We start from the raw sequence: 144179 nt of genomic DNA, 5'->3' as shown, positions 1-144179 counted from the left end.
TCAAATTTAAATATTTATTATTCAAATATAACCAAGACCATCTCTAAAAAGTATTCCTTTTATATTATAATTGTTTGAATAATATTTGAAAAGATATAATTTGATTTTAAACAAGTTTTTAGATAGAGTTTCTTAAATATAATTCCTGTATACTAATGTACATAACTGCTGTGCCGAATAGGTACCGAATATTTCTAACAAGTAATAAATCTTATTTTTTTGGGGTATTTGAATTGTTTCATTGGGGTTGATCCAGTTTCTCAAAATATTTAATAGCTATACTAGAATTAGAGTGAATTTAGAATGAGTGGGAGGGGGGTTTATCACTTCTACCTTACAGATCCATTGTGTCCCCCTTTCTTGAAGCCTTTATAGCTATACTAATTTTAGTTTCTATTCAATTAATACACTTGTACAAATTTTCTTATTTCAGTTTGTACTATCCTTTGTAAGTATTACATTCTTTTTGAAATAAGTGGCGCCCTTTGATATGCAGTGTAAGGTGTAGGTGGGTATCATTTTTTTAGTCAAGTGCAGAAGCAAAAGCTTATTCCCACCGCCTCCGATATAAGAGTAGCCGTTCGCAATATTTTGACTTAAATTTTCAATAAAAGGAAAGTTTGAGTCACAATATTGATGGCATACGAGTAAGCTAAAGGCTGGAGGATTTTAAGGTACTTTCCAATATATTCAAGATAAATGTCTTTCGTTCGTTTTTCGGGCTACATAGCAGAATCTTTGATCAGTTAACTTGATTCGTGTAATCACACCTTTAGACTGAATATAAAGACCAGCTTTGTACTATCGCAGTTAGTCATTTTCCTCCCGTGACAAAAAGAGACTTATTGTAAAGAAAAAAAAAATAAAAATTGACAAGCTGAAATCGCTTAATGATGAGAGCAGGAGCAAGCCGATTATTGCGTTTGCGCTCGATTTTTACGAAAACCGCAACCATGAAAACAGCGCGTTTAGCAGTCATCGTTTATAATGCCGTTCGGTTTCGCTGTGTCATCTCCTAATGGAGAACATCCCGGGATTGTTTGGAGAGTTTAACAGTAGTTTTCAGCCCGGCCGCTATCACTTCATTGTGTGGATTTTCTTTATAACGTTTCCATCTTTTTATTTTTTTAATTTTTCTTTATACTGTTCACGAGTTTTTAGCAGTCGTTATATTTAAATTAAACTATGTACTCGTAAAAGTCTATTACGCTGTACTTTCGGGTCGCTCTCAGTGGTCGGGTAAAAGATGTGTGGCCGAAGGAAATATATGTTATATTTCAGAAATCTGCCTAAGGTTCTACCTAAGCCAAACTTTGATTAAGGCTTGATTAGGGTTTGCAGAGCCTCAGCATTTGCCATAAATAGCGAGCAATTTGTTACAAAACCATATAAATTATACAGGGTTGTTCACCACATACGACACGGAGTATTGTAGCTAAACGATGAGATTTTTACAAATTGTAAGTTTTGGGTTCGATGAAGGACGATTAGAGGTACAATTTAAAAATAATTTTACAAGATACAGAGTGTCCCAAATAAGTAAAAAATATCAAAGTTGTATTTTTTTAAATGGAACACCCCTATATTATTACATTTTAGTTTCTACGATTAAAATAAAGGTAAATTTGATTAAGGTTTATTATACTTAAACCTTACCGTTTTTGAAATATTTTCAATTTTGTGAAATTGCAGTAAAAATTTTAAGGCTTCATTTCTCCAAAGGGTATCAAAGTTTTTAATACTAAATATTTACTGAAGTTTATTTACTGATCAGTTATTGTGTTGCAATAATAAAAAATAATACTACCTTATACAGAGTGTCTAAAAATTTATTTTAAATAATTATTAGCTTCAAACAGCAATAACTTGTTTAATTTAAATGGAACATCCTGTATATTTTACGAGAATCAGATGCACAATTTAATTGTCTATCAAATTATATTATACCATTTTTTACCTATCTCTTTAAGTTTCCGTAGAAAATGCATTTTCTTGTAATTTAGAACTTATTTATCCATGGACTATTGACATTTTAGATTATTTTTAAAGATGTACCAAATTTTTAAAGAGTACAGATACTAATATTGTCGATATAATTCGTTTATTTCATTAAAAAATTAAAAAAAATTGTTTAAATATTTGTTAAAGAGGACCAATTAATATGATTCCAGTATTCAAACTACATTAAATGACTGCTTGCTTTGATTAATAATAATTGCTCCAAATACTAAAAAACTGAATTTTGTATGGGCATTAGACAGTGTGATAAAAAGTAACACCTTAAAAATGATATTTCATTTTTAATAAATGCTTATTTATAACTACAGAGACTTTAATTTGATAACTTATTATTATATTGATTTCTGACTCAAATCCACATTTATTTATAATAATTTAATAACGAACACAATTAAGTATGTAATTAATTAGTATATGGGCGCAAATAATGGTGTTATATTTAATTAATGGTATACTCTTTTATAAAGATTTAAATAGTTTTCTTTTTGCATACAAATGGGCTAGTAATATTATCGTTTTGCTAAAAACGATAATATTACTAGTCTGTACATTTTGTACATTTGTTGCTTTAAAAACAATCTAAAATGTCAATATTCCATTGATATATTGATAAATGAGGTCTAAATTATAAGAAAATGCATTTTATACGAAAACTTGAAGGGATAGGTAAAAAATGGTATAATACAATTTGATAGACAATTAAATTGTGCATCTGATTCTCCTAAAATATACAGGGCATTCAATTTAAATTAAAGAAGTTATTGCCGTTTGAAGCTAATAATTATTTAAAATAAATTTTTAGACACTCTGTATAAGGTAGTATTATTTTTATTATTGCAACACAATAACTGATCAGTAAATAAACTTCAGTAAATATTTAGTATTAAAAACTTTGATACCCTTGGAGTTCATTTCTGCAATTTCACAAAATTGAAAATATTTCAAAAACGGTAAGGTTTAAGTATAATAAACCTTAATCAAATTTACCTTTATTTTAATCGTAGAAACTAAAAATGTAATAATATACAGGGTGTTCCATTTAAAAAAATACAACTTTGGTAATATTTTTTACTTATTTGGGACACTCTAGCCAGTTTTACATAAAACGTTAAATGCCAAACGCTTATTGTGTTACTTTTGAAATGGATACTTAACATAGTTTGCTTCTAGGGTACAGATACGAGGCTGGGCTGAGAAATAATCGGCCTCGGCAAGAGTTGGCGGCTCTAGGAACAAAATGCAATTGTTTTTCGTAAAAACTATCTTTCAAATGACTTCTGTCAAATTTTCAGAGAGCTGCGTCACTTAATTTGTACTTGACAGTGTTTGAAAGCGAACAGATTTTGCATTTTTACAAAAATGAATAAAATCGAATATCGCGCAGTGATTAGATTCTTGTTTTTAAAAAAGAAAACGAACGATGAGATCAAAATCGAACTGGATGATGTATGGGGCCTCTGCACTTTCATTATCAACAATAAAATATTGGACTGCCGAATTTAAACGTGGTCGTACAATAATTTTTGATGATGAGCGTCCAGGCCGTCCAAGAGAGGTCACCACACCAGAAGTGGTCGATAAAATCCATGGTATGGTAATTGACGATCGACGGGTAAGAGTGTGCGAGATTGCTGAGGATGTGGGCATGTCACGTGAACGTGTGGAGAATATATTTCACGAATATTTGGGAATGTGCTCAATGCCGACAACAAGCGAAACCGTGTGACAACTTCAAAGGAGTGTTCGGCAATGTTTAACCACAGTAAGAAGGACTTTGCGCTGTTTTGTAACCGTGGATGAAACTTTGATCCATCAATACGCCAGAGACGAAGGAACAGTCAAAGCAGTGGGTTTCTGAGGGCGAATGCCAATGCCAACAAGAAACTGTTTTTTGGGATGCGCACGGTATTATTCATATCGATTCCCAAGTAGCATTTTCACGACTTGCGACCACATGTTTACTAAATACAACGTTGGATTAGTTACAAAAAATAGTTAGCTCCCTACCTTAAGTATTAAAATAAATTTAAACGTTTTTATAACGTTGTGCCGACGTTGGACTAGTACTACAGCAAAGTAGAAGCGTCTGCGACGTCGAATAAACGTTGTCTTGTAACCTTTTTTGCTTAAGTAATCTTTAGGTGATTCGGACAACGTAGTTACAACGTTGGACAATATAGAGTTTTCCGACGTCAGTTTCAAGACCTATTCCAACGTTATGCAAACGTCGTCTGTTTTACTAATTCCAACGTTGTTTAGATTTCCTTATTCTTACGTTGGTAGGACGTCGAGTCACTACCTTTTTGCAACTGTATTGAACCATAACCTTAAATCTTAAATTTTCACTTCATTGTTCTGTTCAGTCAGACAGTTCAGTGCTGTTTTTGTTTTTATAAAAAAAACTTATTTAAAATGGGACATAAGAAAGGTACATATAAAACTAAATTTAAATATACATCGGCATATATTACCGATAGTTTATCCACTCCCTCGTTTATTTAGATTATAGAGGGCGGCACAAGCTAGACTCTAGGATGACTAAATTAGGCAATCTTGCGACTAGTATACTACCTGTTAAGGCTGAACTGCGACTTTATTAGTCCAGTATGCGACTACTCGAACTACTCCATCTTAATCTCCCAAAACAACAAAGTGAAAGCCGCCATGTTGTTAAATAAGAAAATGTTTCGTTCCTAAAATAGCAATTCTTGCTTTTTGAATACATTAACTTGAAATATTTGACCCTAAAAATCACGCGGAAACAATTTTTTCGACTGCGAATAAATTATTCTCATTTTACTAAAAAAAAAAAATTCAAGAAAATTTTTAAAACTTCTTTAATTTTAAGGCCCATTAGTATTTTTCAAAGTAGAAACAATACATTTATCAATAAAGTTGTTGCGTTTAACTTTTTTTTTTGCCTTGGGTAACGAGTTATAGAGTCGGTTAAGTGTGTTCAATAATTATGATCTTCAAACATCCTCCACACTTAAATACTTTTGTTTTGTTTTCCTTCACTGCCATCTGACATATGTCTCTAACTAAATCATAAAAATAATATTTTTACTATAATTATCCCAATTTAGGATAAAACGCGACTTAGACGCCATATTAGTTTTGTATTTCTGTGAATTAGGATTTTCAACAACGTTGCAGTTTGTACTAAATTAGGCTTCTAGCCAACGTCGGTATCCAACGTCGTTTCGACCCAAAAATTATTCTCCAAACTAGTGCAGACTAGGGTTGGCACAAGGCTGTGCCGACGTTGCGCCCCGACGTTTGGTCGCGTGACACAACGTTGTCCCGACGTCCAAATGCTGCTTGGGTTACCTTGAAAAGGGCAAAACGATCACCGGCGAATATTGCTCAAAGCTACTCGACCGATTCGACGCCGATTTGAAGCAAAAACGACCGCATTTAGCGAAGAAAAATGTGCTCCTCCACCAGGACAACGCATCGGCACATAAATATGCAGTCGCAATGGCAAAACTGTATGAATTGCGTTACGAATTGGTTCCTCATCCGCCATACTCCCCAGATTTGGCGCCAAGCGACTATTATCTGTTTCCAGACTTGAAAAAATGGCTCGGTGGTAAGAGATTTGAGTCGAATGGGGAGGTCATCGCTGCGACAGAGGCCTACTTTAAGGACTTCGAAAAATCGTATTATTCGAAGGGCATCGAAAAATTGGAGAATCGTTGGACAAAGTGTATAGAGCTTAACGGGGACTACGTTGAGAAATAAATTGAGTTTTGCTGAAAAAAGTTGTGTTTTCTTACCTAGGCCGATTATTTTTCAGCCCCGCCTCTTATATTTAATGTAATGCAAACCAAGCTCATTTTTATTTTCGATTCAGGTATTCAATAATCGTTGAATCTTGAATAGATATTTATTCTGCAAACCCACAAGAACTCCCTTTCTTGATTTTTAGCTAAGCTTATCACTAAGACGAGGACTTTTAGTATTGAACTATACTGTATCGATATTACTGAAACTATTGCACATCCCTACTTCTAACCTGAAGATATACAAGAAAAAATGCTATACACTGTTCGTTCCTTGTCTGACATCTTAGAAAACAAGCGAATAATAGATGCTAACGACATGAAGGACTGCCTGCCTCTGTTTCTTCGATAAAATTCAAATTGACCGTCGATAGATAGCAGAGACTCCCGATTCAAACGGACGTATCTCTTGCATTGTTGACGTTTGCGTGCATTTTTTAACATAGATGAACGGCAAGTACCATCAAATGTATTCTTTTAGATCGGTTTTTCTCTATCAAGTACGTGGTAGATTAAAAAACGAATAAGTAAAATCGAAGACATTCGAATAAATAACACAATAACACAGGAAATAGTAGAGGAATATACAGGGTGTCCCACTTAAGATGGATACAAGCCAATATCTTGGTTGTTTGTTGAGCGATCTTTTTCATTTTTGGCAGGAGGCTGTATGGCTATAAGACCTATATTTTGCCCAGGGTAAGAAATGCGATACCTCATAGACGTACATTTTAATGGGGTTTGATATTTTTCGAGTCAAGAGTAAACTACCCTTAGGACAGTATTTATTTCAAATCTGATAAATTATATTGAATCTTCCTTACCCAAGATACTTAAGTTCTAATTTTGATAAACATTGATACAGAGTGTTTTATTAAAATAAGACATTTTTATTATTATTTTTTTAGGTACTTACGACGCCACTGGTTTATTATCAATAACCGCCACTGGTTTATTATCAACAACTGGTTTATTATCAATAACCAACTATCAATTAATAATCGATTTAAGTTTTCAGATAGCTTCCATAATAATTATTAAGATACGATACAAAAAAACTAAATATTTTGTAGCATTTTTTATTTCCTTTAATAAAATTGAATTTAAAAATCTATTTTTATTTAAATTTCTTAGTATTGGCGCCATCTATTTGCTAGATGCCAAAGATACCAAACTCCATTTGTTACAGCTCTCTTGTCTCGATATTTAATTTTTATTAGCGCATCTATTCGCTAGATGTCAAACTTCATTTATTACAGTTCACTTGTCTTGTTTATTAGCGCCATCTATTCGCTATATGCCAAACTTCCTTAATTGCATTTCACTTGTCCGAATCTCACTTCGCTGTGGATTGCGATTTTCTGTTCTAATTATTTCGATCATATGATATCACTTTTCTCTCTCTCATTTTGTCTGTGGTGAAAAGGGTTTTTTGGCTTCGATTCTGAAACTGAGAAGGTCTTATTTTTTTCTGAGAATTTGGATCTGAAGAAGACGCGTGTTTCGGCGTCCGACAAATTTTCCAGTGAAAAGCACTCTGAATCCACTTTTCGATTTCCATTGCATGGGTATCCGATTTGGAAATTTGAAAACCTTGTAAAGTATGCAATCCAGAGTATAGATCGTATTTGTTTGGTTTCTTCTTGGAATGATCACCGTAAGTTTATCCGCCATTTTATATAGCCCTATCTAACTAAATTCTATTTCAGTTATTTCCGTTTTTTTATTTCGTTTATTTGAGTATTTAATTACTGGTTTGGATCGGCATATGGTTTGAATATATTTATGTAATATTAGTATTTTAATAAAGCACGCTTTTAGATGTTTCAAAAAACTTTTAATAAGAGTAACTTTAACTCTACATATATGTTTCGGCTTGTTAGGCCTTTTTCAAGAGTTTTTTAAGAACTAATCGTCTAACTACACTTACTAATATATGTAGAGTTAAAGTTACTCTTATTAAAAGTTTTTTGAAACATCTAAAAGCGTGCTTTATTAAAATACTAATATTTCAACGATGTTTCACAAGGAACCAACCACAGCTTCAGTACAATTTATTTATGTAAAGCTGATTTTCAGACCGTAAGTTGTTTTTTTTTATTGAGTATCTGTCCTGAGAACTATTTTTTATTTATAGAGTAACTACCACATGGTACTCAGTAACTACCACATGGTACTCAGTAATTACCACATGGTATGCAGTAATAATGCAGTAATTATTGTATGTTTCACCCACTTTCATTTTGTATGGACCTATGCAGACCTTAAGACAGTGTTCCTGACATTACAATCGTTCTTTTGGCTGATATCAAAGACTTCTCCTGCCATAGTCATCTGCATCCACTTCTGTTAGTCTGGAGAATACCTACCTACCTGTTTACATCATAAGAAACTATATACAGATAAGTCTTAAGTTTGATACACAAGGTACGCTTTTATTTTATAATTTTTGAGACAACATATTTAATAACATGGTAAATTATCACTATTTATCCCACATATTGTAGTCAAAATTATTTTTTATTTAACGTTATAAGTTATAATTTGATTCGTACAGTACACTCTTACTTAGCTATGATATTTTATATGAAAATTATTAACACGTATTCATTTTAAATGTTTTTGTACACGACATGTTTCGAAACATCATCGTATTGAGAGATACATAAATTTCACCTGTTTTTATATTAAGCAGCTTACTTAGTCCAAAGAATACAGTTACTAAATTCGAATCTATTTAAAATAACTTGCGGTTTTATTGGGATCACTGTGACTAATTGATGATACTTGTGTTCGTTTTCAATAAATGTTTAATGTAGGATAGTTATTTCTGACTTTTATTCCTTATAAACATAATAGACCCTTAATGCTGTTGATTACTTTATTTTAGCTGTGTTGTGATATCGTATTTTTCTTTTTGGTTTCTTACTTTACCACTCTCATAAACAAAGTAAGTGGCGCCCTTTTCACTGTCTTTGACCATACCTATTTGAATTCTTAACATCAATATTAAAATCTCTGCAGCCTATATATTATCATTTTTTTATTTTTAACAACATTAAAAAGGCACTGTGAGTCAGAAGCCTTACCTACGAACCCAGCTTTCCTCTAACCCTGAGCAACGGATTTTTTTTTCATTCTATTTGGGTAACGACAGAAAAATCGTCACAATTTTCAATTTATTTTGTTTACTTTAAAAAATTATTTTTTAAGTTTGCTAATACAAATGAATAAAATGAGTTACAAAATAATTTAAAAATGCAGTTTTCAATGGAATCTAAATATGATTTTTATTCGTTTTATTGAGGAATATTTAAGAAAATACAAATAGTTATTTAAAACAATCACTATTAACTTTGAAAAATATGCTCTAAACAAAGATTTATAAAACTATAACGAACTAAAAGTTAACATCTTCGATCAAACTTAAATCGATTATTAATTGATAATTGTTGGATATAACTGGTTATTGATAATAAATAATTAAAAAATAATAATTAAATAATAATTAATAATAATTAAAAAATATCTATTTATGGGTATTTCGCCACTGCACTGCAAGAAAATCTACAAAATCAAATACAGTACAAGCTCGCTAATATGAACACGAAAAATCCTGATGTGTTCATATTGCGGAAACTGTTCATACTAATGAAGGTCGCAAAAATATTAAAAAACATAGTCAAACTGCATACAGTTTTTATTATTTTGAGAATAGTACATTTAATTCAAATCCTTTGCACAAAAATATGAAGTGATTTTGGATTGTTTTTGCTTAATAGACAGGTTATAGCTAAAACAGCTTTTTCATGCATTTTTTTTAGAGTTATGATTTCACTTATCTTATATTAGACGCGTTCTGTTGAGCCCATTCTATTGTAACCTCTAAAGCCTTAACTGCTTCACAATGTGGTACTCTAGTCCCTGACTCTGGGAGGATGTCACAATCACTTCCTTCGGATTCATTGCCATCGTTACACTCATCTACTTTATCTTCAGTTGAAACTGTATCTTTGTTCCATTCCTCTACGTCTTGAGGTGTGTATTCGATCTGTAATTTTAAAAACAAACAGAACATTTACATTCATGCATTCGAAGAAACCCTGTACATAAGTTAATCTAGGCATTTAAATTTAAAACTTACAGGCTCTATTGCTTGAAGGAGGGCGATTGCGTCCTCAAGAGCAATGTCAACAACCTTATTTTGGTTTAGCCTTTGTTGTAAAACAGAGAGGGGTCAGTCGTCTTCATACAGTTGTCCTTGATCAGCTTCTACATTGACATCTGCAATAATATTATGCCAGCATTTAGAGATAACTTGAGGACTTAACTTATCCCATGCAGCTGCTAAATGTATAATTGCGTCCCTTAATGTAATTTTCTTAAGGGCGATTCCGACTGAATCATTCCCAGCCACAATAGAACTAAGTAAACTGTTTCTATAATGAAGTTTGATGAGTCTGAGTACATTTTGGTCCATGGGTTGGATCAGAGGCGGTACATTTGGCGGCATAAACATCACAAAAATATTTCCATCATTAGTTCTCAATTCCTCAGCCGGTGGATGAGACGGTGCATTGTCCAGAAGTAACAGCTTTTTCTGGAAGATTTTGAATTTTCAAAAAACTCTTAACCTGAAATCAACAGCTAGTCAGATTATGCACCTATGTGAATGGTAGTTCAAGCTTACCTCAGGAACAAACTGCTGGAAAAAACAGTTTTTGAACAATTCACCTGTCATCCATGCATTTTTACTGTTTCTATAAACGAGGGGATTGTTGAAGTTCTTGAAGGATCTGAGATTTTTGGCTTTTCCTATGACTAATGGTTTGATTTTGTGTAAGCATGAAGCGTTTGTACAACCCAAAAACGCGATTCGTTGTTTAGCAAGCTTCATTTCAGGAGCTGTTTTTTTCAGCTAAAGCAACATAAGTTTTATCCGGTAGCAACTGCCAGTATAATCCAGTCTCGTCAGCGTTGTACAGCTGGTGCTCATTCAAATTGTGCTCTTGAATCACTCTCCTTAATCTTGCTTTAAACGGGTCGATGAGTTCGGGCTGGCTTGAAAGTTTTTCTCCACTTATCTTCAATAACCTTACTCCGTGACGTTGTTTGAAATGCTGTAGCCAACCATCACTTGCTTTAAAACCAGCAACACTTAAACTCACACTCAAACTTAACGCTTTTTGCCGTATCAAGTCACCTGAAACTGGCATATTCCTCTCACGTTGAGCAAGAAACCATCTATAAAGTCGGATCTCCAATTCCGGCAATTCAGCCTTCTTAGTGTGCATTTTTGGGTTGGTTTTAATGCATTGCAAGGTAAACACCTTGATATAATGTCATTTTAACAGAACGTCAACGGTTTCTTGTAGACGTATCGGTTTTAAAAAAGTAAAATGTTCTCGAATAGTTGAATTTAAATAGTTTCTTCTTTATTCATTGTATTTTTTTGACGGTAAGAGATAAACTTTCCGAAACGTCAAGCATTTTTTTCTTTGTTAGGCAAATTTGTATAACTGTAAACATAACTTCTGACAAGCAATATTTTCGTGCAGTGCAGTGGCGAAATACCCATAAAGGATTTTTTTGGAGAGATGAATCCGCCACATAGGAATAGACATTTTTTATAAGGGGTTGATTTCCCCCTTTTCTATACAATCTACACCTATTTTTTTACATTCTATTACATTTCAGACCAATTAAATAAATTTTATTTACATATTTTTCAATGGTTTCACTTAAAATAAAACGCGATTTCTTGTTGAATAAGAAATTAAGAAATATATTCCGAAGCGAAGCAACACATTCAAACATATTTCATATTTCAAAACTGATTATTTAACACCACCAAATAAATGACAGAAATTTATATTCCTTTACAGTACGTTGTTACAATAACTAAAGAAATTTTCGTCTTCCTTCCCAATCCAACCTGAAAACCAATTTTTTCCTGTTGTATTGATTAATATTTCTCATTTCTCACCAAACTAATCCAATGGGAGAGTAACATTCCAACAGTAAGAGGATTAAATGTAACTTTGGAAGGGATAGAATTTTCACCTTTGGGATTTTTTTAGTAAAAAGGTTTATTAAACCATAAGAGATTCTCTAATTATGTGAAAAATACTTTTCTATATTTTTAACCTATGCTTGCTAATAATTAATATGAATTAAAAATATCTGTTTGAGGCGTTGCACTAAAATATAGTTATAAAACCATAAGCTTCGTTCAAAAGTTCACAATTAGTGGAATAAATTAGTAGTGTCAATTAGAAATTTTACTTAAGAATTTACGATCATTCACAGGTCTAAAAAATACAATTAAAGTTAATAAAACATCCTAGCAACAGCTTGCGGTAGTCAGTTGTAGCCATATAGAACACCTAATAATTAATTTATAAAATAATAAACCGCAATTTCTCTTCGTGGATGGTCATCAAGGCCAAAATGACATTTCTCGCAAATTTTGAAGAATAATTAGTGGTAAAAGTTAAAAGTTTGGTAACTTTTTCTACTAAATGAATATTACTACCACTAATTTCGGCGTTCTGAATGCTGACATCAAAATTACAGGAACAAACTACTACGTTAATTGAAACCACTAATTTATTCCACTAATTTTGAGGTTCTGAATGAAGCTCAACTATCACTAATTTTGAAGTTCGGAATGATTAATTAAAATTAGAGAAACATACTTTTATACTAATTGAAACCACTAATTTAATCCACTAATTTTTAGATTCTGAATGAAGCTTAACTACCACTAACTATGATGTTCAGAATGATTAATTGAAATTAGAGAAACATTCTTCTACGCTAATTTATTCCACTAAGTTCTGAAGGAAGCTTAACTACCACTAATTTTGACGTTCTTTGACTTCATTAAAATTAGAAGAATAGACTTCTACACTAATTGTAACCTCTAATTTATTCCACTAATTTTGAGGTTCTGAAGGATGCTCGACTACCACTTATTTTGAAGTTCTTAATGATTAATTGAAATTAGAGGAACAGACTTCTACACTAATTGAAACCATAATTTAATCCACTTATTTTTAGGTTCTGAATGAAGTTTAACTACCACTAACTTTCATGTACAGAATGATTAATTGAAATTAGAGAAACATTCTTCTACGCTAATTTATTCCACTAATTTTGAAGTTCTGAAGGAAGCTTAATTACCGCTAATTTTGACGTTCTTTGACTTCATTGAAATTAGAAGAACAGACTTCTACACTAATTGTAACCTCTAATTTATTCCACTAATTTTGAGGTTCTGAATGATGCTCGACTACCACTTATTTTGAAGTTCATAATGATTAATTGAAATTAGAGGAATATACTTCTACACTAATTGAAACCACTAATTTAATCCACTTATTTTTAGGTTCTGAATGAAGTTTAACTACCACTAACTTTGATGTTCAGAATGAGTAATTGAAATTAGAGAAACATTTTTATACGCTAATTTATTCCACTAATTTTGAAGTTCTGAAGGAAGCTTAACTACCACTAATTTTGACGTTCTTTGACTTCATTGAAATTAGAGGTACAGACTTTTACACTAACTGAAACCACTAATTTAATCCACTAATTTTGAAGTTCTGAAGGAAGCTTAACTACCAATAATTTTGACGTTCTTTGACTTCATTGAAATTACAGGAACATACTTCTACACTAATTGAAACCACTAATTTAATCCACTAATTTTGAAGTTCTGAAGGACGCTTAACTACCACTAATGTTGACGTTCTTTGACTTCGTTGAAATTTGAGAAAGAGACTTCTACACTAATTGAAACCACTAATGTACTCCACTAATTTTGGGGTTCTGAATGAAGCTCAACTATCACTAATTTTGAAGTTCTGAATGATTAATTGAAATTAGGGGAACATACTTCGACACTAATTGAAACCACTAATTTAATCCACTAATTTTTACGTTCTGAATGAAGTTTAACTACCATTAACTTTGATGTTCAGAATGATTAAGTGAAATTAGAGAAACATTCTTCTACGCTAATTTATTCCACTAATTTTGAAGTTCTGAAGGAAGCTGAACTACCACTAATTTTGACGTTCTTTGACTTCATTGAAATTAGAGGAACAGACTTTTACACTAACTGAAACCACTAATTTAATCCGCTATATTTGAAGTTCTGAAACTATATTTGAAGTTCTGAAGGAAGCTTAACTACCAATAATTTTGACGTTCTTTGACTTCATTGAAATTACAGGAACATACTTCTACACTAATTGAAACCACTAATTTAATATACTAATTTTGAAGTTCTGAAGGAAGCTTAACTAACACTAATGTTGACGTTCTTTGACTTCGTTGAAATTTGAGGAACAGACTTCTACACTAATTGAAACCACTAATGTACTCCACTAATTTTGGGGTTCTGAATGAAGCTCAACTATCACTACTTTTGAAGTTCTGAATGATTAATTGAAATTAGAGGAACAGACTTCTACACTAATCGAAGCTACTAATTTAATCCACTAATTTTTAGATTCTGAATGAAGATTAACTACCACTAACTATGATGTTCAGAATGATTAATTGAAATTAGAGAAACATCCTTCTACGCTAATTTATTCCAGTAATTTTGAAGTTCTGAAGGAAGCTTAACTACCACTAATCTTGACGTTCTTTGACTTCATTGAAATTAGAGGAACAGACTACACCGCTAATTTATTCCACTTATCTTAAAGTTCTGAATGAAGTTCAACGACAACTAATTTTGATGTTCTGAATGATTAATTGCAATTATAGGAACATACTTCTACGCTAATTGAAACCACTAATTTATTCCACTAATTTCGAGGTTCTGAATGGAACTTTATGCTGAAATTAACCTCAATATACTCTTCAAAACTCTAAATCATTTTATTAAACCAGAATTTTAGTAGAATTAAGCTTAATTTCTTGATGACAAAACATCACCTGTAAGAAAAATTCTTCAAATCCTTAATAAATAATTCAAAACCTCATTAAAAATTCGTATTCCTTATCAGCGCTCCACCCTGTACATGTCGTTTTTCTTACACCCTTTTTCCCACTCTCGATTGTTATTCGAGATGAGAAAAAACCTTGAATTAAACACCCAGCGACGCCGAGGACCGTTCCCCAAAAACTATTACCATAAAGAACAATACCGGTACCGAAAAATTATTGTGCGAGGTACTACTCTTTGAGTCCGGGCCCGCTCTTCATCTCCGTCGGACGTAGAAGTACTTGCGTTCCTTTTTTACGTCCGTCGAGTGGATGTCCAAAGTGTGGCCAATTATTGCGTCGCCCTCTGTACAGGGTGAGTCAACGATAGAGTAAAGTCCATTATCTCATTTGTTTCGAGGTTTACAAAAAAAATTTAAATATAAAAGTTATAGAGATGGTAAAGATACACATTTTAAAATTATTATACAGTATACAGGGTGCTTCAAAAAAGTGTAGCGAATATAACATATGTTTTTTTAAACGTAACACCCTATTTTTTTATTTTATTTTTAGATTCTGAGTAAAATTCCATAACTTTTTTATGTATAATGTTATATACCTAAAATTAATAGTTTTTGTTATATTTAAATTTGTTTACACAAATGTTAGATTGCAGTGGGTTAAAAAATTGTCAATGCTGGCATTGATTCTGAAGTTGGACAACTAAAATTTGGTAGGAGTATTTTATAAAGATATAGAAAAAGACCTATGTAAAGATATTTTAGTTAGATGTTACAGGGTGTTCAAAATATATTTAGGAATTTCAACTACTTAAAATTAAGGAATTTCAATTTTTTTAAATGGTACACCCTATATATTATCATTTTTTCTGATAGATTTTACCAAACTCTTCAACTTTTATTTAGAATGTCATATACCTATTTTTATTAGTTTGCGATTTATTCCATTTTTTTCTATTTTTACCCATATTTTTAATACAATTGCGCTATAACATCATAGTTGCCATGACAAAAAGTAATAATTATCACAATTTCATGTCTGTTAAGCAAGTTAAGAACAAAATTTGAATTTTAGTTTAATTTGTTCTAATAAGTATAAATGGTAGAGATAATAGTTACAGATTTTCTTGAAATGAATTAGTCAATGTGATTGATATACACGCACAAGCTTAGAAAACCACATTTTTTGGTTCAGTACGATATATTATATAGTACTTTGCTAACTACTATAAGGATAGATGTATGTATATTATATAGAAAACATCTTCAGTGTGTAATGAGACGGTTTCGCGGCAGTAGTATATTGGCTTTACCAAATGAATTATAAACCAGAATTACTACGAGAAAAAACTTTACTGTATGTCGAAGAAAATTCATATCAGTAGTTTTCAGCAATTAGGTAATCTAGTATTACCCTAATCTGTGGCTATTCGCCCGACAAAAAATCCCAAGTGTCATCTTTCATAATATAGAAATACACCAAGAAATTCACTACTGCGATTTAGTTTATTTGAGTAAAGTTAATTAATTTTAACTAATAGCTGCAATTGTACCTAATTATGAAGCTACTTGTTAAAGGTAAGTAATAAATAGTTTTGTTTTGTCATGGCAACTATGATTTTATAGGGTAATTGTATTAAAAATATGGGTAAAAATAGAAAAAATGGGAATAAATCGCAAACTATCAAAAATAGGGATATGACATACTTAATAAAAGTTGAAGAGTGTTGTCAAATCTACCAGAAAAAATGATAATATATAGGTTGTCCCATTTAAAAAATTTGAGATTTTTTAATTTTAAATAGTTGAAATTCATAAATATATTTTGAACACCCTGTATCATTTAACTAAAATATCTTTACATATATCTTTTTTTTTCATCTCTATAAAACTCTCCTACCAAATTTTGGTACTGCAACTTCAGAAACAATGGCACCACTGACAATTTTTTACCACACTGCAATTTAACATTTGTTTAAATAAATTGAAATATTAGAAAAACTATTAATTTTAGGTATATAACATTATATATAAAAAAGTTATGGAATTTTACGCAGAATCTAAAAATAAAAGAAAAAATAGGGTGTTGCATTTAAAAAAGCATATGTTATAGCCGCCACACTTTTTTGAAGCACCTTGTATACTTTATAATAGTTTTAAAATGTGTATCTTAACCATCCCTATAACTTTTATATTAAACATTTTTTTGTAAACCTTGAAATAAATGAGATAATGGACTTTACTCTATCGTTGACTCACCCTGTACAACACGACGACTGTACTGTTTGTACAGGACCGGGTCCTGGTTGAATTTCTCGTATTCTGTACCGTATTTGTTTTGGAGTTTTGCAGGGTGGCGTAATAAACCATAGGCGTGCGATTAAATCTTTATTAAGCTTAATTCAGAAGTTCGAAATTGGTGGTTTCAATTTCAGTCGAAGTTTGTTCCCCTAATTTCAACGTAAACATTTGCAAGTAATTTTCAATTAGTTGAACAAGATCAGAAAACTTTTACCACTTTTGCCACTAATTATACTTCAAAAGTTTTGCCTAATGTTATTATATTTATTACACTAATTTTTGCCTAATAAATAAGGCTATATTGTGGAAAAAGCCAAAATATGCTTCGACAAAGCATTTACAAAACAAACAAAAGCACAAAAAATATACAAATAATAAAAAATATACAATACAAATGATACAATTAAAAAAAATTAAGTCATTAAAATTACAAATAGAACATACATAGACAATTACAGAACACAAAAAAAGGTTACAATACGAAATTACAAATACGAAAATTGTAAATGAATATAATTTTAAGACCAGTATGTGAGATGATCAAAATTTTAAAATTCAAAATTGTTCATGATTAAACATCAACAAAAAAATCGTTTTCCGCATATAGGGCTCTCTCCAGTAAATATGATTTCATTATCATCTGTAAAGGGAATTAAATTATACAGGGTGGCGCACCTCATTTACCTTGGATGATTATACGAAAACGGCGGTAAGTTATAGAAACAAAAAAAATATGGGTGTATGTGGAAAGGCAATGTGCACAAATTAAAATTATTTTGAAATATACAGGGCATGCCAGAACTAAGATCCATACCAAAGTTATATTTTTTCTTATGGAATATCCGGTATTTTATTTCATTTTTGGATTCTTGGGTATAAAATAAGGTATTTGCTAAGGGTTTAATATGTTTAAATGCTATAATAAAAAAGTTATTATGTTAGTTATGCTATAATAAAAAAGTTTGTCAACGTCCTGTACATCACTTTTCAAAGTTAATTCTTGTGCTGACTTTGAAGCCAGAGAAATAAACTTTACTAAAAAAAAGCATTGCATATCAAAAATTGCTGGTGTATTTTATATTTTTATTTTACATAAAACCTTCCTTATTTCAAATACAACACTATGTTTTTTTTTAAAATAAGTCGAAGCAGATTTAAATGCTCTTTCAAATTATATTAGGGTTTCCTATACCTATCTGCCTCAGATTTTGAATAAAAAGCGATTTTTCAATAAAATTGTAATTAAGATCGCTGGTGTCGCCATGGCAATTTTCTAGTGACACTTAGTAGCTTCAAAAACAACGATTGAACTTGTTTCCATGGCTAACTAAGTGAAATTAGACAAGAAAGATAAGAATTGGCTATAAATCAGTAATTTTGTGAAAAAAACATATAGCTTATATCGCTGAGAAGCTTAAAAAGTGGCCCTTTTTATGAAGTCAGGGCCAACTATGGTTTCCATTTAAAAAAACATATGTTAGTGTCATATGTCAAAAATGACAGGCTTTAGAAAAAATCGGAGAACTCAAACTCATTAGGAATGTGATTTTCTACAACTTTTATCTGAAAACTTTTTGTCTAAGATAGGTTATAATGGAATTAGGGACAATTTTTAAAATAGCCAAAATTTGCTTTTTTCGAAATATCTAGTAAGCCATGAACTTTTCCAAAAATCTGAAAGCCGCATATTTATGACCCCACAAAACTGCAATTCTTTCCCAAACCAAACCAAACCGACTCTCTATCTTCAGTAGTTTCCGAGATACCCCTAAAGAACATCGTAGGAAACACACCCTGTACAGTACGTCTGTCCGTTCTGTAGCTACGGGGTATCCGTGAGAGGGGAAACGATATTCTCTCGATGTTTTTCGTAAAAAATTTAGACGACGCGTCCCATCAATAAAATTCGACAAATTTGCAAGTAGCCAATAAAATGAGTGGGCGGAGCGATTTGCGGTGACGTACTCGTCAAGTCGACGTATAAAATATATTGCTGTTTATTTAAATGTTTTTTGTCCGCATTCCTTTCATAGACACAGATCCAGCAGATGAACTGTACTGTAAACGAGGCTTTAAAAATACACAAGGAGTAAATTAACAAGAAAAAGGCACGCACGCCTCTGGACTAATATTCTCCCTGCCCAAAGGCAGCACCATCAGAAATATTTCCGACAAAAAATATACACAAGTCACGGCCAACAGACGGGACGATGGTCCGGGTTTATTTAGCATTCAAAAGTAAATAATACCCGGCCAAATCTTGATTAAACATTGTTCAACTTGTAGGAATTAATTCTTACCTCAGTTGAGGACCGCGTTCTTCTCATCATACCAACGAAACAAATTTATTTGTTTAGGTAACAACTTCTCTCACTGGTTTACTACGTCCTCGGTATATTTATTAGACCTCCGTTTCCATATTTTATTTTGATAATGAGCTGGAATTTGTTTCAGGAATTAATGATCTCAAAAATAAGTAAACATTAAGGTACCCTGATATAATGGCCTCTGTGAAATTCTTAGGAATTGTTGTAGACAAGTCGTTAAAATGGGACTTGCACATCGAAGCTTTATCAAAGAAACTAAGCGTTGCCTGTTTTGCGCTAAGATCAGTTTCTAAGGAACTTAATTTCCAAACCAAACCTCTAGAATAGTCTATTATGCCCTTTTTGAGTCGCATCTTCGTTATGCCCTTCCATTCTGGGGTACTTGCTGCGCGACAAAATTTGATCGTATTTTCAAACTTCAAAACAGAGCAGTTCGATATTTATTGGGACTGAACAGTAGAACTCACTGCCAGAATTTCTTTAAAAATTTCGAAATAGCGACTCTTCCTTTATTCATTTTTGAATCCTTTTGCTTAATCCGCAAGCACATATCTGCTATTCCCGAAAGGCCATCTCACAACTATCCACTTTGGAATGCGGAGCAGGATCTTTATCTGCCAACCCCGTGCTCAGAACTAGTTAAAGGCTCAATACTGTACAGGGTGGGTCAAATTCGACGCTTTTAAATAGAAACCACCTTTTCTATAGGAGATAGACAAAAACTAATATCGGTGTCTGGAGCTCAATTTTTGTCAAAAACATGATGGTAAAAACCGCATATCGATATCTGTTACCGTTTCGGAGTTACGGGGTGTTTTTCAAAAATATGCATTTTTAACAAATTGCTGTAGCTTTTTTGCTATGGAAAATTTTGTATTTTTATGCAAACATTTCCAAAGCACCTTTTTATGTAGAATTTAATGGTTTAAGTATAATTTTTTTAAAATTAATAATTTAAGAATTATGAACAGAAAATTTGATTTTTTATATGGGACACCCTGTATATTTTTAATTAGCTGAAAAGAATTTAAAATTACCTTTCCAAAAATATAGCACACTTGATATTTTGTTATAATCCCTTTCGAAATACAGATTTTTTAAAAGTTCGCCACTTTTAACTAGTAGGCTTTGGACCCCTCATTGATGATATGCCCTTAATGGAACTCGAAAACATATTTTTCCAGCAAGACGACGCACCGCCTCTGAACGCTGAAGTTATCAGCAAATTTCTGCAGCCAATTTCAAGAATAATTGAATAGCTGACCAAGAACTCAGCCGTTGGCCGTCGAGGCCGCCTGACTTAGTGCCCATTGATCTAATCCTATGGATATATTTGCGGAAGAATAAAGGTTCCTTATTCTTCTGTATAATCTAGACAAGAATTAGAAATACTTAGCAGTTATGAGAGGGTATCTTTCACCCCCACTGAGTTAATGAATTCCGCAAGAAATGTTCAAAAACTGCCCCTGTCTGTCCATAACAGAAGACGGTCGATATGTCGAACACCTGTAGCAAAATCTCATGTCCTGTTTTGCTATTTATTTTATTGTTATGAGATATAGTTTAAATGTGTTGATGTTGGTTAAATATATTTTAAATTGTTATAAAATTCTGCATCTCTCATAGAAAATATTATTTTCGTTTTAATTGATGCTCACAGCTAGAACTTTTTTGCATTACAGCCGGTGCCGTTCAAAGCCTACTTATTTAAAGCGGGCGAATTTTTATATACTCTATATCTCGAAGGGGAATCGAGCAAAATATCAAGTGTGTTATATTTTTGGAAAGGTAATTTTAAATTATTTTCAATAAATTAAAAATATACAGGGTGTCCCATATAAAAAATCAATTTTTCTGTTGATAACTCTTAAATTATTAATTTTAAAAAAATTATACTAAAACTTAAATTAAATTCTACGTAAAAAGGTGCTTTGGAAATGTTTTCATAGAAATACAAAATTTTCCATAGCAAAAAAGTTACAGCGATTTGTTAAAAATGCACATTTTTGAAAAACACCCCGTAACTCCGAAACGGTAACAGATATTGATGTGCGGTTTTCACCATCATGTTTTTGATGAAAATTGAGCTCCAGACACCGATATTAGTTTTCGTCTATCTCCTATAGAAAAGGGTGTTTCCATTTAAAAGCGTCGAATTTGACCCACCCTGTACAATGCCAAAAAAATGTACAATCATCTGCCTTTGAATATCAAGTCGCTTTCATTCTTTCCCGCATTTCGCAAAGCTCTAAAATTATACTTACTGGAGAGAGCCCTATATGCGGTAAACGACTTTTTTGTTGATGTTTAATCATGAAAAATTTTGAATTTTAAAATGTTGATCATCTCACATACTCGTTAAAAGTCTAGTATTTAATATTTTATGACTCTTAAATGATTATATCCATTTACAATTTTCCTATTGTAAAATTTTATTGATACGCTTTTTTTGTGTTCTCCCATGTCCATGTATTAATGTAGTAGTTTTAATGACGTATTTTTTTTCAATTGTATGATTTTTGTATTATTTGTATATTTTTGTGCTTTTATTTGTTTTGTAAATGCTTTGTCGATGAAGCTATTTTAGCTTTTTGTACAATAAAGCGTTATTTATTATTATTTTTTTTATGTTGTTTTATCTCAACTACATCCGTTGGTTTCTCGTGGTTGGTTAGGTTGTAGGTTATGGAGTGACTCGTCTCAACCATGATGGTGATAACTTTTCTGGCTTAGAAAACGTTCCCGGTTAAGTTACATGTATAGAATATATGTTATGTCCTAGTTTAATTATTTTTAATGCCTAGAATGTACGAATCCATTTTGTAAAACATGTTCAGGAAAACAATGAACTTTGCCTCATGCTGTAACTAAAAACCTTTTCTTGAACTTCAGTTTTATAGTTTATTTTTTTATATATATAGTACTAAAAATATATTTCTGTATTGTAATCACTGTTAGTAATTTGGTTTAATTTTTTAGAGCTTAGTAAAAATCAAATTGTTTTTTTTTTCAAATTTATATGTATGTTATTTTATTTTGTACTATATTTTCTTAAAGTTTATATTAATTGAACCCATTTTTGTCTATATTACTTCAATAATACATAATATAATATATAATAAAATAAAAATTTGTTATTTTTTAGTTTTTGTGTGTTTTTTTCACTTTTTAGAAGGCGTAGTCCCACAGACTACGCCGGACCGTTTATGATACATATCTATTACCGGACCAGTTAAGGGTTAATGACTATCTATACTTTGTTTTTTTTTTCTCAGGTAAGATTTCGACAGACGATGACAGAAGAAAAGCAGATGACGTCCCATACCAATCTATTTATTTTACTAAAAAAAGTTTATAATAATTTTTAAGTTAACTATGGATGGGTTTAAATATAAATTCGGCATGCGTCGTCACTTGTTGTTTTTAACCAGTTTTATTGGTTTATTTCAAAAATGACAGATCGTATTTCAATTTTATTGGTTTGACGGAACGATGAACGACAAACGGACGCCGATGCGTATGAACTCGCCTTTAGATTTTTGACGTTTGTCAAAGTCTTGCCAAATTATAGGTTATAATTTTGTGACAACTTTTGTCAAATACCCTGCGTTTTGGAAGATGATGCATTTTGATTCGTGTTATTACGTGTGTTTTGTGTCTTTTGAAGTCAAGTGGAGGAAAAATCGAGTGAAAATTAACTGTAGAACCCAGAGCACAGTTTATGGTTAATACTCGCTGCCCAGGCAGAAAGTCTTATACAGATACACCAATAAAGTTACTATCAATAAAGTTCGTATACCATCTCGTCGTAGATAAGTGCATCTCGAATATGGTAGAAGGACCATACTAAACACATACTAAAAACTGGAGTAGCTGTAAAATATCGACATCACACGATAGGTAAATAATGGATTTTAGTACTGCAGAAAAATAATGTCAAAAGGTACTGGTTTAAAAAAATTAAGATTAAAGTTAATTAATCAACCTGTGAGGTATAAAATTTGGTAAGTGTTATTATTAATAAAATAGTTTGCTTTATTTATGTTGTTTTATTTATTCCTGCGGAATATTACAAATTTGTATTTGTACATAAGTTATATTGATAAATATAATCATAAATGCGAGAAGTTTCGTAAAGCTTGAAAGTAAGAAATACTTCTTTTTTATATTTTTTGGTATGTGGTGTCTTGTTTTTGTTTGTTTTGTATTAACACATACCGTTTTTTATTAAATAAAATAACTCGATTACATTTTTTCAGTTTTATACAGTTTTTTCACAATATTTTGAAGTTACTTGTCAGTCAAATCATAGATAAATGAAACAAGTTTAGATTGGAAAGTGCCCATAAGGACAATGTAAACACTATTTGGCGCTATTCTTGCAACGGTCGCGACCCAAAACTTTTGAAAATTTCGGAGCGGTTCGGCTTTTTCCGGAATTATATCGCCCAAATATTGTTTATTTAAATTTATTATTATTTTCGTTTAATTTTATAAATAAAATACAGTGTGTTGCATACAAGAAACTTTATTTTATATAAGGACGCATGCATGAAATACCTATGAAACATTGGAAACCGACGTTATGCCACGATCCACGATGGTTTTTGCAGTTCACAGTTCACAGCACAGCTTTTTAAGTTTTTAATGCCACTTTTTCACAATTATCACCGGCTGGAGTAAATAAAACTTGAATTAAACTCACAAGATAGCAATAATTTCTTTGAAAATGGACGCTATAAACACTTTTCGGAATTTCTTTAATGAGAGCGGTTTAGATTTTGAAAGATTATTATGATTTTTGAAGATTCTGACTTTGAAAGAGAAAATTATTTCATATGAATGTTTTTGTTTGCCGTTGTTCTTAGCGACCGCTATAGCAGCGCCAGATCGCGTATAACGGTCGCGACCCAAAATAATTTCGCGACCTAAAATTTTTACGGGCTTTCCAATCTAAACTTGGTGCATTTATCTATGAGTCAAATTTTAAATACATATATTAATTTCCTGCTATGCGTTCCAGTTGTACCAACTTATTTCTTTGTAAAATAAAATAAACTACTTTGAAATTAAAATGACAGACACATCTATCACTGTCAAGGATCTTCTCGTTGGATAGACTATAGTCGACACGTTTAATTTTTGTCAATGATGACATTTTTTGATAATTTCGATTCCAGATATCTGGAGAACATAGGAGTCATACTAACAAAGTTCAAGTTCCGCTTTTCTTTTGCTTGGATCAATTTTCTTGATAGATGCTCGAATTAAATCTGTGATATACCCATTTTACTGTCAGCCATTTATTAATAGCATGATTTTCTGTAACAAAGATTCTTCAGATTTCCACAAGCATTAAGGCCATAGAGCACATCAAATCACATTTACGATGTGTTTACATTATTAGATGTAGACACAGAGTGACACAATTCCCCCGATGTAAATATGCTACGTTTACACATTGTAGTTCAACATGTATGCACAAGGGTTAAACGTCCGCCTCACAATGTAGCCACAGTATAGCATTTACGTATACACAAAGTAAGGGATACACAGTGTGCCGTAGATACACAGTGCTTGTGTATTACGTCTAAACTCTGTTTACACATTGCAGTTGTGACTACCGCGTGTATACGTATGTATTTTGCTTCGTATATCTTGTGCTAGATAAAACTACTTCTTATGAACGAATTTAGGAAATAATACAAGTTTTGATGCCTAACTTTTCGTTCTTTTTAAGAAATATTTATTCAATGATACCAATTATATCTTTTTAGAACGAAAATTAGAAAGACAAAACTTTGTATGTTCCAAAAGTATCTCGATCGTAAGTTCAAGAGAAGTAGCCTTAAAATTGTTCCATTTTTGTTTTGTATTAAATGTACCATTTTTCTTCCATAAAATGTATTAAGTGGTTAAAAAATAAAATTATTATATTTCTTTATATCATGGAACGCAATAGCGCAAATAACAAAATAATAATAATTATTTACACTGCAGAAACCAGAAGTAAGAAAACACTGTAAAAGAACAGAATTTATATCAAAATGTATTAAAAATATAAGTACCTAGTATAACAACATACTAAAATGGTAAACACTGGTATATCGCCACGATTTGGTGGACCTCGTTTAGTCATTTTTTTCTCCTCTTTTCTCTCCAAGCAATTGGTTTGTTAGCATACTCATTCATCGAGCACTCTGTTGGACTTTGTTGTATTTTATTTCCAGATTGACAATCTCACCCTTAAATTTTATATAAAACTGATTATTGAATATTAAACATATCTGTATATTGATCCATCAATAACTTACCGAATATCAGTGTAAGAAGTTCTGGGAAGTGTTTAAATCTTTCTATCTCTGGTCCATTTAGATTTTTATTATTTCCAAATTAAAAAAAATATATTGCAGAGCTAACCTCTTTATCATTATACGAGAATATTTAGAGTTTTCATTCATTGGAGTCAAAATTTGGTAAATTGGGTATCGAGTAAGGGAAGAGTCGCTGCTATAATATTAAGGTTAGGTTAGGTAGGTTTTAAGGTAACAAGGTAATTAAAAACTTGTGCTTACCTTAAAATCTCTTTTAAACTACACACAAACAGAACATTTATATAGAGCTTCCGAATGATAAAACAATAATGGCTGCTAACACATACAACTCCTAGAAAGCACTTGGTCGGTGTATCTACGCTGAGGCTATCCGCGCGTGCGCACACCTTCATTTCATGCTAGAATGTAGACACAACAATACACTATTACAAAGTGTCTTATAGATATTTATATTAAGTGTATACGTCACATTTTTACAAGGTGTGTACTTATAGGCACAACTATGATACTTGAAGTATCAGCTACACATACATATAACTTATACATTGTATGTCTCTTATATACCGACGTCAGATTTCATCATTTTAATAATTATTTGTTACGTTACAAAAAACTCTTTAGAATCTTGAGTGCATACGGTATACAACTAGTAAACACTGTATCACACAATTCTATCAATATAAACCTGCGTGTATCTCATATGTATATGTTAGAACTAGATGAACACTTAGGTTCACTTTAACATATGCTGTTTCTCATGTGTCTCCCTTGTAGAAACGTAATTTCATTTGGACGTGCTATAAGGGCGATAACTTAAAATATATTTAGGCTCAAGGGAAAACTTGTATGTACTATCTCTTTTTAACCATATAAGCGAGTAGACTTAAAGGTTTAAGAAAAGAGACTAATTCCAAGAGAAGAACACCTTAAATTCATTCTTAATACAGAACCAGTACTATATTTCGAAGAACTTTTTTTTCTACAGGTAGATAAAGGTTAGCTCTCACCTATTTGACAAACAAAGAGGCCTCGGCGTTCCCGAAACAGGGCATAGAAATCTTTAGAAATGAGAGACAGGTACTTTTTGGTGATTGACACTTTGGAGGTTTAAGACGGCTCTTTTCCTGTCTTCTGTCTTTTTTACTGACTGTCAGGAATAAAATATATTACCATTAGGTTGTTCTACTTAATCGAGATATTATCTGTAGGTTAAAACGTCGCCATATTGTTTTGGTTCACTTGAAAAGGTCCTAACCAATACTAATTTCTCTTACAGTAAAACTGGGATATTTTATATATACAGGGTGAGTTTCCTACGATGTTCTCTATGGGTATCTCGAAAACTACTGGAGATAGAGAGTCGGTTAAATGGGGAAAGAATTGCAGTTTTGTGGGGTCATAAATATTCGCCTTTCAGATTTTTGAAAAAGTTCATGGCTTACTACAAACAAATTTCGGCTATTTTAAAAATTGTCTCTAATTCCATTATAAGCTATTTTACACAAAAAGTTTTCAGATAAAAGTTGTAGATAATCACATCCTTAATGAGTCCTCCGTTTTTTTCTAAAGCCTATCATTTTTGATATATGACACAAACATGTTTTTTTAAATGGAAACCATAGTTGGCCATGACTTCATAAAAAGCGCCATTTTTTAAGCTTTTTAGTGATATAAGCTATAGTAAACGCCACGAATGTTTGGGAGTGATTCATCGGTCGCTACCATGTGAACTAATCTGTTCAAGGTCACGTAAAACTTAATTCCAGTGCCGTGGTGTTTCAAGTCATATAATAATCAATATATAATCTGTTGTAATTTGTTGTTTTAACTGTCAAAGTCTTGTCAAAACATATATTTGGTTATAAATATAAAATGGAATGCCCCATTGGTCGCACTGCAAGCACACCAATGAACTGACGCACAAAAACGAATCAATCAAAGAAACGCGATATAGTATCGTCTATGTCAATCACGTTAACATTTTAGAATAAGTAGGAGGAGCGCAGGCAGATGATTAGACCGGGCCTTTAAAAACCTACGTCTGCGGTAAAAATTTACGTTTTTAATGTAAAAATGATGCGTGTCGATTCTAACTTCATCAAGCGATGAATCACTCCCAAACATTCGTGGCGTTTACTCTATAATATCTTTTCTTCGAAAAATTACTGAGTTATAGCCAATTCTTATCATTTTTAAACAATTTCACTTAGTTAGCCATGGAAACAAGTTCAATCGCCGTTGCTCTCAGAAATGTTAAGCTGTCACATCCAAACTTTGTAAATTATAATAAACAAAAATTGTAAATATGAATTTTTCAAATGAAGAAAAGCATGTAGATACTCGCGCATCAATAGAGTGATTCCAACATGACACATGACTTTCAGTATGACACACCACCCCCCACCCTTCATAACGAAAGAAGTGTTAAAAATTATTTATATCATAATTATACAAACGCAGGGATAGGAAGAGGTGGACTAATTGCATGGACCTCCTCGTTCACCTGACCTATCCATTTTAGAATTTTTTATGCGGTATAGTTAACAATAAGGGTTTACAAAAGAACTTATGAATTAAGAGGGGCACTCGAAGTGGCGGTACGAGAAAAGTTTAATTAAATCGACCGGTCCTTCTGTGAGGATAAGTAGTAATTCAGTTTTAAAAAGATGCAACTCAAAACATTGGCGGATTTTCTAAAATAACTTAAAGTGTATGTATAGTGATATTATTTTTTTTAAGTTTTAGTTTGTGTAATGTTAATTTTAAAGAACCGTTTAGTAATATATTCTGACTTTTTATAAGTTATAAATCATAACAGAATAAGAATACTATGCAATCTAAGTGAAATTAGTCAAAAAAGATAAGAATTGGCTACAACTAAATTTAACTTTTCCAACATGTCTTGAAAACCGTTCTCAAAAAAACGTAACATTCACCGGTCAACGTATCCTCGAAAATGTAAGTCCAAGAAAGGTGGAACCAATAATCCTACACGCTTTTCACCCTACACCAATAATCCTACAGGAAAAAAAACCTCATAGACGTGAGATCAAAATATACCAACCCTAAAAATTTGTGCACTCACCCTGTATAGATGAAGATATTAATTATTATTGACAATTCAATAATAATTAATATCTTCTCGCCCCACACCGACTTCTAGTCCCCGCAATAACAAACATATAATTTAAATATCTTCGTTTATATATGATTAAATCAAAGCGAGTGGGAGTGGACCCAAAAGCGCTGCTTAATTGGAGAGCCCCAAATTGCCGGTCTTCGTTTTGTGCGAAACGCACGGCTGTCAATCAACATTAACATTTTTCGGGCAAAATAATCTTTAGGGCCTTTGTAAGAGCCAGGCCAGCGGCCACGAAGGTGTAGGGAGCTTAGGTCCAGGTGGTAACATCGTTTACCTACCTGCTTTTTCGATTTAACAGCAAGTGCCGTGTTTTTTTTTATTTCGAACATTAAGAAATATAGGTTAGATTTGATAAAATTACCGCGACCTTAGGCAGATCTGTTGTGTACCCCTTTCTTGAGTTATATCTCATCATACAGTCTCAGGACTTTGACAAAAGCCGTCAGTATCTGAGACGGTTATATCTTCGGTTTGAAAGAACATATCAAGATGCGGTTTTCGCTGACTTTTTAAGCTTTTACTACTCTTTACTATCAGTTAAAATTACATGTATTATTGCATTTAATTTTTTTGAAAAAACGCGCAATGTTTATTAAATTGTTAGACAACGCCCCCTAGCGTCTACGTTCAAAAGCTTATTATTATTGTTGATATGGTGCAATATAGAGTAAGAAACGCTCTTTTAAACGAGCCCTCGCTTGTTGGATTCCGATCATCCAGTCCAGAGTTATTAATATTTAAATAAAAACAGATCTAACCTTCCCCCACCACTTTATTTTGCTAGATAGGGGAAAATGGCTCTAACAAAAAATATTCAAAATTTACTGAAGATTATGAAGCTATTACTTATAGTATACCTTATCTAGGCAAAATGGTGTAAAAATTCCATTTTCTTATTTTTTGTTACAGTTGCGCCCACTAGCGGTCGTTCTACAAACTTGAAAATAATTTCCGGCAATTTCTCATAGCCTCTTTAGCTATAAATATTTTTTTCCGCAGCCCCTACGGCTAATACTTTCCGAGATACAGCCGAAAGCTATTCTTAGTGGGACACCCTGTACATTCTTGGTATATCATCCACTGAGAGTTGAAGGTGTGGAATTTTCCTTTTAAGGGTGTTCCAGGCTTTTTATAATAAATAATAAGCAATAGAGAAAAAACAGTTTCAGTTGATTTCATTTTAATTTCTCAAGAATCAGTTATGCGTTGCCATCTATACTTAAAAGCCAGTACTACTCTTGGTACTACTAAAAAGATTCCTGTAAAGTGTATTACAAGCCCCGTCTACCAACAAGTATGTATCTAATAGATGGTACGGAATTAAGGTATTGTTTTATATTGTAGCTCTAATTCGTATATCTATGATTTTAACCAGTGCAATATGGTCTGGGCAAAACAAATAGAGAGTTTATGAATTACTTGTTTTCTCTATTTTAATTTTTAACTCTATGTGTGCAGCATACCTAGGTTTGTATTATTAAAATAGTACTATTAGTGGAGTGCTTGAACCCCTTATGAGATACAAACCTCGGAATTCATTTACTGTGAACGAATTTTTATAAAACTTTTTGCATTGTATTGTTAATAAGATATATTACAAAGTTTAACTATTTAAATTCGTTGCTTTCACTTTAGTATTTAAATAAACACACACATATACAGTACGTCTGTCCGTTCTGTAGCTACGGGGTATGCGTGAGAGGGGAAACAATATTCTCTCGATGTTTTTCGTAAAAAATTAGACGACGCGTCCCATCAATAAAAATTCGACAAATTTGCAAGCAGCCAATAAAATGAGTGGGCGGAGCGATTTGCGGTGACGTACCCGCCAAGTCGACGTATAAAATATATTGCTGTTTATTTAAATGTTTTTTGTCCGCATTCCTTTCATAGACACAGATCCAGCAGACGTACTGTACAAATGCATACATACAAGATGGCTCCGTTTTCCGGAAAAGCTCTGTATCAGGATTCCTATTTGGGATTTTCACTCCAAACCTTTTACAAAATATATGTTTAATGGTAGTTCACATTTCAACAATATTTATATAGATATACAGGGTGAGTCAAATATATATCATTTATTTATTCGAGTTTAGTGAATTTGCTATAAAATTCTGGTTCCAAAAATAAAAAATAAAAACAAAAAAAAAAAAATAAATAAAACACAATACAAAAAAAAAAAATAAAACACAATACAGAAGGTTTCACATTAATTGAATTCCGAGGTAAAAGTCTCTGGGCACTCCACTATATAAATAAAGATGATTTAATAGAAACAAATTTTATTGCTTATAAATATGAGCTTACAATGAATGCATGTAAGCACTATCATAAACACCTACATGACTAAATACCAAACAATAAATATTAATTACTAAAATTAAGTAACATCTAATCTTTTATTTTTTGTTATATCTGTCAAAATTCTATTTTATTATTATACAGGGTTGTTCACCACATACGACACGGAATATTGTAGCTAAACGATTAAATTTTTACAAATTGTAAGTTTTAGATTCGTTAAAGGACTATTAGAGCTACAATTTGAAAATATTTTTACAAGATACATAGTGTCCCAAATAAATAAAAAATATCAAAGTTGTATTTTTTTAAATGGAATACCCTGTATATTATTACATTTTTAGTTTCTACGATTAAAATAAAGGTAAATTTGATTAAGGTTTATTACATTATTTTCAATTTTGCGAAATTGCAGTATAAATTTTAAGGCTTCATTTCTCCGAGGATATCAAAGTTTTTAATACTAAATATTTACTGAAGTTTATTTATTGATCAGTTATTGTGTTGCAATAATAAAAATTATACTACCTTATACAGAGTGTCTAAAAATTTATTTTAAATAATTACTAGGTGTAAACGGCTATAACTTATTTACTTTAAATATAACACCCTGTATATTTTATGAGAATCAGATGCACAATTTAATTGTCTATCAAATTGTATTATGCCATTTTTTACCTATCCCTTCAAGTTTTCGTAGAAAATGCATTTTCTTATAATTTAGACCTCATTTATCAATATATCCATGGAATATTGACATTTTAGATTGTTTTTAAAACAACAATTGTACAAAATGTACAGACTAGTAATATTATCGTTTTTTTTACGACAATATTACTAGCCCATTTGTATGCAAAAAGAAAACTATTTAAATCTTTATAAAAGAGTATACCATTAATTAAATATAACACCATTATTTCCGCCCATATACTAATTAATTACATACTTAATTGTGTTCGTTAATAAATTATTATAAATAAATGTGGATTTGAGTGAGAAATCAATATAATAATAAGTTATCAAATTAAAGTCTCTGTTGTTATAAATAAACATTTATTAAAAAATGAAATATCATTTTTAAGGTGTTACTTTTTATCACACTGTCTAATGCCCATACAAAATTCAGTTTTTTAGTATTTGGAGCAATTATTATTAATCAACGCAAACAGTCAGTTAATGTAGTTTGAATACTGGAATCATATTAATTGATCCTCTTTAACAAATATTTAAACAGTTTTTTTTATTTTTTAATGAAATAAACGAATTATATCGACAATATTAGTATCTGTACTCTTTAAAAATTTGGTACATCTTTAAAAATAATCTAAAATGTCAATAGTCCATGGGTATATTGATAAATAAGTTTTAAATTACAAGAAAATGCATTTTCTACGGAAACTTAAAGAGATAGGTAAAAAATGGTAAATATAATTTGATAGACAATTAAATTGTGCATCTGATTCTCATAAATATACAGGGTGTTCCATTTAAATTAAACAAGTTATTATACGTTTAAAGTTAGTAATTATTTAAAATAAATTTTTAGACACTCTGTATAGAGGGTAGTTCTCCATCTCCAATATCAGTCGTACCAAAATCATGGCACGAATGGTTGTCGTCTCGGCGCACTCCAAAGAGGTGTACTGGTGTTTCACCATCTTCCCCACAGAATCTGCATTCGGGCCGTTTCTTCTTAGTTTCAATCTACTGAGGTGTTCATTGAGGAGACAGTGTCCTGTTGAAACCCCGTGACAACTGAAGATTGTTCTTACTCAGACCCAGGAAGATCTGTGATTTTTCTTGATCATAAGCCCTCAGAAACTTCTTCGAGTGTCCTAGACCATTGCAAGATTTCCATTCCAGGTTGCGGATGGAATCTTCCAAGTTCTTGAGTTCCGCCTTGAGTTGGTTACCACTTGGAAAGCAGAACGGTTCTGGGTCCAGTTAGTGTTCGCCCTTTCCTAGCTAGATTATTTGCTTTTCATTGCCTTCTATCCCTTGGTGAGCAGGGCACCCAGTGCAGGAGGACTTTGTTTTGGCTAATTTATTCAGCTTCTCTATGCATTCTTGACCAATTTCGAATTGATTGGATACTGAGTTGATCGCCTTTAATGCTGCTTCTGACTATCAGATAAGATGGCTATTTCTTTTTGTTTCCGATAGTTCCTATCTAAGATAAGTTGTACGCATCTCGATAGCGTAGATTTCGCCTGTAGGATACTAGGTAAGTGCCCATTGTCTGAGTAATTAGCTCTCGGCCCAAACACCTGATCCCTGTTCCTGTATTGGTCAGCTAATCAGTATACCAAGTTATGGTATGGTCTTTAACTGCTGGGCAAGCGTTTCGCTCTTCCAATCCTTCTTATTGCTCATCACTACATTGACATGTTTGTCAAAGTTGTACGTTCTGGCATATCGTCCATTGGGAGCTTGCAGAAGTGGCATTTCCTTTTGAGGGTGTTCCAAGCCCTGATCTGACAATTCTCCCAGCACACCTGTTAGTGACCATTCTAATCATTGTCGCATTGGCATATCTACCAATGACAATGCAGTGGTGTTAGATCTGTGAATGACCTCCATTGCTGCTGTTGGACAGGTTCTCATGGCTCCTGTGATGCACACACATGCTGGGGTCTCTGACTTGCATAGTTTAGCCTTTGCCGTCCGTTGCTTCTAGTTTTGTGTGTACCAGGCAACTGTCTAAGTAATCATGGGTCTTAATTTATCATGGTATACATCCAGCGCAAATGTTAGGGGAGCAGCCCCATCTATTTCCGGCCAGTCTTCTGCATATCAGTGAGAGCCTTTATGGCTTTGCTGGTAGTGTTCTTAATATGCCTGTTCCACAGGAGTTTACTGTCCAGGGTTATTCCCAGGTATTTAACTTCCTGGGTTAAGAGATAGGTAAAAAATGCATAATATAATTTGATAGACAATTAAATTGTGCATCTGATTCTCATAAAATATACAGGGTGTTCCATTTAAATTAAACAAGTTATTGCCGTTTAAAGCTAGTAATTATTTAAAATAAATTTTTAGACACTCTGTATAAGGTAGTAAAGTTTTTATTATTGCAACACAATAACTGATCAATAAATAAACTTCAGTAAATATTTAGTATTAAAAACTTTGATACCCTCGGAGAAATGAAGCCTTAAAATTTATACGGCAATTTCACAAAATTGAAAATATTTCAAAAACGGTAAGGTTTAAGTGTAATAAACCTTAATCAAATTTACCTTTATTTCAATCGTAGAAACTAAAAATGTAATAATATACAGGGTGTTCCATTTAAAAAAATATAACTTTGATATTTTTTATTTATTTGGGTCTGTATCTTGTAAAAATATTTTTAAATTGTAGCTCTAATACTCCTTCAACGAACCCAAAACTTACAATTTGTAAAAATCTAGTCGTTTATCTACAATACTCCGTGTCGTATGTGGTGAACAACCCTGTATTTAAAAAACCTACATAGGTGTTATAATTTCAACAAATCAAATTAATAGTATAATACATATTACATACAGAGTATTTCATTAATTTTAGTTAGAATTTGTGTATTAAAGACAGACAAAATGCTGTCAAAAAGTTATGAAAACGAAGACTATTTTAACATTGGTACTACAAAAGAACTAGAAAAAGCTACAAGATACTTTTAAATGTTAAAATAGTTATTTATGTATCAAAGTTTTTGTCCCGATGACCAGAGGAACAATATTTTCGTGGTATAATAACAAAAATTTTTAACAAATCCCTATTTTAATAATCACCTATTTAAATCTGTAGTACTACCAGGCAACGAAACCCTCTCTATCTCACTTTTAATAGCCTCAATAACCGAAATAGCAGGATCACTCGGTCTAAACCTTCCCTCAGCTAGAACATGATCCACGTTCACTCTTGGCAGGTTTTCAGAACTGCCCAAAGCACCACTGGACATTCTCCTAAGTCCAGAATCAATTCCTGGTGCTGTTGGTACTCTGCTGGAAGCATTGCTAGAAGCTGCGCTGGGTAGAATGGGTGCTGCGCTGACTGGTCGAATCAGAGGAGACGGAGCTGTGCTGCTCCAAGCGCAGCTGGGACCGGAAGAGTGTGGTTCTGGGTTTTTGGCTCCGGTAGTTTTCGGTCTGGGTCGTATTATAGGGTTGGATTCTGGTTCATCTGGTCTGTAATTCAAAAAATGAGGGATCTAAGTACCATACGATTGAAAAAAAACGGCGTCAAAGACGGCTGGGGAATGATAATCGATGATAATTTTGGCGAGGTCAAGCTCTGAGAGGTATGGAAATTTGGAAAAGTATAAATGAGATTAACCGTTTTAGATCAAACAAAAATATTTATGAAGAATGTATTTCTCTTAAAAAGTCAATAAAAAAAAAGTTTATTCCTTTTGTAAAGCCAATCCAAAGACATACTGTATACAGGGTGGCCCATCGAAATCGTTCCTCAAGGCATAACGGCCAGGGTATTTTTTTTTTTCAGAAAATTCAAAAACACGTCAATTTTGTTTGTGAGGAGGACAACTTTTGACGCAAAAATGATTGCAAAATCTTTAACCCTCTAAGCGGGGGTGTCATCCCCCAACTTTCTTCAAATGGGATTTCTATATTTCCCCGCTTCGTTTGTAAAAATCGGTCGAGTCATTTTGAAAATATGAAGGATTGAAATTTGAAAAGTACTTTTTGCAAAAAAACGCATAAATTGAATTAATTAAAAAAACTTAACTTGTTAATGAAGCAAATGCTGAAAATGTTGCCCGTCAACCTCCATACAGTAATACAAATTATTTTCAAACCACTCTCGAACATTCTGAAGAACTTGCGGGGTCACTTCGCGACCAACATCAATAATTCGTCTTCGCAGGTCTTCTAATGAGGCGGGTTAGGTTACTAGTGCTATACACTTTACTTTTTATGTGTCCCCATAGAAAAAAAGTGTAAAGGAGTCAAGTCGGGTGACCGGGGAGGCCACTGAATTGCACCCCTTCGTCCTATCCACCGACCGCGAAAGTTATTATTTAAATAATTACGCACATTTTGAGAGTGATGTGGAGGTGCACCGTCTAGTTGAAATATTAGTTTGGCTTCAACGTATCCAGGATTGTTCCAGGACTCTATGATGTCAGTTAGGGCTGGGTCGATAGTATTTTCCAGTAAATCCAAGTACATATCACCTGTTAGATTTCTAAGAAAAAAAGAGCCTACAATAGAATTTCCAAAAATACCAGCCCACACGTTCAATTTCTGAGGGTTTTGCGTGTGCACCTCGTGAAAAACCCTGGGGTTGTCCTCAGCCCAGTACCGACAGTTGTGCCGATTAACTACACCGTTCAAAAAGAAAGTACACTCATCCGAAAAACACACATTAAATAGGAAATTATCATTCGCCACTCGTTCACTCATAGTTTCACAAAATTGCAAGCGACGATCAAAATCGTCTTCGTTGAGTTCTTGTACCAACTGAATTTTGTACGGGTGGAACTTATTTCCACTTTTTCTGCATGTGAGTACATCATAATTGTTAAAAAGTTTAACAATATTGAGAAGAAGTTCAACGCACAAGTCACAGAACAGCTATCTAGCAACTACCGCACCTGATCGTCCAACGTTGTGGCAAGTGAAAAAATGCGTATAAACATCTAGAAACAATAAGAAAAAACAGCAAATTGGACGAAGGAATTTATCCTTATCATTTACCCTGATAAATGTTTAAAAAATCTTTTCAAATTTCAATCCTTCATATTTTCTCAATGACTCGACCGATTTTCAAAAACGAAGCGGGAAAGTATAGAGAATAGAAAGCCCTTTTCATTGCGGTACCACTTGATCCCCCTTCCCATTAGAAAAAAACTGGGGGTTGACACCCCCGCTTAGAGGGTTGAAGATTTTGCAATCATTTTTGGGACAAAAGTTGTCCCCCTCGCAAACAAAATCGACGTGTTTTTGAATGTTCTGAAAAAAAAAATTACTCTGGCTGTTATGCCTTGCGGAACGTTATCGATGGGCCACCCTGTATTTATTATTACAAATATATTAGCAGACCCGGCCAAGGTTTGCCGTGGCTAAGGTCAGTGATGGACAAGTACCCGGTATATTAAAATTTTGGTAAATACCCAAGTTTTTGCACTCGGTATATACCCAAAAGGTCAATAAATAGTATATTGAATCTGGGTAAATACCATTATACCCGGTATATACCCAATCATACCCACGTTTTTAATTTAAGGTATTCTATTAATTTTTAAAAACAATTTGTTGTTAAATTAAGATTATTGAATTACTAATATCGCTATTAAAAAATAGAGGTTGATGGTAGAAGGGTGAAAATTTAGGGATGTATGTATTTTTTAATGCCACATATAGCATAAAAATAAAAAATGTTGTCTAAAAAAAAATTGAGGTAGGTCACTATTATCACTTAGGGGTATAAAAATAGATAACAACCTATTCTCAGACCTACAGAATATACATATAAAATTACATCAAAATCGGTCAAGCTGTTTCGGAGAATTATGATAACAAAAACTGTGACACAAGAATTTTGGTGGGCCACTGAAAACTTACAATGGCTATAATTCTTAAACCAAAAAAGATATCAAAAAAATAAAAAATACCGTTTCTATAATATCGAGGGGGAATACATATGACGTATTTTTTGAACCACCCCGACCTACCCCTAAGGCGGCACCACAACTCACTTAAAACTCTTAAATGGCAACACCCCACTTGTGGCGCCTTTTTGGAAAGCCCATGAAAAATGCTAAACGATGATCATTAAGTTTTTAGGGTGAAATTGAAAAACTACCCCTTACACGAAAAATTAGGTGGACATTAATGAGAAAAGTGATTTTTTCAGCATAAGTTATAAATTGGGACCCAGCTAAATGAGGTTTTTTTCAAACCACCCCTAGGTGCCCCTCACTTCTAACCACAAGATAGCGATACCCCTCTTTAGAAAGCGTATAAAAAATGCTGAACGACTGTCATAAAAAAGAACGAAAAAAATAGAGCCTAAAAATAAAACAAAAATGTCAAAACGTGTCAAAATCAATAGAATGAATTATTTTTGTATCCATGAACCATTGCGAGAAAAAAAAGCTGGTACAAAGAAATTTATTATAACTCTTAATGAAGACCTCATACACTTTCAGCAAGATGGAGCCCCTTCGCATTATTCTCTGTCACAAGGCGGTGGTTGGATAAATATTATCCAACGCAATGGATTGGCAGAAGGGGTCTAATCGAGTGGCCGCCAAGGTCACCTGATCTCGCTCCTTTAGACTTTTCCTTGTGGGGTTACACTAAATTCATAGTCTACAAGACAAAACCAGGTTCGTTGCAAGAATTGCGGCAGAGGAGAACTAAAGCATGTCGAAATATTCCTAGAGAGACTTTCCAAAAAGTGAGAGAAGAATTTGAAAATCGTTTGTATTTTTATATGGAACAAAACGGCTGTCATTTTGAGCAATTATTAAGATAAATTATCATTTTAAATTTCTTTCAAATTGTCACACCTACATTTCTTGTCACTAACCAGTAATTAAGTTGAAGTCTGTATGACCATCGTTTAGCAATTTCAATTAGCTTTCCAAAGAAGTGTCACATGTGGGGTATCGCTATCTTGAGATTAGAAGTGAGGGGGTGCCACCTAGGGGTGGGTTTGGGTGGTTTGAAAAATACTTCATTTGTGTCATTTAGCCGGTCCCAATTTGTAACTTATGCTGAAAAAATCACCTTTTTCATTAATGTCCACCTAATTGTTCGTGTAAGGGTAGTTTTTCAATTTCACCCTAAAAACTTTATGATCATCATTTAGCATTTTTCATGAGCTTTCCAAAAAAACGCCACAAGTGGGGTGTTGCCATTTAAGATTTTCAAGTGAGTAGGGGTGCCACCTAAGGGGTAGGTCGTGGTGGTTCAAAAAATACGTCATATGTCTTCCCCCTCGATATTATAGAAACAGTATTTTTTATTTTTTTGATATCTTTTTTGGTTTAAAAATTATAGCCATTGTAAGTTTTCAGTGGTCCACCCTGTATATTAGATTATTTAATTGAATTTTATAAAAAAAACTACCTGGTTTCTATGGCTGAATGACTCTTAACTTCTATATTTATTGATGTGCTTCTGTTTTCGGCAGTCAATTTCACTGGGCTCCCTTTTCTGCTACTTCCAAAGAGGCTAAATGTGTCATCAAGTAAATCATGGAATCTTTTCCTCATCCTTGCTATATTTCCATTTGTTTGGCCATCCTTGAGATCACTAATTCCTTGATCCACACTTACACCTATATTAATTTTTAAATTTTATTTAATGGGTCTATTAATTCATTAGAAAATTTTAAAAGTGTTTTCAAAGCGTTACTGGCGTTACTTTATAAAATAACCTTCACCATTTTGTCAAAAAAATCAATATCACTCTTAATTTTAAAAGTCTATTATAGCGTGCTTTCGGGGAGCTCTAAGGGGTCGGCGAGGGGCATACCGCTGCCAAAAATGGTGTACAATATACAATAAAGACCAATTTTGGGAAAAAAGGACCAAAAATACCAAATTATTTCCAAAGTCTGTCTTAAGCAACATGTTTAAAAATGTGTTCGCTGGCATTGATTCTGGCTTATTCTCATCAGGTTCATTCTCGGGTTCATTTAGACAAACCATCATCGTTTCCTTAAGAGCTTTCGATATTTCTCCATTTTCCTTGAGAGTAGAATTTATTTTCTCTAATATCGAAATAAAGTTGGTTATAAGAGGTTGATTATACTAAAACTTTTCAATTTTTCTTTTATTCCTTTGCGACTGGCTGTATTTTGTAGACTTCCAAATTGAATTATTGCTTGTTGACGGTAAGGTTGAAGCGGCAGCTGATAATGGTAGTAAAGGGGTAACATCGGGGAGATAATTATTATTGCTTGTGGATGGTATGGCTAAAGTGACGGCTGATAAGGGTAGTTCCGAGGCTCGTTTAGTTGGGGGATAATTACGCAATCTAGTATTTTTACATTAGGATTTCTTTGATTACAGGGAGCTTCACATATTAGATTAAAGGTACAATTTTGCTACATGAGGGTATGCATGCCTCTGTAATTTCCACCAGCGGTTTGCCCCTCGGGGGTCGGGTAAAGCGGGTGTGTGGCCGAAGGAAATATATATTATTTTTCAGAAATCTGCCTAAGGCTTAGCCCGATCCTGTCGTGTAAAGCGACACCTAGAATTCGAAACACACGTGCTTTGATTAAGGCTTGATTAAGGTTTGCAGAGCTTCAGCATTTGCTATAAAATAGCGTGTTTGTTTCGTTTTGAAACAATTGTTTCAAAACCATATAAATTATATATCACTGTAATCACAAAACGTCAATCTCTTTCCGTATTGCAACGGAATGGTAAATTATGTCTTTGTTTTCGGGAAAATTTAATCCAAACATAAGGAATATTTTGTCGATGTTTGACCATCAAAATCTTAAAAATAACGAAGCTGTCTAAAAATGTGATACAATACGGATATAGTATAATCTTTTATCTTTAATTTCTTTCTTCATTTGTGTAAAAATACCTAGCCAGTTTTCCATAAAACGTTAAATGCCGAACGCTTATTTCGCTACTTTTTCGGACTAGTGAAATGGACTCTAAATTCTGACACGAGAGTTCTTCTAGATTTACTACCTCTGAACAAAACAAACTGTAAAATAAATAATAAATAAAACCAGCTCAGAAAAGCACAGAAACAGTAAAAAATTCATCAAATTCAAATGTCTCAATTAATACATGAATACACTGAATACACGAATAAACATTGTAGTTCTTCCTTAGTCTTTTTATTCAAAATGTAACGTTTTTAGTTCGTTACATGTCATTTTTATATATAATATATGATGTCTGGCCTATCATCACCGGATTCCGTATCGTTCAGGCCTGATAATTTATTTGGCACGCTTGGCGTAATTTTTACGTTCCCTAGTCGCCAACCCTGTTATCGTTTGACACAACCCTGTTATCGCTCTGAGGAGGCGCTGTCAACATCGCTTCTGTCAACTCTCTCCGTACTTAACCTCACTTTGTTTTGCCGCTCTGTTGTATCCCGGCTTTTAGAAATGGTGATTATTTAAATCTTGTTGTATAATTTGAATCAGCTGCTATTTCAAACCAACAGGTAAAGATGAGATATTATCCTTTTAGATTCGGTATTATTACTGCATATTTTTAGGGTAGAGTTTTGGATGTCCCAACTTAACTTGTATTTGTATTTTGCTGGCACGTTGGCGTCCCTTTTCTTTTGTCCTCCAGAATGTTACATGGAAGAAAGGACAGTTTTTTTGTTTATTATTGAGCCCTCGGAAGTAATTCGAGGTAGGTTTATTTTGTTTATTAGACCTTGTTTGGTTTTAAACAAGAGTTTCATATTTTTAGGGTCCAAGGTAAGGACTATTTACAAAGTACGGGCATTATCCAAGGTCCTAGTAGTATCTAAGGTACGGGTAGTGTTCCCCTGTACCGTTGTCTTATGGACGGACTGTGTCCAAGGTTATGGTCCAGGTTACGGACATTATCCAAGGTCCTAGTAGTGCTCCAAGGTACGGGTAGTGTCCCCATATTGCCACAGTATGGATACAGCGTAAGCCCCGTGCTGCTTCGCTCCCATTTCTAAGCCTAGTCAGTAGCTACGGCTGTATTGATTCATGGTGACCTCATTCTGGCTTCTTTTGTTGTTTTGGCCAACAGTATTTTGCCTATTTTGCCCTACCTCACGCTGCTACTCTTCGAAACAGGATTGCCTCAAAAACAGCGAAGTGTAGATTTAGGTTCTGGTTTTCAGTCGATTTTCAGTCTTAACTTATTAACGTACATTTTAAATAATATCGTACAGACTATATTTAGTGGTTAGATTATTAAGAACATTTATGTCGATTTAGTAGTTAGAATATGATTTAGATTTTAGGTTTCATTACATTACGCCTTGTAATAGTATTACTTTTTTATAGATATTATTATTGCACTAACATCATATAAAATATATCAAATTAATTAAAGTAATGCTACATTTCATATATTATCTTAAACTTTACATGTCTTGTATTTTATCATAGTTGTTTTCATAGATATTTAGTACAATTCTTAACACCACTTTCGTTGACATATAATCACTATAATAATTATTAAAATTGTACAATGCTATTTACCATCACAGTCCATCTTGAATAAATATAGTCATTAGATTTAAGTAATATACAACTGTGTTTTCTTTCTCTGTACATGCCTGGCGCCCAATATCTATATTTTTTTTGTTTATTGTTATTGATTAGTTTTCTCTCTAGTGAAATACCTTATCCACGACTGCTCTCCGATGAAAAGCTGCCGTTCGCAGTGGTAGTTGTTATAAAAAACGCTACAAAAATATCAGGGGATAATTCTCATTATATTTATCCCTTACATTGTTTAGAAAACTGACAATTCGACATATTATTATACAGGGTGTCCCAGAAATAAGTGCAAATATTTTAACTGGTAGTATAGTTCAACCCCAGAAACTTGAAAGGCCTATGAGGTTGTTTTGCGAAAAAAAAATTGAAAATTCGAAATTTTTTGAAAAATTTTTTGGAATTTTTTTTAGGTTTTAGTTAAAAAACATAATTTCTTGATAATATGGCAACATAGGTATTAGATTAAATTTACAAGAAAGAAAATCCAGAAAAGATCCAGTGGTTCTCAAAATTTTAGCAAAAAATCATTTTTTTTTGGAAATTTTCAAAGTAAAATAACTCCGTTATTTTGTATTTATTTGAAAAACGATAAAGAGAAAATATGTTTCTTTTATCGAGATCTACTACCCCTTAAAATATTTGCACTTATTTCTGGGACACCCTGTATAAATACATTACAACAAGAAGATTATTATACATGCAACAAGAAGTTTCTTACCATGCTTTAATCTTTCACAATGCATATTCCACACAGCAGGCCCAATAACTCCTGGATCCTCCACTGTACCTACACTACCATGCCTAACCATATACTCAGATCCATATCTCCTCTCATTTGAGTACTCCACCTCATCATTGGGCATATCCAGATGCGTCACACTAACAGGCTCCAGTACTTTCGCAAGAGGCTCGGGCATATTTGTCCTTTAAACGATGAGTAAGTGTTTAACACAGTTGAACAATAAAAAGAATTGGAAAAAAGAAACGTTTGCTCAGCAAGTAAAAACCCATACCATAAGGTGGTATAATGATGCTTCAAAAATTTAGCCTTGGTGAAACTTTTAAATTGTTTCTTTTTTTCATTTAGGCCTTCGTTTTTCGTTAAATGAAAGTTATATTAAAAAAAGTCTATTTTTAAACCAAATTTTCTCATGATTGAAATGAGTTATTCATGTTTTAAAGTTTTTTTTGGTCATAAGCGCTAATGGAAATGTTTTTTTGTAAATAATTATAAAAAATTACTCCCTACGAAGACTTTATTGTGTACTGGACCAAAAAATAAGTATTTGTTTTCTCTATACGGTGGTATTAATATATCGATTTTTGATGATAGTGCCCTTTTACCCGGTCTAATTTTGTACTACTTTCGGAATAAGGGTCTCCATATCATGTACTGTACTTCCATCCCTGAAAAATTCAGCTTGTGACACCGAAGTGAGACGTAAAGTCAAAATAAGCTTTTAATCTACCTACATCATAGGTAGGTGTAGATACTCTAGGTATATTCTACCTAGACAGTAGCTGACAGTAGTAATTAATTTGTTATCCGATAAGTAGTTGTCGTTATATAAGTTTAATAATCTTATACCTCCTATAACGGTAGGTTTTAGAATTTTTCCTGATTGGTTTGTTAAACAAAAATATACTGGGCATATAAATGTCTAACACAATACATGTATTGAATGTACTTATTTTAACCAATGCATTGTTTTGTTTTTTTAATCTCACAAATAAGAAATGTTTTATAGTTTTTATTATAAAAAACAGTGATTATACAATTTATTTGCACCCCTTACACTGCTTTCTGTAAGGGGTGTAACCAGGAGTATATTTCGTAACCTCTTACGATATAAGAGGGCACAAAGTGTTTTATTACTTAATGCTTAGATTAAAATTTAATAATATATTTGTACATAAAATAAAATAGACTAGAAAGTCAATTAATTAATATTGATGTACAATACCTACCTACCACACAATACCTCCAGAAATAAATTATTTGTCATTGTCAGTGGTGTGTCAGTTAGATTATATATTAAGTTTTTAGATATTTTAGGAGTGAGTTCATACCGCCAGCTTTAGATACAAAAATATTAGCACAAAGGTTCGTTTAAACGACATTAGTGAATTAGCTACACAAAGCAATTTTAGGAAATTCATCCTCTGAGAGAGTAATATTATGCCGGAATAGTTTGTTGTATGAAAATTCCTTACTATTTGGTCTAGAAGAATGAAATCCTACAAAAAGAATTAGAAGAAATTTTTGAAATTCATCAACCAAATGGATAAAGTTAGTAAAAATTTATATAAAACTTGGTGACCTCTGGATTATACACATTAAAATTGGCACAAAGATAAAGCGAATTTATGAAATTTATACACTTAGAGAGTAGAATAGTGAACGAAAGTTTGCTGTACGAAAATGCAATACTATAACATTGTAAACCAGACAGTATAAAATTTTATGCAAGGGTTTATTTAGTGACATCTTAACGAAATATATCTTCCTCAATTATCCTTCAAAGTATAAAATATAACCTATATAGAGAGTATTAGTGCTCTTAATAAATAAAAAAAAGATGAAAAATAAAAAACATCTATGCTCACTAGCTCTCTATAACGAACGAGGAACGATTCGAGGTGTAACGCGAACGTAGTCGCGGGAAAAAGCTAGTAATTTATTAAATTATTTTATTTAACTGATTAATTTTCATTGAAAAGGAATTTTTGTAATTCGCCACTATATTAGTTAAAAACTAAGAAACTCATATCAAATTTAAGTTTTGCGATTTTGACTTATACTTTTTACAAAATCTGAACACATTTAAAAAAAAAAAAGTTTTTGATAATATTTGTGTAGATTGACTACAAGTTGTATAACATAAATTTCTACGACCGGTCTACCTAGTGGTCTGCAGCATCGCCTTGTGGTGCAAACGTGGGCCTGTTAATCTGTGACGTGACGCACAACAGCCAAGAAAAACAGCAGCGTGGCTAAGAATTTAGTAATTTAAAAAAAATGTCTTTTAGATACAGTAGTAGGTATTAAAAAGTTTTGTGTTTAAATGGGGTTTGCCTTTAACAGTTAAAAAATTATATCGTAAAGTGTAACTTTCCGTAAGAATTCTTTATCTGTCATCGATCATGATCTGTCATCATGTTAACCTGATGTTTTATATGTTATTTTGTTTTTTTGCTTGTTTGTTTTACGGATAGGTGCGATCGCATAATTATTATTGATAATGTTTTTATTTAATGTTAACATTACTACTATTTCAGTGAATCTTTAAATCTGTTGTTTTTTGTTAAGTTCGTTATTTAAACATATGTATGTAATACACTCATATTAACACTAATCATATTTTTACGTTTTTATTCATCATTTTCAATGCCCCCCGGTTGCATCTTTGTAAAGGACTGTGAATTTTTTCTTATAGGTTTTCTTACCTTGGGAAACTTCTAACGCTAGGCATAGAGAGATAACTCTTAGGACTCATAACTCCAGGATCCATATTTTCTTCAAAATCAGGAGATTCGTCTTTTCTGGAAGTACCGCTATCTGAATCAAACACCTCTGGAGGGAACTTCCTCATGGACATGTTCAATGGAACGGTTTTGTTCAAGGCTGCTCTTGGTCTAGTTGGTTTTCTTGGTGTTTTTCGCTTTTTTGATAGGGACATTAGTGGAGAAATATCCAGGGAACTTGAGCTAATCAACAGAAAAAATATGCTTTAGTATACAAGACTTATATATAACCAGTTACGATAACCTGTAGTTCCGGAATCGTTTTAAAAAAGGTAAGACAAAGTTACGAATTTTATTTGTCACTTCTCAAAAGTTAAAGTCAAAAAAAGTAGCAGTGGCAACATTGCGACGTGGATTCGTCAAAAATTTTGATGACATTCACAACTTCTATTGATTTTCCTATATGTCCATTATTAAATGGATATTGAGGTGAGATCAAATATTTGTTGGATTTACCTAGATGATGTAACACTAGCTGAACTGGCAACCCTCAAAACCAATCCCGCATTAGTGTGTTGATTGTCAAAATTAATATAGGTGGGAGAATCTTTATTTCTTTCTTGGGTAATACTGTCGCCATCTTGAACCAAGCCTTTGTTTTCTGGTCCCACTCCTCTTTCAAAAATGTGTCTCCTAAATACATTATCATCTAAGTGTTTTTATTTTTTTCAACTTTCTGCATTAGTATGTGTTGGAGGCAGATGCCGAATTCGGCCTATGTCCGAAATAATTACACATATGGCAATTTGTCCATGCTAAACTTGCCAGATGCGTGCAACTTCGTGGTATATTCGTGGTTCGATAAATAATCTTTATATAACTTCTTTGCGGAGGGGGTTAATTTTTTTTGGTATAATATTACAACAAAAGATTAACACCCTCCGCATAGAAGTTGAAACCAATGCCATCAATACTCTTCCGCGTAACTTTGTGGATATAGGTAGGTATACAGGGTGTTTCAAAACAAATGCGAAAAACTTCAGGGGGTGATTTCTTGTTCAAAATAAAGGGTAGTTTGCTTCATAAACGTTGGGTCAAAAGTCAACCATTAGGGAGATATCGCGGTACAAAGATGGCGGAAAAATAATGTTCTTATTTTTTATCTTGAAAACGAAAAGAGATGGACTAATGAAATTTTATGGAAGCATTACTGTTATGAAAACACACTTTCTGGTAATTTTTCACTTTTTAAAATGAGTGGAAGGGGTTGAAACCAAACTACCCATATCATTCTTGTTAACGAAATTTAAGAAAAATCTTATCAAACACATGCAAAAAATTAATTTGGATAGTTTAGTTTGTTTAGAATTTTTTTAACTCTTGTATTTTTTATAAAACTCACCGATTTGAATTAAAAATAAAATGTAAAGCATTACATGTCAGGACTAAAAATATTTTAGATTAAGAATCTAGTGATAATAATGATAATAATAATAATCTAGATAATAACGTATTGCAGTAGGGTAATGTCAAATAAAACAATATTAGGAAACATCTAAAAAAGTGACAGCGGCCAAGACTAGATTTTTTCCTAAAAAATTACAGCTGCCCACTAGACTCTTTATCTAAAAATGTTTTTGTCCTGACATGTAATGCTTACATTTTATTTTTAATTTCAAATTGGTGAGCTTTATCCTAAAACACAAGAGATAAAAAAGTTTCTAAATAAACTAAACTATCAAAATTAATTTTTTTCATGTGTTTGACAAGATTTTCTTTAAATTTCATTAAGAACAAGAATGATAGGGGTAGTTTATTTCAACCCCTTCCACTCATTTTAAAAAAGTGAAAAAATTACCAGAAAGTGTGTTTTCATAACAGTAATGCTTCCGTAAAATTTCATTAGTCTATCTCTTTTCGTTTTCAAGATAAAAAATAAAAACATTATTTTTCCGCCATCTTTGTACCGCGACATCTTCCTAATGGTTGACTTTTGACCCAACGTTTATAAAGCAAACACCCTTTATTTTGAACAAGGAATCACCCCCTGAAGTTTTTCGCATTTGTTTTGAAACACCCTGTATATTTAATTATAATCGCCATATGTCTAATTATTTTGGACATACGCCGAATTCAGTATCTGCTTCCAACATATATACCGTATCTTGGAAAAAAACAGCGTCAAAGACGGCTGGGGAGTGACAATCGATGATAATTTTAGCGAGGTCAGTATCTAATCTAAAATCATTTTAACTCAATATAAAAATTAGTTACAACCTTCTTAAGATCACCTGGCAATAAGCGCCATTAAAAAATAAAGAAGAGTAAGGGCCAAGTAATATCATCTAGGGCTTAACCTCGCCAAAATTATCATTCATTTTCATTCCCCAGCGTTCTTTGACGGCGTTTTTTTTCGATCGTATGGTACTTTCTTTACTCGATTATTTTTATTATTACTTGACATATTTTGTCGGTTTTACATCTGTAATAGTTGTTCTTTTGTTCAACAACAAAAAAAAACTACTATGTAGTTTGGACCAGGGGGATGACAGTAAACCGGAAAATTGGAAACAGTTGTGGCGCGGTTCTACCCAGGCAGAAAGCATGGCCTTCTAGACTGTCCTAGACAAAAATCTGAATATTTCTGTCAATTTCTGCTACGGAACATTTTTATGCACGTCGGCGTCCTGTTCTTTTGTCTTTTGTCTGTGTGTCAGCGTCAGCTCCCGAGGCCTCTGGCAAGGTCGGGCGCCATTTTAATTTTTGCCGTTTAGATTTGATTGGAAGTTTGTTTCTGATATTTCGGCTGAAATTTATAAGTACAAAGATGTTTTTTTGATATAAAGTTCCTTGTTAACACTTTAATAAAGTATATATGATATTAATTACATGAAGAAAATGATGAAATCGACGTTTCTGCGTGTAGTAGGTATGGGCCATATTATATATGTAAAAATAGGTAATATATTAACTGTTTTTATATTTTTTTAACTTTAAACCCAAGGATCTTGGGATATTTTGCCAAGGATTTTTCCGTATCTCTACTTTAAAGACTGATCGGTGATTTTGAGCAATTGAAAGCAAGTTATACAAGGTAAATTATGATTATTGAACTATTATTAGCCTACATTAATTTTCTACAAGATGAACAGGAATGCGTAATTACATATCACATAGGTACCTATTATGTATTTTCATAGCAATAATGCTATAAATCTATGTATGTAGATTATTTTTAAAATACAAATGTGGTGTATATGTATTATATTTTTTATTCATTTTATTTTCATTCAAGTCCTGTTTGATTTAATTCACAAAAGTCTTATGTACCTATATTTATGTTTTTTACATATTTTTTTTGATTCCATGTTTTGTGTGGGTTCCGGTTGCCTTTTTCCTGCTTCCAGTTATTTAGTTTTATGCCCGTGAAGCTGTGAAAACATTTATTTATCTTCAAGTTTCTGTAAGTCAATGCACTGTTACTTTACTAATTCACTTTAACACAGCATCTCTGATATTATTTAAATATTTGATATTGATACAGTAGTTTATTGGATTATAGCTCTTTAATTGTGTTGATTTGCATATTTACATTGTTCTAAATTCCAAATAAATATTTTTGAGTAATTTTGTTGTATTATTTACTACTAGAAAGAGTAAAAAAGTATATTAACCCTCATTTAAACCTCCTGAACAGCCCGCCATTAAAAACCGGAAACGGAAATAAATTTCATAAAATTGAAATTGTCATGTCTATGTCATGTCAAATGTCCCAGCCGCCATATCTGAAAATTAGTTACCCAGGCAGCCACGCTGTTTCCATAATTTAACATTGACTTGACACTTCTTCTTGTATTTATTATTTTATGGTTTGGACTATATCAAATACAAAAATTCAAGTAAATGAAATAATATAGGTAATGCAGAATGTTTTATAAAAAAAAACTAATGACATGAAAAACTTCTTCCAGTATGTTTTTACCTGTTGTCTATTCCCAAAGCACTAGTTTTTGGTGAGGTAACATTTCTTTTTGCGAAACCCAAAATTAGAAAAGCCAAAACCAACAGTAAAAGCAGTATGCCCATGATAGATGCTCCTATAACAAACCAGGTGTTTCTGGCTCCAGACAGGCTCATTGGTTCAGAAGCCTTCAAATATGCTAAAAGTTTAAATAAAGATCACCATTTTTTGTGTACATAATAGAGATTAGTAAAGTCTGTCCAACGATTTAGGGAAGATTTTGACAGACCACATCCAAAAAATGATATGTAATGAGTCTCCCTTGGATAGACTATAATCATATTATTCTTACGTTCAGCTTTTATAAGAAATGGGTAGCCCAAAGCTTTTTGAACCTCGTCATCAGTAACTAACTTCATGTCATTGGCTGCAGTGTAGGCATCTACCGGTTTTCCAAGTACTTCCACGTGATACAGTACTTCGATTTTGTCATCACCATTTAGTTTCTGTTTGTCTATTTTGTGAATGTGAACGTTCACAGGTTGGTCAATTGGAGCTCGCTTCTGACGATTTGGTGCCAGTCCCAGATGCTGATCTTGCTGTCTATTTTATAAAAATTATATTTTAGTAAAATACTATGAAATAAACTATTCTAAATTATTATAGTATAAAAATAAAGGGGGGTACTTCGATATCAAGAATAACAGATTATTTTGTTAAATCAGCACCTAGTTTAGTGTTAAGAGGGTATAGACTAATCCTAGTGTTGTAACTAATTTCCAAACGAGCCTCGGAAATATTGGGAATATTGGAAATATTTTTAAAAATACTTAAATCTTGCCATTAACGATTCAAACCCGATGTTTATTAATATATCTTTCATATTTTGTAACCCTATAAATATTAAACTTACTATAGAACAGTTTTACAAACATATAATATGGTGAATATATCGAGTTTGAGGATTCACCAACTTATTTGCAACCTCGCATTTCTACGGGGAAGACCCGAGCTCGTAAGTCGTAGCGTAGTAAAAACTCGCTGGTCTTCAATTTTGACCAATTTAAAAATATATATGTATACAATACTAGGCTCAGTTTACAAGGAATTGCAGTTAGTCAAGAAGCAACACAAATGATTGATAAAAATGTTAAGCAGTGGATATTAGATGACGAAGTATTTTGGGCCCAAATTTCCAACGTATTTAATATTTTTGAACCTATTAGCAAATGTTTAAATATTGTAGAAGGAAATTATAGCACTATTCATTTTGCTGTAAAAGCATTTTGTGATATTAGAAGGGTAATTCAGAATAATCTTGCATTGTCCTCACTTGACGACAAAGAAAAATCCGAATTGTTGGAGTTTGTTGACAAAAGAAAAAAATTTGCTATTAAACCCATTCATTATGCTGCAGAATTACTAAATCCAAAATCACAAGATTCTGAACTTGATGAAACTCAAATTATTTCTGCCATAGAATGCATATACTTAATATATCAAAAAATAAACTCAATATAAAGGAGCAAGAAATAATAGATGAAATAGCAGATTACCGTTGTAGAAGTGGCAAGTTATTTGGAAATAACTTCATATGGAGAAGTAGTTTTGATAGCCCAGTCTCCTGGTGGAAAGGACTGTGTTCTTCATCTTCATTATCACAAGTAGCTTCACGAATGTTGATGATGCCAGCATCTTCGCCTGCCACGGAAGGCAGTTTTAGCGTTTATAGTCATATTCATTCAAAAAAGAGAAACAGGCTTACTAATGATAGAGCCGCTAAGTTACTCTATGTATCCCACAATGAAAACTTGCTGAAGAAAATAGGAAACGGCAATAGATCAATATTTATTTCCGATACTATTGAAGATTTTGAGGAAGTAGACTGGCAAGAAGATGTTACTGAGTGTGATGCTGATGACAGTAATAAAGATATGCCTCTTGCTCGACTGGTGTGTCAAAAATCATTTTTTTTTTGTACAAATTTAACCTTAATTTATTTTTTAATTTGAAGAATAACTCTTTATTTGTGTTTATGTATAAGCATTTTGTGTTTTGCGATGTTTTGTTATGATTTTTATAAATATTTCAGTTTTTCTTATTTTTTAAAATATTTCATATATTTCCAATATTTCCATATATTTACAATGTTTCAGGAAATATTTCCGAAAATATATTTCTGGAAATTTTATATCACTAACTAATCCACAAGAAATCAGATTGAAAAAAAAATAATTAAAAAAAAATATTTCAGAACAATTATGCAAAAAATAATTAGTTTATTTTTTCTATAATAACTTGTTATACAGGGTGAGTTTTCTACGATGTTTCCTATGGGTATCTCGGAAACTACTGGAGATAGAGAGTCGATTAAATGGGGAAAGAATTGCAGTTTTGTGGGGTCATAAATATGCGTCTTTCAGATTTTTGAAAAAGCTCATGGCTTACAAGATTTTACAAATTTTGGTTATTTTAAAAATTGTCCCTAATTCCATTATAATCTATTTTAGACCAAAAGTTTTCAGATAAAAGTTGTAGATAATTATATCCCTAATGAGTTATTGTTACTCGATTTTTTCTATAGCCTGTCATTTTTGACATATGACACAAACATATGTTTTTTTAAAGGGAAACCATAGTTGGCCATGACTTCATAAATTCTTTCCCCATTTAATCGACTCTCTATCTCCAGTAGTTTCCGAGATGCCCTTAGATAACATCATAAGAAACTCACCCTGTATAATCTACTAATATTATATAATTATATATTTTTCCGCAACTTCTTCAAACTTTTTAGTTCAACACAAGTATGTCTAACCATCAAAATTATTTAATGTTGTATGACGTCTCCCTTCGCAGAAATAAATAAAAATTCAAGGTAAAAACAATTTAAATATAAATATTGCCATGCAAATCTTATCTAACTAGAACATCTTGGTTAGACGTTTGTCTCATCAACTCTGTTACGTATATTTACCAACACAATATTGACATCAGTGATCACAATTTCTTTATTATGCTTTCGTGTTATATTTACAAGAATTATATTTATTTCATTTTGGATTTAAACGTACACAATTTCTAATCCATATAGTACATATGCACATTATTATATTTTTAAAATCCCGAAATAATTCGTTTTTATATCAAATGCAGGGATTGGAAAGAAATAAGGAATTTTCATTGTTTTTGATACATTCTGTGGAGTGAGCAATTGATAAGTGAAAATATATTTTATGACAGTTATTTTTAGCGATGGGAACTATCGAATGAATTAGACTATCGAATGGTTACTGAATGAATGATTTCAACTATCGAATGGTTTTATTCGAATAAAATCATTAATTCATTTGTATACTAAAGCATAAGTGACATCCTCGCCTTGCGACTAAATGGTTATCGTTGAGCCACGAGCCACGACTATCGAATGTTTTTGATAAATGAAATTTAGTATTCGTTTGATTTTTGTGTGCGTCAGTGCATTATTAGTTCTTCCAAATTTTTATAACTTCGCCTTGTAAATACTATGCTATTTTTGCGTTTATTAAAATATTTAAAATACTAAAATAGTAGGTTTTTTTTAATTGAGTGTGCGAAGTGGTCAAAATTTTTCCGAAAATTTGTGTGATTTTCCGTAGCCCGATCTTTCAATTATTTAATTTTATATGGTATATTATGGTTAGGTTAGATTGCATTTTTTTAATGGGAAATTTTGAGAAGTAACAATTTTTAAGAGAGATGAGATGAACTTAATAATCATATTTAAGTAATGTGGTTAAGTAAATGGGGTTATTGAACTCAAATTTGGGGTGAGAAAATTAAATTGAAAGTTTTACACGTGCCAATTTCAAAAAAAAGTTAACAATGTTTGTATTTTGTTTATGCTAATTCTCTTACATGTAGTTTTTTGCGAAGAAATATTTCATTTATTTTTTAAAGTAAATGCCAGTAAAAGTAAATATTATTTTTAAATAGTAATATAAAATAATAAAAAGTAATATAAATAATTTTGATTTCTAATTTTTTATTTATATTTTCCTTCCATTACACGGCATTAGTAAATTAATAAATGTTTATATTTCATGATTTTAAAATTTGTTGTTAATATAACAAATTAGTTCTGCAACTATTATTATTTAATAAACCAACGTTGCCATTTAGAGACTATATTATTTTTAGATAGGATAATAATAAATAATATAAATACTTTTGACTTCTATTTGTTGTTTATATTTTGCTACTACTTAAAAAAAAATGTTTATATTATTAAATGATTTTAAATTTTGTTGTTAATAGGTATAACAAATTATTACTGTTATTATTTATTAAACCAGTCTTTGCTTAAAAACATTAAAAATAATTTTTCTACATCCAAAATAAAAAGTATTATTGTAGTGTAATAACAGAATATTAATAAAAAAAATGCAAAACATTAGACATACTATCCCTAACTAACTAATGCTAAAGAATAATATTCTTTGCTAATACCAACTAATACGAATATATGGCAACAGCGCCCTTCATAATGTATTTTCTGTGTAAATACTAGCACCTCAATAAAAAAAATAATGTGTCCTTATCTTTATTTGACTCCGCAAAAAATCAAAGATGCCGGCTTCTTTCATAGCATTGCCACCGACCGCTGTCGGGTTTCTAGGAAAGAAACCTACGTCGCCGGACGACAACTAAAATCCAGTTATATTTCATTAAAATCGATCCTGACGAATAAATGAATTTGATAAATGAATGAATTTTATAAATGAATGGTTTTTGTTGCCGAATTACTAGAATACAATATTTCAAGGCAGATGACGCATCTATTCGATAATTTTTATTCGAATAGTTTTCGACGAATGTTTTCTTACTAGCTATCGAATTATTCGAATGAATTGCAACTATCGAATGTTTCGATAGTATTCATTCGATAGTTCCCACTACTAGTTATTTTTACCTTTGAAATGCTACTTTGTACAGCTTGGCCAGACTATTTTTGAGATCAACGATCGCAGGATCCTTCCCATCACTTCTCAGCACTGTGACCAGCCAAAATTGTCTTCCAGCATCCAGGAAATCGTCATCAGATCCATCATGATCATGATTTCTTCCTGATTTTCCATCATTACCTTCATTCTGGGTCGGTGTTGGATTTATTTCATTAGATGGAGGTTCGGGAATATCACAGTCGTTGGTGCAAAGTGCTTTTGGAGTTGTAGACTGAGAAAAAAACGAAATTTTGGTGATATTGTATAATCAAAGGATGTTAAAATGATTTATTTACTACACAACATAAAAAAATCATCACAATGAATCCCACTTTCATCAAAAAGTACGTACTTACAATTGTTATTCTTTCGTCTTAATGTGTGAATTTTCAAGACCAGTAAAACGTGAATGATTTCTGTCAATTTTAAACTTTTTATTGGTATTTCGAGTTTATGTAACAAAAAAAAAGCAAAAATGTCAAAAAGTGAATTGCAAAGACTATTTTAACATTTTTATCCCAGCAGAACTGAGAAGAAGCCGAAGAATAAGTAGAAGCAAGAGAAACTTTCAAAACAAATAAACAAATAAATTTGGACCACGGCAAACGTCAGAATATCGACAAATCAATGCACAGACAAATTCAATATCGATCGAGGGGTAAGACAAGGCGACACACTGTCCCCTAAACTATTCGTTGCTGTGCTAGAAAGTATGTTAAAAATGATAAACTGGGGATTCAACAGGAATTAACATCGATGGCAAATTGACAAATCATCTCTGTTTTACAGATGATATTATTTTAGTAACAGACAACATACAGGAGGCACAGAATATGCTGGATATGCTGAATGATGCTTTGAAAAAAGTGGGTTTGAAAATTTACTTATCCACAATATACATGACAACCCTAGTACTTAATGGAAATTTAAACATTAATAACATACCTTTGGAACAAGTGCGTATATATAAATACTTAGGGCATGAGATCGGTATTAGAAGGGATAATCAGACCCACGAAATTCTACGAAGAATAAGTTTGTCGTGGGAGGCATTCAGTAAACTAAGGCATATACTGAGATCTGATCTTCCCATATGTTTAAGAAGAAAGATCTTTAACCAGTGTGTCTTGCCTGTCCTCACGTATGGAGCTGAAACACTTACTTTGACCAAAGAGAACATATATAGAATACAGGTCATGCAACGGAAAATGGAAATGTCCATGTTGGGAGTTACATTTAGAAATAAAATACCCAATCATACAATAGGAAATCGAACAGGAGTAAGAGATGCGGTGATATCTGTCTTACATCTTAAATGGAATTGGGCAGGACACGTGGCTAGGATGACAGATGGACGGTGGACAAAGAGACTTGTGGAATGGAGACCGAGACACGAGGCCTATAGAAGCAGAGGACGACCTCCTAGTCGATGTACAGATGATATTAAGAGGGTGGCTGGAAACAAGATTCAAGTGGCACAAAATAGAAAGGAATGGCTAGTAGTTCAATCAGTGGGGGGCCATTATAGGCCTCCGCCATACAAAAGGTGGTGTAGTAGTAATTTTTTAATATGTTGTTGCTGACAGCATTGGCACCGTCTCAAGGAAACATCTACCTCCGCAAACGAGGAAAAGGCAAAATTGCTGAAAGAATATATTCAGCTAGTAGTTTAAAACATAAAAAAGTAGCTGAGAACATTCTGTTTCTCCAAGCTTTTAGTGGCTGTGATACGACATCGTCAATCTTCAACAATGGAAAAATGAAGTTTCGTTTGAAACTTCTCCAGAAAACAGCAGGACTCAGTGACAACATTGGCATTTTTAAACATCAGGATGCAACACCAGAGGACATCGTAGATACTGGAGCATGCTTTCTCGTTGCTTTGTATGGTGGCAACTTGGAAGAAGACACCTTAGAAGAAATCCGCTACCAACGTTTTGTAGATCAACCACAAAAAGTAAATCCAATCTTGCTTCATTGCCACCAACGAAGGATGTTGCGCGGTATCATTCTTTCAAGACATATCATCATGTCCAGAAATAATATGGAATCGAGAAAAAACCTGAAGACTGGGACTGGAAACTGGGCAGCAATGGGCTTGTTTCACTCACCATGACAAAACAAGCAGCACCCGACAACTTATTGAAATTCATTTCATGCACTTGTAGAAAAGGATGCGGCGCAGCATGTGGTTGCAGGAAAGCTGGGTTAAAGTGTTCCGTTGTATGTGGCTTCTGCAGTGGTCAGTCATGCGAAAATGTCTCGGAGATTCACATCGACATTGAGGACGAAGATGACCAAGACTTAACAATGGAAGAGCAATATATTCCCATAAGCACCGATTACGATGACACCGAAGACAATACTCAAAACGTTATTAATAAACGACCCGGACCATCAAAGAAAAGAAAACGCTAATAAATCGCCATGGCACTACCTTATTTTTCATTTTTATATGAAGGTTATAACATATTTTTTTCGCTCCGTGGCACCGTGGCACTACCTCACCAGCCGCTGCTGTTTATACCTATGTAAAAAATAGCGGGAATTTCGCAAAAATTACAAAATTGGGGATTTTTTTTTTTTTTTTGGAAAATATGTTCAACTTTTCGTCACTGTACCTCCTATCCAAGTTGGCGACTCGAGCGGTCCCGCCCCAAGGTCGAAAACTTGGATTTTTTGTCAAGACCCAAACCTTAACAACATTTAAAAAAATTACTACTACACAACCTTTTGTATGGCAAAACACCCCACTGACTGGACTATAGAGTTAAGGGAGGCTTTTCTTCAGCAGTGGACGGTACAAGCTAAATGATGATGATGATGATTATGAAATATGGACCAACAAATATGAGATATTTTACGTTTCTTACCTCGTTATATGGTGTTTTAGATGTTTCCACAAAAACAGTCGATACAACAGTGGAGGTCTTGTATATGACACCCGGTGATTCGGAAACCCAAATGTTATCTTCTGTTGCTCCATCTCCAGAACCTGTCCAGAAAAAGTCTTCAAACTTGTAGGACTGGTGTTCTGTGTAGTGGGCATTTTCCAAAAATATCAGTTCTAAAGAAAAAAGAAACAGCTTAGATTTAGCAAAACAATTAAAAACAAACGTTAGAGGCAGAGCTGCAACAAGTCAGTTTTAAAAAGACTTTAGTCCTAAGTCATTTCTAAAATCAAAATGATTTTTAAGTCAAATTCAACATAAAGTTCAAATGATTTAAGTCTTAAGTCTTTGTCTTAAGTCATTTTATTTCAAGTCAAGTCATTTTTGTAAAAACTTAAATCAATATAACGTTATTTAAGCCGTGTTTAAAAATCGAGAAAGATAACAATCATTATGGAATCTACAAGAAGTGCAATTTTGGATAATCAATGCACTCTGGGTATTATTACAAAACTGAAATAAATAAACTTGGAATATCAAAAATGCATTGCATGCCTCAAAGATTTTTTGAATTGAGTCGTAAAGGTTTGGATTTTATTGCTCCCTGTCGTGAGGTTATTCTGGATTAGTCGTTTACGTCAGTGCCAGGCACGTAAAACTATTCCGCCATTTCTATAAACAACCCTGATTAATTTCTACACCCCTTGTTCCTGGTTCGTGGGTAAAATATTGTAAGAAAGCAAGGGATGAATTTGGAAATTATTGCCAAAAACTATTAAGTCAATATTTGAGTAGTTTAAGGTATTGCCAGAATTTAGGTGTAATGTCTTTCGTAATCTTAAATCATTTTAATGTTATACACGCTGTCCCATATAAGAATGTACAGGGTGGGTCAAATTCGACGCTTTTAAATGGAAACAACCTTTTCTATAGGAGATAGACAAAAACTAATATCGGTGTCTGGAGCTCAATTTTTGTCAAAAACATGATGGTGAAAACCGCAAATCGATATCTCTTACCGTTTCGGAGTTACGGGGTGTTTTTCAAAAATATGCATTTTTAACAAATCACTGTAACTTTTTTGCTATGGAAGATTTTGTATTTTTATGAAAACATTTCCAAAGCACCTTTTTACGTAGAATTTAATGGTTAAAGTATAATTTTTTTAAAATTAATGATTTAAGAATTATCAACAGAAAATTTGATTTTTTATATGGGACACCCTGTATATTTTTAATTTATTGAAAAGAATTTAAAATTACCTTCCAAAAATATAACACACTTGATATTTTCCTCGATTCCTCTTCGAGATATAGAGTATATAAAAATTCGCCCGCTTTAAATAAGTAGGCTTTGAACGGCACCGGCTGTAATGCAAAAAAATTCTAGCTGTGAGCATCAATTAAAACGAACATAATATTTGCTATGAGAGATGCAGAATTTTATAACAATTTAAAATATATTTAACCAACATCAACACATTTAAACTATATCTAATATCAATAAAAATAAATAGCAAACCAAGACATGAGATTTTGTTACAGGTGTTCGGCATATCAACCGTCTTCTGTTATGGACAGACGGGGCAGTTTTTGAACATTTCTCGCGGAATTCGTTAACTCAGTGGGGGTGAAAGATACCCTCTCATAACTGCTCAGTATTTCTAATTCTTGTCTAGATTATACGGAAGAATAAGGAACCTTTATTCTTCCGCAAATATATACATAGGATTAGATCCATGGGCACTAAGTCAGGCGGCTTCGACGGCCAACGGCTGGGATCTTGGTTAGCTATTCAATTATTCTTGAAATTGACTGCAAAAATTTGCTGATAACTTCAGCGTTCAGAGGCGGTGCGTCGCCTTGCGGGAAAAATATGTTTTCGAGTTCCATTAAGGGCATTTCATCAATAAGGGGTCTAAAGCCTACTAGCTACTAGTTAAAAGTAGCGAACTTTTAAAAATTCTGTATTTCGAAGGGGATTATAACAAAATATCAAGTGTGCTATATTTTTGGAAAGGTAATTTTAAATTCTTTTCAGTTAATTAAAAATATAGAGGGTGTCCCAAATAAAAAATCCATTTTTCTGTTGATAACTCTTAAATTATTAATTTTAAAAAAATTATACTTAAACCATTAAATTCTACGTAAAAAGGTGCTTTGAAAATGTTTTTATAGAAATACAAAATTTTCCATAGCAAAAAAGTTACAGCGATTTATTGAAAATGCACATTTTTGAAAAACACCCCGTAACTCCGACACGGTAATAGATATTGATGTACGGTTTTCACCATCATGTTTTTGATGAAAATTGAGCTCCAGACATCGATATTAGTTTTCGTTTATCTCCTATAGAAAAGGGTGTTTCCATTTAAAAGCGTCGATGGAAGTAAAAATTTAATGACACACGAGACGCGAGAGGAAAAGCGGTAACGATCTTGTAACTCGGGTCCTATGTGAGGTAGAGGGCTGAAACTCGGAATGTAGATAAGGCTGGAAGTGTTTCGTACACTACAAAACCCCATCGTCAATGAATCGCAAACCAAAAAATTGTCCGATTTAAATGAAATTTGGTGTGTCAATAGATTGGACCAAGGCCAACTTTACCGAAGGAACGAAGACTGAATATTACACGTGTCACTGTGGCAGTTAGTTTTGACGTAAGAAACGTCAAAAGTCGATGTTGTCCGATCGCGACCAAATTTGACGGGTAGGCTATGTGAGTGACGGTGCACACGGTCCCACCCGAATTAGAACCGAACTCTGCACGTGAATAGAGGTACCCGAATGGAGTCCTCAGACGGACAAACGGACAGACAGTCGGAAAGACTTTTTTTCAAAAATCTTCGGAAGTATACGGAATTTTTAAACTTATAATATGGCATTTTGATCAGCATGAAATTGCGCAATTTTGCATCTATTTAACCAACCTCGTATATCTTCTAGTTTGCGGGATCACAATGATAAGGCTCGAATTTTGAACACCCTGTAGATAATAAAATAACTAAAATTAACCTAAATAGAATGCATAATTAAATCTAACGTTTTGTCAAGCTTTAGAACAAATTAAAGCAGAATTTTACACATATAATATAAACAAAAGGTGTACCTGTTCCATATGCATGTGTGGCCAATTGTGCTATATCAACCTTGGTGATGTCCAATCCTTCTTCCGCTGTTACTGTACTTAAATTCACCAAAACTAACCAAAGAAACAGCTTCAAAGGCCGTCTCATAACGGAGTTACCACCTTCAGGATACCAATTCCATTAATATATTACATTTGATCAAAATCTATGACGAATTAGTCACAAATTTCCCTGAGTTTCTTGAACCACCCTGTATACAACAGAAAAATTTGAAAAAGAAATCATCAACCTTTTGAATTAATTGAAAATCAGAGATGAAGCAAAAATAGTTATTTTTTATACAAGTCGATAAAATGGTATTTGCAATTTTATCGTCGTGTATAAAATAATATTTTTTTTCATAGCGAATTACGTTTTAAAAAATATTCAGAAATTATTATTTCAAGGAATTTATTACGAGTAGAAAAAATATTGTGCTGGGTTGGCGTTGGTTTCTATGTAATTTGACAAGTAAATAAAGCTGTCTCTTTAGTTGTCAGTTTTGCTGATTGAATTGGAGCCAGAAATGGCTCAAAACGAAATAAGTAAATTACCAACAGATATTCAGGCTGAGGCGACAAGCGCCATATCCAAACTACTTCCATTTAAATCCCGAATAACTTATGAAAAGGAATAGAAAAATTTTCAAGGTAATGGTGTGGATCCGGTGGCTGACCTTGAAACGAGTTTTTGCTGCATATAGTCACAGACACTACGCATGCGCACATCTTCGATGTTGCCAGATTGCAAGTTATTTTGGAATTATTTTCAGTAGAAAACAAATATGTGCTTTTCTGTGTTTTTTTGTCAATATATTCAGTATGATCGAAAAATCGGCGTCCAGTTGGCTGGGAAATGACGATTGAGGACATTTCTCATATAAAATGACAGCGATCTTCATTTCATAGTCATCGCTGACGCTATTTTTTTCAATCATAGTACGCGGTATATTATTTATATTCTTATTTTAATATTTCGCACAACACGTGAAACGTGAACGCTTATTATGTATTTTTATAGTCAATAAAATTAAATAGAAATAAAATTCTAGATTCCTATAATTAATCTAATTGCTCTAGATTATTATGCTATACGTTTAAAAAGTGCTTTATTAAAAATTCGGTAAATATTAAAAGGGATGTGTCCAAGTTGTTTTTTATTTTTAAATGCTGTAGCTCCATGTCATGTTTATAATAGCCTTTTAGCCTCCGTAATTAAAATTGTAGAATCATCTTGAGCAACATTTACAGTTAACTTGTTTAATTCTGCTTATACATATATTGCATTAATTTTTCTGCTACCTTAAGATTTCTCTATTCTTACACCTAATTTATGTGATTTTCTTAGCATAATATGATTTATAAACCATATTTTTCCTAATGGAAGGATGGAATAGGATATGCAAAATTAAGATATTTTAACATTTATTTTCCAGACAAAGCATAATATAGTATTAGGATTAAGACATGACAAATATTATAAGAAAGATCTTAATATAAATCACAAACTAATCTTAATTTGGTCTTGTATAAACACAGGTGTAAAACTAATAAGATCAAATCTCAACCTTCACCATATTGACAAGATTTGGCATTATAGCAAGAAATTACAGTAAATTTAGAAAAGAATATCAAAGTACACAATATTAAATACTGTAATGTATTCTACGACACAAACCATCTCCCTTCTAAAGAGAAAAAGATAAAACATAAAGCTTATTTTAGTCTTATCAACACACTCTTCGATAAAATATATGTCTAAAATTGCTCTTAATCCACTAACTTGATATTTTTAAGAAATTATGATACAAATATTATAATCAAAGTATATTATATTAGTAACATTATAGGTAAGATGTTACCTCTATCTCCCATTGACGTGTATTGTTCTATGTATAAGACTCGTCATGGTAGTATTTCAAAACATCAATACATATAATCAAAACTATTGTTGCCTGTAAATAACTAGAAATTAAATAACTTGAAAGAAATAAAATAATTCTAATAAGTTTAAAACCATTAAGAAGAAATCCGTACATGATAATTTTTAATTTTAATGTAAATATATAAATAAATGTTATTATTATTACAATTTTATATATTCATAATTCTTTCATTTCACAATCTTCATTATTCTTTTTATCTTAATTTTGGATATCAAGATAAATCTGAAATTATAAAATTAATTATATAGAATTTAATGTAAATGTAAATAGAAAAAATTATAAAATTAATTATATAGAAATGTAATGTAAATAACTAGAAATTAAATAACTTGAAAGAAATAAAATAATTCTAATAAGTTTAAAACCATTAAGAAGAAATCCGTACATGATAATTTTTAATTTTAATGTAAATATATAAATAAATGTTATTATTATTACAATTTTATATATTCATAATTCTTTCATTTCACAATCTTCACTATTCTTCTTATCTTAATTTTGGATATCAAGATAAATCTGAAATTATAAAATTAATTATATAGAATTTGTATTAATATTCATTAACACTCAAAAAAAAATTTTTAACTGCAAATAATTCGAAAATAAACTGCAAATTGGCAACATCGAAGATGTGCGCTTGCGTAGTATCGATGATCAAATGCAGCAAATATGGCCTTCAAGGTCAGCCACCGGATCCACACCTTTACCATTTTCAAAAATGAAAGCAATTAAAAAACGTGCGAGAAGAAATAAAGTTTTTAACCTATCCTCGCTGTTAAAGTATTATTTTATCTACTATTTTTGATAGATATGAGGCAATAGATAATAGAGGACACTAAGATCATTAAATTATGTTGAAGAATCACTGTATCACGACAGTTTAATAATTTGTAGCAAATAAATAAAAATATCTATAATGATTTTTAGCTATCCTTGTTTTATGATTTCAAAAACATTATTTTAAAGAAAATATCAATAATTGATGGATGTATCATCACATCATATCACACCTTGAAGCACTCCTCATCATGTTCACTACCCTTCACAACAAAAAATTTAAACTAAAACACACAGTTATAACCTCAACATTCAACATTTTCATTTTAAGACACTTTTTCTTTAAACACTTCCTCATGAGTTTGAGCACTAGTCCAAGAACACGACTTTTGGGAACACACGCACTCTAGATGAAGATCCTCTGGTGTATTCTGACAGTGTATTGTCATTGCAACTAGTTAATATGTACCAGCATTTCCGGGAGATTGATCAAACGTGAAGTCCAGGTAAAAGCGCAGGTGTATGGTACCATATTCCCACATAAAATTTGCTGTAATTATCTATAATTCAAACGAAGTATTTTTCAGCTCATTTTTTTTAATAATACTCGATTTTTGAAGGTTTTTACTGTTTTTTTCTTTAAATTTTCAATGTAGAGAATAAATTAATACAAATTTGACATAAATTCGTGTTGAAATGAAGAGGTGAGTCAGGAATATACGCCCATGTAATCTATATACCCTACGTAACAGTAGTTGGTTGCTATTGTGATGCAGGATCACAACAATGAAGAAATTTAAATAGTCTCTATGGCTGTAGCATTGAAAATAGAATAGGTTTTGTGTTGTGTTTTAATGTTTTCAGTTAAAATGTAATTTAGCTTGTATCAAATTAATAAAATCCGACAGTTCTAAGTATTATTCTTATATTCGAGTAAGAGCTGAATACAGGGTGTCCTAAATTAAAAAAAAAGCGAAATAATTTAGACTGTTTTGGAGTTAATTGAAAAACCGGCAAAGAGAAAATATGTCTCTTTTATCGAGATCTACCAGTCCTGAAAATATTTACACTTATTTAAGACTCACCTATACAGGGGAGTAATACTTAAAAAAATTGGTCAAGTGCGAGTCGGACTCGCGCTCGAAGGGTTCCGTACCATTCATTATCTATACAACATTTAGCTGAAATTTTGAATGCGCGTATAAGTAATTTAAAAAAAATGAAGAAACACATTACTAAAAATTGTATTAATCAATAATAATTATGTAAAAAGTAAAAATAAATATGTAAAAATATGTAAAAATTAAAAAAATACGATTAATAAAAAATCGGTAAAAAAACTTTTAAGTTAAACGGTTTTATCTTATGTGCACTGAAAACTAGAAAATAATAATAACAGTTAGGTATTTTGAACTTCTAGTTCAGAAATATTTTAGTACTAGGCAGAATAGCTTTTAGGCATATTAGACTAAAATAAAAACGTGGGGCCCATTAACTATTGCTGTAATACTTTCTTCTATACTAAGTGTGGATTGCAACGACTTACTATAATCGTAACTGGAGATTTTGACAATCAATATCCAGCCGTGGCGGCTTCACCAGCGAACGCCGAGCTCATGATCTACCAAAGTATAAAGATGTGCTTTGCGATAGGTAGGATTTCAGAGGGGCCCCACGTTTTTATTTTAGTCTAATATGCCTAAAAGCTATTCTGCCTAGTACTAAAATCTTTCTGAACTAGAAGTTCAAAATACCTAATTGTTATTATTATTTTCTAGTTTTCAGTGCACATAAGATAAAACCGTTTAACTTAAAAGTTTTTTTACCGATTTTTTATTTTGTTTGTTTTTTTATTTATTGTTTCCATGTTGTTCCCACGAGTAATGGACATTTTAACGGTCGACCCCACCAGAGGTTCAGTAGAGGGGCAAGGCTATAATATACAAGTGGCGCCCAATCTTGAGGGGAAAACGCTTGCGACATTACATTTTTAGCCACCCTAATGCCATACAGTCCTCAGCACGTTTTAACCTATTACCTTAACTTGGGTGGTAAAGCTACCGCTAACTACGTAGGTACCTACATCTAATCACCTATTTTTTTTATCTGTCCTTCTAACGTCACACAATCTTGGACACAACTGTTCTGGACACGACTACTCATGCCCTCACCTAATACGCCATTTTGTAACGACGTCCATCTTGGATTTTAATTTTTGCCATAATCACAGTATTCTACTAGTGTAGCCCTTTCATTTGATACCCATATCGAGGGGGTTGTGGAAAAATATGAAATCCGCCATTTTGTACCGGCGGCCATCTTAGATTTACAATGTTATTGATATTACTATATTGTATTGTCATCGGAACTAAAGGTGTGTACCAAATTTCAGATCAATCTGACAACAGGAAGGTACTTAAATTTCAATTTCTAATTTTGACCCAAACAAATAAAAATAAATACCGTACGGGTCGAGCTAAATAAAACCGTTTAAAAAAAAGTCGCCTTGGCTAGGATTCGAACCTGCCTTACTACGGCTCCAACGTCATAGCAGCGTAAAGTCCTAACCGAGGACTAGAAAGATTCTATGTAAAATTCTTACTTAAAAGATAATGTTTAGTGAAAGTACTTTTTTATTTATAAACATTTATTTAATTGTGTTTTTAGTATTTGTCCTTTTAGCGACAACATAGATACATTATCTGTAAAAATTTCAACTGTCTAGCTATAACGGTTCATAAGATAGACCTATGTGACAGAGGGACGGACAGACGGAAGTCTTAGTAATAGAGTCCCCGTTTTTACTCTTTTGGTACGGAACCCTAAAAAACATAATTTTGAGTAATACTTTGAAAATAATAGGGTTCATTAAAAATGACAGCATTTTTAATTTGCAAAACCATATCTTATTGGACATAAACTTGCACAATTTCGCCATATTTAACCACCATTATATTTGAGACACCCAGTAAATTATGCATAATTCAATTTTCTCCTTCAAAACACTTTGTTGACAGAGAGTACCCGAATGCATTTTTAACAGTACTAATTTTCATAGAAATAACTCGACAACTACTTACCGTTTCGAATACTAATTAACACGTTTTCAGTGATAGCATTACTCAGAGCGCGTTATTTTGGTCGTACCATTGGCATGGTACTTTTGGTGACTAATCTAATAATAGTGTTGTAATAATTTAAATTTTAAATTAATGATAATTTTAGAAAACTTTTTTTTTCTGATACAATTCCAATGATATTGCTAGTTCACTGTTTTAAAGATATTTGCAATCACATATTGATATCTAATATAAAATCTTATTTAATTTATGAATAAATAAAATAAAAAATAAATAATTAACCTAATTCTTCAAATGAGTTTTCAAAAAATTTAACTTAAAAAATTTAAATATATTTTTTTTTAATTTGTTATACAGCAGTATGTCCCAGGATTGTCTTGAGAAAAGGAAAAACTTTTCTATATTAACCTTTTAAAAAACATGCATCTTCATAAAACATTTTGCTTGTTCTAAAATGATTAATCCCGTTTATACTTTTCCAAATTTCCATCCCGTTTTAAAGAAAATTAAGAAAACATGAAAATATGGTTGAATTTTTTCAAAGTCCTAAAAATCAAAAGTCGTTTCTATGATAATTTAATTTCGATTTCATTCTTTGATAGAATGTTATTATTAATTTTGGCTAATGTCATATTTTTTGCTGTTATTAAAGTATCACATTTTCTGTTACACAACTGTTATCACCCTCTCCCTAGCATTAAACTAAATAAATTTTGTTCCTCTTTAACGGTTACTTAAAAAAAATTAATATACATCATTTTAAAACAAGCAAAAATGTTTATGAAGAAAGCATTTTTCTCAAAATGTAAATAATAAAAGGGATTTTCCTCTTGTCTAAGAGACTATGGGGACATACTATATACAAGTAACTATTCTCAAGTTCCTAATTTTTAATTAGGAATATTCGTTCACACTCAAATTATTTTAGCTCACTTTCATACCTTTTAAAAACAATGGTCTGTTATATTTAAAATCTCTCTTATAAAGATGTATCTAGTACTAAAAATTAACACATTTGTGCTAAATCTATTTTAAGTACTGTTTATGTCTTTGTATAGCAAATTAAGAAAACCGTTTCAAAATCAAAAAAGTATCTATGTTTTTATAATATTGTTACGTTTTTCGTCGGTTCCGTGTGGATAGAAAGTCACAATTTATTTAAACACTATTTATTTAACACTAATTAACAAAAACAATAACGATAAAAGACTTATAGAACTATTTACAAACGATTTATAACTAAGAATTTATTTTGAATTTTAGCGCGTCAACTGCACTGGTATATTTATAACTGCCCCTGTAGGCCACCGCCGCCGGCTTTTATACCGACAGGTAAAGAACTCTAGAATTGTCCATAGATCGTTAGGTGCGTAGAGAAGGTTTTCAGATGTTCTCGTATGTACTAGTCCATTCCAGTGGGACTCGATTCTTCTCGAACGAATGAATCATTGCGGTGTCTATGCGATGTTAAGGTCATCCGAGGGCGGGCCATATTGTGAGGTTAGGTCGAGTCCACACCGGCCCGCAACAATATATATGTTAGGGTTAAAGTCCGATGTAGTGATGGGCGGAATCGAATACTTTAGGGAATCGAGTACTTCGGAATCGAGTACAATTTGGAATCGAATACTTTAATGAGTACTGAGTACTAATATCCGAAATTCGAATTGTTAAGTGATTAAGTCAGTTAAATGTATTCGCTAAACTATAGTTTTATTGAATAAAACAGTTTTTATTATTTAAAATATAAAAAAAACATTTATTTATTTAACAAAGAGGAAAGTTGATGTTTTCATACATAAAAACAAAATTTATCAACAAAATAAGTAATCCGATATTGCGTACATAAAAATAAGAACACACTTCTTTTTAATTCTAAAAACACTAAAAACTAAAAACAAAATATGGAAAAATTGCTTAAATTATATAAATTATTTTATTCAAAACATTGAATAAAACAAATGTATATATTTAAGAAAATTCAATCCTAAAATTTTAACTGAAAAAAAGAAATATATAACATATTACATTAATGGAAACATTCATTTATAATTTTATACATTGTTAGAAATCAAAAACAACATTTTTATCAACAAAATGGGAAATAAATATGTTCATTACCAAAAAATAATATATATAATAATAATATAATATGTTTTTAAATTTAAATAGAAAACCAAAAAATGGTACAAATATTTTCAACGCAGATATTTAATGGTTAAATAAAAGTAATAAATAATAAACAACAAATATTGAAAGCCAATAAACAAATTAAATATTTAAATAAACAATTAAAAAGCAAAAACATTAGTGTGAATAATAACTATTTAAAAAATAATCTGATTCAAATTTTGGGTAGTAAGCGATTTCGTCGAACATTGGTTAATTGTCCTGCTTTAGAAAAATATTCTTTCTGAAGGGACAGAAGTTCCGGGAATGCTTAAATATTTTGAGCCAATTCATAGAGTTCCGGAAACATACTTTTGTTTTGACTCCAAAATTCAAATGGGCACTTTGTTCTGTCTAAATTGGGTAGAAGCAAAATATTGTTTTACAGTTAACATTGCTGTTGTTGTCGGTGTTTACAACGGATTTTTTGGGATAATTTGTCATCAAAAAATGCCCAAAGATTTTTAGATGGATCGGATGTTGTTGCTGGTCCTAAAAGGTTTGGTTCGGGTTCAGACGTGGAATCCGCGTTATTTTTTACAATTATTATTTGTTTTACTTCTTCGATTATCCAAGATTCAGCGTTTTAGAATTTTTCTTCCAGTCCAAAGCTAGACCTTTAAATCTCGGGTCTAAAATTGTTGCCTTCGCTACCATTTTATCTCTTTCAAGTGAAACAAACCTTCTTCCTATCGCCTCTAATAATGATAGCTGTTTTAATTTTATGCCAACGTCCGTCGTTGGATTTATATGTTGTAAAGTGTGTTGTAGTCCTCTAATTAGTGGGATGATAATAGATATTGTTGGATATTTTTCTGCCGATAACACTGACGTTATAATCTCGATAGGTTTTAGAACTGGCACACAGTCCCAAACAATACTCCATTCCGTAGCGTTTAAACTAGCAGGGGCTTTAGGCAAACTGGATAATATTACAGATAATGCATCTTTGATCTCTAACAGGCGTTCTAACATAAATAAAGTTGAATTCCATCTTGCGGAAACATCCTGCTTAATTTTAAGAACTGGAAAACCCATTTGAATCTGCGTTGTCTTTAATTTTTCGGTAGCTTGTACACTATGTTTAAAATACGAAACTAGTGATCGAGTTTTTTACAAATTAATGAAAAGTCTCGTTTTCTTTTATGCTGTCGTTTACGCATAAATTTAAAGTGTGTGCCACGCATGGGTGATTGTGCTTTTTAGGTGTTCATTTATGGCATTTTTATGTTACTTCCGTTATCGGATACAACTGTAACGACTTTGCCCATAATTCCCCATTCGTTTAATATTTTTGGTTAATGTAATTTACCAATATTTTCACCAGTATGGGCCCCAGAAATCTCGTCGGTAGACAATACTTGAGAATTTAACTTATCTTTATAACTAAAATGGCATGTTAAACTTACATAAGCAATGTTACTATCCGAGGTCCATATATCCGTAGTCACTGAAACATAGTTCACCTCACACAACATTTCTTTAATGTTTGATTTCACCTTGACAAATTTGTCTTTAAGAGAGGTGTCTGTCAAATGTTTCCTACTGGGAACTGAATAAAGAGCGTTAAGGCTCTTAGAAAGGTCTTTAAAACCTTTATTTTCAACAAAAGACAGTGGTTGAAAATCTTGAACAATCATTTTTAACAGCTTTTCATCTATTTCTTTTTTTTTGTCGTCACTAAGTTCAGTAGTGCTAGAACCACCAAATAACTTTAATTGTTTTTTTTTCTTTGGGTTGAGGCTGCGATGGTTCAGAACTTTCATCACCGGTCGCACGGCCTTTTCTCTCACAATACTTCCTTCTGTGTGTTCTTTTCTCTGTTCCGCAAATGATTCAGGAGGTTCAGTTGAAGTTGAAGCTTCTAAATTATCAATAAGCTGCTTGTACTGGATTGGGTGTAGTCGGGTCAAATGTTTTTTAAATTTGTAGTACTGCCGTAGAACTTCAGCTTATTTTTAAAAGTGAACAAACAGCTTCACTTTTATTCTCCTTTTTAAAAATTTCCCACACGACGGACCTCATTATTATACAGTATATTTAAAATAAACTGATATTTAAACAAATAAGAATTATATCAAACTATTTAACCAACAGCGAAACTCTTTATCGAAATCAAAACCACATTATTCAATACCTCTACGCATCTCAAAAGCAAAAAAAGAACTAAATAAATGCTCCGTTAAAATTTAAACCTATTCTTCCACCCCGAAAAAAACATTTAGGCATTTATATCAGCTCTTTTATGTTTTCTCCAAAACGCCGCCTTTGCCGGCAAAAAATGCTTATTTTATCGTCTATTCTGTGTGACGCGCCGCCAGACGCAAGCCGCCTGCCGCCAGAGCCGCCGGAATTGTTTTAAAATTTTTGAAAATACCCGATTCGAAAAGAAAGTCGAGTTTGGGATCGGTTTTCGATTCCCATGACATTCGGTTCGGTGCCTCGAGATTGAGTACAAAGTACAGATTACTACAGATACCCTAGTTCGAGTTTCAGAGTACTGGCCTAGTCGGTCTGTCTCTGTTCTCTATAATATACCACAGAAAGGGGTAATATATCAATGGTTTATGCCGAAACGAATATTTTTTTAAAGAATCGGAATCGATTCCATACTGAACTGAAGTACTCGAGTACTTTCGATTCTCTTAAGAATCGAATACTACTCGATTCCTGTATCCGAGTACTCCCATCACTAGTCCGATGTCCGGTTAATGTCGACATTAACATGTTAATGTTTGGGTTAGATTATGTTTTTGGTTGTTTTGTTGTGAGTTATTCTCGAGATTAAACGGGTAATGTCGACATTAACCGGACTTCGGACCTTAACCGTAAGTACTTAAAGTAAGTACTTAAAGCGAAACTAAAGAACCTGGACTCAAGAATCTATCCGTAACCTGGAATGGGAATCATCCAACGGTCTAAGACACTCGAAGAGATTTCTCAGGACTTACTACCAATAAAAATCAAAAATTTTCCTTCATTTAAGTAAAAGCAATCTTCGAATTGTCACGCGGTTTTTAACAGGATACTGTCACCTCAATGAACACCTCAGTAGGTTGAGACTAAGAACCAACAGCTAATGCAGATTCTGTGGGGAAAATGGTGAAACACCAGAACACCTAATTAAATTAACCCTCTGTTAAACAGTCTCAGATACTGGCTTTAGTGAAAGCCCTGGGACTGTATGACGAGTTATAACTCAAGAAAGGAGGATACAATATATTTATAAAATCGCGATGTGATTAACCATGTCCCATACAATCTACACCTACATCTACTCTTTTTTTAATTTAATTTAAATAATGTATCGTCTATAGTATGATTCATATATTAATAAAATACTTACAGTAAGCTACTTATATTCAATTTGCAATCTATATGGCACTTATAAATAATAACCACACATGTTACTGCACAGGATTTTTTCCTATAAATATTTATTATTCTACTTATCCATATGCAATAGGACTAAATGACAATATAGAAATTTTGCTGAAATTCCCATGAGAGTTTATGTACTTTTTATTACAACAATATTAAATATTTATTTTAGTTATATTAAATTTATATTATAGTGAAATATTATGTAAGCTTTTTTTAGTTACACAACTGCAAAAACACAAACGATTAGAAAAAAATCGAATAAATAAACTATTCAATCAATGAAAATGCATGAAAAAATCAATATCTTAAATCGCATAAACTAATATTTCTATTTTGTTTCGTAAGTAAAAAGAAGATTAAAAAAACAATACATAAAAATGTTTTTTTTATTATTTCGCAAAACCCAAGATTTTCAAAGAATCAAAGAAATCAGTATATAAAATCAGAAATGATATTAACATATCTTTTATATTCTTGGAATCTTGTATATTCCAAAAAAGTGTTATATGATCAGATTTCAGTGCTTATGCACCTGGATTTTCTGAAATTTTATTCATTTTTTTTTCAAAGTGTCATAGTGACCTTTGAAAAGACAACCGACAATTTCTATCAGATCAATCTTATTGATTGCACTCTGTCTACCAAACAAAACTGTATTTTATAATAACACTTCTTAATATAGAACTTCTTCCATAGTCTCCATTTTTTTTTGCAAAAAAGTAAAAAAATTTCATTTTTTGGGACTGTGATTATTTCGAATGTTTAGTTGGAGACGACAACCATTCGTGTCATAAACTATAGATGAAGAACCAACCTCTGTAAAGTCCGTCTCAGATACTGGCTTTTCTCAAAGCTCTAATAAGAGTGTATGATGAGTTATAACTCCAGAAAGAGAGACTATATGAAATGAAATATACACGCATGGGCCAAAATTATTGCATATAACGATATTTTTATTCTATTTTGGACCTAATATGATTCTTTTTATATTTTATGATATATTGGCTTACTACACGACTAACTAATATAAAATTAAAAATCTAAGTGCAACTAGGCCGTTATTATAATTTTATTTCATAATGAGTGAAAATCAACAGAAAATATTGAAAACAATTTTAATTATTTCTCACAACTAATAGTCTGTATTGCCTCCTCGAGCCTCAACGCAAGCTGTGAGACGACGTGGCATGCTCTCAATTAAGTTGTCCAGAAGATGTTGAGGAATGGCTTCACATGTTTCGCGCGCAGCAATTTTCAATTCACTTAAGGTACGGGGGATCGATCACATTAATATCTGGAGACATCGGTGGCCACTACAGTTTTCTTATACCCTCTTCCTCACAAAATTCGCGAACCGCTAAAGTGCGATGGGGAGGAGCATTATCGTCCATGTAAACAAATTCATCCCCCACTGCCCCTCGAAATGGACGCACAATAAGCTCTAAAACGTCTCTAAGATATGAGGCACCTGTCATTGTGCCATCAATAAAAACAAGAGAGAGTTCGAGCTCCGTGCATAATACTGCCCATGCCATAATGCTTCCCCCTTGGGTTGAACTGCATTCAACCGTGCTCGTCTTCCAGATGCTCTCCAGACCAAAGTTCGTCGCGAGTCTGACACTAAGCCTATTCTTGTTTCATAACTAAACATGACGAAATTCCAATTAGGTCCATTTACTCTCATCTACTCAGCCCATTGTGGTATCGTAATTTTGTACTGTAAATTAAGCTAGGAACACGTAGAGACCTCCTTAAATGTAATCCTCTGTCATGGAGTCTTCTTGGTATGGTCTTTCTTGAAACATTTACTCCTTCAAGGCGAACTAACTCATTTTTAATAGCAGTACTAGAAAGCAGGGGATTGCGTCGTGCAATTAGGGATATTTGACGGTCTTGCACAGCAGTAGTAACTCTCTTTCTACCTCTTCCAGGCCGGTCAATAACCTCGTTTGTCTCCATAAATTTTTTTAATATTCGCGAAACATCGCTTTGGTTAACTCCAAATACGTTTAAATTTACATATACCGCGGCCTCCCCATAAGAGCAATGAGAGAATTTATGTCCCAGAATTGAAGGACAGAAGATCGAGTTTGACATAAGTCCATCCTTGTTCAGTAGCTGGATGTAATGCACATGCGCCGAAATGCTACTTTTCTATTGGCCGAATGGTGTCGAGATGGGTTATCGATTTATTTTTGGACGCGTTGTCGGCGTGGATTTTGTTTTCAGTTTGGACTTGGGCAGTCGCCATTAGTGTTATTAGTGTTTTCTCTAACTTTCTGTGTTTTCCACGTGTACTGTGTTTTCGTTTGTATTTTAATGATTTTAATCTTTGTGCGTTTATTGACAATTTTGTGATTTAGTTTTAAAGACTTTTGCTGTAGTTTAATTAATAGAACAATGGGAATGGGCTACTGCTTTTTGTGTGGTAGAAGCCAACTAACAATTAATAATAGAAATTTTTCTCGATGTTCGTTTGTATCATGAAAGCAAAATCAGAAATAAAAGGGATGTTAATATAAGACAAAAATATACGAAACTAATTTTATTCAAAAATCAATAATTGTTAAAAGCATTATATTTAGTCTTACTAGGTATTTTAAAATAAAAAAGACATTATAATGTAAAGACTAAAAATAGATACTACATAAGGCTAATTATAATGCTTACACAGTTACACACAGACTGTCTTATTGTAAATTATTATTGTTTTTTTTTCATAATATAAAAAAGTATTTACAATGCAACAATGTAAATAATTATATTTTTTGTATCTAGCTTGATTTATGTATAAACTTAATATGTACGTTATATTTGTTTAATAAAAGATATGTTAATAATAAAGAATTACTTTTGTTTCATTTTAAACCAGGACTGATGTTGATTATTGATCATAAATACATGGGCAGTAAAAGAAACAATAGACAGTAAAAAATGTACTGTTATACTTTGTTTTGCTGCAATTTTTAAGTCGAGTGAAATAGATATGCAATTTGTAATACTAAGTTCTTAAGACAGTTCCTTAATTGAGGTTTTACTAAATTATTTTTTGAATTTTAAAAAAAGTGAAATAGATATGCAATTTGTACTACGAAGTTTTTAAGACAATTTCTTAATAATTGTGGTTTTACTAAATTATTTTTTGAATTTAAAAAAAAAATATCGTACCTGTCACTTTTTTTCATTCGTTTTATTTAATAATAATTGTCTAACACAACAAAGTCTACTTAGAACGATATGATATAAATATAAATGAGTTCATTAAAAAATGGTCTGATTAAAATTAGTACCTAAATAAGCAAAAATTATCCCCTCATAAAACAAGAAATTAAGGAGTTCAGTAAAAGGATTGCAACTATATATTTTATTCAGTAAATTTTCATAATAGTAAGTATAAAAGCACAATCTCTAAAACGACAATATGAATAATGTATATTAAGATTTAACTCGAGTTTCAGTGAAAAAACTATATTGATATTAAAATATTTTAATACCTTCAGAATACTAATTACATACCATAAAATAGGAGTTTTTACGATGCGGGAAGCCTATCTAGAAAAAGAATTTTAGAAATCAGCAATGGGATTCTGTAAGCTCTGTAGCAAGAAATTTCCTATCGAGCCTATGCTATTTGTATACGATTGATGAGTCACTAGACAGGGAAATGTTTACAGAATCGCACTGCAGATACCTATTACGCTACTAGGAGCCCCCCATTGTGAGACAGATATAAAATAATTTCTATATACCTATATTCCATAGCCTATTCTTTTAAATGTCTGTAATATTTATAATAAACTTATTTTAACGAGTAGAAGTATTGCACCAGCATCAAAATTAACACTACTTGTAAAAAACTGTTGCTCCTTGAGTTTGTAATAGATATAAACAAAATAAACATTCGAAAATAACTAAATCGAAGATATCTGAAAACTTTTGTTGGATACGATTAAAATATCTCAATTGATAAATATGCGCATAATGTTACATTATCAAACTTATTTGATTTCAGAATATTTAACAAAAAGCTTCCAATTTTTCGAAAGATTTAATTCAATTATTAGAACGTCTTTAACCTCAACTTAAAATAAATAAAAATAAAACCAAAACAAAACATATCATATGATTTGGAACTGTCCAATCAAAGTGCTTACAGATCAAGCAAGCGCAGAAAACCTCCTCCCGAACAAGGATAGACTTATGTAGGAAATGCATTGACATTCTATAGCCATCCTTCAACATCGGGACAGGAATTTAAGCGGTACCCTCCGTATATTTTATTTGAACGTATTTGGTTAACTCCTACAATTTCAGCTATTGAAACTTGCCGGTAGCCCTGTTGAGACAGTGTTACTATTCTGACTCTATTAAACTGTGAAATAATGTTTCTAGGCATTTTAAGGTCAAAACAATGGTCAAATTTCTTCTGAAACCCAAGAGAATTTGTAATAATATTGGATCTGAACGATAAACATTGTTTACCATATCCATTTTAACAAAAAACTGTTTATTACACATTATCAAAGCTATGTATAAAAAAGATTCTTTAAATTCCTTTCCGTATATTTTTAAACGATATATTATGCAATAATTTTGGCCATGTGTGTATATGGCGGTGAAATATAGATCAATAACGACCTTATAAAATCTAACTATAATATCTAACAACCTTTCTTATATCCATCATAAAAAAAATACAGTACCGACCTCACCAAGTTCAAGGAAACCTCTCGGTACCGTATCTACACGCAACGCGGGTACCTACTACGTAAAAATATCGACAAATTAAAAATACCACACCGTCAGTGTCAATGTAGTACTTGCCTGGTACCACTCTTCGAGAAACCTGCTCCAACGTTACGACTTTTATTTTTATTTTTCGTTTCAAACTGAGAGAATTCTGTGAGTTTTGTGATTAGAATCGGTACCAAAGTGTTAAGAAAAGTACTGAAAAGACGTGCGAGATGTGGCTAGTGAAGTGTTTTTGTGTTGTTCTGGTGTTGGTTAAGTGTTCGAATAGTGAGGATGATGGACATGGACATGACAGGCCGTTGTACACCAGTGGACAACGAAATAGTGGATATGGGTTTGTAGAATTTGTGTTTTTTATTTTTAATTTGTAATAGAATATTTTCAGAAATATGTTAAAGCTGAGATTGTTTCTTGTTTATTTAATAACTTTCACTTATAGAGTTTTTATTAATGTTATTATTGTATTTGTAGAATATTTATTTTGTCGCTTTAAAAATTAGATATCTAATTAATTGTTTTTTATAATTTTTGGTGTTTTCCTAAAATTATTTTTCGATATATGTATAGGGTGAACCAAATTCACATGACTTTTTATTGACTCTTCAAAAACAGTCAACACAAAAAATTGAAATTTAGTAGTTTTTAACGCCACCTCCAGAGAACCTTTTGAGAGACTTTTTTTCCGATGTTGACCCTCAAAAAATGTTTCTTCTTAAGCGTTAAAATACAGTGGGCGATAATAATTATAATAATCTAGTCGGCGAATATGTGGAGTTATGTCATTGTCATACACAAAACATCCCCCTTTAGAACTTTTTCTTTAATGGCCATAAGCGGGAGTAAAAGACCAACCGCCCGAACAAACACTAGAGGCGCCACCGGTCATCAAATGGTGTAAAAATTGCAAAAATTTAATCATCTAATTTTGACACAATTCAATTTTAATTCGATATTCATTGTTTTCAAACTATATTATTAGACTTTGTTATATTTTGTGAATGTATAAATGTTTTCTTAGTATAAAGTTGCATTATAGTAATTTTAATTATATTACTTACATATATTTAAGATTCAAATATTATGACATATATGTCAGTTGCCGTCTAAAATGTCATCTTGATAACAAAGAGTTAGTTATTGTCAAAAGTAGTTAAAATCATGTTAAAATATTAAAATTTACAAGTTATAATTAGATATTTTATATTATTTCAACAACAAACACATAATAGTACAGCGTAATGTTGATATGCAGGTCCAAAACAAAATGTGCCGTTATATTTTTCAGTTTTCGTTGTCAGCCGCGGAAGTTTCAGTGATTTTAGTGTTGTCGGATATTTTTATTTGTGAAATAGAAATATTGCGTTTGGATTGCAAAACTATAAGTGGAAGTTTTATTGAAATGTAAGTAAGCGTTTGTCCATTTTATATTTTACTTTTTTCATACCTACGACAAATATACATATATTGATATTTTATAATTCGTTTTATTTAAAAAATGTTAGAAAACAAGCTTGTAATCCTGTAATTGGCATAATTGTTATGTAATATATTCCATGTAAATGTAATATATTACTTTACAATTAAAAAAATGTAAATTTAAAAAATATATTGAAAATATATACAGGCATTAATTGAAATTTTTTGAGTGCGAACAAACACGAGAGGCGCTTTATTATTTACTGTCATTTCTTAACATGACAGACGAAGTTCTAAAGGGGGATGTTTTGTGGCTTCATTCAGAACCTCATAATTAGTGGAATAAATTAGTGGTTTCAATTAGGGTAGAAGTTTGTTCCTCTAATTTGAATGTGTGCATTCAGAACGTTAAAATTAGTGGTAGGAATTTACAATTAGTGGAAAAAGTTTTAACTTTTCTACTAATTATTCGTCTAAATATGCGAGGAATGTCATTTTGGATTTTGATTATCATTCGTCAAGAGAAAATGTGGTTAGAAATCGAAAGTTCATTGTTTTATAAGCTAAATATTCGGCTTTCTCTATGGATACAGCTGATTACCGCAAACTGTTGCTAGGATGTTCTATTAATTTTAATTGTGTTTTTTAGTCGTTGTGAATGATTGTAAACTTGTTGTAAACTAAAAAGTATAAAGTATAATTGAAACCACTAATTTAGTCTACTAATTGCGAGGTTCTGAATGAATCTTTAAACTTTAACTTTAAACTTTTTTTTTACTTGCCAGTAATGTCAATTACACTATAAATCATTTAAGAAATTGGTTTACATCAGGCTTTATATTTCAATTATTATAGGTAGATAAGAGATGGATCGAGTTCTTACACTGAAAATTTCACACCTCTACTTTTCAACCAATAACATGCTTTAATGTTGACTAGTTGCCATGGCAACTGAAAAAATTTCCGGAAATTTTTTCGAGGCGCCACGAAACTTTAGTGGAAATTTTTTGACAGTTGAAAAGGTAAACATAAGATCTACAATCATAATGTGAATGAACTACAATGTCTATATATTGAAATATTACCCATTTGAGTTTTAGCATTTGATGTAACTAAGGTTGGTAATATTTTTATTTAAGGAAATATGTTAGATATACCTACATATGAATTTCTTCGAAATTGCCATGTTCTAAAAAATATAGTTCTGCCGCCTTTATTTAACTAAAGCTGGTATTTTTCTATTTAACGAAATAAATATGATGGATATACACTTGATTTTGATTTTCGGGTGTTATCTGGTTTTATATTTTCAATTTCTTCTTTAATGACTTGTTGGTTTACTTTTCCAAATCGCGACATTTCGCTATACACTTCTTACTCTACGTACAGACGTTTTAAAACTAGTAATAGCTTAATGACAGAATCGCAAACAAAAATGACAAAACACATAATATGTCAAAAACATCAATACCTTGGCCAACTTAACAAATTGAAATTATTTTAAAATGTCATGTTGGATTAATATTTTTTTTTCAAATTTAGGTGTGAAATTTTCTTACCGAATACCACGCAAGCTTAAATTATTCCTGGAAATTGTCTTTCGGGCACGAATATTTTAGGAAAATTATCCCTCGTCTTCGACTCGGGATAATTTTCAAAATATTCGTGCCCTCAAAAAAATTTCCGAAAATAATTTCGGAAACAAGCTCTTGTGATATTATAAGTGAGAAAAACACTAGGGGGGGGGCATAATATAATCTAAGGGCGGCATTACTTGACGTCATTTGTAAAAGTGAAATCAATACATCTCAGCATCTACAATAAAGAGTACAAAATGCATTCGGAAGTATAAAATCTGTTCAAAGAAAAATAAATTTGTGCAATAGGGAGGGTGATAACCCTTTCGAGGCATGTAGATCATTAGAAACCAGTTTGTAGAAGTTAATTTACTTGTAATACCTGCGATTAATATTAGGTATTTCAAATTCACAATAAAAAAGTTAAAAATAGTATCTTTAAATCGCTGACCTGGATATTATTTAATGTTTGAATCTTTCAATTGACTTGATTTTTCTTATTCAGTGTTAATTAGCGCTGATCAATATTATTGCGATGAATATAATCAGATTAAATAATTTAAAAAGCCAGAGTCGGACTTGAAATTAATAAATGTTGTTAAGGTACACAAAACAAAAAAAAGTATAAGTGTGGCATATCATTGTACTTAGGCGACCGAGTTCTTTCAAAACCTGAAATAAAAAATGCAGGTCAGCCTCTGTATCTCCCAAATTATCAGCTAATTTGAAAATCTAGTAAAAATAATAGTAAAAAAATTGCAAATCTCGTTTTTTTATCTGAAAAAATAAAAAAGGGATGGGCCACTTTTGAGACGCACCCGGTATATGATATATATGTGGTTTATTTATTGGGCGCCATAATATATTCTGTAACGCATAAATAATTGCCATACACTACATTCATTACTTAGTGAATCATACACGTGATAATAAAAGAAATATTTTAATGTTGGCAACAACAATTTATTAATTCTATTGTAAATATAAGTCATATAAAACCGCAGATATTAATTACTTTATAATAATAGGACGCATTTAAAATTAAAACAATGTTTTATTCTGCAGCTAATACAATATTAGCTGGATTTATAATTAAGAACAAACGATCAATAACATTATGTATGTAGTTACCAAGACATCTCTAGATACTATAATAAATAACATTACCCAAGAAAAATTATAATTAATTAAACAATTGCAAGGAAACCAAGAAAAAACTTCTGAAGAATACCGGTGTGACTCTCTCCTGAAGATTCCTAACAATAAAGGATATTTCAAACAGTATCAAACCAGAACTGTCATGAAAGCTAACGGTACCTTAAGGTCCGTTTAGCCAAAGACGAAACCAAAAAGTTTTTAGAACGAAAATATAATGTCTTGACAGTCTTAACTATCAACAACATGTAAGTGCCCAAAAAGCTTATACTGAGAAAACGAAAAGCGTCTATTACGCTGGCGCTGTACTGTTCGGGTCGCTCTCAGGGGTCGGGTAAAAGCGGGTGTGTGGTCGAAGGAAATATATATTATATTTCAGAAATCTGCCTAAAGGATGATTCACAGTACACCGGACCGTGCCCGAGCCGGGCACGTTCCGTGAAGTAGACACCGAGCCACGTCCGATCCTTCTGCCTGTACATGCAACACCGAGTTGATAACGGGGTTCGTATTAAGGATGATTCACGGTACACCGTGACGGGCCGGAGCCGTGCGACGGTGAAGGCACGGCCAAACATTGTCAAATGTTATTTATATTTATACATTCATGCTAAGCCGAGCACAGTCCGAGCTTCGCCGGAACGCGTCCGTGCCCCGTCCAAGAAATGTCGGTGTACATTTTTCCTCGGATCCGCTACGTTCCGGCCCCGTTGCGGCAAACATAAATGAGCCGCCGTGGCTAAATACTTCGTTCGTCTACAGGCCTATAGCGACTGTTTTCTAGCAGTGTTGCCGCACCCAACTTTTAGCGCGTACCACATTATAAATTAAAAATGTACCACTTTGGTTTGGTTTGGAAAAAACAAAATACATCTGCAAATGACTTTAACCGGTTTGGTCGTTGTGAATTTCTTCATAAATTTCTACATAAAAAAACTTCCTGGAGAAAGACACAAATCGAGACGAAAAACATGAAATAGAAATTCAGAAAACTGTATATTTATATTATGTGTATACGTCATATTTTTACAAGGTGTGTACTATAGGCACAACTATGATACGAAGTATCACACATACATATGACTTATACATTGTATGTCTCATATACCGACGTCAGATTTCATCATTTTAATAATTATTTGTTACGTTACAAAAAACTCTTTAAAATCTTGAGTGTATACAACTAGTAAACACTGTATCACACAATTCTATCAATATAAACCTGCATGTATGTCATATGTATATGTTAGAACTAGATGAACACTTAGGTTCACTTTAACATATGTTGTTTCTCATGTTTCTCTCTTGTAGAAACGTAATTTCATTTGGACGTGCTATATGGGATTTCTCTGGAGGAACTAGAACTAAGGAATTAGTCGGGAACTATTGTGAACTAAAGACCTAGTTCAAGGAACTATTCCTCTGGAGGAACTAGAACTAAGGAACTAGTTCCTCCCAAGGAACTAGAATTCCCACCTCTAAAATGGACTCTTAAGAAAGATATATTAGCAATACAATAAATGTTTACAATGAGCAACATGGGAATAAAAGGAGGTTTTTATTCACAAGGGAAAATATTTTGCATAGAGTGAATAAATTTTTCACTGTTGAATAACTGCAACTCGTATACTTATAAATTGTGTAGTTTATGATTCTAGTTTTAGCAAAGCCTATTTAGTACCAGCTGGTCATATTTTGTATGTTTTTAAGCGTTCGCATGTCACCTAATTATTGTTATTATCTCGTTTTGTATCAATTGATGCCAGTAAGTGAAACGTTTGTAAATAAAAGTTTGTGAATTTCAGATTTTATCCCAACGACTTTTTTCTTCACAAAGATGTGGGTCCTGGCGGAAACTTCCACTCCCACGATCACCACCATCATGATTTCAGCCACCATAATCATGGACCTTTGAATTTCAATCATCGCTACTACAGCCAAGAGGACGCTTTTGAAGGCAATACAAACAGTGTAAGTATAGATACATAAATATATATTATCAAACAGCAAAATAAGAAATAATGCTGATACAGTTGATTTTTTAACCAAAGAAATATATTATTATGATTCAACAAGATAATGTTGATTAACTATACAAACAACCATTAGTTACTATTATTATTAAGTCCTAGTACAATGTCCTCTCAGATTTGTACTTTTTTCGGTTCAAAAGCTAAAAAAGGTTAGAAAACGCAATATAAAATAAACTAGAGAGAATATAGACATAGAAAAGCACACCAAGCTCTCAAATACACACACCGGAAAAATCTAGGGATATCATTTTATTAAAGTTAAAAATAAATGTTTTGAATAAACAACCACATATTTGTAGGCCGATTCTTTCTACTTCGATTGAAACGAAGTAGTCACACTAGTTATTTCCAAATTTGGGATATTTGCAGAAGTGTTTTTCCATTTTTTGTCAAATGTATAAAAAGCACCTAGCATCAATTGTTCGAATTTTACCTGTACTAGCTATGTTTTATGATAACTGGCCAGAATTCATTCAAATAACTCTGTTTAGTATTAAACGACATTATGGAGCGTAGACATCTTAACAGAGACGAAATGCTAAGGGCCATGGGTATGCTCGAAGCTGGAATGCGCCAAATCGATGTAGCTAGAGCATTAAATACAACGCAAAGTGTAATATCGCGATTAAGTACACGGTACCGTGAAAGTGGTGATGTTGCTGAAAGGCACACAGGGCGACATCGCATTACTACCCCTCAGCAAGATCATTTTTTACAATTAAATGCTCGACGCCGACCGACTCTTACAGCACCATAGCTTAGTTTAATTCTCCAGGAAACACATAATGTAACCGTTAGTCCTGACACTGTTGGCAATAGATTAAGAGAGGTTAACTTAAGAAGCAGACGCCCCTGGAGAGCTCAACCCTTAACGAGAGAAATCGAGAGGTACGATATTTGTGGGCTCAAGATCATGTTCAGTGATCGAATGAACAATGGGCAAATGTTCTTTTCACGGATGAGTCACGCTTTGGAATTCATCCAGATTCGAGAAGGCTTAGGGTATGGAGAGAACCGGGAAATCTTATTCGGTTGGATCATGTTCAGGAAGTGCACCCTTATCAAGGTGGAACAGTTATGGTCTGGGGAGGAGTTCAGTTAGGCCGAAAAACCGATCTTGTTTTTCTTGAAAGGTTTCTAACAGGAATCACATATCGTGATTTAATTCTTGAGCCTGTCGTGTTACCATATGCCATTGATTTTGGGAGAAACTTCATTCTCATGCATGACAATGCACGGCCTCATACAGCCAGAGTGGTAAGTGAGTTTATCAATGCTCATCAATTAATCTTACCCTGGCCGGCACAATCTCCTGACCTCAACCCCATCGAGCACGTATGGGACACGGTCCAAAGAAGAATTTTGAGAATGGGTATGCCTCGTGAAACTCGTAGGGATCTGGTTCGGGCCGTGAATGCAGCGTGGCAGGCTGTACATCAAGAAGAGATCGACAACCTGATCAGGAGCATGGAGAGACGTTGTAGGGCTGTAATGAACAGTAGAAGAGTAAAAATGGTTTTATCTTTTTTAATTCACAGTTTAGAATAAAAAAAATGTGTGTATTTTTTTGAGTTCAATAAAAATCAAGGTAAATTTGAAAAATTCGGTAAATTTCGCATTTTTATTTCCAATACGTCCTGTAAACTATTTGTTTATTTTAATTTTATTATATCAGAAATGCAAATAATAAAATTACTGACGATGGCTGCATAAAATTGTAATATCCCTAGACTTTTCCGGTGTGTGTATTTCGGGAAACAAAAATAAATTCATTATAAATATATAAACAGTTATTATTTACATCAGCAAAACTGACATTCTTAACAGCACTTAAGGGACATAAAGGGCCATTACTTTCCATTCAGAATATCCTAATAAGGTGGCGATGAGTTTTTTGCGGCTATTAAGCTATCTTGTACACTTCGCACTAAAAGATTATTCGCACTAAAAGATTATCACAATTCATTTAAACCAAAAACTCGTAATACAAAACTAAAATGTGAAAACGAATGACAATGGCAGGAAATAAGTAACTAAATGTAGAAACTTGACATTTTTTACAGCGGAGCTACCACCTGAATCCCCAGCGGGAAATTTAAATTCCAGTTAGTCAACCAGGCGCCGAATATGTCCATGGTTGGCAACAAGGAATTTAAAAATCGCGCCCTCGATTATTATATATTTTCTACATAACAGTAGGTATCTATATGACTAGACAAGCTCCTCGACTGTGAAGAGTACGGAGGGCTAAACCTCAACCGTGGAAGGGTCGTGTATACCCTCGTAGGAGGTAGATGTCCACTCCTTTGAGGATGAACATCTGTTGTGAGAGGATGGAAAATACCCTCTGTCCCCCCTACAACGAAAAGGAGAGTTATAACTCAATGGCGGCCCGTCAGGTGCGGCAACTGAGGCGCCGCCTCACCTCGAAATTCTATCTTTCAGTAGTACACAAATTTATTTCCAGCTAATCGTATATTTATATTATAGCAATATTAATATTGAATAATTTTATTAAAATATACCAAGCTTTTTACTTTTCGACCGGTCTAAACCAACCGATCGCGCCATATCGTTTCTGTTTTAACTGGACTACAATGCATCTTTTCGTTCTGCGTTCCTGAGGCGTAATTTTTGCCGCCTCTGCCGACCTCTTTTTATCAATGAACTAAAACGTCACACATTGAAATCAGTGGGTCGGGGAAGCGGAGGGAAAGCGTGAAATTAGCTGCTGCAGAGGCGACAGCCAAATCGCTTAAGTGCAACGCTGTTGCCAGATTCATGAAAAAAAAATCCATTCTTTACGAACTTGATTGTTCAAAAATAGTTCGTGCTTGATATGGCTGGATAATGCGGTATTATAATGCTCTTTGTAATTAAAATAAATAATAAAATTAATCTTTTAATTGATCTTCACGAAATACCCCATCAATAATTATGGAAATAATATCGTATATCGAAGAGAGTATAGAATAAATTTGAATAATACGAACTCTTGGCATCCACGCAATACTGGTCAAAATAATTAACTTTAGATATTTCGGGGAATTACTAAACGTCACGTCTGTTCGGTCGGTTTGTTTTATGCTTTTTGTGAGTAGCAAGTAGTGTGATCTAGCCGTAATTCAGAGTTTAGTGATTTATTTTGTAATAATCAGACTTTAAAATGAATCATGTACATGACATTGTGATGTCCCTTCTAGAAACCCCATTTTCCAGAAGACAGGAGGATGAAAAGCGAGAGGTCTTACAGGAAAACAGACCTACTCCCCAGATAACTATTATAACAAATGATAAAAAGGCAAATTAACAATCCCGATTACAAGTGTTAAGTCGAGCGGGATTTTTCTTGTCTAAAACGGATAAAATCTTACTTAAGAAATACAATGTTACAAGATAGACTTTCTGCTTTGTCTTTATTTTCAATTGAAAAGGAGCTGTTGGTTACCCCTAGTGAGAACGAAGTATACATAATATAAATATATATATAGGACGAATAAAACACAGACGAATAAACTTAACCTACAAGGAATAATTCTTATATAATTACATTTTTTAACTATATTTTACTTGTTTGTTTCCTATTTATGTCGTCGCGTCGCGCGTCGTAGAGCTTGATGTGACAAATTCCGTCTTACTAACCGAACGAAAACCTCAAATTAGAGCTGTTATATTACGATCATTAGATTAGTTAGCTAATACCTAATATATGTTTAAGTTATATTATTTATACTCTGAAGAAAAAAAATAAAGAAACAGTTCCAATGATGACTTTTTTAATAAGTTATGCTTACAAACTTATTATATCTGAGGAGCAAAAAAAATCTCTAGCTTATTGTTGCTTAGCTGCTTAAAAAAACAAAAAGAAAATAAACACATAAAAACAAAAAAAAGTTCTTATGACATTTTTAGTAGGTTAAACCTTCAAACATATTAATCTGAGGAACAAAAAATTAAACTTGTTGTTGCAGCTTAGGACCCCCGTCTTTTTGTTTTCGTCCGCGTTTACGTCGCCTCATCAGTTCTAATGGTCACGAGCCGCTACTGTTATAACTCTCCTTTTCGTTGTAGGGGGAGGGGGTATCCGGAAGAGTTATAACTCAAAAAATGGGAACACAATAGATCTCTAAGGTCGCGGTTGTTAAACACCCTTCCACACATTCTACATCTTTTTGGAATTGAAAAATATAAATGAGGCATACTAAGCATCTCTTTTGTATTTATTATTAAAATTTGTTTAAATACTTTTAATTTCTTTGTCTATAAATAAAAATAAATCGCATTGAATTGACATGACCAACAACAAGAAAAAATAAGACTGAGTTGATTTTTTTTAAAGAAAAGTAACATGAAAAGTAAAAGTAAGCATGAAGACTAAAATTCAATTGTTTTTCCAGATTCCTTTGGACTTTGCCAAAACACTAAACGAGTATAATGTTAGCGATCTGCTGTTGCATTATGTAGATAATCTACCAGAAGCCCAGCCACAGATTGCCAGTAAGTAGATTTTGTTTTGTTAAAAGTAATCTCTTCTCCACATCCGTACAGTTGATTTCTTTAATGTTGAAGACACCATAAGAGTTGATACGTTTTGACTGGGAATGTAAGACCGGTAAAACTTCATGTGTAGAAGGGGCTTAAGAAGCGTAATATGAGTAGTAGAAAGACCCAAGGAGAGTAGTTTTAGGGAAAAAAAATTTAACACCTTGCTCATGGGCCGAAAAATCAGTTTTCCCAAATGTCTGCCAAAATATGCAATTTACAAAAATTTGCTTCAAATAAAAAATGAAGCTTAGGTAATTACCTACCTATAAAAAGAGTCCTTATCATTTTATACGTAGAATTAGTAGTTTTCGAGATATTCCGCCTCGAAGATCTCTGAATTTTCTCTCCAAGTCTTAACGCTCCGCAGATATATTTCGTAACCGTATCATTGATTGACAGGACAAATTGTTTAATAAATTGGCTAAAATTTCATATTTTTTGATGATACAAAGTTCATTTAAAAGGTAGAATCAACAGTTATCACATTTTGGACCTTGTTTGAATTTTGTCATATCTTATGATAATAAAAAACCCGTTCAAACCATTCCTTGGCCCAAAAATTTTCAGATTTTTACAAACCCATCCATAGGTTTGTTCCACAACCCCGCTGAGAACCGTTCAGGAACGGTTCCGTTCATGCGCATAGGGCTGAAAATGTTCCAACCTTGGTGGGGATCGTTCTCGAACGATTCTCTTTGCGTTCCAACCAATTTTCTGAAAACGGTTATTAAAACGGTTTCGGAACCGTAATTTCGATACTTGCCAGTAAATGGGAATTGTTTGTACTGACATGCGCAGTTAGTAAATTTTATCAGCTGATTGACATTTGGGCCGGGGCGTTTGCTTGTTTGGTTTTGTGGATTTGTTTGGAGTTTAATGGGTTTTAGTGTTTAGAATTCTTTCTATACTTAGAAATTGTCTATTTAACTTAGCTAGGGTTTAACATTTTACAGGGTTTCGCACTTTACATAAAAAAAAACGAATAGTAAACCAAGTGAAACTTACCAAAATTATGGTTTGTGTCCATTATTTATTAATGTAGGTAGTAATTTACCACTTTTTGCAGTTTCCACTGTTCTATACAATTAATAAGAATATCTGTGAAGAATATTATTAAGGTTTGTTTTGTTTACATCTTACATCAAACCAAAAGTAAGGTTATTTTAACCGGTGTTTTGACAAGACAGATTAAAAACGGTTCCGAAACTGTTCCAACCGATTGTCAATCTAGAATCGTTCAAAAACAGTGCCGAGTTAACGCATGCGGATAAGACTAGTTCCAATGATTTCAGAACGGTTCCAGAACCGTTCTAAAACTTGGGGTTGGAACAAGCCTCATATTTTCACTGCTATAGCTTATTTGTCAAGATTCTTTTAACAGTTGTTCTTAGTCTTTTTAAGTAACTCAGTAAGTTTTTGAAGTATTTGTTTAGAGGCATTTTAATAAAAAAAAACAACTATTTGCGAGTGGCTTTTTCCGCTTTTTGGGATTTCCTGAAAGTGTCATAAACAAAAGAAAATTGCATGATAACTGCATAGTAACAAACATCAATGAGAAGTTGGAAATCAATGATAAAGAGTTCAAAATTACCTGTAATATCAGAGTATATTGTTCTTGTCCATTTTCCCTGATATAATGGACTACCTTGACCATTTGGTACGAAATATCAGCATCCAAGGATGATCTAGGGGCTATGGAACGTGACTAAAATTGTGTATGACAATGCTTGGTGATATCTGGCACCCCCACAAAAAAAACTTTACTCGACTAATAATATTTTTAAAGAATAAGGTTTGAAAGTTGTGGGTATAATAAAGCAAGTAAAAATATATACAAATCATGTTTTTATCTACAAAAAATCTTACAAAAATATCCCATATATGTTACATCATTATAACAATATAATGGCAATAAATCAATAATCAACAAAAGTCTTTCTAGTTCTACAAAAAGTGTCTTTTTTAAGAAACAATAAAAAAGGAATCTACATTCTAAATCAAGAAACTAGAAACTAAATATGAGAAGTTTAACAATACTATATCTATTTAATATAAAGCCAAAACAGAATTTATCAAAATCACAAGACTAAAAAAAACGGCGTCACAGTGGTCTTTGAAGGGACAATTTATGTTGAACCTTGTCAAGATTGTGCTGATTTTTGTCTAAATTAAAAATGATATAACAAAAAAATAGACAAATTTTTACGTTAATTTTAAAGTTTATAAAGGCTACTGTGACACTGTTTCTTTTAGTTTTTTTTTCGTTTCTTATCTGTTTATTTTATTTTCATTATCACTTGAGAAATAAACAAAAATATAAAAAATCTATCTATAGTTACAAAGGTATTATAAAAAGATCAGCTAAAAATTTCACTCTCATCACTAACTAATATTATGAGAAGTATTTAACAATACAGGTATGTTAAATACTTCTCATAATATTAGTACAATAAAAAGTATATTACAATAAAAAGACTAAAATTTCCAGCTAATTTTTTTTGTTGAAACTTTTTTATCGATATATACAAGTCTCTATTTAATAATATAAACTTAAAAAAAGTAATTTGATTTTATTTTATGACATTTTTGAGACGATTCAAACACGACTAGTCTCAGAATACGTCAGTTTGACCGCAAACAATTGCACTATTTTATATCTAAAATACTAGAAACTAAATAAATCAAAAATCTTCGAAATACATAGATTTTTTAAAAGTACGGCATTTGATATTATACGTTAGCAGTTTATGGTGATGTACGACAACAAAAATACAGTGTGATCAAAAATATGCATGATCAAGTAGATTCAACTACGGCAGTTAAGCAAATTCTAAAATTATCATCACATTGTCATGATATACCGTATAGTCGAAAAAATATAGGCGTCAAGTTTCTTTTCTATCTTCTAAGCCAATAACTCTGATGTCGTTCGTTTTTATCGATCGTACGGTATTAATAATTATACAGGGTGTATACCTAAAGAATTGCAATTATTTTAACGGGTTATTGATTGTAAGTGAAAATAAATTAAAAGCAACAGAGTTATTTAATATTAGAAATGCCGGGTGGCGTCTCAAAAGTGGCTCATCCCCTATAACTTTTTTAATTTTTCAGATAAAAAAACGAAATTTGGTATGTAAGCATGTGACACAAATTAGGATTGATTGACGTATTCAATTGTTTTCGGTCTCTTCCTGTTTCACCGGAAATGACTACAACTTTTGATTTTTAAATGGCGCCCTCGGTAGTTATTACTTTATTCGATAGAAAATAATACTGTGCATGACATATCATATGTCAATTTTTGACATTTTCGCATATGGTTTATTTGAAATTATAACTTGCCGTTCGTAACGAAAATTTGACTCGAAATACTAAGTGTGTATCAAATTATTGGTAAAATAATGCTTTTTTCAAATATGCTAATGAGCCATCCTCATTCCATTTGAAAAAATTGACATATGATTAAAAATACGATTTAGGCATCTTTTAACAGGCCAGGACAAGACACTAAAAACATTAGACGATCCAATCTATTTTTCCAAGACTTCTTGATTAAGAATTAGTGTTTTTAACATAGGCACTATAGATCAAAAGTTGACATATGATATGTCATTCTGTTCAGAATGTCATTTTCTATCGAATAAAGTAAAAAAATACCGTGGGTGCGATTTAAAAATCAACAGTTGTAGTCATTTCCGGTGAAACAGGAAGTGACCAAAAACAATTGAATACGGCAATCAATCCTAATTTATATCATATACTAACATACCAAATATCGTTTTTTTATCTGAAAGAATAAAAAAGTTATAGGGGGTGAGCAACTTTTGAGACGCACCCGGTATAAAAGAAATGAAAACCGCATAAACTCTCTTGAGAACCACCGGCACTTAGTTTATTCGACGCCCTGTGTTGCCAGATGGACAAGAAAATATTATAATTAATTTGTAAAAACAAATTGCAAAATTCTACACTGAATGTGATCCATTTGTGGGTCCATTTCAAACCAAATTTAATATTCACACGAAATAAATTTTATTTGATTATATTTAATGAAAATATCTCGGAAAATAGTGTCCCCGGATTGTCTTTACAAGAGGATAAACTCTTTTATTATTTTCTTTTTGAGTTTGCCAACTGCTACTCAAAAAGTTAATAATAAAATAGATTTTCCTCTTGTAAAGACAATCTGGGGACATACTGTATAAAAAATCAAAATTTATCGCCACTTTATAATTTTATTGGTCTATTTTATATTAAATATTGTTGTTATAAAATAAATAACATTTTAAAGAAAAACTGTGATAAATTCGAGTTTGAAATAAATTTTATTTAAATAAAAAATACTACTAGCTTGAATTTTTAAAAGCTTACTTTGCAGTTTTCTCTGATTCATACATTTGATTTATATTTTTTTACCCCCCAATAACAATCTATTTTCTTTCTTTATATCGCATGAATTCAACATCACCATAAACCTGCTATTGTAAAAACTCACCTAACAAAGAATCAATAAAGCATTTTTCTCATTAGACCAAACAATTCTCTCCACAATGCAAAATAAAAACTTCTATCTGCATCATAACAAAATCTCTTACCAACAAACTGAACTCAAGTTCTTATTTTTTACAACAAAACCCAAAAACTAACTTTCCGGCTCGTCAGTCTCAAACGCAGCCATCAAATTCCTCCGACATTTCACGTTCCCCTCGTATATAATCAAATAAAACGTACTATCCTTCACATCTTTACCACAATCGTAAGCCAAATGCAACTTACACGGCCTCTGCCACTTCGTCTCACCCTGTAACTTCTTCAAACTCGGCCTGTGAAACTCCACGTGACCCTCGCACGTCAAATATTTGACAGTCACTTCCGGTCCCTCTAATTCCGGTTCCTCTTCGACCACGTCCGTATCGCCATCTTTCGGCGAGAGCTTGCGACGCTTTCGAGGTGAGTCTTCTAGTGGGCGGGAGATGGCGTTGTTGTTGTTTGTGTTTGAGGGTGTTTTTTTGGTGTCTGCGTCGATGTTGTTGTTTTCGTTGTTGTCGAAGTTGAGTTTGTTGATGCCTCGGCGTGAGGAGGGGGGTGGGGGATCGCGATTGGTGCTCGTGGAGGGTTTTGGTTGTTTTTTGGGGGTGTTGGGGAGGGAAATACGGGGTGGGCTTAGGAAGGCTGAACGTAAGGTTCTCCTTAGAGGCCTGGAAAAGAAAAATCATACTCGATAAAACTATAGTCAAACTTTAAATTATATTCTTCAGTATACTTCAGACAGAACACTTTGTTAATCTACCGATAGAGTCATTGTAAAGGCGAGATCTAGATTTTAACGTGTAAAGCTTGATTTTCATGTATCCGTTATCCGACGATACGATATTAATTTTATTGGTTGAATTTAAAAACTTCGAATGGTTAGAAAATTACGCAGTTTTTAAATTTATTGCATTTTCATGCCTCCGTTCATCGGATATACGATTTGCTTATGGTTGGTGTCATTTTATATGTTCACGTTATCTACGTAACGTGTCCAGGATGGTATAGTATTAATAACCAAATTTTAATACTATCTGGTTGCCATGTGCTCTATATCAAGGCTATAGTTTGCCGGCCCAACAAGAGGATCACTGAGAGTGACAGTTGTGTCTGTCATTTTAATTCACAAGCAAATTGTATTTTGACAGACTTAAGTAGTAGTAAGACACCTTATTTGTGACTGTAATGGCGGATTCTCACGACTGGCGTACTTGACAAACATTTGATATTGGAATATACTTGCCATGTCGTGAGAACGGGTTCCTTGGTCACTTGTCGCGTCCCCACTCTCTGTCGGTAAATATAGCCCGAGAAACGATTAATCGTACACTTGCCAAACATTGGCCAGCCTGGGCCAGCCTTGTTTACACTGGCCGAGGCGCAAAAAAACGACTACGCAAATAATGTTACTGTTATAGCGTATGTCCGATTTATTTCCGGATCGTAGTGTTTTTCGAGTTAATTGCGGATAATTTAAAACGGTAAAACAATAATAGATTATGTAATATCAAATTTACATTAATAACTTCAATATTGGCGACATACCTAAATCGTTTTCACAGCAATAAATGGAGTGGACAAATGAAGACTACACGGGAAAAACTAGATATGTCACATTTTCATAGAAATTAAGATAGCGATACAACTTTATAAACAAATGTTAACGTCATTCGAAAAAAGAAAGCAATAATACGCTTAGTCCCAGAGATATTACAGCTTGGTTATTTTGCCGTACAAAGGAAAAATCAGAGTAGTCCACGCGTAAATGGCAAAAACTAGAGATGTACTTATGCATGGGCGACAAGCATGCATCTTGTAATTAGTACTATATTATTAAAACAAGGGATATTACAGAAAATAAACGTCGAAAATCAAAACACAATAAATTTATTCCGCTCGAAACTTGCCGAAACTTACAATAAACAACAATAATCTCGACTGACCGAAAAACATAGATGAATCAACAAATCTCTCAAAACATCATCTGACACGATCGATAGAAAAATATTATCCTTATGTAACGATCTTAAAGGTATACACATACGTAATTAATTTATGTACGTATATACGGAATATTTTTTCGTTATCAATATGGTTATAAATTTATGTATTGTAATAAAACCTACTTAAATATAAATTTTCAACAAAAAAATAATAGTTTAGATTTAGGTTTTATACAACCTTTATTTAATTGAACATCTCTGGTTTTCCCCTGTATTGTTTTGCATTTTGACTATTTTTTTAGATTATCTATTTAGATTTTTTATTTCAATATTTCAGAATATGGCGATAATTCACAATATTAATAATTCAGAATTGGTAGTAATATAAATATTTTTTCTAATTATTCAACCGAAAATAACATATTTCTTTAAAAACACTAAATTGCATTTTTCTCGGCTCCAATTAAAATGGACAAAAGTGGGTTTTCCCGTGTAGTCTTCAAATGATGTTGTTTTGGAATTTATGGATTTATACGAGAATGAGCCCTTCATATGGATGGCCAAACATAAAGAACATAGAAATCGTATTGCAGTGTACAGTAAAAGAACTTAAAAAGAAAAAAGAATCACTAGCAACGACAATTTCGGGACGACCAGTATCCATCGATGCGATTATACTGTTTACTTGCCAAGGATTGTAGGGGTACTTGGCAAATACGCAAATATTGGCGTACTTGCCAATGTAGTACAAAGTGGGGACTGGTGGGGATACTTGCCAAGTATGCAAATATTGGCGTACTTGCCAAGTAGACCAGTCGTGAGAATCCGCCTTAAGCGTGTGGGATAACAGAAAATACAAAATCAAATAAGTAGAAAATAAACGCACTGGTGTTTACCAAAAATAACTTTTTATTTTGAATGTATTAAAATGTATTGCCGAATTATTTAATAACTTTTCGCATGTTTCTTTTCTTTAATTGATATCGTTTATTTTTAATCTTATTCATTTTCCTTCTTTTCCGCGCAAGTTAAATTTTGAAACATGGGCTCTTTGGGAATAGTACTCAGTTCCTTACCTCGATACAGTAACTACATGGGTATCCCTAAATCCAATCCTATTCACGGGTTTGGCCCCAGATAAAATATGTTTTATAGGGTTGATTTTGGTTTTGATGAAGGAAGCTACGTTTTTTTGTCCCCTAACAGTTTGCCCGAACCAATCAAGCACCACATCTTCAGACAGGTAGTACTTCAGGAGATTCTTGGAGGCTTCAATGAGTTCCATGAAGAAGTCCAGTAAATTTTGAGCGGCAACATAGTCTTCTGTCGTTTTGATTCTATTCATTATTATACAGGAATGGTTCTGGAATAAAAATAATACAATCAAATCTTTATATCTCTAATATTTAGACTTAATTTTTTGATTCGAATATACCGGTTGTTTCAAATTTGAAACTCACCATTGGGATTTCGAAAACGGTAATAAATACAGGGTGGCACTCAAATTGGGACAAAGTTGCTTATCAATGAACACAAGGATTAACGGTATAAGTAAATGGACTTATCTTTGTCATTTCCAGAAATAATATGGCAAAATTAATATTTTACATACTCAGATGTTTCTTATAAAAACTAAAACGATGTACTTAAACAGCCGTTAAACGGAAAACCTAACTAAAATGCCGTTAATAGATATTGTGACGTCGTTCATGTCGGCGGAAGGTAATGCCTGGTCTTAAGCATTCTGCAAGAGCACCTGTGGGTCAGTGGCTGAGGCTATCGCTTCGTAAGCGAATGGTCCGTGGTTTAAATCTCACGCCGACCAAGACTTTTATTTATATTTTTTTGCTTATAGCGTGATCTTATTGCATTGGTTTCACTCTTTTTAGTTGGATTGGTTTAGTTATTTGGCGGGTTGGTTAGCGTGGTTATTTGGAGGGTGTTAATTCATTGGTTAGTTGGTTATTTGGTGGGGTTGGTTGATTTTTACTAATTTATATTTGTTTTTTATATTTTTTATCAGTGTCCAGGTTAGTTGCATTGGTTAAGTTGGTTATTTGGTGGGGTGGATAGCGTTGGTTAGTCCAGGGGGGTGACAGTGAAATAGGAAAATTGGAAACAGTCATTAGTGTCAATCCTGTCATCTCCTGACGACAAGTATGGCCGCCTAGACAAGGACAGCAATGTTTCTGTCTAACTATTGTCTAACTTCACAGTTTAGAATTGACAGATTTCAGAGACAACTTCAGATTTGTTCTAGAACAAATTTCGACGCCATTTTAATTCTCTCCGGTTAGTTTTGTTTTGTAAATTCAATTTGATATTTCGGCAGAAATTTATAAATATAAAGGTAGTAAAGCATATAAAATATATTATTACATGAACAATCCTGGAGAAAAAGACGTTTCTGCAGTACTAGGTATGTCCCATGTATATTAAAAATAGGTAGTAAATAAACACTATTTCTGTATTTTTTAGATGCAAGAAAATTTTGTTATGTTTATGATCGGCGATTTTTTTGAAAATGGAAACAATTTACAGCAAGGTAAGATCATTTTTAACTATAGCCAACATTAGTTATCTCCAGTATGTGCGATTTATTGTCAATAATGCACAGTAAATCTGACTGATACAATCTGAATGTTATCTGACTAAAAGTCTCTTTTTGCTTCTTTTTGATTTACAAACCAGGTCTCTTTGGGAATAATGGACGTTTTTTTTAAACAGTATATTTATATTTTATACCTTGATATTTTTACATTGTTAATTTTAGTATAAAAAAATTTGTTTTTCTGTTTTCAGATTTTTGTATAAGGCTCCCGTTTTCATGTCTTCCCCCGTTTTCTATCCTTGATGGCTGTGAATACGCGTATTTATTTATAAATTACTGTAAGTCATGCTTATACCTTACCAATTTACGTTAAAATTGCATATAATTAAGTAATTGCTGTAGAAATCATTCAATTCTTTATTTTTTTATATTTATTTAGTCCCGTTGTCTCATATTTCAAATAAATATGTTTGAATAAAATTTTGTTTTGTTTTATTTATGATAAGAAAGAGTACAAAATACATTTAAACTGAAAGAGGGCCCGCCATTGAATAACCGGAAACGGAAATAAAAATGAAGCCATCATGTCAACCTGTCAATTGGAAAATTAGTTCTCCAGACGACAACGAAGGCTTTCGGTGGCGTATCGTGTTTCCACGATTTAACACAGAGTTGACACTTCTTTCTAGTTAATTATTTTATGGGTTAGTCCTTATAAAATTCCTATATTTCATAAAGCCGTCAAGTGCGTCACATCAACGACGTCATATTAACGGCATTTTAGTAAGCTAAAATTTAACGGCAGTTTAAGTACAGCCAAACTAAAATTTGATTTTTCAGTTAGTAATTAGGTAGTTTTTCACTTGTTCGTACCATCCCTAAGGACAGTGTCTCAGAGTAAGTGGTACCAAACGGCAATTCTATTAATTGAGTTTGACAAGCAGTCATATTCGCCACTTTAACCCACCATCCAACCATATACAGGGTGGTCCGAACTGCATTCCGGAAACTTCGGCAGTATATTCTGCAGTTAAAAATAAGTAAAAAAGTTCGTATAAATGTATGTCCTAAAATGCTTAGTTTCGGAGATACAGGGTGTAGAAGTTTCAATTTTATTTCGATTTTTTTCAAATAATTTCTGAAGTAACGTCAATATTTGGATGAAAATTGGTGTCTGGGAGTTTTTTAACATGAGAAATTTTATGAAAATTGCTGTGTAAGTAGTTTTTGACATGATAAAGATATATATGACTATTTCCATTTTAAATATCTTGAGAACGGTTGCTCGTAGCGATTTTTACCAAGACATATTTTTTACGTAAAAAACCACAGAAATGTATATTTTTTCACCCAGTAATTTACGAACCTTTTTACTTATTTTCATCTGCAGAATATGCTGCCGAAGTTTCCGGAATACAGTTCGGACCACCCTGTATATCTCAACTTTCTTTATTCAATATGATTAACATATTTTTTTCGATTTTTTTTCAGATAGATTCGCTGATGATGGTGCCGAGGAAAGCAATGTTGAAAGAAGTAAGTACTTAACTGATTTTATAAAAAAATAATATGCATATTAAAATTAAGTGCAAGTATTGTAAGGTTGGCAAATCTGGACCAAAAAAAACATACTTTCTGTACAAGATTTTTACAATAATAGATACTTTTATTTTATGTAGCTTCCACTCAACTAGCAAGACCTGCCAAATGTATGCCAGAGTTAAAAACGGTAAAAATAATAAAATCCAACGACTCAAATATCTTCTACGTTCCTGAATGTACCAGGATCGAAAGATGTGGAGGATGTTGTTCGCATGTGCTGCTTTCCTGTCAACCAGTAGAAACAGAGACAGTATCACTATCTGTAAGTATCATGGCTCTAATATCTTCAGTTTAGTATTTTTATAGTAGAAAAGTATTATTGTTAATTCTTAAAAGTATATGAATATATTTCAATATATTTTTTTAAACTAGGTACTCCTATATTAGTTGACAACCTCTTCAACTGTATTAAAACAAATATTTTTTTTTCAAAAAACAGCCAAAAAATTATCTTATTTTAAATAATAGAAGCTAACTCTTCTGACAAATAATAGAAATAGAAAATCAGTATTGTAGTAAACACAAAAATACTAAGTTGTCTAGTTTTTAGATACGTCTATGAATTAGCTAATTATAATATAAAATATGCCCACATGCTGTACAGGGTGGGTCAAATTCGACGCTTTTAAATGGAAACAACCTTTTCTATAGGAGATAGACAAAAACTAATATCGGTGTCTGGAGCTCAATTTTTGTCAAAAACATGATGGTGAAAACCGCATATCGATATCTGTTACCGTTTCGGAGTTACGGGGTGTTTTTCAAAAATATGCATTTTAACAAATCGCTGTAACTTCTTTGCTATGGGAAATTTTGTATTTCTATGAAAACATTTCCAAAGCACCTATTTACGTAGAATTTAATGGTTTAAGTATATTTTTTTTAAAATTAATAATTTAAGAATTATCAACAGAAAATTTGATTTTTTATATGGGACACCCTGTATATTTTTAATTAGCTGAATAGAATTTAAAATTACCTTTCCAAAAATATAGCACACTTGATATTTTGTTATAATCCCCTTCGAAATACAGATTTTTAAAAGTTCGCCACTTTTAACTAGTAGGCTTTGGACCCCTCATTGATGATATGCCCTTAATGGAACTCGAAAACATATTTTTCCAGCAAGACGACGCACCGCCTCTGAACGCTGAAGTTATCAGCAAATTTCTGCAGCCAATTTCAAGAATAATTGAATAGCTGACCAAGAACCCAGTCGTTGGCCGTCGAGGCCGCCTGACTTAGTGCCCATGGATCTAATCCTATGGATATATTTGCGGAAGAATAAAGGTTCCTTATTCTTCTGTATAATCTAGACAAGAATTAGAAATACTTAGCAGTTATGAGAGGGTATCTTTCACCCCCACTGAGTTAATGAATTCCGCAAGAAATGTTCAAAAACTGCCCCGTCTTTCCATAACAGAAGACGGTCGATATGTCGAACACCTGTAGCAAAATCTCATGTCTTGGTTTGCTATTTATTGTTATTGTTATGAGATATAGTTTAAATGTGTTGATGTTGGTTAAATATATTTTAAATTGTTATAAAATTCTGCATCTCTCATAGCAAATATTATTTTCGTTTAAACTGATGCTCACAGCTAGAATTTTTTTGCATTACAGCCGGTGCCGTTCAAAGCCTACTTATTTAAAGCGGGCGAATTTTTATATACTCTATATCTCGAAGAGGAATCGAGCAAAATATCAAGTGTGTTATATTTTTGGAAAGGTAATTTTAAATTCTTTCAATAAATTAAAAATATACAGGGTGTCCCATATAAAAATCAATTTTCTGTTGATAACTCTTCAATTATTAATTTAAAAAAAATTATACTTAAACAATTAAATTCTACGTAAAAAGGTGCTTTGGAAATGTTTTCATAGAAATACAAAATTTTCCATAGCAAAAAAGTTACAGCGATTTGTTAAAAATGCACATTTTTGAAAAACACCCCGTAACTCCGAAACGGTAACAGATATTGATGTGCGGTTTTCACCATCATGTTTCTGATGAAAATTGAGCTCCAGACACCTATATTAGTTTTTGTCTATCTCCTATAGAAAAGGGTGTTTCCATTTAAAAGCGTCGAATTTGACCCACCCTGTATATTAATTATATTAAATTCTTCTTTTAAGGTAATGAAAACAGAATACACAGGAAACAACAAGCTAAAATATGTAGGAAAGGAGTTAGTTTTAGTCGAAAAACACACAAAATGCAGATGCAACTGTAAAGTTAAAGCTGAGGTAAGTTAGTAAATAAAACAAGATATAAAAAAAAACAGGAAGCGTCATATTACGCCAAAAAGCTTCTTTCCAAAAACCTTTCATTCACTCTAAAGTCCATTTTCCCTATTCCTATTCATTTATAGCTAAAAAAATATTAGGAACACTGAAAATAAAAACAGAGTTGTTTTAAATATTTCTTTAAAACATGAAAACTCTGTTTTAAATGTACTTTTGACATTTTTGTTTAAAAAAATAGTATTTAAGTTTCAATCTAGAGTTCCATGGCTGTGTTAAAAACACTAATTCTTAATCAAGCAGCCTTGGAAAAATAGATTTGATCGTCTAATGTTTTTAGTGTCTTGTTCTGGCCGGTTAAGATGTCCAAATCGTATTTTTAATCATATCTCAATTTTTTAAAATAGAACGAGTGTGGTTTATTATCATATTTGGAAAAAGCATTTTTTACGAATAATTTGATACCAACCACTTGGTATTTGGAGTCAAACTGTCATTATGAACCGCATGTTACAATTACCAATAAACCATATGCGAAAATGTCAAAAGTTGACATATATTATGTTATGTCATTCTATTCAGAGTGTCATTTTCTATCAAATAAAGTAGAAATATAATAAGGGTGCTATTTAAAAATCAAAAGTTGTCGTCAATTCCGGTGAAACAGGAAGTGACCGAAAACAATTGAATACGTCAATCAATCCTAATTTATGTCATATACTAACATACCAAATCTCGTTATGTTGTCTGAAAAAATAAATAAAAAAGGTACAATAGAGGTGAGCCACTTTTGAAAAACACCCAGTGTAGTTTAAAACCAAGGATACTATAGAGATAAGGATAGTTCCTGCACTGTCAATTTTTTACGTCATCTACTGACCGAGTTGAAGTTGGCGCTGAAGATTTTAGACAGTGACAGTTATTTTTGCATTTGACGGACGAGCGCACAGTGCGTTGGAAGATAAATTTGTGTACTGATAAGAATAAATGGTAGACATTCCAATTGATACAAAAATGCATGAATATTCTTTGTATTTCGATACATTTTTATCAACCAAATTTTGTCGTTTTCTGCTCAGCAAGGCAGAGATCATACGAAAACAAAATATTTACAAGTGCTTATACATTTTATTAGAAAGCCAAATTATGTTGAAAATTGCCAAAGGTATGTACTTTTCTACTGTACGTATATTATTTGTTAAAATCCTTCGTGCCTTTGTTCTGCAGATATCAAACTTTCACTTTTTTTTCAAATATCGATATATTGAATGATGTAGATCTTTTGAGTTACCAATAGTTACCAACACAGGTAGTCACAGTCTCAGGGAGTTCAAGCTTAACAGGTGAATGCCCAAAAAGATTCATTTCAATCGGATAGTATAAAAACAAAACAACTCCATCAAAAGGCACTGAGTTTAAAAAATTGTCTTAGATACTTACTATATATGAATTTACAATTACCGAGTGTTAAAATTAAAATATCTATCTTATCTATTATTTTCAAAATAAAATATATTTTTTTAAAATAAATTATAGAGGGTGTCACAAGATTACAAATTAATTAAAAAAAAACTGCTAAAGAGTTTTTTGATATCATAATTTTATGTATTTAGCAATAGTTTACAATACGGTTTTTGTGTGTCATGTACGAATAATATCATAGTTTTATTATCTTGTATTTATTTATTAATCTTGAGATTTTGTCCCGCTAGAATAACCATCCGCCGCACTGTGGAGCGCTGGTCAGCGCGTGACGTAGCATTCCACGGCGACTACGACAGCGGCGATTTGACACGATCGAACAGTCCTTTAGAATATATACAGTCCTTGGTTTAAAACAGAGTTTAAAACAAGTGTTTCTAAACAAGTTTTAAACATTATCCGGACTTTGGAGCTAAAATCGTGTTTAAAACATAAAAAACACATGTTCTGTTAAAAAATATGTATTTTTTTCAACGTTTCATTTGGCAGGATTGCAACAGCTACCAAGAATACATCGAGCCAGAATGCCGATGTTCCTGCAAGAACATAGATGAAGAAAAGAAATGCTACAAGAGAGACTCCAGGAAGCTGTGGAACCCTGAATTATGCGCCTGTCAATGCAGAGACGTCACGCCGTGTTCTACAGGGTTCCTGTATGACTACAACGAATGTAGATGCGTACAAAGTCAAGTCAAGAGGAGATATGTCATAAACGAAAACCGCAAAGAACAACCTGATCCTATATAAACATAGTCATTTATTATTTTCTAAAAAATAAAAAGATAAATGATCCATCACAAAGAAACTATAAAACGAGATACATTATATCATACTATCAACAAAAAAAGAGCGTAAGAGTAGCCTTTTAAATCACGAAAGATGTAAAAACGGTTGAAAATAAACTTTTGACTTTCCTAAACAAAACAGTCAACCTTTTGACAAATTTTTATGTCAAATTTTATAGGGGTCTGACAGGTTAGCAAATTTTAATCGATAATCATTTAAAAAGCTATCATGACGCAGTTTTTTTTTCGATAATTGGGCATATAAGATATACAGGGTGGTCTGAATTGTATTCGGGAAACTTCGAGATCATATTCTACAGATAAAAATAAAACTTCTACACCCTGTATTTCCGAAACGACGCATTTTAGAACATACATTTAGACGAACGTTTTTTACTTAGTTTTATCCGCAGAATATGCTTCCAGAATACAATTAGAACCACCCTGTATATAATGTGAAATTTGACATAACCAATATTTATTGTGATATATATTTATAAATTTATATAAAAATACTTACTGATATTAAGAGAAACTATATTTTTATATATTACTAGACTTCATAGCTTTTTGTATATAATATATTATTTTATTGTTTTATCAACAAACATTGATATTTTCATAACATACAATTAGGTATATTTTATTTTTAATATTATGTAGCTAGAATTAGTATAGCTATTTGTGTATATTGTTTCCCCTTATCAATAAACATAAATATTTTAATAAGAAATAGTATTACTCATTGTTTTATTACCCCTGGTCAATATTAAATGTTTATTTATTATTAACTCGATATAATTTAAAATATTTATTAATTTGTATCAAACAAGACTATAATAACATACTTTATTCATAATTAGTTATAATATAATTTATAAACAAAACAATCCAGTTCAAAAGATGCCTTTTTTCTGTCATATTTTTCTGAGACACCCTGTATGCTAATTGTGACTTACTTATATCGACATAAAAATGGATAAAAGCAGGAAAAAAACTTGCCTTTCCGTTTTTTTTAAATCTTACTAGATAATCTTTAGAATTTTCAATCATTTAATTTTTTCGTAGATATTCTTTTTAAAATTGACAATGTTCTTAAATTACAGAGTTTATACATTAGTACACTTTATTTTTAGGTGAATGTCTATTAAAAACAAAGAAATATACATCAAAAATACTTTAAAAACTTGGTAACTATGTAATGAGCCTGTCGATGCATTAACTACAAATTTCTGATATACCTACTCTTCGAAATACTATTCAATTATCAATGAACATAGATGTATACTCTTTGATTTCAGTATGTATAATTAGCATATGTTAACACATATTATCACTGACAAATTTTAACATCTTCACAAACTATATGCAGTAAAAAACAATCATGACCAACAATGACGTTAGCCCGTATATTATAGAAAATATCCAGAAAAACATGAAAATATAGCAAAGAAATTAATTCTATACATACCTGTTATTGTTTCTCACCGTCCTGAACACTCAAACTCTATTATTCTCAACAAATATATTACAAAATATTAACAAACCTTACGTGTTTGTAGGTTAGAAAACTGTTGTTTATATTTGCCTTTTTTCTCTAGCAACGGACATTACTATGTTTTAAACTAAACAGTGTCACTATGCTTAATTAATATCTTTAGCTTAATTTCAGTATTTCAGACCTAAATCTAGTGAAAGTTAAAGAGAAAGCCAATATCAATACCGATTTAAAGGGACTCACCTTTGGCACAACAATTATGTAAAGAAACAACGATTTCTCGAACTAAATTCACTGCTATTTCTTTGTTCTCCACTGCCTTTACCATTTCAACGTTATGAACTGCTTGATTTGTTAGGTTTTAATTGTTTGGTTAATAATAAATTAGTTAGAAACTAAAAAGAAGTCATTTAACCCTGAAAACATGTCGCTTTTTCTCAAAATGGCGCTGTGAGCGTCGGTATGTGGTAGAAAAAGTCGACAGTAGATGGCGAAAGAGTAGAACAAAGACGAGATTCCTGTTAAAGCTTTTGACGCGTTCCCCTAGATGGCAGCAGCAGTATTATTTTTTAAATTCTTTAATGAAAACTGGAATAAAATTAATAAAATTATTTTTAAAATGGTTTCTTACTAACAGAATAATATTTTACGTTTTACTATACTTTAAAAACATGTATTCTAATGATTTATGCAAGAATTTTGTGTAAGAATAAAGGAAGGTAATAAAAAAGCCATAAAAATCTCGGCCACCATATGAATCACAGATTTCCTTTCAAATGCAGGCTATAAAATATAAATTCATAATTTCTTTCTCATGTTCTAGTTGATTTTACGACCGTTCTCATAAGGGTAGTTGGTGGGGTTTTAAAAAGATTTTATTTCTTTTTTATTACCGAAATTTTATCACTTTACGAAAAACTACTTGGATTTTTTTCCTAGGGGGTTGCTTGACACTTATTTTTTTCTTTCCTGTGTGAAGTTTTGAATAAAATTTATGTGTGAATATCTTAAAAAATCTGATTTTAAATATTTTTTTGATATCATTGGCGTGGTTTCATGACCATGAAAATTGAAAAAGGAATTTTTCACTTAAATAGAATTAAGAATTTTCTTTAAGTGCAAACATAAAGTATGTACTAGGATGTATTTCAAAAAAATATTTTAACTACTACAGGGTGACCCAAAAGGTGTAAGTTGATCGGGATGATTTTTTAAAAGAAACAACCTGTATATTATTGAATTTTTGGCTTCCTTTATTATCAATTTACAGTCTCCTAAGACATTATTAAATATGTTTTGGTAGTTTCAGAAATATTAATAAATAAATAAATAAAATATATTTTTGACAATTAAAAAAATATTAGAAATACAAGAAATGTCCTGAAATTAATACTAAACTAAGTATTAACTATATACAGTTGGTCTATACTTACTTTACTATAAATATCGTAATCTTAAATCATACAGAGGCTTGAAATTTCTACGCCAAACTTTCTAAAATATAGAATAATTATTTTTCTTCGTTTTTTTTTTATATTTCGGAAACCCCTGTACATTATTTTTTCGTTACATGGTGTAAAAAATTACTTCCTTTGTATTTAAAATATTTTAAAGTTATTAACGGTTTCCACCAACGGTTTTTGTTAATTTGTTTATATTTGGTTAAAACCAAATACAAATAAAATAACACTTTGCTCACTCTGTACATTAATTCCACATCAGACAACAATGAGTTATTAATCTCCTGTATCAGATACAGCACGCCTGTTATTAAAATTATTAAAAAAGAGATAAACAAGTATCTTGGATCGCACTGTAATTTACCAGAAGCCAAAGCTTGGCTATATAAGATCTCTAAAGCTCAGCCTTGCCACCATATTATTTTTTTTATTCATTTTCTCCCGTTGTTAATGGTAATTGCCTACTACAAAAACCCTGGGGACAATTCTGGGTTCAATCTGGTTCAGCCTGTAATACTTTTTTGTTTTTTAATATGGTGTATGTACTATGAGATGTAATTTTAATTTCTTTGAAACTTTAATTTTCTTGTCTACTAGTTGATATGATAATATACAGGGTGGTCCGAACTGTATTCCGGAAACTTCGGCAGCATATTCTGTAATATGTAAAAAATAAGTAAAACAGTTCATATAAATTATGTCCTAAAATACCCACCAAGCAAAAAACCTCACATTGCATTTGCAACATTGCAGTCAATCCCCAAACAGTTTGCTTTGTAATGTTGATTTCTAAACGTTGTGTCGTGATTGATGAAACCTTGCTACAGAAACATTGTTTTTGAATGATGATTAAAACGTTTTTTCTGCAACATTGCAACAAAAATTCAAATGAAAGATCCACGAAGTTAATAATAATTAATAATATAACAAATATACCATCGAATAAAACGGTGTCTAGTTGGCTTGGAAATGAATATCGATGACATTCTCCATATAATTTTACATATAAAATGACAGCGATTTTCTTTTCATAGCCATTGCTAACGCTTTTTTTTTTCGATCATACGTATAAGTTAGGTTAGGTTAATGCACTTGTTTTTTTACGTTTTTGGTATCACGTTTTATGCCTTTCGAATGAGATTTCAATGAATGTAAATGTAAGTATAATTTTATTATTATATGTGTTTTAATAATGTTTGTAGCCATGAATAAGTATAACAAATTTTGTTTAGTTTGTTTTTAAGTTAAATTTTATGTTTTAGGTTAGCTTTTAGCCAACTAAAAATTGAAGTAGATAAAACATGGATAAAACCAGGATACGAGTGTATCAAATCTAATGATAAAATCGATCACAAATAATATTCAGTATTATACAGGATTGTTCACCACATACGACACGGAGTATTGTAGCTAAACGATGAGATTTTTACAAATTGTAAGTCTTGGGTTCGATGAAGGACTATTAGGGGTACAATTTAAAAATAATTTTACAAGATACAGAGTGTCCGAAATAAGTAAAAAATATCAAAATTGTATTTTTTTAAATGGAACACCCTGTATATTATTGCATTTTTAGTTTCTACGATTAAAATAAAGGTAAATTTGATTAAGGTTTATTATACTTAAACCTTACCGTTTTTGAAATATTTTCAATTTTGTGAAATTGCAGTAAAAATTTTAAGGCTTCATTCCTCCAAGGGTACCAAAGTTTTAATACTAAATATTTACTGAAGTTTATTTACTGATCAGTTATTGTGTTGCAATAATAAAAATAATACTACCTTATACAGAGTGTCTAAAAATTTATTTTAAATAATTATTAGCTTCAAACGGCAATAACTTGTTTAATTTAAATGGAACACTCTGTATATTTTACGAGAATCAGATGCACAATTTAATTGTCTATTAAATTATATTATACCATTCTTTACCTATCTCTTTAAGTTTCCGTAGAAAATGCATTTTCTTGTAATTTAGAACTTATTTATCAATATACCCATGGACTATTGACATTTTAGATTATTTTTAAAGATGTACCAAATTTTTGAAGAGTACAGATACTAATATTGTCGATGTAATTCGTTTATTTCATTAAAAAATAAAAAAAAAACTGTTTAAATATTTGTTAAAGAGGATTAATATGATTCCAGTATTCAAACTACATTAACTGACTGCATTGATTAATAATAATTGTTCCAAATACTAAAAAAAACTGAATTTAGTATGGGTATTTGACAGTGTGATAAAAAGTAACACCTTAAAAATGATATTTCATTTTTTAATAAATGCTTATTTATAACAATAGAGACTTTAATTTTGATAACTTAATATTATATTGATTTCAGACTCAAATCCACATTTATTTAGAATAATTTATTAGAATTGAATATTATATTGGAAATAATGGTGCTATATTTAATTAATGGTATACTCTTTTATAAAGATTTAAATAGTTTTCTTTTTGCATACAACATTATTGTTTTTAGCAAAACGATAATATTACTAGAATGTCAATATATGATGTCAATATTCCATGGGTGTCAATAATAAAATGTCAATATTCCATAGGTATATTGATGAATGAGCTCTAAATTATAAGAAAATGCATTTTCTACGAAAACTTGAAGGGATAGGTAAAAATGGTATAATACAACTTGATAGACAATTAAATTGTGCATCTGATTCTCCTAAAATATACAGGGCGTTCCATTTAAATTAAACGAGTTATTGCCGTTTGAAGCTAATAATTATTTAAAATAAATTTTTAGACACTCTGTATAAGGTAGTATTATTTTTATTATTGCAACACAATAACTGATCAATAAATAAACTTCAGTAAATATTTAGTATTAGAAACTTTGATACCCTTGGAGAAATGAAGCCTTAAAATTTTTACTGCAATTTCACAAAATTGAAAATATTTCAAAAACGGTAAGGTACCTATATATATTATGTATAATAAACCTTAATCAAATTTACCTTTATTTTAATCGTAGAAACTAAAAATGTAATAATATACAGGGTGTTCCATTTAAAAAAATACAACTTTGATATTTTTTACATATTTGGGACACTCTGTATCTTATAAATTATTTTTAAATTGTACCTCTAATAGTCCTTCATCGAACCTAAAACTTGAAATTTCTAAAAATATAATCGTTTAGCTACAATACTCCGTGTCGTATGTGGTGAGCAACCCTGTATATTCTCAATAATATTTTTTTAATGATATAATCATTGGAAATGTTTAAAATAAGGACATAAAGGGGCCTCAAAGATTACTGTCACAAGAGGTAAGTTTCTCATGGTTTTATTTATTACAACTGATTGTTTTTATTTTTACTACTTTAGAAATGATTGGATATAGATTTCAAAACTTTACCGAAGAGGAATTTGAAACCATGAATAAGACAATTCTACATGCGAAGACAAAATATGAAAGATCTAAAAAATCAATTAAAATATAAGTTTGCTTTTTGAATAAGAAATATATAATAATGTTTATACTGTACCTATATATATTATGTATTATTTCAGACCTTCAACTTTAAACTGTTTTTTAGAAATTCGATTCAAGAGGTCAGAGTTGAGTAATCCCTTATTAAATGACCAGCCGAAAAGATCAGTAAGTTCTCAGTACTCAGTACTTAACAGTATTTTTGATATTTTTGAAACAAGTAAGTGATAAATTTCTAGTTTTTATTTGTTTTTTTTTTTCAATTTGTTTGACAAATTCGACTTTCTTGGTAGGGATATATTTACCGAGCATTTTTAATTTTTCTAGGTCAATGGATATAGAGATATGCATATTTTTATCAATATTGTTTATGTTTTTCGTCAATACAATATTAGTAAAAGTAGATATATTATACCTATCTGAAAATCTACAATTAATACCCATTAATGTTTCTGTTGATTATAACCATTTACTGATATATTATTGTTAACATAAAATTGCTAATGTTGCTAATGAAATGGTTTTTTATTGCAAACATTATCTATTTTTTGCTATATTATTTTAGCAATAAGTCAGTTAATAAGTTATAACAAAATAGAAAGTTTGAAACATAGATACAATATAATTTTACCAATATTGTATTGACGTAAAATTAACAATATTACTAATACATCTCAAATTAGTACTTTCCTGAACGTTACATTGGCAACGTTTCAATAATATTGTGGTTTTCAACCTTGCACTGCAATGTAATTTGGCGGAAGATTAAGCTACCCTGCCACCTTGCATAAACCTCCCTACAATGAAAAAAGCAATGTTACACCTTGCTTTGCGAAGTTTTGGCAATGTTCCAGCAATAAATTTTGCTTGTTGGGCCTAAGACTGTATGATGAGTTATAACTTTAAGAAAAGGAGACACAATAGATCTATAAGGTCCAGCAGAATAAATCTTGAAAATTATAGAATTTAAAATTAAATCTAAATAGTCAAATCAAACAGTAAATAAACTAAAGGTTTGTTTACGTGTTGCTTGTATATGTTGTGTCAATACAAATCAACTTATTTGGTTGGTCTATCTTTTATATACGTCTATGCTTAGATAAACTCAAAATGTCATTGCAAATTACGTAATCTGCAACGACCAAACATTAAATATTTATTTAAGCCGATTTATTTTTAAACAGCACGTTCTGTTTCGCCGAGATTGTAAAAGTTATTGACCTAGGTCCAATTGTTTTTCAGATCAAAGGTCAATAAAACCTTTTTCTCCGGGGAAGAGCCATTGACCACACGGTTGGTCGCATTATCGTCTTTAAATTTGATAAAAAGAAATGGGATGACTATAATCCTCTATAATACAACGGTCAATATTTGTTTAAATAAGATTATAAAGACAGAGATTTTTAGTGAAATCTAAAAATTTGAATAAGATTAAGAAAGACAATAATTAACAAGACTACTATGAAGCCTGTCCTTTGAATAAAAAGATTAAGGAAGGAGTATAATCAGAGTAAGTTTGGTTTGGTTTGTCAGGTATAATGCTATCCATGTATTCATGCAAGGTAGCCGGCCAGAGGACGCTAGGGTGGGGGTTCTTGACAGTCTTCTGTTTGACGATTCATTTGACACATCTGAATTTGATTTGAAATTTTGTGGATTTGTCAGTCTTTACTGAGCTTATTTTATGTTATTTATTATTTATTCTACTACTGACAGTTGTTTAAAGGTAGTAAATCTAGAAGGAAATTGTAGCAGAACTTAAATTAACAGTGACACTATTCCGATTTATCGAAAAAAAACTGTAAAATAGTTGGTTGTGTAGCGTGCGGTAGATCTCGGTGAAAAATCGAGGGAAATAGTGGAATAACTTGTCGCTAAATTCGCTTGTAAGTGACTATACCGGGCTGTTGCATCGTCGGACGGGACATAGGAAATCCCATGTAAATTTTAATGGGGTCAATTATTGGCTTCCCTAATTATTTTAGAGAATAATTCTATTTAGATTTATTGAAGAGCACTGAAACCCACATTCAAAAGAATAACTTCAGATATTTTTGATTAGCTCGTTTACGAGTTATCGCCGATTTCTTTTTAAATATTTCTCCTTTCTTATATGGCCCTGTGTTTACTTATGAGCACCAGTCAAGGTAAAAGATAACTGTCAAATGAAGTTGTCATTTCAGAAATTTGCCTATTTAGTGCTTTATTATTATTGAAAACTCATTCCTACATCGGAAATCTTAAAGATGTATTTATAAATACAAATTAATATGAATTAAAGTAGAATAAAGTAATCAATTACAAGGTTAATTATAGTATTATTAAAATATTCAATAACTTAGGTACTATTAAATTGATAGAACTTTTAGGATTTAAGAAGATGTTCAAATATTCCTCCATCGATTGCTAGACAATAACCCAGGCGATCATAAAATTCTCTTCTTACATTCGCTAGTTGGTAAACTGAAATTCTATTGCATTAGGCAGAACTAGCATTTTTTAACTCGTCTAGATTTGAGTATTTTTTATCCTTGTATATCCTGTTTTTTAAACGGCCGCAGAGAAAGAAATCATTTGGCGAAATATCAGGAGACCTTGCTGGCCAATTTACTGTATGATTTAGGCCAATAATGTTTCCATTAAAACTATTGTCTAAATATTCTCGAACAGCCAGGGTACTATATGTGCCGGGCAGCCATCCATTTGGTACCAAACTTCCTGATTTTCCCTAGTGGCATTACATAAAGCAGGTAAAATATGATTTTCGAGTAGTTCCAAATAATATTCTGCATTTAAATATCGCGTAAGAAATAATGGCCCGATAATATTGTGTCCGAATATCCCTGCCCAAACATTTACTTTCTGTGGATATTGCGTCCTTGTTTCGACAAACCTGTGTTGGTTATCTTTGTTCCAATATCGATAATTTTGAACATTGGGTTCATTATTTAAGGTAAACATGCATTCGTCAGTGAAACATATGTTTTTTAAAAATTCCCTATCCGTGTTTGTTCTTTCCATCATATCAAAACAAAACGCCTGCCGCCGTATTTCGTCCCCATCTCGTAGCTCTTGATGCTTTTCATATTTGAAGGAATAGTATTTATGTCATTTCAAAATTCGAAACGCTGTAGTGTGATCTATTCCCATTTCATCCTCAAGTTTCCTTGTGCTGATCTTTCCATCGTTCTCTTCCACGCACAATAAAACTTCCAAGTCGGTATCATTTCTTGCATCTTCTCTTTGTTCCTGCCTTGCTTCACATCTGCAGTTATTTATTAGGGTACCTTTGGTCTCAAATCTCTGGATATTCCTTGCGATAGTAGATTTTCCAGGTATCGGTTTATTCGAATACAAAGCAGCAAACATGTACGACACCTTTTGATGACTATTTCCTTGATAATACCATTTAATCATCAATACTTTTTCTTCGGTAATGTAATTCATGGCTAATATTTTCGATGTAGGTATGAGTTTTTAATAATAATAGTAAAGCACTAAATAGATACATTTCTGAAATGACAACTTCATTTGACAGTTATCTTTTACCTTCACTGGTGCTCATAAGTAAAGTCATAAGTAAATACAGGGCCATAAGAAAGGAGAAATATTTAAAAAGAAATCGGCGATAACTCGTAAACGGGCTAATCAAAAATATCTAAAGTTAATCTTTTGAATGTGGGTTTTAATGCTCTTCAATAAACCTAAATAGAATTATTCTTTAAAATAATTAGGGAAGCCAAGTGACCCCATTAAAATTTACATGGGATTTCCTCTCATGTCCCGCTCGACGATGCAACACCCGGTATACTCGTAATATACATACGTGTAGTAAACCGATCATTTGTGATATTCACTTAAAATTAACTAATCATTATATATTTTTTCTTGCATTTTTGCTTTTATTTATTACTTGTCAAAGATTAAATGTCATAGAATTTAGATACGCCAATTTGACTTACCTGCTTCAGTAGCGTATCAGATGTTTGTGTTAATAAATAATTATTATATATAACGTATCTATTTTTATTAGAATTGTATATTTTTATAACAATTTTAATAACTGCCGATATTTACTAAGAACGTAAAACAAAGCAACAAATTATCGAGTCTACCCTACATCATATTTTTACACGTTTTAAATAAAATTAGAACGGCACTGATAAACCGGAATTTAAGTCGGCCATTTTAGAGTCCCATCGCTGTCGATCTAAGATTTTTGATATGCTCCTTCCTTAATCTTTTTATTCAATCTCGGGACAGTGACATTACAAAAACAAAAGATATAAAGATATACATAAAAAATCTAAGTTGACACCTTTTTTTCGTGCCGATCAGTGAATTCAGTGATCAGTGTATAATATGCTGTTCGAAAAAAATAAAGTATTTTAATTAAAAACACTTTATATGCGTTGGCAACCCATCTAACATGCCCCATCGTTTATCACACATGCACTAGGTGATGCTTTGTTACCTTCAAAATGAAGGCTATTGTGTTTCAGAGGTAATTTATAAGGTATTTATTACGCATTGTTAGGCGACCTACTACAAGCCGGCCGAGCTTAATTTTTCTCTTTAGATGGTTTTATTATTCTTCATGTGTCTGCCAGCATCATTACGATCGATTTTTTATAGACGCGTCATAAATTTGGTATCAGGGTGGTCGATGAAGCGGTGTTTGGTTTTGTTCTGAAGGAATTCATTGGGTACTACTAGTATATGACAATAATTAGGACCTTGATTAGGACGGTCATTAACGGAAACAGTACTGGGAAAATTGTCCTTGGAACACCCTGAAAAGGAAAATTCTACTCCTCCAACTCCCAGTGGATGACAGACCAAGAATGTACAGGGTGGGTCAAATTCGATGGTTTTAAATGGAAACACCCTTTTCTATAGGAGATAGACGAAAACTAATATCGGTGTCTGGAGCTCAATTTTCATCAAAAACATGATGGTGAAAACCGTACATCAATATCTGTTACCGTTTCGGAGTTACGGGGTGTTTTTCAAAAAAGTGCATTTTTAACAAATCGCTGTAACTTTTTTGCTATGGAAAATTTTGTATTTCTATGAAAACATTTCCAAAGCACCTTTTTACGTAGAATTTAATGGTTTAAGTATAATTTTTTTAAAATTAATTATTTAAGAGTTATCAACAGAAAATTTGATTTTTTATTTGGGACACCCTGTATATTTTTAATTTATTGAAAAGAATTTAAAATTACCTTTCCAAAAATATAACACACTTGATATTTTGCTCGATTCCTCTTCGAGATATAGAGTATATAAAAATTCACCCGCTTTAAATAAGTAGGCTTTGAACGGCACCGGCTGTAATGCAAAAAAATTCTAATTGTGAGCATCAATTAAAACGAAAATAATATTTGCTATGAGAGATTTAGAATTTTATAACAATTTAAACTATATTTAACAACATCAACACATTTAAACTATATCTAAGAACAATAAAAATAAATAGCAAACCAAGACATGAGATTTTGCTACAGGTGTTCGACATATCGACCGTCTTCTGTTATGGACAGACGGGGTAGTTTTTGAACATTTCTCGCGGAATTCAGTGGGAGTGAAAGATACCCTCTCTTAACTGCTAAGTATTTCTAATTCTTATCTAGATTATACGGAAGAATAAGAAACCTTTATTCTTCCGCAAATATATCCATAGGATTAGATCCATGGGCACTAAGTCAGGCGGCCTCGACGGCCAACGGCTGGGATCTTGGTTAGCTATTCAATTATTCTTGAAATTGGCTGCAAAAATTTGCTGATTACTTCAGCGTTCTGAGGCGGTACGTCGTCTTGCTGGAAAAATATGTTTTCGAGTTCCATTAAGGGCATATCATCAATAAGGGGTCCAAAGCCTACTAGTTAAAAGTGGCGAACTTTTAAATATTCTGTATTTCGAAGGGGATTATAACAAAATAACAAGTGTGTTATATTTTTGGAAAAGTAATTTTAAATTATTTTCAATAAATTAAAAATATACAGAGTGTCCCATATAAAAAATCAAATTTTCTGTTGATAATTCTTAAATTATTAATTTTAAAAAAATTACACTTAAACCATTAAATTCTACGTAAAAAGGTGCTTTGGAAATGTTCTCATAAAAATACAACATTTTCCATAGCAAAAAAGTTACAGCGATTTATTAAAAATGCATATTTTTGAAAAACACCCCGTAACTCCGAAACGGTAACAGATATCGATATGCGGTTTTCACCATCATGTTTTTGACAAAAATTGAGCTCAGACACCGATATTAGTTTTTGTCTATCTCCTATAGAAAAGGGTTTTTCCATTTAAAAGCGTCGAATTTGACCCACCCTGTACAACTTTATTTTTTCACTGTTTGAAGAGTAATAACTTTTCGTCCGTGCCTGTATTACACTACTGAGTGAAAAATTATACATTTATATCATTTTCTACGTAAAAAATGTCTCTTGGTAAAAATTGCTACGAGCAAACGTTCTCAAGAAATCTGATAAATAAAAAAGTTATAGAGGTGAGCCACTTTTTAGATGCACCCGGTATAATCATAATATAAAAGAAGTCCTAATTTGATGATTTACACTACTACGACTTCCGTTAAAACAGGTCGACGCTTACTTTGAACAAAAAATCAATTTGCATAAAGACGTACGTCTTGAAAAAGTCCACAGAAAAATTCCCACAATATTCGCGTTGAATGTCGCTGATAAGATCGCTGAATACTGAATTGGTAATATTAAACATTTAAATTGCAACGAAATTTGTAGTATTCCTCTATTTGATCGAGGCAACTGCGCGTGCAAGAACTGCGGCAATGTGTAATTTCGCCGACATGGGCGTGTACATGGTAAGGGCGAAGGGGATAATTACCGTTTCCCATCAGCAGACAAACAAGTCTCAACATTCCTAGTAATAATACGTTCTTTTTAATTTCCTCTAGAAGAATAATCAAATAAAAACATCACAATGAAAAAGATTCTTGTCATTAGCATCTACAAATTAGATATTAAAAAACTTAAATTACTATAGAAACACTCAAGGGCTTGTAATTTTATAATTCGTTTAATTTATCCCAACAATCAAGATATTCATACGGAAATACCTTTTTTCGATACTAGCAAAAATTCATCTTCATTTCTACAGAAACTTCTGGTTATAACCTTTTCCGAATTGGTGAGATATGAACTCAATTTATCTAAGCCACTAGCCAAAAATCGAAATGAATCGAGAAATCGAAGCTGTACGATAGATGTATTTTCAATGTATTTAGTAAAAGCTATATATTTTTCTTTATTTACTGGGAGTAAATCTATCATTCCTGGTATTTCTCTTGCTATAATGCCCTAATAATAAAGTGACTATCATAATCTGATAAATTGTGAAAGATTACAGGGATAACATGATCATTTTTATAATTTATATTGCAGGAGTTGTGAGCACTACCTCTATATTGACCTGTGAAATGACAATGATCCTTTACTTTAATGTCATCTTGTGCAAATTGTTTTTCGCATATATGACACATTGGAAGAATAAAAATCGAGTAATTGTTGATTTGATAAAGATGCATAGGAATTGGATTTAAAAAAATATTACTTATTTCCATACTTAGTTGACATAAACGTTTAACAAACCACTTAATATAGTCTTTACCTGTATAGCACTCAAATTTTGAAAGAGAATTATTAAAACTACACAAGAGATAATATGCTATACTACATGGAATATGTTTCTGTACTTTAATTTGAGTAGCAGTATTATTAGAATTTTCACATTTTTAACATTGAAAATGTTTCTGTTATCCTATATAAGGGAGCCCAAATCGAATTAAAATGCTACATTTGCCACACCATGACGTCATCACGCGTATACGTATAGGAAATCACGGCGCGGCGCGGCGACGGCAGTCGGACATCGCTAATTGTTTATTGATATATATTATATATATATATATATATATATATATATATATATATATATATATATATATATATATATATATATATATATATATATATATATATATATATATATATATATATATATATATATATATATATATATATATATATATATATATATATATATATATATCTTTATTAGTTTAAAAGCAAAAAATATGGGGTTTGCTTTGTTACCTTGTCAAGACATAAGCGAAACTTATAAATTGTTTCTTTTTCATTTAGGCCTTCGTTTTTCGTTAAATGAAAGTTATATTTAAAAAAGTCAATTTTTAAACTAAATTTTCGCATGATTGAAATGAGTTATTCATGCTTAAAGTTTTTTCGGTCATAAGCGCTAATGGAAATTGTTTTTTGTAAATAATTATAAAACATTACTCCCTACGAAGACTTTATTTTGTACTGGATCAAAAAATAAGTATTTGTTTTCTCTATACGGTGGTATTAATATATCGATTTTTGATGATAGTGCCCTTTTTCCCGGTCTAATTTTGTACTACTTTTGGAATAAGGGTCCCCATATCATGTACTTGTACTTCCTTCCCTGAAAAATTCAGGTTTGGACACCGAAGTGGGATACATATATAAAAGCTCAAAGGGTTTTTTTGTTACATCCATCCCGCCGAAACCGCCTCGCCAATCTTGATGATTCTTTTTTTAAATGAAAGGTATATATGTTTAGATTTGTTATGAAGTATTATTATATCGTCTAATCGGTATTTCTTTATGTAAAACGAATAAATATTAAAACATACCAAACCTACTCAAAATACCTCCAGAAGTCAATTATTTGTCATTGTCAGTGGTGTGTCAGTTAGATTATAGAGATTATATATCAAGTTTTTAGATATTTTAGGGGTCAGTTCATACCACCAGCTTTAGATACATCAATATTAGCACAAAGGTTCGTTTAAAGAACATTAGTGATTAGTGAATTAGTTATGCAAAGCGATTTTACAAAATTCATCCTCTTAGAGTGTAAAATTATGTCGAACGATTTGTTGTATGAAAATCATTTACTATCTGGTCTAGAAGAATGAAATTCTACAGAAAGAATAAGAAGAGATTTTTGAAATTCATCAACCAAAAGGGTAAAGTTAGTAAAAAATTATATAAACCTTCGTGACCTCTGGATTATACACATAAAAATTTGCACAAAGGATCATTTAAAAGACATGAGTTAATTATTTGGACATAGAAATTTATGAAATTCATACCCTTAGGGAGTAGAATAGGGTATGAAAGTTTGCTGTACAAAAATGCATTACTATAACATCTAGAAGTATAACATATTATACAAGGGTTTATTTATAGTGACATCAATAATATGAACGAAATATTTCTTCTTCAAATCATCCTTCTAGGAATAAAAAATAACATATAAAGAGAGTATTAGTGCTCTGGAAAAATAAAATAAAATCAGGGCAGTATATCAAGAAAAGCGACAATTAAAAACTTTATATGTAAAAGCTATTTATTTTAGTAATACAGTTTATATGGGACCATAGGTAGGGTTCTATCCATAGAGGGTTAATGTCATTTCACTATTTATTATTTTCGAGAGATCTTTTTAGAAATTTTGCAAAATCTCGACTTTGGTTAGGTTAGGTTAGGTCGAGTTCTAAACTACTTTTCTTTACTACTATACTTTTTCAGTGAATGTTTAAATCTGTTGTTTTTTGTTAAGTTCGTTATTTAAACATATGTATGTAATACACTCATATTAACACTAATCATATTTTTACGTTTTTATTCATCATTTTCAATGCCCCGCCGGTTGCATCTTTGTAAAGGACTGTGAATTTTTTAAGATACTTTCTAAATCTGCATAAATAACAAACGGAGATTTTTCTTTAGTTTTAGGAAAATTTACACACGAAATTATTGCACAGAGTGTTCTAAAATTAGGGTAAAAAACAACCCCCCGATTAACCCTGTATAATATGCCAAATACTCTCAAGTTCATAAAAACATAGTTTACGAATTAAAATTGATATAATTATATACAGTTTGTTAAAAAATGCATGGAAATAAGGCAAATATATAAATAACAAAAATTTAAAACTTTAAGTTTGACCAAAAAATTCCCCGTGGTGTTTTTTTTTGCATCTGAGTGTATAAATCAGAAATTAAAGACAATGATGGAACTTCGACGAAACAGGGGTTATAAAAGGACACCAGTGGTACTAATTCCCAGCGAGCTCGTGAGTTAGTTTTCGGGTACGATCTTTATTAAATCCGTCCAGTTTATGGCGCGCACGTACCAGCAATAAATTCGAAACGAAGAATCTAAAAATAAATCCTGGTACGAACGTTGGCGAATGCTGCTGCACATCGTCGTCGTTGCAGTACTTGCAGTAATTGCATAATTGGCCGAACCCGATTAAGATAATTGTTTACAGGCGAGTACGACCGTAATAAGAGACATGAGCCGTCCGCCGCGTCTCCGGCACAGATTTTTCTATTTGCGCAATTATTCCTTATTTTCTCGTGTCTGGTATGATCTGGCGCGTTTGATGGCGAAGTAACCGAGTTTAATTGACAAAAAATCGCCATTAAACTGTTTACATTTTTCAGTTTTGTCTCATGAATGTTTTCTACACTAAGATGGGGCATTTTATACAGTTAAGAGTCCAGTTCGGCATTTAACGTTTAAAACTGGCTAGGTGTTTTTATAAAATTGAAGAAGGAAATTAAAGATAAAGGATTATACTATTATAACGTTTTTAGTTCGTTACATGTCTTTGATTATCATATATGATGTCTGATGAAAGAACAGCTAAGTCTCAGATTTACGTTCTAGTTTTTATGTTTTAGATTTTCTATATTTTCAGTCTTAAACAGTAACGTACATTTTAAATAATATCGTACAGACTATATTTAGTGGTTAGATTATTAAGAACATTTATGTCGATTTAATAGTTACAATATGATTTAGATTTTAAGTTTCATTACATTACGCCTTGTAATAGTATTACTTTTTTATAGATATTATTATTGCACTAACATCATATAAAATATATCAAATTAATTAAAGTAATGCTACATTTCATATATTCTCTTAAACTTTACATGTCTTGTATTTTATCATAGTTGTTTTCATAGATATTTTAGTACAACTCTTAACACCACTTTCGTTGACATATAACCACTATAATAATTATTAAAATTGTACAATGCTATTTACCATCACAGTCCATCTTGAATAAATATAGTCATTAGTTTTAAGTAATATACAACTGTGTTTTCTTTCTCTGTACATGCCTGGCGTCCAATATCTGTATTTTTTTGTTTATTGTTATTAATTAGTTCTTTCCAGTGAAATACCTTATCCACGACTGCTCTCCGATGAAAAGCTGCCGTTCGCAGTGGTAATGTTTATAAAAAAACGCTACACTATATTGGTAGTGTGGCAGATTTTTAGACAACTTCTTCATTTTTAAGATTTTGTTGGTCAAACATCAACAAAATGTTCCTATTGTTTGGACTAAATTTTCTCGAAAATAAAGACATAATTTAAAATTCCGTTACAATACGGAAATAGATTGAACTTTTGTGATATGTAATTTATATGGTTTTGTGACAAATTGCTCACTTCTTCTTCTTCTTCGGGTTCCATCTCCTAATGGAGGTTGGAAATCATCATGGCAATTCTAACTTTGTTAACGGCTGCTCTGAATAACTGGTTTGAAGTCATTCCAAACCATTCTCTCAAATTCTTGAGCCATGATGTTCTTCTTCTTCCATGGCTCCTTTTGCCCTTTATCTTTATTTATATATATATATATATATATAATGGAAAATAAATTTCTTGCATTCTGCATACTTGACCAGCCCATCTTAAGCGAGATTTAGTAATCATGCCTTCAACGTTCTCTCAGCTAGCTTTTTGAAGGACCGATACGTTTAAGACAAGTTGGAACCATTAGATTCTTAAGAGTTGTCTAAGATGTCTCTGTTGCAACTTGTTTAATAGTAAAATGTACTAAACTAACTACCTACTAATTATAGACAGATACAACCACGATAAAACATTCATTAAAGAAAGAAACAATTATACTTAAACTTAAAACGAAAGCAATTACACAACGTAATTATAAACTTGTCATATTTTCTTACTGTGTATTTTCAAAGAAAATTTCGTAAAAAAATAAACACGATTGCGTGCCTGGCATTGCTTAAATTACAGCCCGCCTCTACATACGCAAGTAATGATATCTTGGCATAGGTTATGATTGTGCCAACCACACCGAGATACTTTATTTTTAAATACCTCTTGGTTGAAATGCCAGCAGAATTAATATCATATCTTTACCGGATGTTTCAAATTTGTGTCTTGCTAGTTTTTGCCTGTTTTTTGCGAAGTTTTTACAAGGGTCCGGCAATAGTGCGTCGGGCATCTGTAGCTCCTAGAATAAAAAACTTGGGAATTTTGTTTTAAGTGTAAACCTCAAGTATGATGTATTTCGGGAAAATATTTTAACTGCTACAGGGTGGCTCAGAAAAGTGTGAGTGGATCGGGATGATTTTTTTAAATGGAACGCCCTGTATATTATTGCATTTTTGGCTTCCCAGTTTCAGAGATACTAATAAATAAAAAAAAAATATATTTTTTAGCCTTTTTTAAAAAAAATTAAAAATACAAGAACTGTCCTAAAATCAAAACTATATTAGGTATTTATTTTAAATGGTTTATACTTACTTTGCTATAAATATGGTAATCGTAAATCATACAGGGTGTTCAAAATTCTACGCCACACTTTCTAAAATATAAAATAATATTTCTTCGTTTTTTTTTAAAATAGTTTAACACCCTGTATATCATTGGTTCAATACATGGAGAATTAAAAAATTAACAATTTTTGTATTTACAGTATTTCAAAAATTTTAACAATTTTGCAGATATTCACGGTTTTATATTTCACATGGCATTTTCCATAGTAAATTTTTATCAAAGCCACACAATTATTTTTCGCTCGTATTTTACCGTTGAAAGAAAAAAATTAATCGGACCTTTTAAAAAAAAATAATTTTATTTTTCAGAAACTATTTGAGACAGAGTTTACGAAAAATGCTTTTTATATCTACTAGTGGGTAAATGAATTTGTAGATATATTACGACTTTTTTTGAAGCTTTAGTTTCAGAGATATAAATTTAATCGAACCTTTTAAAAAAAATAATTTTATTTTTCAGAAACTATTTGAGACAGAGTTTACGAAAAATGCTTTTTATGTCTACTAGTGGGTAAATGAATTTGTAGATATAGTAGGACTTTTTTTGAAGCCTTGGTTTCAGAGATATAAATTTAATCGGACCTTTTAAAAAAAATAATTTTATTTTTCAGAAACTATTTGAGACAGAGTTTACGAAAAATGCTTTTTATATCTACTAGTGGGCAAATGAATTTGTAGATATAGTACGACTTTTTTTGAAGCTTTAGTTTCGGAGATATAAATTTAATCGGACCTTTTAAAAAAAATAATTTTATTTTTCAGAAACTATTTGAGACAGAGTTTACGAAAAATGCTTTTTATATCTACTAGTGGGTAAATGAATTTGTAGATATATTACGACTTTTTTTGAAGCTTTAGTTTCAGAGATATAAATTTAATCGGACCTTTTAAAAAAACTAATTTTATTTTTCAGAAACTATTTGAGACAGAGTTTACGAAAAATGCTTTTTATATCTACTAGTGGGTAAATGAATTTGTAGATATAGTATGACTTTTTTTGAAACTTTAGTTTCGGTGATATAAATTTATTCGGACCTTTAAAAAAAATTAATTTTATTTTTCAGAAACTATTTGAGACAGAGTTTACCAAAAATGCTTTGTATAACTACTAATATGTAAATGAATTTGTAGATAGTATGACTTTTTTTGAAGCTTTAGTTTCGGAGTTATAAATTTAATCGAACCTTTTAAAAAAATTAACTTTATTTTTCAGAAACTATTTGAAACAGAATTTACCAAAAATGTTTTTTATATCTACTAATATGTAAATGAATTTGTAGATAGTATGACTTTTCTTGGAACTTTAGTTTCGGAGATAAAAATTTAATCGGACCTTTTAAAAAAATTAATTTTATTTTTCAGAAACTATTTGAGACAGTGTTTACCAAAAATGCTTTTTATATCTACTAGTGGGTAAATGAATTTGTAGATATAGTAGGACTTTTTTTGAAGCTTTGGTTTCAGAGATATAAATTTAATCGGACCCTTTAAAAAAATTAATTTTATTTTTCAGAAACTATTTGAGACAGAGTTTACGAAAAATGCTTTTTATATCTACTAGTGGGTAAATGAATTTGTAGATATAGTACGACTTTTTTTGAAGCTTTAGTTTCGGAGATATAAATTTAATCGGACCTTTTAAAAAAATTAATTTTATTTTTCAGAAACTATTTGAGACAGAGTTTACGAAAAATGCTTTTTATATCTACTAGTGGGTAAATGAATTTGTAGATATAGTAGGACTTTTTTTGAAGCTTTGGTTTCGGAGATATAAATTTAATCGGACCTTTTATTTTTTCTATGAAAAAGCATTAAAAAATTTGAAAAAAACGAAGAAAAATTATTTAATATTCTGGAAAGTTTGGCTTAGAATGTTGAACACCCTGTATAGTTTCAGATTGCAATATTTATAACAAAGTAAGTAATTGTCTGTACTAAAGTAAATACCTAATATAGTTTTTTGATTCCAGAACAGTTCTTGTATTTGTAATAATTTTTTTAAGAAAATCTGAAAAATACATATTTTTTATTTATTTATTAATATCTCTGAAACTATCCAAATATATTTACTCATATCTTAGGATTATGTAAAGTGATTTGAAAGGAAGCCAAAAATGCAAAAATTTACAGGGTGTTCCATTTAAAATTCCCACTCCCACTTTTTGGCCACCCTATAGAAGTTAAAATATTTTCCTAAAATACATCCTCGTACATATTTTAGGTTTACACTTAAACAAAATTCTCAATTTTTTTATACTAGGAACTACAGATGCCCGACGCACTATTGCCGGACCCTGTATAATGTATTGTGCTCAATATAGTCATAATTTTATATTTCATATTATTGGAGGAAAAAGGAAAAGTAACAAAGGCAATGTAAAATTGATATTGTCATATCTTTTCAAACAGAATCAGAAAGATATAAAAACGAAAATTAGGATATTTCCAAAAAAATTGGTAACTAATCGGATTTGTTTTTCGTTTATCTTTCTAGAATTCAACTCTTCTATTTTTTCTGATTTACGCAATATCTGTATTTTTATATCGGACACATCGCGTACATCTTAAAATGATCAACCAGCTACATATTTTCAAGCTAAATGCGATGCGTCACTGGGTAGTACTCAAGTCAATTTCTGTTGGTCATCGAATTCGTGGTAGTATCAAGCTCCGTATATTCTCTGGGTCGTATTAAAACAGGCGGCGAACAAGTCGTACCCCGGTTCTGTGGCAGAGCGTACGTCCGAAGCCGCGTTGGTACCATTGGCCAGATTGACGTCGTCGCCCCAAGGGTCGTACCGCAAAGGACTGAAAAGTTGCAGGCTGATTAACGAGAAAACTTATCAACCACCTAGTTTAAGATTAAATGGTTTTCTTATCTTTCTTGTGTATATGTCGCAGGCGTATCGAATAGCTCGGCATTTTGCAAAAAGACTAGTCATATATAAAACCCCGACGTTTTTAACAAAAGAAGGATATTTTACAAAGAGCCTATCTGTTTTCAGTCGCTTTGCAAAATGCCTAATGAAGACTAGTGAGTTTGCACAAAACATTTTACGCGGGATTACTATAACTAACTTAAATTTATCCAACGACATTTCTTGAACTTTTGAATTTTTCAAAATTTGGAAATAATGGCACAAAAAGTGATAATTCTGTTAAATGGAGCCCAAGTAGCATCTATCTGACTTCGAACTAAATCTGATTTTGCGACTCTATTGACTGAAAGCAGATCTACGATACAGTATTCTTTATTCGCTGCGCTGTAATCAGCGCGCAGCGGCGCAGAGCTAAACTAAATCTCGGAATTCTCGGACAGGTTGACGGTAAAGCCAGCTTCATCTCGGACATGTTTTGTCCCACGAAATCGCCCATAAAGTTGCTTATATCTTCTTATTTCTTCAATTTTATGATAAAACATCTTTAGTCACGACTTGTTCTGTATCTGCCTCCCGTGCATATTGGATTATAAATAAACATTTTGTTTCACTTTGAATAAATAAATAAATGCCTTTATTGTCAAAAAATTTTACAATTTGGAGCCAAAGGTAAAGAAAACAAACAAAAGAGAATACAAAACAAGTATAAAATTACATACAATCAAAATATAACTCATTTACGGTCTAGAAAGCCTTATCTAGTAAATAAGATTTCAATGCTTTGCGAAATGAAGAAAATGATGTTATGGATTTGATTTCAAGTGGCAGGTGATTGTGCATTTTTTTCGAGTTGTATAATATTGAACTCTTAACTAACTCTGAGCGTGGGGTAGATAAAGATCTTGCTCCGCGTTCCTGAGTGGATAAGTTTGAGATGGCCTTTCTTGAGAAGCTGATACCTGCTTACGTATTAGACAAACGGATTCAAATATAAATAAGGAAGGAAGAGTTAATATTTTTAATTTTTAAAAAAATCCTGGCAATGAGTTCTGCTGTTTAGTCCCAGTGAATATCGAACAGCTCTTTTCTTGAGCTTGAAAATGCGGTCAAATTGAGTCGCACAACACGTACCCCAGAATGGAAGGGCATATCTGAGGTGCGAAACATAATGAAATTATAATAAATATTAAATTAAACATAATTTTATAAATCAGAAACCCGTTTTTGATCGAGACAAAAACGATTTTGATTAAAGCAGTTCTGCTCTACCTCCGTTCGTCCATTTTCCTGCAGCCTCATACCTTTTTAGGCCTTCGTTCTCGTTTCTAGAGAGCTGTGTGGTGCACGCAGGGCTCCGGCTCTCGCCAGAACCGCCCCAGGCCGCGTCGTTCGGGGTCCCGGGGCACAGAGGGCGATAGAGATGGCGAAGGGCACCGGCGGCGGTACGCGGGGGGAAGTACCGGAGGAGGAGTAGTACTCGACGGGCGACGCGCGGTCGGAGTCACTGACACCGCGCCAAGAGTTCAAGGCGACCTCTGGGGCCGCTCCGGAGTATCACTCTCTTGGCGTCTCTCTGTTTTTAATCTATAGATGCTATAATATCGGATAAATAACATAAATTTATACACCTTATTGGAAAGAAAGGAGGTATGAAAGATATAGATCCACCTGAAATAAACTGAACTAGGTTTGCAATGGTGAAATTTTACTGTATTTTGATTTTAATTATGTACAGGCAGATGTTTTTATTAGTTTAGAATTTTTATATTTCAGTTCTACTAATAGAAAAATTATATTTTTTTCAAACGTCACAAAAGCATTAATTTTTGCGACGTGCTTGACTATACAGAGTGTCCCAGAAATAAGTGCAAGTATTTTAAGAGGAGGTAGATCTCGATAAAAGAATCATATTTTCTCTTTATCGTTTTTCAAATAAGTCCAAAATAACGGAGTTGCTTTACTTTGAAAATTTCCAAAAAAAAATGTTTTACTAAAATTTTGGGAACCACTGGATCTTTTCTGGATTTTCTTTCTTGTGAATTTAATCTAATACCTATATTGCCATATTATCAAGAAATTATGTTTTTTAACTAAAAAAATATTTCGAATTTTCAAAATTGTTTTTTCGCGAAAAAAACCTCATAGGCGTGTTTCTGGGGTTGAACTATACTATCAGTTAAAATACTGGCACTTATTTCTGGGACACCTTGTATACTTACACTATTTGCATTGCCTTCAAAAGCGTCCTCTTAGCTGTACTAGCGATGATTGAAATTCAAAGGTCCATGATTATGAAAAAAAACCTCATAGGCGTGTTTCTGGGTTTGAACTATACTACTTACCGTTTAAAATACTTGCACTTATTTCTGGGACACCCTGTATAATAAAAAAGTTATTTTAACGCCTAGGCAAAAAAATAAAGCACTTTTACGCCTATAAGAACAAAAGTACAAAAATATATTATTAAACTGACATAAAGTGTCAAATTCAACGAGCATAACCATAGTTTCTCGATATATAATTACCTACAAGGTATTACTAATAATTACTAATTAATTTGTGACATTTTCGCAGTCAATCAATTTATTACACTTGTGTAATGTAATAAATTGATGGGATTTAATTTAATTTAAGTAATTAAGTTTATTTTTTTCTTTTTGGAGATTTTTTAGCTTGTATTTAAAAAAATAATAATTTTATTTATTAATTCAAAATGTAAATCGCCTTCCAGGAAACACGGATCTAAATAGAAATAAAAACTACACAACCGCAGGCGGATTAGGCAAACGAAAAAAGAATAAGGCTGAGACCCTGCTTGATTGTAAAGCTTTCGCTACCGGTTTTACCTTTACCTACTCAATGTAATTTATCATACTTAAGATTAGGTTTAAATCAGTTCTTTCGTTTATGGCGTGTATATCGCAGAAAGGATCTTCTTTGTTGCCCATTGTACTAGTAATTGCTGGGTAATTTCTGCAGGTTCCTTTATTATATCTCTTTTATTTTTTTAAATATATGTTTTAGAATGCTGCTTGATGAATTTGTTATTTCCTGTTTAGTTGTAAAAAGATTTAGTATTTCTCAAACATTAATTTTTTGAATAATACTGTAAGTTGTATAGAAAATAGAAATGTATTCATATTTGTTGTTCTCTTCATCATCTCTTTTTTTTCAAACGCCACAAATAATTTTTTAAACAATTTCAAACTTTCCATATAATATAAAAATATTTAAAAATCATACCTTGTATGTAATTATATATCGAGAAACTATGGTTACGCTCGTTGAATTTGACACTTGATGTCAGTTTAATATTATATATTCTTACTCAGAGAATAGGTACATTAAAGAAATGCCAACTTCATGTTAAAAAATGGAAACAGACGCCACCTGGTGTCGCCTGGCAGTACTAGCTAAATTGAGGGGAATTGGAGGGGCGGGGCTTAAAAGAGGGGAAATTTAAAAAAATATATTTTTATAAGTATCACTGACTTACTGTTTAAAGTTAATAAACATATTTTTTATTACTTTAATATAATTTAATGTATTAAAAAATATGTCTATTAACTTTACACAGCAAATCAATGATATTATTAAAGACTTATTATTTTCAGAGAAAATTCATAGTAAATAAATTACACATTAGTAAACAATATCATTTATTTTTTAGAGCTGCGATTTATATTACAATAATATTGAAATATATATATTTTTAACAATGAAAAAGAATATCCCGGAACCTGAAAAAGAAAGATGATCAATTAATGACTTAAATTAGTTCAAAATACATTTTGCAAATAACTAGTGAATTGGAAAGATAAACATACTATTAAAAAGACATTTTAGTAGTATGTTATCATCTATTTACTGATAATACATTACATAAGTATATAATAGGTAAATAACATGCATAAGGCACTATGATACGACTACCTGTATCATGATAACACACTAATATGACAAAAAATATATGCTAATTTAAATTCCTTTAATGATCTAATCAAACACTATCTAGCCTCAATGCATGCCATTCCAAAGGCAAAAATTATACCAAATAAATATAAGCTGAATAAAACATAAACCAAGCCAACGTGCATAAAAAACCAAAAAATGCATCAAAAAATACTTTTATCAGATCATACCCTTGGATATATTATGTATTTTATATATCGCACATCCCGTTCAAAAGTTTACTAACTCAAAATAGAGAATATAGAGAACATTGTCAAGAGAAGTAAAAGAAAATTTAAGTTAAGGCAATATGCTCCTTTTTGGATATTAATGGCCAAATAATATAATGTTGATTTAATAAAATTTTACTGGCATCCTTCTGAGGTATAAATCAGATTAAAAGGACATTGTTTTTGTAATAATTGTTTGTTTTGTAAACATTTTTTGAAGACAATACAGTTTTGAACGGGCTGTGCGATATAAACAAGGATCTTACTATTATTTGAGGTTAGAAAGTATTTAAATAACATAAAACATAATCAAAATCATTTGTCATCATAAATTATAGAGGTACTTACGTGTTTTGATATTATTATCAGGAAATAATACGTTTAGTTAAACAGGTACGCTGCCAGGCAAGTTCTATCGGCGGGTCTTTGCAAAAGTTGAAATCTAAAAATACAAAACTACGTTTACATCTTAGTTGTATTTACGAATAAAGTATTTGTGTGTAATTTCTGACTTACCAGTTAATTGAATAATCGCATTAAATACATCCAAATGGTAATTTAATATTGTAAAAAGCAAAATTGTTTTAAATCACTTGCCAGGACAGCCCGGCCAGCTTCTTTGTTGACAAAATGGCCGCGGTATCATGATTTAAGCAATGTGAGTGACAAAGAAAGCCAATGCCTGGCAGATGTTGCTTTCTTTGTCGTTGGTCCTGGCACGTTTAAATTTGACTGTTGCCTATTTTCCCATACAAGTGACACCCCCGTGTTCTTACTTTTGTGCTTAGGCGAAAAAGTGCTTTACTTACCTAGGCGTTAAAATGGCTTTTTACATTGTCAATCACGTCGCCAAAATTAATACTTTTGTGACGTTTGAAAAAAATGTTTAAGCAATTTCAAACGTTGCAAATAATACAGGGTGAGTCTTAAATAAGTGCAAATATTTTTAGGGGTAGTATTTTCAACTCCAGATACACGATTATGAGGTTTTTTCGCCAAAGAAAATCTGCGTAAAATTTTCCTGTGTTACAAGCTCCTGAGTAGGGAATGCAATCCCGCACCAAAATCTCAATCCTGCAAACCCGCGGGATTAAAGCAATCAATCCCGCGAATCCGCAAAATTGCGGGACTGTAAACGATAGTCCTACATTTGGTCCTAAATGGTATTGTACATTTTGCATAGGCCAATAATATATTGATATAGCGTGTATCTTAAACTAGCTGTACAGAAATTTGGACCGATGTATACAGAGTGTTCTAAAAATATATTTAATATTAAATAAACTTAAATTTTATTATAATTTATCTACTTATTTTATAAATAAAAATATTATTCTGATGTTGAAGTTTTTTTAACTTGTGTTAGTTATCTGCTTTTAGATACACTCTATATGAATAATTTTTTGGCATGTGCAGAATGTACAAAGCTTTTTGTACCATTTAGGACCATACATATGATTAAAAACGCATATTTTTCGAAAAAGACGTCGTATTTTCCTTAAAACAAAAATAAAAATAAAAAACCGAACAAATTGTTTTTTCTAATTTCAATACAGATTAGTCGTACTCGGTAAAAATGTCGATTTTTTAAAAATTGTAAATTTGTGGTAAAAAAGATTCTTGACCAAATTTTCACACTCATATAAAACACCCTGTATACGAGAATTCACTAAATATATTTTCGAAAACCACATAGCATCTTAATCACAATAGATGCATCTAAAACCTGGTCCAAACCGCATCTAAAAATCTTTTTTAGTTCAAGAGATATTCAACTTTAAATTTACCCTAAAATGTTGCTTGTCCCGATAATTATGTACGGCGGTTTATTTGACAAAATTGTCCACAAGTACTAGTTAAACGCTTTTTTTTTACTTCACATACGCCAGAAAGAAATCTAACAACTAACCTGTTTGTTTCACTTATTTTTAATGGCCAAGCCGTAAGGGGAATCCCCCGGGTTCCGAGCGTCGACGCATCGGCCCGGAACGAAGCGGTTTGATCTTGATTGAGATCGATTCGGTTACCCAGTAGTAAAGTGTCGATACCGCAGATCCCGCACGATAAAATCCCACAACTTCGATCCCGCGGAATCTCGGAGGGATCCCGCATTTGCGGGATCCAGCATTTGCGGGATTGCATTCCCTACTCCTGAGCTAACAATACTCCTAGTACTGTTTTCGTCAATGAGTTTTGGTCTTGGCCATTTGCTCAGCACTTACAGTACTCCTACCGTGAGTGAAATCTCTCTCACAAAAACTTAAATCACTGCGATGCGCCTCTCTGTTAATTTAAAAAAAACCGCACCAGCAGCCACTGGAAAAAATTACGCCCCAATTCGCTGCGAAAATTGCAGAGCTGCGTCGGCTCGTGGTTGGCCAAAATTACCGTCCATAACTACCGAGGAAGCGGACGGTTCCTCTTTATTTTGTTCCTTTTTTAACCAACTTATATTTATTATACGTTATTTAGATTAAAAGTTGTAGCGGGCTGCAATTCAGAAGCACCAGCGCGAAACGTATAGCAATAAATTTCGGGCTGTGTGTGTGTCCTGATTTAGCTCGCGGGTACTTATTCACGCTGCAAGCCAGATTTATTTTATCCGGGTGGTTATTCTGACTTATTTTGGTAAAATTCGCCATATACAGTATGTCCCCGTATTGCCTTTATAAAAGAAAAACTTTTTTTTTATTGACATTTTGAGAAAAATGCATTCTTCTAAAAATGATTGCTTGTTCTAAAATGATTTAATCCCGCTTATACTTTCTCAAATTTCCATATCGTTTTAGAGGAGAATAAAAAAAAACACAAAAATATGGTTGATTTTTTTCTGCCCTAAAAATGAAAGGCGTTTTATGGTATAGTCTGTCCAACGAGAAGATCCTTGACAGTGATAGATGTGTCTGTCGTTTTAATTTCAAAGTAGTTTATTTTATTTTACAAAGAAATAAGTTGGTACAACTGGAACGCATAGCAGGAAATCATTTAAAATTTGATTGGCAAGATGACAAGTGATTACTTCAAAATATTGTGAAAAAAGTGTATAAAACTGAAAAAATGTAATCGAGTTATTTTATTTAATAAAAACGGTATGTGTTAATACAAAACAAACAAGAACAAGACCACTACATACCAAAAAAATATAAAAAAGAACTATTATTTACTTTCAAGCTTTATGAAACTACCCGCATTTATGATTATATTTATCAATATAACTTATGTACAAATACAAATTTGTAATATTCCACAGGAATAAATAAAACAACATAGGTAAATAAAACAAACTATTTTATTAATAATAACACCTACCAAATTTTATACCTTAAAGGTTGATTAATTAACTTTAATCTTAATTTTTTTAAACCAGTACCTTTTGACATTATTTTTCTGCAGTACTAAAATCCATTATTTACCTATCGTGTGATGTCGATATTTTACAGCTACTCCAGTTTTTAGTATGTGTTTTGTTTGATCCTTCTACCATATACGAAATGCACTTATCCACGACAAAATGGTATACAAACTTTATCGATGGCAACTTCATTGGTGTATAAGACTTTCTGCCTGGACAGCGAGTATTAACCATAAACTGTGCTCTGGGTCTACAGTTAATTTTCACTCGATTTTTCCTCCACTTGACTTCAAAAGACACAAAACACACGTAATAATACGAATCAAAATGCATCATATTCCAAAACGCAGGGTATTTAACAAAAGTCGACACAAAATTATAACCTATAATTTGGCAAGACTTTGACAAGCGAAAAAATGACAAAATCTAAAGGCGAGTTCATGCATCGGCGTCCGTTTGTCGTTCATCGTTCTGTCAAACCAATAAAATTGAAATACGATCTGTCATTTTAAATAAACCAATAAAACTGGTTAAAAACAACAAGACACGACGCATGACGGATTTATATTTAAACCCATCCATAGATAACTTAAAAATTATTAGAAACTTTTTTTAGTAAAATAAATAGATTGGTATGGGACGTCATCTGCTTTTCTTCTGTCATCGTCTGTCGAAATCTTACCTGAGAAAAAAAACAGAGTATATTATAATTTCGATTTCGTTCTTTGGTAGATGGTTATTATTAATTTTGATTAACGTCATATGTTTGCTGTTGTTAAAATAACACATTTTCCGATAACTATATCACCATCAACGCGCTTTGATTTTTAGGGTGTTTAGGAGAAAAAATCGACTATATTTTCATGATTTTTTTCAATTTTTATAAAGAATGTATTTTTCTCAAAATGTCAATAATAAAAAAGACCCAGTTTTGTATTTTTAATTTTTTTCTATAACTGCAAATATACAAGAATACCTTTCATCTGCATATTCTCATATATTCGCCAAATTCATAAATGCTAATAAATACAAAGCAAATAAGCCAGTATTTAAGCTAATAATACGTTTTTGCACTTAACCAAATTAGCAGATAGATGTTTTCTTGCCAGTAGTTAAACCGATAACTAATTGTGCAAACTAACTTCTCGTATTTTTTCAAACAAAAATTATCGAGTTTCGCGGGCTAAGACCGTGTGAAACAAGAATTTGCAAGAAAACATTTAGCTAACCCCAGAAAATTCAGTATACAGGGTGTTTGTGGACCGAATTGTTATCTCCTGAACATTTTCCTTATTTTTATCTGCAGATTATGTTTACGAAGATTTCCGATTACAATTTGGACCACCCTGTATAGGGTGATTAACGGTGATGGTAGGTTGACTTTTATAGAAATTTTTTTGGTTTTTTAAAATTTTTTTTTGAATTTTTGCTCCATCTATCTAAATTATTTTCAAATCGAGTATTGGCTCATCATGTAAAAAGTACAATCATGAATTGAGCAATTAATTATTTTTATTTGATATAATAAAAAATAAGTAATAAAATACCAAGTCTCCAAGTAATCAGATATGACAGTAATTAAAACAAACCCAGAAATATGTCATAGAAATATGTTTACTTTAAAAGCTCTCTAGCTGTGTGAAGAATATTAGAGGATTAACATACATTATGAATATCTCCACATAAGGAGTATGGAGTACCTCTTAGAAAACCTTCTTCACACGTTTATGGACCATCAAGTGGTTCATAGTGGTTCATTAAAGTAACAGTCATGGGAACCTAGAGAATTAATATAAAATTGACATCTACCCATTAAGCATTTTATTCCTTTAAGGGAAATGGGTTCTAGATGACGTCGTTGTTACGCTACCAGGTCCTTCTTTTGTCTGATAAAAATGAATAAAACACACTCTACTACTCTTTATTAATAAATAACATCCCGTGCCCCCCCAGGCCCACCTCAGGGTAAATTGCTGGTTACGCTAATGTTTGTACCTATATGTATTATGCCTAAAATTGACACTTGTTAAAAGTCAAAGAAAAAAGGAGTCGTCGCAACATTGCGACATGCATTTTTTGTCAAATATTTTGAAGAGGTACACGCCAACTTTTACTGATTTTCTTTAATACCAAGTATAATCCCAATTCCAATTAAGTTAGACGTCTATAACTCTAAGAATAACATAATCTAAGGTCTGTAACATGTCTAAAACAAAGAAACAACACATTTCGTTGACCCATGTCATGTCACATCGAGATAAAAAGGCTTTAGCCCAGGTCAAGAGCGTCCTCTGTGCGCTTATCTACCATTTCGATCAGTTTGAACTGTGGTACCATTATGCTACGTAAGTGGGTACGTATTAAGAACGACCAGAACAGTCTTCAAGTACTTCAAAGTAAGGATGAGAATTTTTTTCGAAATATCGATACTTTTTTTCGATATCGATATTTTTTATATCGATATACATTGCACATCAAATGTTGGTCAGAGGTCAAATTGTTTCATGTTTTATCTTTGGCGTACATTTTGAATAGAACAAAAATTACAAGAAATGTACCCACAAGGAAATATATCGATTTTTACTAAGTTAAAAATGTACATACCTAATACCTACTTCGAACGAACATCAAAATGCTTAAAAATTAAGTTTACTGCACGAAAAGACCGAGTGTTGCGTTCTAAATACTGCAATTATATCGGTGCATCGGGTGTTTATGGTATTTTAGCTGCGGGAGATGCAGTTATAAATATGTAAATGACTGGTATTCTATTAAGAAGAACAATGGGGAGTCTTAATATTTGGAAACTAATATATTTTTAGTTTTTAACTAGAAATAAATTGAATAATTCATTTTATTATAAAAGGGCAGACATGTAAAAATAAAATTAAGAACAATCGTGAAATAATTTCAAAAAATATAATTGTGAAACAATTAAAATTGCATTTTTAATTTCATTTTCAGCTTATTCAACCATTTCAAATTATTGTGGAGCTTCCCTCGCATACTCTCTTTTACCCTATCCACTCTATTCTTTTACGGTCTCTCTTGGTTATTCCCAGCATATTTCGTTCCATTGGGCGTAACAAACAAATCCATAACAACATTAAATACAAACACGGATAAGATTTAATTGGTGCATTTCTGAAAAGCCTCGAAGACGTTGACATAGGTTAATCAACAAGTTTGTTTTTAGTGCCTTCATTTAAATAAATATCAGAAACCGTTCGCGTGTCACTCATTTACGACGCTTGCGGCATTAAAATGTCGCTTAACAGTTAGGTTTTCAGGTTGAAAAAACTCCTTACTTCCGCTATAGCGATATTTGTTTATAAGACGTGGACTTTCTTGTGTTAAGGCCCCCATATTGGTGAATATAAAGATATATTATAACGTATTTAAGTACATACATGCCACAAATTAGCCATACAGCGATTTTACAAACGAGTTGTTTTTAAACTAAAGTAATATTTAAATTAAGTGAAAACGTATGGTAAATTTACTATACAATAATCTGTGGCAATAAATAACCCTCAATATTGTTATTAAATTCACAAATTAATTTTTTCATTGTATTTAATTCTTACGACTCGTTCGTTCAAATGTTATAAGTCCAAAGATATTTAAACTCGGGAGATACAACGACCCATTCATAAAACGCTCTAAACCTTCATCACACATTGGTTTGCGAAAATCAATAAGTGCGAGAGAGAATGGACAAAGAAGGCAATAGGGTATCGGCGCAACGGCAACAATGTAGTTGTTTACAAAGAATAGACGGTTAAGGTCAATTTTCCAGTGGCGTGTCGATCGACCGACAGTATTTTAAGGAAATTAAAATAATTGTTTAATAAATTTAAAAAAATAATAATAACACTTACATATTTGTCGCATTGTAAAAAGTTGCGGGAGGATACTAATAGGAAAAAAATAAGTTGGGGGAGGAATAAAATTAGATAAAAAAAGTGAAAATATAATTTTATCAGGGATGAGCGGAGATAAGCAGAGAGGCATAACGAAACAGTGTAACCGGAACAGCAACCAATGACGGGTATATCAGAAGAATAAGAACCTCAAAAATCAGTCGAAGAAATTATAATATTTTAAATGATTTATTGTTATGAATTTAGTAAATTATTTTTAATTTGTTTTTTATAATCTGTAAAGGATTGAAATTTAAAGTTATTAGAAATATTATTCCACAAATGTGGCGCTATGAAACTGAAAGATTTTTGGAAGTTGAGGAATTTTAAAATAATGCACTTGCCGAGTCGAATGATCATGGTCAACGTAGTGAAACAATGAGAACAAATAGGGAATCTGCTCTGTAGTTAAAATTCGATAAATGAATGTCATTAAATGAAATTATTACAAATCTAAACAAAATTATTTGATATTATAATACAGTCATCAGAAAAGTCTAGCGATAATTTTAGAAAATCATAAATAAAATAAAATGGAGATTGTTTAGTAAACGGTTCTTCCCTTAGTCTTAAAAAATATTTAGTTTTTTTCTCTGGTTTGGAAAGGAAAATTCATATTGTTTATAAATAATAAAACGTGCATGTGCAAAGAATTTCAATACAATAAAATGTAAAAATACAACAAAATGTAGTAGTCATAAAATGTAATAAGTACATTAATTATATGTATGTCAAAAGATGTCCATTTACATTATAGCAACCAAAATTTAAAACAAAAGCCGTATTAAATTGTAACGGCAACAAAAAAGTAAGGCCGCAAAATTCAATTTTTGGTACACCCCAATAAAATTTTCACAAAAGGTAGGGTGATTTGTCAAATCCAAGTGGGTACCTAGATTATACTTATTCAATATCCTTTCTTAAAAGGGAAACAGAAATTGTTATTAAGTTATTAGTAATTAGTACGTACAGTACATCTGCTGGATCTGTGTCTATGAAAGGAATGCGGACAAAAAATATTTAAGTAAACAGCAATATATTTTATACGTCGATTTGACGAGTGCGTCACCGCAAATCGCTCCACCCACTCATTTTATTGGCTACTTGCAAATTTGTTGAATTTTTATTGATGGGACGTGTCGTCTATTTTTTTACGAAAAACATCGAGAGAATATCGTTTCCCCTCTCACGGATACCCCGTAGCTACAGAACGGACAGACGTACTGTACCACACATGTACCTTTTTTCTACAAATAATTTAATTAATAAATATATAATTTAAAAACATAATAAATTAATAAATATACAATTTAAAAAATAAACCTAAAAATAATTATAATTTAGAAATCTTATGTCTAGGTCCGCCTCTGATCTACAGAGAAGAGCATAGAATAACTAACTGAAAGAAATGAAAACTCCTATGTTAAAGCCTGGAAACACGCGCTCGACGCGATCCAAGCGGGCTACTGGCAGAACTATAAGTTCGCGCCATATTTTTAAATGGACCTTTACTGCCAGTTCATAAGTTTTTTACTTATATTTGGTAATTTCAATCTAGATTATGAACTTATTTGTAACAAAACATTTTACAAAATAAAAATAATGTATTTTGATACAAATAAATTAATAATCTAGGTTGAAATTATCCCTGAAATTAGAATAAAACACGAAAAATTTGTAACTTATTATTTTATTATAACATTGTTAATAAAATTACATATAACACATTCAACACTATACAAGTATATATAAAAGTTATCAGAATTTATACAATCAGTTATAAGTAATTATAAAAAAGGTTATAAATTATAAATAAATAATTCATTATATAAAAGACATATAGTTACCGTGAATATAATTTGGTATAACTTTAATCTCAACTTTAATGACCTATTCAAATAGAAACATCTTACAATTCACATTATATAATACACAAAGCCAAGGGACAAAATTGTTATTAAATCTATTCTCGATGACTCGAAGCATTTTTTTTTCAAATAAAACAGGACATATAGGGCTTATAAATAATACAAGGGTATAGAAAATATATAAATAAGTAAATACAAATATATTTTCAACCTAATGATTAATGATTATACTCGTTTAAATAAATAAATGATCTTTTTAAAATTACTTGTTTGTCTTTGCAAATTTGTATATTTAATATTTATCTAAAAGCGTACACTTACATAAATTACTGCACAACCTTTAAAATTAAGCTTTTAATATGTTATACAAATTCTTGATTCGATATAAATACACTTAAATAAAACTTTAAAATTAATGATCTTCCAAATTTCTGAGACAGCCATTTTGTTGAAAGAATTTGTTTTGATTATGAGAAATTTCATAAAAATTATCACAGGGATTAATTAATCTTATATATTAAACTACTTGGCTTTTAAATTTCACAATCCTATCGTCCAAAATACTCTAAATTCGCAAAAATCCGTAAAATATTCCCATAAAAACAAATCACAATTCACTTCCACTTCACAGAAACTGACAGACATTGCCAAATATGGAATGACGTTTATTTTTCAATTTATTTTACTGATCTAACTGATCCGGGTCATTTAGAAATTAAATTTTTATTAAATTATTTAATTATAATTGTTTCTGGCGAAAGCAACTTCATATCAATGTTTATTCGTAGGGTAACAAAGCACATCGCTTAAATTATCAACATTTTATATAAATATTTATATTTTTCAACTACTCCAATTACTCCACAGAGAATCAAACGAATTGTTAATTAAACTATACTCTGTGGATGACTTGATAAAATCATGATAAAATTAAAGTCCCTAGATGAATATCTAGGGACTTTAGATGAAATTTCTACGCAGCGCCATCTATCCCTCTACTGGCAGAAACTCCGCCGTGTTTCCAAAATTCAAATGGCAGTTTCATCCGCCTGGAGAAGAGGATATAATAATATACCTAACCCTACTTATTTTTATTTACCGGTGAAAAGTTAAATTTGGATTTAAATGAAACACTCTCTTGTACACAATACATGAATGCACCATATTTTCAAATTAATGTCCACAGAAGTCCACAAAATAACGCAAAAATACTATAATACTGCAAATAAAGAATACGGAGCTTGATCGGCGGCATAGCAACATCGCAACAGGAGAATCTAGGAATTTTCGTTCGTCCTCGAAATCCGTTGTACTACGCCGGCATATTTCTAAAACTGACGTTACCAAACTGCTTTTTATTATTAAAAGAAACACGATCATGATATTTTTATTCCATTATAAAATTTAAAATAGTTAAGCATTAAATGAAAAAATTGACGTTAGTAAATTAATGTACTTGATATATTATAGAAATATAACGAAATTATTTATTACTTAATAATTGGTTGTGGTATTTAATCGAATACTAATACCAATATACAGGTAAATCTGGCAAATGTTTTCGGTGTAAGAGAGATGCGAAAATAAGGATAGAATAATGGCCGATGAAGGAAAAAGGTAAACAATTGTATCTCTTGAGTTTAAATATCTTTGTATAAATCCGTTCTGATCACGACCCAAGTAGCATTTTCACGACTTGCGACCACATGTTTACTAAACACAACGTTGGATTAGTTACAAAAAATAGTTAGCTCCCTACCTTGAGTATTAAAATAAATTTAAACGTTTTTATAACGTTGTGCCGACGTTGGACTAGTACTACAGCAAAGTAGAAGTTTCTGCGACGTCGAATGAACGTTGTCTTGTAACCTTTTTTGCTTAAGTGATCATTAGGTGATTCGGACAACGTAGTTACAACGTTGGACAATATAGAGTTTTCCGACGTCAGTTTCAGGACCTATTCCAACGTTAAGCAAACGTCGTCTGTTTTACTAATTCCAATGTTGTTTAGATTTCCTTATTCTTACGTTGGTAGGACGTCGAGTCACTACCTTTTTGCAACTGTATTGAACCATAACCTTAAATCTTAAATTTTCACTTCATTGTTCTGTTCAGTCAGACAGTTCAGTGCTCTTTTGTTTTTTATAAAAAAACTTAATTAAAATGGGACATAAGAAAGGTACATATAAAACTAAATTTAAATATACATCGACATATATTACCGATGTTTATCCACTCCCTCGTTTATTTAGATTATAGAGGGCGGCACAAGCTAGACTCTAAGATGACTAAATTAGGCAATCTTGCGACTAATATACTACCTGTTAAGGCCGAACTGCGACTTTATTAGTCCAGTATGCGACTACTCGAACTACTCCATTTTAATCTTCAAAACAACAAAGTGAAAGCCGCCATGTTGTTAAATAAGAAAATGTTTCGTTCCTAAAATAGCAATTCCTGCTTTTTGAATACATTAACTTGAAATATTTGACCCTAAAAAACACGCGGAAACAATTTTTTCGACTGCGAATAAATTATTCTCATTTTACTAAAAAAAAACTTCAAAATTTTTTTAAAACTTCTTTAATTTTAAGGCCCATTAGTATTTTTCAAAGTAGAAACAATACATTTATCAATAAAGTTGTTTGCGTTTAACTTTTTGCCTTGGGTAACGAGTTACAGAGTCGGTTAAAGTGTTTCAATAATTATGATCTTCAAACATCCTCCACACTTAAGTACTTTTGTTTTATTTTCCTTCATTGCCATCTGACATATGTCTCTAACTAAATCATAAAAATAATATTTTTACTATAATTATCCCAATTTAGGATAAAACGCGACTTAGACGCCATATTAGTTTTGTATTTCTGTGAATTAGGATTTTAAACAACGTTGCAGTTTGTACTAAATTAGGCTTCTAGCCAACGTCGGTATCCAACGTCGTTTCGACCCAAAAATTATTCTCCAAACTAGTGCAGACTAGGGTTGGCACGAGGTTGTGCCGACGTTGCGCCCCCACGTTTGGTCGCGTGACACAACGTTGTCCCGACGTCCAAATGCTGCTTGGGGATTCATTTGAACGAACCGTATTCTAAGAGATGGATCGAATCTCACAATTCATTTTTAATACTCGTTCAATGAACGACTCGTTCAATATTTGCCCACCTCTAATTCTGCGTATGGTTTTTATTATCTATTTTGTTTACTCTTTTATGATGAGATGGTGGATAGTCTTAATAATATATAAATTCCATGATGACAAAGAAACTGTATTACTACTGCTACGGATCATATTGTAGTAAATGTGAACGACCTAAAAACGCCCCCCAACCGGTAGAAAATACACGAGCAACATCAAGAATGAGAAGTTATTTCGATATACTGCCTTGCATCCATCACCTGTCCGTAGTACCATCCATCAAGCCCTGTATAAAGCGTTTCGTGTTCCGAGAACATGGTACAGCATCATCAAGTACAAAACGACAAGTAGAACGATAATACTCTTGCACAAAGCGAATCTGTAAGAAAGGATTTCAATTTTTTCCTTTCCTGCAGTGTTATTAGTTTTTTTATTTATGCCCTTTGTATCCTTGAAACGAAGTTTTTTTTTCTGTTTTTAAATTGTAAATAATTATTTTCTTAATATGTATATAATCTATTTTCTTTGATATCTAGAGAACTTAATATGGCATTTTATTATCAACATTTATTTCAAGCATGTACAATGTAGAATGTTTAGGAGGGGAGTTAATCACCGCGACCTTATAGATCTATTGTGTGCTCCCCTTTCTTGAGTTATAACGAGTTATAACTCATCATACAGTCTCAGGGCTTTAACAAAAACCAGTATCTGAGACGGCTCCACAGAGGCCAACTCTCCATTCTCCACATCAGCCGTACCAAAGTTCATGGTACGAATGGTCGTAGTCTCGGCGCACTCAGTGATAAGGTGTTCTGGTGTTTCCCCATATTCCCCACAGAATCTGCATTCGCCGTTTTTTCTCAGCTTCAGCCTACTGAGGTGTTGGTTGAAGAGACAGTGTCCTGTTAGAAACCCCGTGACAATCCGAAGATTGTTTTTACTTAAATCAAGGAAAACCTTTGATTTTTCTCGGTCGTAAGTTCTGAGAAACTTTTTCAAGTGTCTTAGACCGTTAGAGGACACTCATTCCAAATTTCGAGTGGAGTCTTCTAGATTCTTCAGTTTTGCTTTCAGTTGGTTCCCGTTTGGAAAACAGAACGGTTGTAACGCAACGTAACAATAAAATATTATTTTATTAATACATTACGGCGATGCGACGGTGCTGTTCGCCTAGAGAGCATTATAGGGTGAGTAAGGTTTGTGCTCAAATGAGCGCCACTGAATCTACCTAATAGTTGAATAACATTAAAGATTCAGAAAACTGTTATTAGGAAAACATATTTGCCAAGATGGAACTTCATTCATGCAATAAAACAAATACGTTTCTACTCTACTAAATCTAGATATATTTTAATTAAAATTAATGTTTGGTTATAAAATACGTTTGTTTTATAACAACTAAAAAAAGTAATGAAATAGGTTTAAATTTTGAAAATGAGGTTAAAAATGTTATTTAAATTTGTAATAATTAAAGTATATAATTAAATTGAAAAGTACATAATTAAGTGAAATATTACAGATGTTCAAAACTACTTATAATAAAATTAATAAAATTAAATCAGACTTTACTATCTATACCTTTTTATAGTGTTCCCCAAAATAAAAGTATACAAGCCTGGGTAACTTATCCAACAGCAGCAGCTGAGCACGGCAATGTTAAACAGTGTTGAACAGGGTGAACTCCAGGAACTACAGTTGCATCAGCAAGGCCACAAATCTTTGTTGAGTTGAAAAACAGGATGTGTGTGGATGTCTCGACACCATGTAATCACGTGCAAGTGAATGTTAAAATAAAACCATCCAAAGCAAGAAAGGAAAACCAGGAAAAGTAAAAACCAGAAAGAAATAAGCAAAACCCTGTGGACAATATTTAAATTAATATTTGTGGATTTTAGGTTACGATACCTTACCCCAAAGCGTAACTAGCAATTCATCCAGCTACCATCGATAATTAAAAAAGTTAGTGGATCCATTCCAACATTCCCAACTAGCAAATATAGTTCCCAGTCCTTTTTAAAATGTCACTGCCTCTAAAGTATGGTTCCTAGGCCCACTCTGCCACTTAAAATGTTACTCTGTAAGGAATAGTCACTTTGAAGTATATTTCGAGAGTGACCGGTTAGTCCCTACCTACCATAAAAGTGGAAAATAAACACCCAGATTGCAAGTCGCAAACATGTAATTTAAAGAAGTGGCTGGAACTACCCGAACTTCGAATATGACACCATAAAAGGCCAAAAACTTTATAGTAACTTTTCAAAGTAGGGGTTACCAACAAGTGCTACCATAATGCCTCCATTAAGTTTTTGTTACTTTATAGTAACAATTTAAGTTACGGGGTAGTCGCGGCCAAGACACCTAATTACTTCTAATTTATAGTAGCATTGAAAGTAACAAAATGGTTACTGCTACCTTTCTAGGTTACTATAAAGTAGCCGTCGCTCATCCATTGCCACTAAAAAGTCACGGGAGTCAAAAACGGCTACTTTATAGTGACCGTAACTTAATATGCCCTAATAAATGTAATTGCCTCAGATTGCATCGTGTGCTGCTCTGTTTTAGTGTTTTCTTTTATTTGATTTTAACCGTTATTAAAATTTTGTAAAATCCCTAAGGTGAATAAAAAGAAATTTAGATATTCTAGTACTTTCTACCGAAGAATTAAACAAAAGGAATCACTGCGAGCCGATGCATCAACATCAGAAACAAAAACTACATCTTTCTGTAATCCTACTGATGAACATCATAAATCAGGGAGTGACTGAGACATTTTGAAGCTGTTTCTGTAGATGAGTATAGTGTTAGATCATCTGAAACTGAATCTCAGAGGAGAACTAATTTGAGAACCAATTCTCAAGAGAGAATCAATCCAATATACCTCACTAATAATAGAAAATGCACAATAAGTAAAAAATAACTTCAAAGGACAAGGCGGAACGTT

The 144179-nt window shown here is 31.9% G+C and overlaps 5 protein-coding genes across 10 annotated transcripts; 1 reads left to right on the top strand and 4 right to left on the bottom strand.

Moving 5' to 3' along the window:
* Nucleotides 1-10343: 10343 nt before the first annotated feature.
* On the bottom strand, nucleotides 10344-10701 carry LOC115890376 (jerky protein homolog-like). Its single transcript, XM_030910581.1, has 2 exons — nucleotides 10495-10701; nucleotides 10344-10438 (listed from the first exon to the last, which is right to left on the bottom strand). Exons 1-2 carry the CDS (start codon nucleotides 10699-10701, stop codon nucleotides 10358-10360), a joined length of 288 nt encoding a protein of 95 aa, XP_030766441.1. The 3' UTR covers nucleotides 10344-10357.
* Nucleotide 10702: 1 nt separating this feature from the next.
* On the bottom strand, nucleotides 10703-11098 carry LOC115890372 (jerky protein homolog). The gene has a single exon (XM_030910578.1). The coding sequence runs from the start codon at nucleotides 11096-11098 to the stop codon at nucleotides 10703-10705; it is 396 nt and encodes a 131-aa protein (XP_030766438.1).
* A 23557-nt stretch (nucleotides 11099-34655) lies between these two features.
* On the bottom strand, nucleotides 34656-79507 carry LOC115890385. Of its 5 annotated transcripts, none has more exons than XM_030910604.1 (11): nucleotides 79486-79507; nucleotides 60783-61012; nucleotides 57657-57850; nucleotides 54753-55015; nucleotides 50154-50404; nucleotides 49823-50000; nucleotides 46357-46533; nucleotides 45823-46083; nucleotides 43094-43299; nucleotides 39255-39465; nucleotides 34656-35345 (listed from the first exon to the last, which is right to left on the bottom strand). In XM_030910604.1, exons 2-11 carry the CDS (start codon nucleotides 60907-60909, stop codon nucleotides 34946-34948), a joined length of 2268 nt encoding a protein of 755 aa, XP_030766464.1. In that variant the 5' UTR covers nucleotides 60910-61012; nucleotides 79486-79507; the 3' UTR covers nucleotides 34656-34945. The 5 variants fall into 5 exon arrangements, with proteins under 5 accessions (XP_030766464.1, XP_030766463.1, XP_030766462.1 ...); XM_030910603.1 differs by lacking the exon at nucleotides 79486-79507 and adding an exon at nucleotides 76864-76911; XM_030910602.1 differs by lacking the exon at nucleotides 79486-79507 and adding an exon at nucleotides 76826-76860.
* On the top strand, nucleotides 76941-103509 carry LOC115890386 (vascular endothelial growth factor A-like). Its single transcript, XM_030910605.1, has 7 exons — nucleotides 76941-77242; nucleotides 82862-83027; nucleotides 87487-87586; nucleotides 98153-98197; nucleotides 98341-98525; nucleotides 100400-100510; nucleotides 102479-103509. The coding sequence occupies exons 1-7, from the start codon at nucleotides 77121-77123 to the stop codon at nucleotides 102734-102736; spliced, it is 987 nt and encodes a 328-aa protein (XP_030766465.1). The 5' UTR covers nucleotides 76941-77120; the 3' UTR covers nucleotides 102737-103509.
* LOC115890387 lies at nucleotides 91907-104728 on the bottom strand. Of its 2 annotated transcripts, none has more exons than XM_030910607.1 (3): nucleotides 104516-104728; nucleotides 95187-95473; nucleotides 91907-92835 (listed from the first exon to the last, which is right to left on the bottom strand). In XM_030910607.1, the coding sequence occupies exons 2-3, from the start codon at nucleotides 95453-95455 to the stop codon at nucleotides 92280-92282; spliced, it is 825 nt and encodes a 274-aa protein (XP_030766467.1). In that variant the 5' UTR covers nucleotides 95456-95473; nucleotides 104516-104728; the 3' UTR covers nucleotides 91907-92279. The 2 variants fall into 2 exon arrangements, with proteins under 2 accessions (XP_030766467.1, XP_030766468.1); XM_030910608.1 differs by lacking the exon at nucleotides 104516-104728 and adding an exon at nucleotides 104246-104428.
* Between the last annotated feature and the right edge of the window lie 39451 nt (nucleotides 104729-144179).

Source organism: Sitophilus oryzae, unplaced genomic scaffold (genome assembly GCF_002938485.1).
Source record: "Sitophilus oryzae breed Bouriz unplaced genomic scaffold, Soryzae_2.0 scaffold_863_pilon_pilon, whole genome shotgun sequence".
Classification (NCBI taxonomy): domain Eukaryota; kingdom Metazoa; phylum Arthropoda; class Insecta; order Coleoptera; family Curculionidae; genus Sitophilus; species Sitophilus oryzae.
This window is presented reverse-complemented; position numbering and strand designations above follow the sequence as displayed.

Bases quoted from the DNA above. Each gene is read 5' to 3' on its own strand.
- LOC115890376 (XM_030910581.1), bottom strand. From the start codon at position 10,701: ATGAAGCTTGCTAAACAACGAATCGCGTTTTTGGGTTGTACAAACGCT. The intron at 10,439-10,494 runs GTAAGCTTGAAC...TGTTGATTTCAG, and splicing joins TCCAGCAGTTTGTTCCTGAG to GTTAAGAGTTTTTTGAAAAT.
- LOC115890372 (XM_030910578.1), bottom strand. From the start codon at position 11,098: ATGCACACTAAGAAGGCTGAATTGCCGGAATTGGAGATCCGACTTTAT.
- LOC115890385 (XM_030910604.1), bottom strand. From the start codon at position 60,909: ATGAGACGGCCTTTGAAGCTGTTTCTTTGGTTAGTTTTGGTGAATTTA. The intron at 57,851-60,782 runs GTACACCTTTTG...TTTTTTCTTTAG, and splicing joins CACACATGCATATGGAACAG to AACTGATATTTTTGGAAAAT. The intron at 46,534-49,822 runs GTAAAAACATAC...TAATGTATTTAG, and splicing joins GCTTTGGGAATAGACAACAG to GAGACACATTTTTGAAAGAG.
- LOC115890386 (XM_030910605.1), top strand. From the start codon at position 77,121: ATGTGGCTAGTGAAGTGTTTTTGTGTTGTTCTGGTGTTGGTTAAGTGT. The intron at 83,028-87,486 runs GTAAGTATAGAT...TTGTTTTTCCAG, and splicing joins TTGAAGGCAATACAAACAGT to ATTCCTTTGGACTTTGCCAA. The intron at 98,198-98,340 runs GTAAGTACTTAA...TATTTTATGTAG, and splicing joins GGAAAGCAATGTTGAAAGAA to CTTCCACTCAACTAGCAAGA.
- LOC115890387 (XM_030910607.1), bottom strand. From the start codon at position 95,455: ATGAATAGAATCAAAACGACAGAAGACTATGTTGCCGCTCAAAATTTA. The intron at 92,836-95,186 runs GTAAGGAACTGA...TTTCTTTTCCAG, and splicing joins CATGTAGTTACTGTATCGAG to GCCTCTAAGGAGAACCTTAC.